Source organism: Pagrus pagrus (genome assembly GCF_965226575.1).
Source record: "Pagrus pagrus genome assembly, chromosome: 4".
Lineage (NCBI taxonomy): Eukaryota > Metazoa > Chordata > Actinopteri > Spariformes > Sparidae > Pagrus > Pagrus pagrus.
In genome coordinates this window covers 33394875-33526635 of record NC_140188.1, presented here as the reverse complement: position 1 = coordinate 33526635, position 131761 = coordinate 33394875, and the positions used below count along the sequence as shown (strand labels likewise).

At 40.4% G+C, this 131761-nt stretch overlaps 2 protein-coding genes across 3 annotated transcripts; both read left to right on the top strand.

The window, feature by feature from the left end:
* Positions 1-65346: 65346 nt before the first annotated feature.
* Positions 65347-110111, top strand: LOC311256349 (kinase suppressor of Ras 1-like). Of its 2 annotated transcripts, XM_084351327.1 has the most exons (19): positions 65347-65458; positions 89331-89478; positions 91126-91522; positions 92531-92694; positions 92784-92850; positions 98582-98665; positions 98753-98814; positions 99226-99338; positions 99592-99769; positions 100201-100258; positions 100682-100736; positions 101428-101670; positions 101775-101971; positions 102192-102288; positions 103976-104109; positions 104237-104368; positions 104695-104830; positions 105435-105568; positions 106136-110111. In XM_084351327.1, exons 1-19 carry the CDS (start codon positions 65456-65458, stop codon positions 106221-106223), a joined length of 2490 nt encoding a protein of 829 aa, XP_084207453.1. In that variant the 5' UTR covers positions 65347-65455; the 3' UTR covers positions 106224-110111. The 2 variants fall into 2 exon arrangements, with proteins under 2 accessions (XP_084207453.1, XP_084207454.1); XM_084351328.1 differs by having other exon boundaries at positions 65348-65458; positions 99595-99769; positions 105435-110111.
* A 9629-nt stretch (positions 110112-119740) lies between these two features.
* On the top strand, positions 119741-131199 carry LOC311255667 (galectin-9-like). Its single transcript, XM_084350315.1, has 8 exons — positions 119741-119858; positions 121533-121621; positions 122544-122751; positions 123274-123393; positions 123578-123763; positions 127407-127495; positions 129106-129262; positions 130453-131199. Exons 1-8 carry the CDS (start codon positions 119823-119825, stop codon positions 130597-130599), a joined length of 1032 nt encoding a protein of 343 aa, XP_084206441.1. The 5' UTR covers positions 119741-119822; the 3' UTR covers positions 130600-131199.
* Positions 131200-131761: the final 562 nt, after the last annotated feature.

The following is a 131761-nucleotide window of genomic DNA, read 5'->3' as shown; positions in this document are numbered from 1 at the left end:
TACCGCCATCAGCACCTTCCTCTGGCTCAGCGGTATCATTACCATCTCAGCCTGCTCCATCACGAGTCTCTCCCTCAGAAGAAGCCGTCTGGCGACGGACGACCCGATCTACAGCTGGTCAACATTCGAACCTTCATCACTTGCCCAGGCCTGCCAATGAGGTGGCTCAGGAGAGGCCTTCAGCCGTTCAGTCAAGGGCTGTGTCTGCTTTCTTTAGACCGTGGTCTGAGAGGTGATCTTTTAAGCGCATCGTCGGGTTGACGATGAAAATGGGGGGGATGGATTGTAGTGGTATGAGGCATCACTGCACCCTTAGCTTTGCTGCACCATCGCCCCTCTGGCTTATTAGCCAATAGTGGCTCATACAGAGGGGATAAAAGTAGGCCGTGTCCTCCCTCCTGACCTCTCGCTTCCTGCCTCTTCGGCCCGCCCACTTCCGGGTCGTTGGACTCGCCGATAGCAGCTGAGCACAGGTAGGCGCACGTTGCTATGCTGTTTTGTGTAGATTAGTCTGTGTTTTATGTAAATTACAACGGTGATCCTTTTAATAGATCCGGCGTCTCCACCGCGGTTGTGGCGATTATCTGCGGTTGTTCGCCGCTGTCAACCAGAGCATTGGTGAGTTAAAATGTGTTTCTGTCATTCATGCTGTAGCCAGGTGCTAAGCTCCCTTTTCGCTCCTCTCCCTCTAACAGTCGGCTGGTTGTGGGCTGCATGGTGGCTGTCTTCCCCTGCTGGGCATGTTTTCTTCGCACCTCTCCCTCTTTGGATGGGACTACAATACACCCGGACAGATAACCGGAGTTATGGCTGCTAACGCTAATTAAGCTAAGTAAGCGCAGCTGCGCAATCACTGCTACTGGGCCACTGCTACGCTACTGCTGCTGCTTCGCCACTGAACTGTCACTGTACTGTTGCTGCTGCCGCTTTGCTGTCATTGTTTTGCTGCCGCTGCTTTGCTGTCGCTGCTCCGACGGCTTGGTTTGGTCGGCCGCCTTCGATCAGCCTGCTTCCTGCTACTGGCTCCACATACTGCTGCTACCTGTGGTGCTGCTGTGTGTGTGTGTGTGTGTGTGTGTGTGTGTGTGTGCGTGTGTTTGTGTTTTAAAGACAGTCTGCTGAGGTTTGGTGATGTTTATTTGTTTATCTTCTGTTTAATGGTTGAATTCCTTTTGGTAATCTCTTAGTAGTTTGGGTGGTTTTCTTTGGGGTAATTAATTGGTTTATTTTTGGGAGTTTCTGGTATTTTCGTCTGGGGAGGGAATTTCCCAAGAAATGTTTGAGCTCCCCTGTTATTTGTGTTAAGATCGATTTAATTATTATACGTTGATATCTCTGGCCAGAGACTCTTTGATTTCTGTTGTGTGATTGATTTATAATTAATTCAATTCAATACTTAATTTATCTATTGATTATTTATATTTTGTTGGCACATGTTATGAAATAGTTTGGTTTTTCATAATTGTGGGCCCTCCTAATTGTGTTTTTCCTCTTCCCCTAGTGCTGAAGGCCGGTATTGGTGGTGGTGGTTCCCCTGGGTGGTGGTGATCCCTTGTGTGCTGTGTGCTGTGTGATCCCTGTTCAAGATTTTCTTTGTTGCACGTCACATTTTTGCTGTATGAGTGGGGTGCTCTCCTTTTTCTTTTGGATGTCACTCCCCTGATAAACCCCTCCTCCAGCCGGTAAGCCTCAGCCTGTACCCCCCTTTAAGTTGGGCTCTTTTCTTTCTTTTCTTTTCTTTTACAGGGCCAAACCATGTCTATTTAATAATAATAAAATTTTGTATCAAAATAATTGAACCACGTCTCCTGCTCTCCCTGAATGAACCAATCTGTGTCCTTTTATAATAGAGTAATTTACCTTTAGTACGGGTCCTTGGGCCCTAACCCAAGGTGGCGTTGTCGGTATTGAGTACATTAGTAGTAAACACCCTCGTGTTGCCACATAAAGAATTTCGGACAGCTCTCTGGTTTTACCATTAATTGGGAAAAAAGTCTGTTTATGCCTCTGTCTGATGGGCTCGACCCTGCCTTCCTCAACAATTTACCATTTAAAGTTTCCACCGAGTACTTTGTGTATCTTGGGATCAACATCACCAGGAATCCAAAGCTCCTTTTTAAGTTGAATTACTCTGATCTGATTGGTAAACCCAAAATCATGATAGATAAGTGGAGGCTCCTTCCTCTCTCGTTAATTGGACGTGTCAATATTGTCAAGATGGTAGTTCTTCCCAAATTTATGTACCTCTTTCAAAACATACCCATATATCTTACAGCCTCTTTCTTTAAGAGGATAGATTCCATTATTATTCCCTTCATCTGGTCAGACAAACCTTCTCGTATCTCTAAGGCACACCTACAGAAATCCACAGCTGAGGGAGGCCTTGGCCTCCCTGTCCTCCGACATTACTATTGGGCCTGTAATACAAGAGCGCTGGTTTTCTGGAGTCACTCTGCAGCTGCGGCAGAGCAGATTGGCTCCCTCCATCCCAATTGGCCTGTAATTGAGACTCAGGTAGCTTCGGTGCGCACAGGTGCCTCCTTAGCAGCCATTCTATTCTCCAAACTAAATCTACCTTTTAGATGTTTTAAGGATGATTTTGTTATGCGTAACACATTTAAGATTTTGAAACAGATTAAGGGTGTGCTGAATCTTCCCGGTCTGTCTACCTACGCTCCTATTCGTCAGAATCCTTGTTTTAAACCAGGCATGATGGATGCTGCTTTTGTACAGTGGTCCAACAAAGGCTTGATCGCCATCGTTGATCTTTACATTAATGACCACTTTGCGTCTTTTGCTCAACTGCAGGCAAAATTTGGTTTCCCTTCCAGCCACTTTTTTCGATACTTGCAAGTCAGAAATTTTGTTAGGCAGTCGATCCCTCACTTTGAAACGTTGCCTGAACAACACATTTTTTATGAGCTTATGACCAAACCTCCCACCTCTAAACGCTTGATCTCTCAATTCGTTAATCTTTTCAGTTTGGCAGCCCCTTCTCTCCATATTAAAGAAGCCTGGGTATCAGACACCGGTGTTGAGATTTCGGATGTGCTGTGGGCCCAGGGACTGAATAGGATTAAATCTTGCTCTATCAATGCTAGACTTCAACTTATTCAATTTAAAGTCATCCACCGGTTACATTTCTCCAAGACCAGACTGAATAGGATCTTTTCCTCTGTTTCCGCTACCTGTGATAAATGCAAATCAGATGACGGGACTCTTGGTCACCTTTTCTGTTCCTGCCCTAAGCTTAGGACTTTTTGGGGTGACATTTTCCACTTGTACAGTGTTATATATAGTAAACAGTTGATCCCTGACAGTCTTCTGATAATATTGGGCTGTTCCAACTTTTCTCTCACTCTTCCCTCATCTCTACAGCAAGCCCTCATGTTTGGTATGGTCGTAGCAAAACGAGTTATCCTTAGAGATTGGAAATCAGTTTCCCCTCCTTGTTTTAAAAAATGGTTGAGTGATATGGTTTCCTGTATCTACCTGGAAGAAATTCGATATACTCTGTCAGACACTCACCACAAGTTCCTTGAAGTCTGGGGACCCTTTATTGCGTACATTCGAAGTGATAAACTTCATCCCCTGGATTAGTTACACTGGTCTATACTATTCTGTCTCATTTTGTTTTGTATTGTTTACATTGTGCTTTGTACCATCAAGCCTCCCCTTGACCTCTCTTGATCCCGGCTCTCTGGACTCTGTCTTGGACTTTAAAATCCACCTCTGTACTCTTGATTCAGTATGTGGACTGACATGTATAACTGTATTTTTTCTTTTGTTCATATTACTGTGGGCTGGCAGTTTGTCTTGTTTCGTTTTGTTTTGTCTCGTCTTGTTTTGTTCTTTTTTATCTTGTTGTTTTTTTTTTGTGTGGTTTAAACTTGAAACTTTATAAATAAAAATTATAAAAAAATTTTTAAAAAAAGCTAAACTGCGTGAGGCCAAGGTCGAGTTCAGCCTGTTCCTCCCGGCAGTCTCGACTATTGTGTTGTGGGCTGTGTTTTGCAGTAATCAGGCCCTAAATCAGGACATTCATCTTAGGTGTGACACCTCTAATTTCTGGCAACTTAAGATAAACTTTTATTTATTTATCTTACTCTTCTTAATGATTTTTTTTAGTACTTTAGTTTAAGACTTTAATTTATCTGTTTCAGTTTTTTATGTATCAATTCAATTTCTTCTACAATGTGATTGACTACGGTTGAAAAGTTTTGATAATGCAAATATTGTAATAGACATCCAAAATGTGTTTGACTCTTCTAATTTAAAAAGGGAGCTGCAGCTAAACAGAAGTTCAGTAGTAGTTACGCTGGTGCAGTGACTGCACACTGGATTTGTGCAAATGTGGGGTTTTCAGTTGGGGAAAAGCAAGGGAGGGTGAGGGGTTGTTGCATTGGTTCTTTTTACCTGTGTGTTATCCATCTTTTTACAGGGCAGCTCTTTAAAGTTTTACATAACGTCACCACATTTAACATGATGGGAACAGTACCTTTTACCTATGACATCTTCCTGTGCTAAGGGGGAAAGCCTTGTGCAATTTATTAGCTTGAATACTAAGGGTCTTAACAATGCTGTAAAACGAGGAAGAATATTGACTCACTTGAAAAAGCTCAATGCTGAAATAGTGTTCCTTCAGGAGACTCATCTGAGAAACCAAGATCATTCTCGTTTGCGAAAGGGGTGGGCTGGCTAAATGTTCCATTCCAACTTCCATAATAAATCTTGGGGAAATGCAATTATAATAAATAAAAACTCTCCCTTTATCCTGTCCCAGGTTACCTCTGATCCACTTGGCAGGTTTGCAATCACTACAGGCAAACTGTATAACACTCCTTTAATCTTAGCTAATATCTAGGCCCCCAATTGCGATGACGAACGCTTCTTTTCAACTATTTTCACATCGTTACCAGATTTAAACACTCATATCCTAATCATGGGAGGGAACATTAATTGTGTCCTTGACCCCAAACTAGATAGGTTGTCTACTAAGATTCAATCACTGATGAAATTGGCTAAATTAATTAGATTTTTCGTTAATGCCTATAAAATCACAGATCCCAGGTGCTTTAAAAATCCTGCATCTCGTAGTTACTCATTTTTCTCCTCAGTTCATCATTCATATTCTCAGATTGGTTATTTTTTAATCGATTGTAAATTGCTCCCCTCTGTCAAGCGTTGTGACTATGAGGCCATAGTTATTTCGGACCATGCACCGCACTTAATGCAACTGTCATTTTTGAACAAAAATATGTCCAGAACATGGCGCTTTAATAATCTTTTATTGGCAGACAAATCCTTCAAAGACTTCATGGCATCCAAAATAAAAAAAATTCTGTCATCTAATAACACAGGAGACATTTCAAAGGGCACAGTGTGGGAAACTCTAAAGGTCTCTACCTCCGTGGCCAAATAATTTCATACAGCGCAGATGAAACAGCACGGCCATTATTGCAAGCCCGTCACAGGTCCTATGAACATGGCGAAAAAGCAGGAAAGCTCTTGGCTTTACAAATCAGGTGATCAACAGCCTCGAGGATGATAACTGAAATTTTCCAACTGTTTCCGGTTGATCAGCAGGATATAAATAGGGAATTTGAACAATTCTACTCCCATTTATATTCTTCAGAGTCAGGGTGATGCCACTTTGATTGATGATTTTCTCAGCAAATTGAATATTCCAATGATATCTGAAGAGGACAAAGTCGAACTTGAAAAACCCCTGTGTCTTGAGGAACTAAATTTCTCTATAAAGTCTATGCAATGCTCTAAAGCTCCAGGTCCAGACAGTTTTAGCTCAGAGTTTTATAAAACGTTTTCAGCTTTGATCTCTCTCTCAATGTTTTTAACAAATCATTTAATGCCAATACACTTCCGCCAACTTTCCTCCAGGCCTGCATCTCCCTTTTACTTAAGCAGGGTAAGGATCCACTCGACCCAGGCTCCTATAGACCCATCAGCCTTTTAGATGTAGACACAAAGTTATTAGCTAAAGTATTGGCCACACGTCTAGAAAGAATCCTCCCTACAATTATTTCACAAGATCAAACTGGTATTATCAAGAATAGACTTCTATTTTCAAACCTTCGGAGACTTTTCAATATTATATACACACCTAGTCCAAATCCCAGATGCCCAGAGGCCCTTATTCATTAGATGCTGAAAAAGCATTTGACCAGGTTGAGTGGGATTACCTTTTTTCTGCATTGGAGAGGTTTAGGTTTGGCGGAAAATGTCTTGGGTCCGCCTCCTTTATGTCTCGCCATTGGCTTCTGTTCAGACTAATACCTTTATGTGGAATTATTTTCCTTTGCAGCGTGGCACAAGACAGGGTTGTCCCCTCTCCCCCAGCAGCGTTTTCTTGCGGAGGCCAAGGCAAGCCAGGCTTCCTCACTTTTTTCAGAATATAACTGTCATTTAATAAAAACACCTTTTTAACAGTTTACGTAATCCTTCTTTGCTGTGTCTCTGTCTCTAAATGTTATGTGGTGAATGAGCGTTGAAAACATGGTACTGCACTCTGTTGTCTGTGAGGAGGCCAAGCTGAGCTGGCCTCCCTTGGTGAAAAAAACCGAACGATAAACCAATCAGGTGAGGCTATTGTCACGACACTGCTCCCCTGTGATTGGTCAGGACAGTGTCAAGGGAAGCTGCAAATTCTTTGGCATCACGCCAATCAAATCACAGTATGTCATCATCATCATCGTCTTTGAATGAAATAACGGAAGATTTGTCGATTTGTGTTGATATCTTGGTAGGCTAGCAAAATGATTAAGCGCAATTATGGAGGGTGGAGATTTGGAGTATTTAGTAAAAAATTATTTTACTAAACTGCCTCTACAGCAACAACTCCGAATTAAATCAGACGACAGGAAGAAAGGTTTTCGGACTTTCAATGAGGAGAATTACGTCTGCAGTGGCTAGCTAGCTATCCATTGACTCTTCTTGTGGAGGACCTAAAGGCCAGTGGGAAGTTCTATGACATGGTCATTGATCACTTTGCCACCATGAGAGACAGGAGAATGGCCTTCCTCTTCAAATAGGGTGAGCAAAACGCATTTTTTTTCCTGTGCGCAGCTAAATAGTTACTGAACTGCCCAATTAGCACTGTTTTTTTTGTGTGATTATAGTCCTTATTGCATCTTGCTTGCTTTGATTGAGCAGCATGTGAGTCCACTGAAGTTGTTGTTTATTGTTGTTGTTTATGTGGAGAAAATGAGCACCACGGACAGCAGCCGTGACGGGCCGGGCTGTCTGAATACATGCACATGTCAGGTGTAATGTTTATAGCCACTGGTATTGGGTTGTTGTGTTGCTGTATAATGAACATTTAGATTTATTATTATTAGGGATGCACTGATGCATCGGCTGAACATCGGTATGATTGGATGTTTGCCTCGTTAACTGCCATCGGCCATCGGCAAATAAAAATGACATTCGCCGATGGCCGTGGCCGATGTTTATATCTTTTTTTTGATCAAGGTCTTTTTTATTTTTCAGATATAACAAACAAAAGATATACAATTCACACATGAAATAATCAAATCTAGTTCCTGTCCATACGAACAAACCAACCAACTTCCCTGTACCCCCCCACCCACAAATACTGGACCCTCAGCAAATTTCCATACATCCTGACACATTCAAATATGAGTTTGCAGATTCATACATATACAAGTATATATTTAAAATATCTAGGCAAGTAAAAGAAAAAGACAACATAAATAAATAATAATAAAGGAAAAATAATAATAGTTAGAAAATAAATACATAAGTAAATAAAAAAAATAAAAAATTACGCACACACAATTGGGCTACATAGATATGTTAGTAGCTGCTGTGTCTTCTACAAAGGAAATAAATGGCTGCCAAATGTCATAAATTTTTTTAGTGGACCCTCTTACAGTGTATCTAATCTTTTCTAAATGAACATAACTCATGACCTCCCTAATCCATTGGCCATATGTTGGGGGGAGAGCATCTTTCCATTTAAACAGAATAAGCCTCCTAGCCAACAAAGAGCAGAAGGCCATCATGCTCAGGTGGCACCCAGAAAAAGTGGCATCAATCGGAGCCACACCAAACAATGAAATCAAAGGAGATGGGTGTACTGTTTTTCCACATATTCCAGAGAATGCCTCAAAGATGGACTGCCAAAAATTGTGTAGCTTGGGGCACAACCAAAACATGTGCAGGAGTGTGGCAGGAGCCTGCCCGCACCGATCACACGTAGGGTCAATACCCGTCTTAATCTTGGACAATCTATCCTTGGTCCAATGAAGACGGTGCACTATTTTAAACTGAACCACAGTGTGTCTGAGGCATATAGAGGAAGAGTAGATTCGTTGTATGATTTTTTGCCATATTTCTTCTGTAATCGTTTCACCTAGGTCTGTTTCCCATTTGATTCTAATGCTATCAAGACTGTTCATGTTATGTGTATTGAGTATTGTATAAATTCTGCCTATTACTTGTTTTATATTAACTTTACATTTTAAAATTGTTTCAAGCAGTGATTCAGGAGGACTCAATGGGAAACAGTCAGAGTTAGAAGCCACAAAACCTCTAACCTGTAAATACCTGTAGAAATGTGATTTATGAAGACCATATTTCTGTTGCAGTTGTATAAAAGTGGCAAACCTATTTTCAATGTAGAGGTCAGATAATGTACCTATTCCATTTCTTGCCCAGATATTAAAAGCATCATCCATCATTGATGGAACAAACATATGATTCTTAATCAATGGTGTAACAGGTGAAAGATCAGTGAGATTAAAGGTCCTTCTAAACTGATTCCAGGTTTTAATTGAATGGATAACAACTGGATTGGTGGAGAAGGCTGAAATAGGCTGTTTGAAAGGTAATTTGGAACATAATAAAGCTGCTGGGGAGGTAGATCCAATGGATGCCCTCTCCAACACCGTCCATTCAGTACTATTGACATCTGTGCAGTCATTTCTCAACCAATACAGCAGTGCTCTTATATTAGCGGCCCAATGGTAATACATAAAATTTGGAAGTCGATGTTTATATCTTGATTTAAAGCTCTGGTCTACGATCTGAGAAAGGTTTAAAAAGCATCCCCCCCACACACCCCCCTCCCCTCCGAGCTCGTATCGCTCTCCCCTCGGAGCCTCCCGCAACAAACAACAAGAGCAACAAGCCGGCAGAAACCAAATACAGCCCAGCTTTGAATGCAGAGTAACGATGTCGGATTCACAGGTAAAGTTATTACAATGCACGTTGAAACTCACGTAAATCTTGTAAGTCATTACAATGTCCACAGCTAAGCTCCACAGCCAAGCTAGCGTAACGTCATTAGCATGCTACAGCTACGTTACCTTACAGCTACGTAATAAGTTACAACAGCTAAGTTAGCCACTTCTAAAAGTTACTGAGGGCCAAGAGACTAACAGATGCTGCCGTCAGCTTTCATCACAACGATCGCTTCCACATTGTGGCTGAAAAATAAACCTTCATGAGCCTCGGACCAGCTGTGTCCCAGCTGTTGTCTGAGTAGCACCAGACCGCGACACAAACGTGCCCGTAAACAGTAATCTCTTGGTTATGACAGATAAGACACACAAATACACACATCGTAACTCCGCTCGTAACAACGCTTCGCGTTGGGGTTTCAGTCATCCATTCATTCATCTTAGTTGCTGCTTCATTTAGCTGCCACGAGCAAATAAATAGGCTGATTTGGTGTAAACATGTTAGCAATATCAGCTTGTTGTTAGTTTACAATGCTAACATAGAGGCTAACATCTCCGTCAAACAAGTAAACAAGTGTTGACAATACTGCAGAGACAGACACCGTCTAATAACACAGAAACAAACTAACGGCAGCTTTCACAGTCATCAGCAGCATCAGCATGAAAGTTATCTGTGTCACAACATCCACAATAAAGACGAAGATTACCTGCTCAACAGGAACGCCGCTGTATCAGCATCGCTGGACAGTGGTCTGGCTAGTTCTGGCTGCATGGCACACACACTTCATATAGCAATCCATGACAGTGTTTTTTTTGTTTCATAAATTGGTCTGATTGGATTTGTACTCATTCAAGGATAGTGTGATGAAGAGCTGAAAGACTTGTATGTTTCTGTGGCACAAAAAAAGGAATAAATAACAAAAAGAAAAAACATCGGCATCGGCCATCGGCCAAGTTGTTATGTTAAACATCGGTATCAGTATCGGCCCAGAATTTCACAATCGGTGCATCCCTAATTATTATATATATAAATGATAAGGAAAAGTGAAAAGCATTTGTGTATCTCACATAGAGCGTACAAGTCATGTTTGATGTGGACGTAAAACTTCTGATTGAGTGTGTGAATGAATTTGCATCTTTCCAATATCAAATGTGTGCTGTGCATTAAGTAGATGGTTGTGCTTTTGGGAGGGTGGTTGTATAAATTAATGAGATGTTTAAGGGAACTGAGTGTGTGTGTGCGTGTGTGTGTGTGTGTGTGAGTGAGTGACTGAGGGAGAGAGAGAGAGAGAGCGCGCGTTGGTGCCCAAAGTGTCGGTTAGATAACAAGCGTGTGTAAGTCCTAGTAAAATGATGCTGGGCGCTCTAATAGTTCATCCGACTACATGAAATAGCAACATATAAATTGCAACATCAATTTTCTGCCCCCACCCCTGTAAAACATACACAGCTTAGAGGTTGTGTCTCACTTGGCTTCCTTGGAAATTTTCCCCACACCACTGCTCTCCCCCCTACTATTTGCACTTTCCATCGAGCCCCTGGTCATTGCTCTACGCTCACTTGGTAACTATCAGGGGATACTTAGGGGAGAGAGGGGACACAAGGTTTCCTTATATGCGGATGATCTGCTTTTGTACGTCAGGAATCCAATAGAATCAATTCCGAGTATTATGACTGTGCTGAGGAGGTTCAGTAGGGTCTCGTGGTACAAACTCAACTTATCGAAAAGTGAGCTGCTTCCGATTAACAAAGTTGCCCAGGATCTATCATACTCTCAATTCCCATTTAAGATGGTTGAAAAGTCCTTTAAATATCTTGGAGTGGTTGTGATCAGGTCCATCCACGACTTATTCAAGTTGAACTTCAAACCTTTATTAGAGAAAACCATTAATGATTTTGGTTGCTGGTCCCATCTCCATCTATCCCTGGCAGGGAGAGTAAATATAATAAAAATTAACGTTCTATCCAAATTCTTAATTCTTTTTCAGTGTATCCCCATTGTTATTAGTAAGACATTTTTTTAGGCAACTGGATAGAGAAATCAACAGTTTTATATGGAATAAGAAACCCCCTAGAATTAAAAAAGACCAAACAAGTTGGAGGCATGGGACTGCCTAATTTTCAATACTATTACTGGGCCTGTAATGTTCGCGCTCTGTCTTTTTGGGGCCAGGCCCCTGAGCCGACTGATCAAATTGCCTGGTTGCAAATTGAGTGTACCTCTTGTCTACCTTCCTCTCTTGGGGCGCTATTGTTGTCTTCACTCCCGTTACCGTGTGAATTTGCTAAGAGTAACCCCATCATCACACAATCTCTCAAAACCTGGTCAAGAATAAGACAACATTTTGGATGGCAAGGGAACTCTCTCCTTGCTCCTCTGTGTGCAAACCACCATTTCCATCCTTCTCTACTAGACAGTTCCTTTCAGTTATGGGCACGTAATGGTATTATGAAAATGAAGGATCTCTATATTAAAGGATAACTACCGTTTTTTACAACCTGGACCTTTTTTCTAGCAAAATATATGGTCATTTACTCACCCAGATAACTTTGGTGTCATTCGGCGTCGTTCGGATGAAATTAGATCCAGTGTAGCGCCGATATATCCATATAATGCGAGTAACGGGGCATCGACACACAGCCTCTATAACGCATTATCTGCCACGAAACTAGTTATGTTTCGTTATGATATGCTAATGCTATTCCCCTCTGAGTCAGGGCTCGTCTATTGTCAACATCCGGGGTCTGTAGGTTGATCTACTACCTCGGACCTGGAAGATGTCGTCTCTGAGCTGCGCGCGCACCCGCGACAGCCCGGCTTGTTTACCTGTAGCTGCTGCTGCTAGTTTGACCCCAGGTTGTAAAAAACGGTAGTTATCCTTTAACGGTATGTTTCCCTCTTGTGAATTATTGCGTAGGAAATTCAATTTGCCTCAAAATCATTTATTTCGATATTTACAAATTCGGAATTATATTCGATCAAATACAACAGCCTTTCCTAATGAATCTTAAAGCACACAGATGGACTTGTTGTTCTCTGTTGATCCTTTATCTAGAGGGATAGTTTCGTACATCTATAACCATATGTCTAAACAATTAGATACATCTAAGATTTTCTGAAATCTGCATGGGAAGAGGATTTGGGCACTGGCTGAACGGAGGAGCAGTGGATAAGGGAGCAAGAGGGGGTGCACTCAACATCTATTTGCATCAGGCACGGTCTCATACAGTTCAAGGTGTTGCATCGTCTCCATCTTTCGAAGGTCAAGCTTTCCGAAATGTTTCCTAACATAGATCCTTTGTGTGACCGCTGTGGAGCATTTCCTGCTTTGCTAGGGCACATGTTTTGGTGGTGTCCAAAATTATCCACCTTTTGGAACTCCATATTCAAAACTGTATCTGATATTTCAGAACACACGATAGGACCCGATCCACTATTGGCTGTGCTTGGGGTACCAGGAGAAGACAGTCCTCTTAAAGGACTCTCTTCAACTATGGCGAGGTTTATAACCCTTTTAGCGCATAGATTAATTTTATTGAACTGGTAACAGGCTCAACCACAGACCTACTCTATTTAAATAAGAGATGATCTGCAGCATCTAAAGCTTAAAGACTTGGCAACCCTTTATTGAACATGTAACCCTGTAACTTTCAGGAGTTGCTAAATTAAGTGTGGTGTTGTTGATATATATATAATGTAACCCTGTATTTTTTTTTTCCCACTGGGTTTTTTGTTTGTTGTTTGTTTTCTTGTCTTTTGTTATTGTGGATGTGGACATACATTTTTATGCTATTTTATGTAACTCATGCTCAGTGTGTCCTGTTTTATAACTGAAAAACCAATAAAGAGATGTTTAAAAAAAAAAAAACAGACATAGAGGATATCCCCTATCTATTAGGTGAATTACCCAAATGTGAATTACGTGAACTATTTATGGCTTGTATCACACACACACACACACACACACACACACACACACACACACACACACACACACACAAAACATGGCATTTTTTGAGTGACCCCAAACTTTTCATCAACTTCAGTCAGAAAGTGTCTCTATTTGATATCATCATATGCCATGTGTGTTGTAGTTCAACTGACTGACACATTATTAGGAAACAAATCAATTCAAGTCAATTTTATTTATAAAGCCCCAAATCACAATCACATTGCCTCAGTGTGCCTGCGTAAAAATGGGCTGTGTGTTTATGCATTATTTAGCCTATATATCCTGGCCTGTGATGTGATTGTGACCAACAAAGGCTTATGTCACACCTTAACTTTAGCATTGCTGCAGAAAACGGATAGAGTAGATGAGATGGGATTGTCATGGTATACTTCATAATATAGAGACCAAGAGCAGATTACTAATTACTCAAGAAGCTGAACTAACAAATTACCTTCAGATCACAGTTAAATAATTTCATTACATCCTGGTCCAGGTTAGGACATTTTTGTGATAATAAGTTTGTTTTTATTCATCAATTCCAAAAGTAGGCGCTGTGTAAAATCCAAATAAAAACATAATGCAATTATTTGCAAACAAACTGTGTTTACAAGTCTTCCAGAGCCGATGTAGTGATATCCTTTATATAAATGTGTTTGACAAAGTGGTGAACTTCACTCCATCCTTGTTTGTGAACAGCTGAGCCTTTTGAGGATGCCCCTTTCATACCCAATCATAATACCATCACCTATTACCAATGAACCTGTTTACCTGTGCTTTGTTCCAAACAGATGTTTTTGGAGCATTCCAACTTTTTGCCCCTGTTCCAACATGTTTGAAACATGTGGCTGGCATCGAATTCAGAATAAGAATATTGAATTATTAGCCATGCCAGTTGTGTGGCTCCAGGGATGCCATATCGGGTCGGTTGGCTCATCACTTTTGGTCCAGATGAGGAGTGGAGCTCTCTTTGTGGGCCTCTTCCTCAGTCACTTAATAATACCATCAGAAATATTATTTATACACGCAGTGATAGGAATTGACAAAAGTATGCTAACCTCTTCACAGTTTGTCATTTGTGTAATATTACTATAATATTCTTATATCTCTTTTTGGACTTGAACATGAAGACATTGTTTAAAGTGAGCTTCAAATACTGTGCTACTAAAAAAAGGCCTACAACATTATATCACTGTAAAATATTCATAGTGTTACTTACATTCTTAAAATGTTGAATTATAACAGTAATGTAGCAGAACAGAGCTGCATTGAATTCTGCTCTGGTCTAAGTGGGCCCGTATTGTTTTGTTTTTGTTTTTCTCTCAATTACTCTGCGATCAGTAGCCAATCATGCATGTGAGCATTCTATAAAGGCGGCTAGTTGTCCTCTCGGCTCTCCCTCTGACGCCGAAAGCACGAAAGTTTTGTGTGATTTACTTTGTTGAATTTTCGCAAGTTACAAATACCTGGGTGCTAATTCTGGACCAGTAATTTTGTTTTGTATAGTTTATTCTGTTAAATTTCTTTATCTTATTTCTTCTGTTATTTTGTTGTTAAATTATAGTTTGAGTGGTCAGTCATCCACCCCAGGCAGAAGGCCCATTTTTCTGTTGCTGCTGATAACCAGTGTTTAGTGTTTCAGCATTTAGTCACTGCAGTATAGTGTTTTGTTTATTTGCATGAGTGGAGCCCCACTAACTGTATCTCATCCTCTTTCTGTTCTAGAAGCTGAGAGACTAAGTGGACTTACCACTAAGTGGTAAGTCCACTTAGTCTCCACTCAGACTAAGGTGGAGGGGGTTGGTGTCTTCCGGTGGTGGTGTCTCCTTCCTGTGTGCTGTGCTTAGTTGTCCACCCCTGGTGTGATCCTTCAATGTGTGTGTGTGGATGTGTGTGCACGTGGGATTGGGGTGACTCTTCTTCTGGATACCTCATTCCTGGTGGCCCGCCTCTCCACTGGTAAGCCTCAGCTTCAGACATTTTCTTTGCCCTTCCCTAATAAATGTTTACATTGTGTGTCTACTGGCCCTTTTATTAGTATTTTGATATTGTTAAATAAAGAATTATTGTTTGGTGGAACTACATCTCTTGCCTCTTATAGTATAGTATAACAAACCTGTATGCCTTTTGAGGTAAACATCATTCCTTGGGTGAAATTCCCAGGGTGGTGTTGCCAGCTCCACCTTAATTATGCCAGCTTGCTGGTTGTCCTCCTAACCACCCACCACAGTAGGTTTATGATATTTTCCGTGTTATCAGTATTATATTACAGGGAGTGAGACCGCACAATGAGTCTCTCCAGATCATGGAAGAGATTTTTCTGCCAGTCACATGTGCTAATGTAAATTTTACAGAAAAACTCAGAATACTCTATTTCCTAATTTCTTTCCTAAAACCCCCTATTAATGTAGTGAGATATTTATTTTCTATATAATGAATTCATGTGTTGATAACTTAATTTTATGTTAAGGAAGAAAATAGAAACTGTACATTTCAATATGCACTTGAAATTTTTTAAATATTGAAATTAACATTGCTTTGTCAACTTACATGTCATAAATGTGTACAATGACAATAATATGTATCTAGACAAACATTGTAAAGCACGAACTAACTGTGGCACCCGTGACAGCAGGACTTAGGAATCACGTTGTAGCCTTCAGGGATCCTCCTATCAGCTGAATGGAAATCTACCAGCAGCTAAAACACACAGGGAGCTCTGTGCTCAGTGTGCACATGAGCTGTGATCAGGTTTATTATTGACCTGGACTGTTAATACCTGCAGTTACACATTAAGGAGGAGGACAACGCAAAACAAAGTGACAAACACAGCAAATGAGATCAAAGAGCACAGCCTTTGTCCAAGCATAACAAGAGGTAACTTTCTATCTGTGGACTACTGTGCATTTAGTACTCCATCTGCTAAACCTCATTTCTAGTTTTTTAAAGGCTAGCTTTACAAGCCGCTTTTAACCTTTATTTAATCAGGATAGGTCCCGTTGAGACTAAAAATACATTTTTCAAGGGAGTCCTGGCCACCAAAAGCAGCAAACACACACATGAAACAAAGAGATTATCACAATATGTTAAATCCCAAAGAACAAAGTGCAGTTCAAACCATGCACCTAAACATATAATTTTAAACACATACACCAAACTATTCAGTCTCCAGGTCTTTGAAAATGGTTTTAAAGGCACTGAAAGAAATCAAATCATGGCGTTTTAAAATATAATGAAATTCTGCCACGTAGTTCACTTGGGATTTGTGTTTGTGTCATCTAGGCCAGTTGCTGTCATTTGTGTTGCCGTCCTTGCATGGACCATTTTTCTGGCCTATCAGTGTCTCTGTTATTGATTGACAGCTGCTGGCAGGCTGATGCCCAGTAGGGGACGGGATAAAGAGAGACAAATAAAAGAAATATGTGCTGTAGCCTACATGTACTTGCAGAGAGTGTTTCTTAGTGGTATTGAACAGCCACACCAGCATCTCAACTGACCAAAGTGACATTTGACGGTAAGTTTACAGGCTGGTGAATGTACTGCAGATGAGCTGCAAATTGGATAACTAGCCTGTAAACTGATGGCAGCAGTGCACCTTTCCCCAGTCAATGTTGATGGTTCATTTAGAATGTGTGTGCATGTTTGTAATCTGCATAAGAAGGAGACTTGATTGGCTGTATGGAAACAAGTTCCCCATCTACGTGGACAGAGAACCAACAGTAGTCTGTTGAATTACTGCAAAACTAGGGGTTGCCATCATCTAACCAAAGCATCAAAAAACATTTCTCTCTTTTGGTTTCTTAAAGGAGAGAGGACAAATGATTTGCAGAGCAGATATGTATGCTGTAGCAGTGAAAAAAAAATAGTCCTCAGAGTAATGTGCACATCAGAGACACATTAATGGACAATTACACATGTGTTTGCAATCATATGGATGGATATAAAAGCATGCACAAAGTGATGAAAAAATGGCATTAACAATGGCAGCCTTGGCCTTGTTAGAACACATCGCAAATGGTAATATCAGACGTGAGAGGGTGTTTAGAGAACGGGAAGATCTATTGGCAAATGACAAGGCTCATGAGTCGTTTTAGGTAGCTGAGGCCAATGTTACTGGAGCTGTACGCAGAGCTGCGGCCGGCCCAGAACGAAACAGCCTCACAATTTCCTCCTGTGATTCTAGCACAGCTTGTGTGAGGACACGGTCAGTCGGGCGGACTTCAGCAGCTGGCGTGGAGTTGCCGGGAGCATCGTGCTGGTGGAGGTGCCAGTGGAGACGCCAGGGCGCGCAGTGCCGGTGGAGGTGCCCTGTCCTGGCTCATCGTCTATTCAGAAATGATGATAATAAATGAAGTAATTAAACATGAGTCAATGTGTTTATATCCTGGCAACTTTACGCAGGAGCATGTGTAATGTGAGCAGCCTATTGTACGACCAGTATAATGACAACATTTCTGAGTTTAACACATTTACCTTGGGGATGATCTGTGTCGCCTTCATGGGCCCCCACAACTCCAGTTAGAGCTGTGTCACCCTCAATGGCCGCCACTCTCTGGTCAAAGGGGGTCAGTTCCTCCCCTCCTGTCCCCCCGGCCGTTGCGGTCACACTTTGGCGGTGGGCCGAAATCCTCCGCTTCACCTCCACCTTCACGTCGGACCATTTTTAAAAAAAATTTTCAGTGAGTGTACGCTGCTCCGACCCCACAGCATTCACTGCCTCACACACACGCTCCCACTCACATTTCTTTTTTTTGGTGTTTATCCCTGATGAGAGGCTACCGAATAATACAGATCTTTGCGTCTCGACTTCATTTAATCTTCCCTTTACTCATGGTGTAAATCTGATGGTGCAGAGAAGGGAATCCCGGGTGCAGGCCCTATTTAAAATGAGGGCGTGGACAGGGAGGAGTTTAGCACTTCTACATGTGTGCTCATTTCCACGTTGATTGGGATGTACAAAGGAAAAGTGCTTGGATGGATGCGTACGCACACTTTGATACATCTGATTTTTTTGTGCGTACAACAGTTTCTGGATTCTAGCGTACACCATGTTTCAGTAGTAAATCCACGCAAGTCTTAGTACATGAGGCCCCAGAACTCCAGCTCAACTCCCACATGGCCTTGCCTCCTTCTCCTGAGAGCTGCCAGCTGCAGTTCCAGCAGGCCCAAAGAACTTCTTCCCGCAGCAGCGATGCAAGGTCCTTTTAGTATTCCAGCTCAATTAGCACCAGTAGCTGCAACGCAAAGCTTGCCAGCTAACTCCACAATACGAGGAACACGATGCAAGTTAGCACTGAGCTGCTATCCCTGCAAAGGAAAGGAGCGACCAGTTTCCTTCATCCAACTTCTTTCATCAGACATTGCAAAGCAAGGTCAGCACTGTTCAACACTGGGATTACAGCACTCTCTTGCTTGGCTTGTCAGCTAAGGAACCACCAGCACGTTTTCTTCAAAGACTGGTAACGTTGAATTGGGTCTAGATAGCACACAGCATAGCATAGCATGGCTAAGCACAGGACTGTTTAACTCAGGCTGCTGTAATGCAATGTGTTCCATCTATGTGTTTGCTCACTGTTCGGGTGTTATTGTGGTCTCTGTGTAGTCAGGTTATTGGTAGTTTGCTTTGCTACATGGCTAATTTGACTTTAGTTGTATTATGGTCACACAGACTCAGGGTCTTTGCATGCAGCTAACCATCTTCTCTAACCTGGCATCATATAACATACGCACTCCTTCAGCCTGTACCATATCACACTTTCATGTGATATCACTGAGCACATGGCACCACCATTGTATGTTTGTTCTCTCCTATCAATGAAACAAGTGGTGATCCACCATCTTGAGTCCAACCCTTGTCGGCCATGTTGTAGTCCCCATTCGTCAGCCATTTTGTTCGTAGTCTTCCTTTGTCCATGCTGTGTGGCATGGCACTTTGAACCCTAGCCATCACTTTGCTTTGTTCTTCCATCCCCACACACACACACACATCTGTATATAGTACGTGTTAGTTAGATTATGTGTTTTAATTTTGTGTTGAATAAAAGACTTTTGAACCCACATGTTGTCTATTTAATATTGTACAAGAGTGAATGTTGCCAACCTCTACTCTGTCAAGGACTCTCAAATCCTTCAACCTTTACTAGCTGTTATGGTAACTTTGGTCGTAGTTATTTAGTTTAACAGTTGGCTGACAGTTTAGTACCTTTTTTATAAGTGATTTGGTGAATTGGCTATCTTTTCCCTTCTTCAAGGGTGGTGCTCCTGAGGAGAACTAATGTAAATTGGATTTTATTATATAACATAATTAATAATTATCCCTGATAATCATTAATTATTATTGATAGCCAAATTTAACCCAAATTCCCCATTAATGTTGCGTAAAAGCACTACAAAACAAATAGGAGGTTTTGGGTGCATGACATTTACTGTTTTTCAACTTTGTTCGAAGTAGTGAATGAAATAACCTAATTGAATCTGTAATATGTATTTCTGATCTTTGTATCATAATCATGTGGCTGCTTGTTGATCTCAGTGAATGAAAGATTTCAACAAACACAGGACGTGAGTCATCGCTGTGTTATGGGCTCTCAAGGACAGGAGGGTGGAGCAGTCTGCAGAGAAGAAAAAACAACTACGGGATTCACTTCTTCTCTCTTCCAGCAATTTTGTTCAGCCTAGTTGCTTTTATTCTTTTTAATACACACCATAATCCAAGAACAAGAATGTATCCATGAACAACACATAGCAAACTCTTAATATTCCCACATGGATCAGCTGAGTTAACAGAGTGAAACTTACTGCTGTGGTGGAGGAATGTGTCACATGTCAGGCTGCATGCAGAATATGTTTTAACCTCAGAGAATACCGGAGAAGCTGTGGTTCCTCCCTTGCAGCTGCTATGACTTGCTCACATATACACAGTCTGGCTCACAAAGTCATAAAACACACAACTGTCTGCTGTAATTTCACACAACTAAAAAACTGTGTTGAATGTTGTGGATCTAAAAGTGCACAGCCCAACATCATGAGAGTTTAAACATGTGACAGTACAAACCGTAAGTGTTTTTTTTTCTCTGATGTACAAAACAAGTAATTTGACTGCTTTTGTAACTTGAAGCTCTTCTGCAGAGGAAATTCACTGTGTGTGTGTCTGTGTCTGGGTGGAGCCATCCAGAGCAAGCTGAGCCCCAGGAAGCAGCTCTCCTCACACAAACAACAGTATCAAATATGTGCTGTTAGAGATATCTACAACAACTGCAGGACAAATATGTCAGCAGGTGTTTATCAGTAATATACTGATAACATCACTTATACAAATATAAATCATATCACGAGAAAATGCTGTTAACTTCAGTAAATATGTAAACTGCTCTGGCTGGACGTATTCAGCTAACACATATTCATCTCTATCAATGCATTTATCTGCATAAGTAAGTTTATCTATATATGTTAAGAACGAGAAAAGAAATCTGATGATGTCATAATAATGCCATCATCATGCCAATGATGTATCAAACTGTACATGCAGAGTTTGAAAGATATGGGCTTTCAACGGACAGTGAGGGTGTAATGAGGATGTGATCTGGTTGAATTATGGGAAATGAAGGATCCACTGGTTTTGGAGCTTGACTGAGCATACTAGGGATTACAAGTCAGGATGTCTTGGCCTCTGCTCCTTTGGTCCCCATACTTGAAGGAAGTGCAATACTAAACTAATACTAAAAAAAGATATTTGGAAGACATTTTTAACATTTTAAGCCCTGCCCACAATCCATTTGATAATTATCTTTGCATGTCTCTGTCATTTTGACATATACCATCACAAATACAAAATGGCGGAGGGACAACAAGATGCACCACGTACCTCTGGAATAACTGTTAAATATTCTTCTTCTCAGAAAAGACAGGTACAGCATCACAAAGAAATTCCAACAACATAAGGTGTTTAAAATACTTTTAGTTAGTATTTCTAACACTTTTTGTTTTATTAAGCAGTAGTTTGAAATAGTCTTCAGATTTTATATAAATGTATGTGCAATAAGAAGAATATGTCCTTTTTTTGCATAACGTCCACTGGAGTGGACAGATGTGTTTTCAGCCAAAGAAAGAATTACAAGAAAAATAAAATTATAAAACTGGCTGAAAGTATTTCTAATGTCTTGTTTAGTTGAGAAATATTGTTTCTCCCAATCTGGTTTTCTGAGAATAAAAGGATTTTTACAGTTATCCTAAATCCCTTTTTATACCGTTGGTGCATAGCGTCCACTGCACTTGACATTTATGTAACTTTAAAATAACATGCAATGAAAAAAAGGGTTACTGGCATGATTTTTCATTTAGTCAAGAGTATAAAGAGTTCATGTTTTATTTGATGAGAGCAGTGACATATTCTTGTTCCTTCTCATATCACTCATCTGAGTATTTAAATAGATTTTATCATTTCTATCAAGGCCATCCACAACATTCAGTTTGAACAATCCAGTCAAAAGGGCCTAAAAAACAAATTTTCATCCATAGAGATTAATCCAGCCATTACTGATCTGAATATTGATCTTGCTTCGTTGAGCTGCAATACCTATTAACCCTAACCCTTAACAGATCTAGACCACAAAAAAAATGCCATTGTAGGTAAACCAAAAACAAGTTTCCTACTCTAAGCTGTAAACAGGTCACTGTGTTCCATTTTTATTAAATCAATGCAACTATCTCAGTTTCTTGGAAAGCAGATTGAAAGACAAACTCTTTTGAGGGGTGATTCATGGCCTAAAGAGTCAATTTCATAAAACCTAGCAAATATATTTATGTCCACTCCTACATCTACACACTTCAGCAATTGTAGAGCATACTGATAATATCTTTGTAGAGGTCAGTGTCTTGGATTTTGAGAAATTGGTCCACAGCAGCGATAACATCATCATCACTGTCATAATGGCGACCACTGAGCTCCTTATCGTCTTGGGGAAGAGGCAGTAGTCTGCGGGTCTCAAATCAGATGAATAGGGCATGTGTTGGAGGAGTTCAAATCCAAATTCATGGATGTCAGCCATCATCACTGTAGACACATTAGTTGCAGTGAGTCTCAGACAGTCCTGATTGGCAATTTTCAATTTCCTGAAACAGAAATACCACAAAAGGTATTAAATCACACTTTCTGCATAACCACTCAAAGGGTTAAACTGCACATGCATGAACATGAGCTGTATAACTCATCCCCCCTTACCTCAGGCCATGAATTTATCAATCTCCCCTTTTCCACTGGTCAAAAGTCTCACTTAAACCCGCTACGATCAGGCTTTTGTGTGCAATGGGAATGTGTAAACTCTGCATTTACACCTGGGTCAATTGACTCTGCAGGTTTTTATCACCTCACCTCAGCTTGGCTTGGCTTTGATCCAAAGTAAGAACCGGATGAACACGCCAAATACCGCTGCGCGAAGTGATGACGTGTTCAACATCCGGTGGTGGCGCATAAATAAGGAAGGAATTTGGGATGCGGTCTATTAAGAACGTTTTATTACTGGACACAGTGTTGGAGGTGGAGCCCCGTTCATTCCGACAAAAGCTGCTCAGTGGTGTTTTGAAGCAAAAAAGCTCGACTTCCTGGGTATGAAAATACCTGGATCAACGATCCCACATGGGATCGATGCAGAGAACAAGTTTCACGCTTCAGTTTTTACGTTGTACATTGTATTATTGTATGTGATAAAATAAAGATTCTTCTTCTTCCAGTGTACCAGGTTTGACCCCTGGTACACTGGATGGACAGTCCTTTATCTGTGTGGTCATGTGCTATTTCACCTACACTGAGTCTTCATTGACACAGCTTTTGCAGCAGATGGCAGTGTATTCTAACTTATCACAGAAATTATGCAAAGTGTCTGTCAGTGACACATTTTAATGAAACAGTTTGATATTTACAAAAACTTATTTTCTAGGCAAAACTTATATGCTGGAAATGTAATACTTGTGACAAACATTGAGGGTACCAGAAGTTATGAGAGACATCACATGCAGCAGATGTTTGAGCAGGTGGTTGATAAGGTCAAACTGCCAGAGCTGTGTCAGGTTACTTGTGTTAGCTACAATAGAAAAGGAAATCAAAATATACTTTTGTCAAAATAAAAGCATAAAAAAGAACTACAATTGTAGAAATAACCTCATAAACTGAACAATACATTTGTGGCTCTTCTAAAAGAAGAGAAAGGGCAGGCTGTGGCTCAGGGGAAGAGCCCACGTCTCGCTATCAGGAGGTCACTAGTTCAATTCCCCAGCTCTGCATGTCAAAGTGTCCTTTGGCAAGATACTGAACCCCTAACTGCCCCTGATGTGCTGGTCAGCACCCTGCATGGCAGTCACCACCATCAGTGTATGGATGTATGAATTACTGTAAGTTGCTTTGAACACAAGTGTCTGCTAAATGTAAAATCTTTGTAGTATTAAACAGTCTGCTAACAGCTATATGGCCAGCCTGTATAATGATGAAAAGCAGTCCTGAAGATACATAGATAGACTATCCTTAGGAGGTAAGTGGGATTAATTAATCCTCACTCTGTCTTTATCATTCAACGCCTATTATTTGTATGTTGAATTCATATTTCCATTTCTTATTTGTTGATCTTCATTATTTTCCCCATATATTAATTTGATTGTATTTAAATATCTCTGTAAAGCACGTTGGTTAATGTGTTGTTTTTAAATGTGCTCTATAAATCAATTAAATTCTATCCTCAGTGTTTAGACTACCGTAGTGTTCAGGTGTTGTTTTAATTTGAAGGTGACATTTGAAGGAAGGCGATTTGAACTTCTGCTGCCCTGTTTTTTTCCGGTTAGCTTGGTAAAGGAGACTTGTGGTAGCTTAATGGAAACACAAACACGGAAACCTCTTTGAAACTATGTATTGTTTAGAGGAAGCACCAGTGAGCGACACGTCTTCGGGTCGCTGTTTGTGACACAATCACAACCAATGTGGATGAATGGACAGAGAATCGGACAGAATGGTCCACAGCGAAACAGAGCCATGAGAAGCTGAAGAGCCTCTGCATCAGTGTGAACTCATCCAGAAGCTGAAGACAAATCCATCTGCACCCTGCAGGCTCTCAGGACCCGGAGCGCTGTACCCAGCGAGCTCATCGAGCAGGAGATCCGCGCTCTAGAGGTACTGTACAGGATATATGCTGCTCGTGGTGCTCGACCCTCAATGGCTTGTGTCACGTTTGAAAGTCTGCCAGCTTCTTGCTTGTTACAGGGACTTTTTGAGACAGGTGCTGCGCCATTTTCTGTACCCATCACATTCTGTGATCCGATCAGGAATGTTCACTTGGCCTACATTGCCATTATCAGCTTTCATTGTCCATTGTCTCAATTTGATATTGTGGTGTTTTGGTTGCTGTTACCAAAAATGGCGACTCATGTTGCTAGATGGTAACTCTTACAATGTTACGCCTAAAAAGAGGTCACAAGTTTTGAATTTAGTTAAATGTAGTTGAGATTACTACCTGTAGGCTATTGCTACCCAGCAAGAACATTTCCTAAAATCTGTAGGACTTTACTTTGAAAAACATTTTGTCACAGCAGGAAAAGCACAGGTGTAACAATTCAAATGAATGATGGCTGAATTCCATTTCAGGGTGATGGTAATGATCATGCTGGCTCGCTGCCACACTGACATAGCTCAGTGGGACACTTGCATTAAATGGAGACATTGCTACTGTTATTGGTCGCCTACCTCATGTGACTTTTTTCTACAATGACAGAACAAAATGTCCTCCGTGAAACAGGCCTGTACTTAATACTTTAACTCCACTTCACTTACTTGATAACTATAGCAAGCAAATTGAGATTATTTATTTGCTATTACTCGTGACATCAGATAGTGTTGTGAAAACTGAGACCACAAGAGTGGTGACCACAAACAGAAAAAAGGATGTTGCATCAGAGCCAAAGTACTGCACTTACATTTTTTTATTTTATTTTATCAACAATCAAAACCAAAAAACACTGATATAATAATCGTAAAAATATTATCTGTAAATATCAATAGGCCAGACCGATAATCGGTGAACAGATAAATGAGGTCTTCAACCTGACACTGGTGAGTGTTTTTATTAATGAGATATGAAATCAAAGCATCAAACATTCATCATTTTAGATAAAGTAGATATATACACTTTGAAATAACATCATGAAAATTGTATGTTAGTGGTACGTAATGAAGGGGTTTTACCTGGAAGTTATTGTAAAAAAATATTGTGATTGGTTCTATTATCTGATTTGGCTACAGTATCTTACTTCAACAAGGCAATGTGTTTTTGGCATACATGATATCAAACTGTGATGGTGTGTCTATTTCAGTCTTACATCTCGTGTATCTGACAGAACAGATGGACTTCTATTTTACAATCCAGATGTCTGTACACAGGCTGCATAGCAGCTTGCTTTTCACTCGCACTATATGCATGTAAGCTCAACCTGAAGTGTGTTTTTTGACACAGATGGAGCACTGAAGCTGCTGCTGCTGCTCTGCTAACATGCTGTTTTGACTACACCTCCTGTATGCATGGTGCGACTGAGTCAAGTCAAGTCAAGTTTATTTGTATATCCCAAAATCATATTACAGGCCTCAATGGGCTTCACTAACCCACATTAGTTGTTTGAAGTGGGCAAACAATTGCAAGACAATAAAAGTCCAAAATACAGTAATGACATTGATAATCGGTCGTAAAAAAGAGGGCACACAGAATGCTTAAAAACAAATGAAGAAAATGTGTGGTTGGTCATAAGCAAGAGAATAGAGATGGGTTTTTAACCTGGATTTAAAAATCTCAACAGAGCTGGCCTCCCTAACAAAGGCTGGGAGTTTGTTCCCTAAATGGGGGTCATGGAAAGAAAAGCCTGCAGATTCCTTAGTAGCCCAAGGAGTTTGTAGAAGGCCAGCATGGGATTGAAGAGCACATGCTGGCACATAAGGTGTGATGAGGTCAGATAAATAAGATGGTGCTGTCCATGCAATGTTTTTTATGTTAGCAGTAGCACTTTGAAATCAGATCTAACCTGGATCGGAAGCCAATATTTTAAATATTGCGTAGATGAAAGAAGACAGTTTAGTAATATCTTCAATATGCAAGTTGAATGCAAAGGAGGACTCAAAAGTGACACTGAGGTTTTTGGATGGAGGGTCTATGGGAAATAATAAAGTTTTCAAAATATAAGGGATGTGTCCTTAAACAGACAACCCTTGTTTTAGCAGTTCAGTTTTATCTGTGTTGAGGAGCAGGAAGTTTGAATACATCCAGTCCTTAATAGCGCATAGACACTTCCAGATTTGATATTTGAGACTGTCATTTGGCAAAATTGGTACATATAGTTATGTGTCATCCGTATAACAGTGGGAATTAATATTAAACTTGAATGATAGCACTGGTGGGCAGCATATAAATAGAAAATAGCAGTGGACCCAGGACAGACCCCTGTGGAACACATATTAGGTTACACATATGCACATATTGCACTTTTGAATAGTCCAAAATATATTGTCATATTGTTGTGGACTACACAGTGTGTCCTATCAGTCAAATATGAATTGAACCAAGACAGAGATAGGCCTCTAACACCAATTAGGTTCTCGAGCCGATATAGGAGGATATTGTGATCAGTGGTGTCAAAAGCTGCACTTGGGTCGAGAAGTAAAAACAAAGCTGTTTGGTTTGAGTCAATGGAAAGCAGAAGATCATTGGTCACTTTAGTAAGTGCCGTTTCTGTAGAGTGGAATGATAATAATAATAATAATAATACATTTTATTTGTAACGCACTTTATATTTAACAAAAAATCTCAAAGTGCTACAACAGCAACCAAAGATCTAAAGCCGGATTGGAAGGGTTCATGGAGGTTGTTACAAGATAGATAAGTGGTAAGTTGGGATGCGACGGTTCTCTCAAGGATTTTGGAAAATAAGAGAGTTTGGTTGGAAAGGAAGAGAGATGAGTCTGTAATTTTTGAGGATTTCTGGGTCAAGGTTTGGTTTTTTGGTAGAGGTTTAATAACAGCAGATTTAAAGGCTGAGGGCACTATGGCAGTGGACAGTGACGTGTTGATGATGTTGAGTAGTGAGGGACCTAGAATTGGAAGAAGTCCTTGGAGAAGTGGTGCAGAGAGAGATTTGGCAGCAAGAACCAATTTGGTGAAGGCACTGAGTGAGACCGTTTCAAACTCAGAGAGTTTCAACCGAGGAGCTGAGGAGGGGACTTGCAAAGGGAGTGAAAACCAGACATTGCTTATAGAGCAAACCATTAATTTGATCTCTTTTTGTGTCAATCTTATGGGTAGAAAATTCAATAAAATCATCAGCAGAAAACACAGCACTAAGAGGAGTTGGTTGTTTCTGGGTGAGTTTTGCTACTGTGACAAACAGGAATTTCAAGTTGTTTTAATTTAAATTGATAAGCCCAGAGTAGTAGGAGGTTTTTGCGGCTGAGAGTATGTGTATATTTCAGCAGGCTGTCATTCCATGCAAGACGGAACACTTTAAGTTTAGTAGGACGCCACTTATGCTCAAGATTTCGACATGTCCTTATGAAGGTGAGTGTTTCCTCAGTAAACCAAGGCAAATGTTTTTTTGTGTGTCATATGTCATTAGGTCTGAGCCAGGTTTCCCAGAGACCTAGCATGTCAAGACTGCGATCACTGACTTAATCATTTATTAAAAGTGCTTTCGTTGCTAAGGAACGGATATTAATGAGACCAACCTTCAGTGACTTTACGGAATTTTCAGCTTTATACGATGGCTTGATTATGGTCAGGTTTCTATGATTAATCTTGCAGGGCTGGAACGTGTGGTCTGTGCATGACATCAGTAGAGCCTATATGGATCAGAAAAGTGTGAGCTGAGGGATGGAGGATTGTGAATGTTTCAATGAGTTCAATGATGTCAGAGACTCTACCACCAGGAAGACAGTAAGTGAGAGCACCAGGGAATTCAACAGATCTCATTATGGAGTCACCAATGATGAGTAGTTCTGGTTGGCTGTCCTTACAGCCTCCATTGTGAACAGAGCTTTGAGTAGATAGATGGTAGAGTTATTAGTTCAATTGGACACACCTTTGACAGACACAGAGGAGGGGGTAGCACCCCTGATGATGTCATCATTGCTGGCCACAGCAAAGTCCAGAGCCGTTTCTCAATATGCATTCTTCTCTGTACTTCTGTTCTTGTGGACTTGAGAAACGTCATCAGCGCCGGACCAAGTACTGTTCCAATTCAAAGTTTGCATCTGGCCAAGTTAGGTCGAATACCCCGGATGTGTTCTTGCCTCGCCCATTTCATCGAGGATGCATCGTTGGAGACTTGTGTGGACTTTGGGAAGTTACGTATCCCAGAATGCATTTCGTGATAGCAATGGCCGAGGAGCGGAGCGGACCGTCCTCCCGTCCCCCGGGAGTTTATTCTTCCAACTGAACTCCGCAAGTCCAGACTCCTGGAGTTCACAAGTTCGAACTTGGCGTACTGGGTATTGAGAAACGTCACAGAACTCTGTTGTCTGGGGGAGTCGACAGCTGGACGTTGGGAGAACCCTCGACATTAGGGACGGGAGGGGGGTGAATCGTAGTGGGGGAGTCTGTTTTTAAACCGGGGGCGATGGGGGGTTGTGCTGTTTCCTCGACTCGACTGGATGCTGTAGGCTAGTCGGTGGGCTAATGCTAGTAGTTGCTTACATTAGCCCAGTTAGCTTCCTGAGTGCAGCCTGCTCTGTTCGCTTCTCGAGAGGGGCATAGAAGTTGATCAGTTGGATGGGGTCATCATCTTCGCAAGGAGAAAACAGTGGGAAGGATATCCTTCTCCCTGTCTTGACCACTTGCGACCAGGGAAGATTGCCCAGGGATGGCATCATCTGTCTGGAACCTGGAGCTGGGAGACACGTTTAGCTGTAGAGATTGAGCCGGTGGTTAGCAGGGACTTCTGATGTAGGACATCACCAAAGAGGCTCTCGATTTCAAGCAGCTCCGATCTTCCACTGAGGTAGGTGGTAAAGAAGGCATGCTGGGGGACGAAGAAAAACAGAGCCAGGAGTAGTAGATATTGTTGTTGTTGTCTGGGTGTTAGCACGCTGCTAGTTAGCATGGAGCTAGTATTAGCCGTTGGCGTAGGATCCAGTCAGCGGTACTTACCGGCATGGGCTCCAAAAAAGGATCTCACTGTGACACACACGTAGTCTGTTGACTGTCTAGAGCTGGACTGCAGCTCTGTTTACTGCTTGCTGCTGTTACATGTATGTCAAAATGCAAAAGAAAATATAATATGTGGAAATAATGTATTCTGTGGGTAACAGAGGCGGGACTAGATAAGCATTTGCTTCTCCCGCTTTCCCTTTCGGCCATGTGTACTATATGATTTTAACTAAGATGATATGTGATGATGATTGTCTAACTAACATGCCCGAAATAAACAAATGAATAAAAGATCAGGTCCAGTAATGGTGTAGATGTCCAGATGGAAAGCAGGAGAGGTAGGTTGTTGAAGCCGAGATGCTGTTGCTAGCTCCCGGTAATGCTGGCACATTACATGGCGGTTTCCGTGTTGTCTGAACACTGTTCCAGCTTCTAACAAGCTTTGTAAGCCAATAGTATAACACCGTTGGTATCACATGGTGTCTGTGTCAGCATCAACAGTCTTGGTAGTTAACAATTTGAGGGAAAAAAGATACTTAAAAATGGCTGAATTCTATTATTTCTATCTACCTATGCTTCTGATTTTGTACACAATCTATAAAAATCAATAAAAAGACTTGGAGCAAAAAAAAATAAATGGCTGAATTCTACAGTAAGCGACCAGCATGCTGTACCGCCTAAACCTTAGCTAGCTTGCGTTCACTGAACCGTCTTTCTGACAATATCTGAAATTGATCCATCCATCCATTGTCTTCCGCTTTGTATTCTCTCTCTCTCTCTCTCTCTCTGAACTTGTTTTCTTTTCTTTATTTGAGGTCTGAAAACACTGCATCTTGTCTGTTATGCTGATTATAACAGCAAATGCTAATCAAATTGCAAAGTCACTTTAGCTCATTATTTAGCCTACCTGGAGCCGACGAACTTGATGATGATGCCTCGCTAATTGAGTCGTGATCGTAGGCGTCGTCATCGTTTTTTGATGGCGGATCTTCTCTCGCAATGCTACAGGATTTTAAAAATCCTAACCAATTTTGAAATCGATTTTCTTCTTGCTAATCTTAACCATGCACACACTAAAGGATTTTAAAATAATGGCACGTCACACACTACAGATGAGGTTTTTGTACCAGAGGAAGCAATGGACTATCTCATGTGGTCCCTTGCAGTCCAGGAGGCTTCAGACTGGATCTGTAATCCTCTCACTTTACCAGGTATTTGTGTGGAACCGCATGTTTTGAACAGGCACTGCACAAGTGTTGCTAATTTTTAGGAGTCTCTGGCTTCTGAAGAACTGGGAAAGTCCTCCTACAAAACCTCCACATGAATTCAAGGCAAGCTAGTTAGGTTGGTTAAGTGTAATCCTTAAGGCGCAGCTTGATGCGGAGGGCTAGTTCTATATTCTGCCAGGTTTCGTCACAAACAAAAAAATCTTACTTCTTAGACTGGATGATGCCATTTAGTACAAGTTGTGTGACCTATGGAATGAGCATGTACTAGCGCCTTCCGGAGAGGTGTAGAATCCCAGCTTTCAGGAGGGGGACTGTGGGGAAAGGTTCAAAATTGACTGGAACTCAGTCTGCTGCACAGGTATACGCCACTCGCGATTACCTCCCCAGTAGTGTCAGGAAAGCCGGACGTTTCCAACCATGGGCAAGGTGAAGTCATTCCACAGAGCAGTAAGCGATTGTTTTCTTACAACTTCTCACTATGTGATGTACAACGATCAGCCAAAACATTAAAACTACTCACAAGTGAAGTGAATAACATCAATAATCTTGTTACAGTGCATCGTTCTGCTGGGAAACAGGTTCCCGGCATTCATGTGAAAACCACTGACACGCATCGCCTAAACCCACCTAAAAAACACTGCAGATCCTTCCCCCATGAGGTTGCCACGCATTAGACTTATTTCAAGATGCCCCACAGATGCTCAATCAGATTGGGATCTGGTGAATTTGGAGGCCAGGCTGACATCTTGAGCTCTTTGTCACATTCCTTGGATCATTCCTAAGCAGTTTTTGTGGTGACAAGGCCCATTGTCCTGCTAGGGGGTGTACTTGGTCTGCGACAATGTTGGGTAGGTGGTGCATGTCAAGTGGCATCCACATGAATGCCAGGACCCAATGTTTAGCAGCAGAACATTGCATTGCAATGAGATGTTTTTTTTCACTTGAACTGTCAGTGGTTTTAATGTTTTTGCAGCCCCTGTCTGCTTAAAACCAGCAGGGGCAGCAGCAGCAGCAGTCGTTGGACTCCTGTTTTTTTTCTTTTTCTTCGTGGCAGTGATTGACACATCTAGGTGATGCCGTCTAGTGTATGTTAGCACGTCGACATGTTTCCACTCACATACAATTGTCGAACAATGCCAACACACCGTCCTCTTGCTCTCTGAAACTTTCCAACACAGCTGAAAGCAGCAGGCGGGTCCACTAGCTCAGCTTTCTTTTGTGAATTAGGTATAGTACATCACAGTATCTTCTTCTCCTGCTCTTGATGTTTAATGGTGGATGGAAAACAGCTTTTAGGGACATTGCCACCACTTACTTGGTTGGAGTTAGTATCAGAATAGTTATAATCTCACCCATTGACATTATCCTCTGACAGTCAGATGTATTCATTGTGTGACTGTGTGCACTGAACCATGACCTCCATACCGACATGACAAATATGTGTATCATTGTACCCTTGAAGTACAGCGCTCTAGACTGTGAACAATTAAGTATCTCCTCCAGGGTGAGGAAGAGGAAGTGAGACAGTGCCTGTAATGTGGGTTGAGAGGTGATCCATGACCAGATTATCGTAGTTTATAAAAATGCAGCCTGGGGGACAATACAGCCATTTCATATGACATGCGACATAACGTTACACGGACCTGCCAATACACATTCAACCAGCGATGGACCCCTGAGTCAGGTTTCACTCTGTTTGTCTGTTATAGAGAATCCAGACTGCAGTTTAAACACTTTACTAATGATCGAGACTGAGAATTAAAAAATAACATTGGACTCAGAGAGATTTTGTATCAAATCTACACTTCTTTATGACCAGCATACTCGCCAGTACTCTCTTGTCCACATGGGCGGTCTTTCTCTGTCTCCTTTTCTCTCTCTCTCTCTAAGTACAGTATGTTTAAAAAGTATTGCTCAATCCCCTGAAAAATTTTTTTGTGTATTCTTCTGGAGCACACCTAGGCACCCATACATCTGTTTTGCTCTCTCCTCTAATGTCTCCTGTCTTGCAGTAGCAAATTGGCTACAGTGTTGTTAAACTTCTATAGGTATGATTAGTCACTCACAGCGGGTGGTTAGGAAGCAGGGTTTTTTCTGCATTATAAGTTTTGAGGCGGCCGCCTCGCTGAAATTGTCTGCCGCCGCGCTGGAATCTTGATTGAAAATCAATGTAGTTCTATGGAAGCTCAGTGGCGCTGTTTTCAAATCGGTTCAACTCGACCGCAGCAGAAGGGTGCGTTTGATTTCAGCTCTGGGCGGCAAAATGACGTTGACGCGCTGCTTGTGTTCCCGCGGGGCTCATTGGGGCTCCGCTCCGGTCAAACCTTGTGCTGAGCGCGAACGCACCTCACTGGCGCAGAGCGACGCGGTGGTTTCATTTGCTGCTTGGCGTAGAGCTGTCAGAAATTAAAAGCAGCCTCCTCTCTCGTCATATTTGCAGCAACACTGTTGCTTCAGGCTGCGATCAAGCTTTTTTGTATCGCTCATACTCTCTCTCCATCAAAACAACCTGCTGCTCTTGGCTGAAATCAGCCTGTTGTCGCTCCATTTAGTGAGGAAGTAGAATAATATGACGCCAAACGCCTTAATTGATGTGAACGCGCACCGAGCATGAAGCTGAGAGCCAGACTTAACAAACCAAGTTGATAACCAGCTTTGTAGTACCGTGTTAACTCGGGGGGGGGGGGGTTGACACGCAGTTCCCCCCCACCCCGCGGCCGCCTCAGCCAAAATTTTGGCCAGAAAAAACCCTGGGAAGGCTTGTGGTAAAATCATGACCTGGTTTTATACAGGGACTGAAGCAACTTCAGACACAACATGGTTGTCATCACTTAACCGACACCATGATCTTTCCCTAACCTTAACCAAAGTGCTTTAGTTACCTTTACTTATATAAACTTAATTTCTGGGAAACTGGTGGGCAGGCTCATATTTCACTAGAGCCACTCTAAGCAATTGCAACCAATCAAAATAAATAATAGCTTGTGAATTTGACACTAAAAACACTTGTCATTCGTAAGTTGCTAGACAGAAATGTGAATCCCTGTGCCCTTTTCACTGTGCACTGTGTCGACACATTGCTCTAATCCTCTGGTAGTGTACTGTCTGGTTTGTTTGGTTCAGTTGTAAGTCTTCCCCATAATCAGTATTGGGGTCTTGCAGCGTTTTGGTCTTCACCACAGATCTGTCAAATGGGGTTTTCTATGTTTTCTAAAGTTTTCTTTGTGATTTTGTACATGATGTGTGATGTAGCAAAGGAGTCGCTGTTGATAGCCACCCTCTTAGGGGCTGGGAGGAGCACAGAGCCCTTGTTGTGTACATGTCTGTGGCAAGAGGCTAAATTTAGCTCTGGTTCCCTCCCACGCATTCTGAGCATGTCCTGTTTGGCAAGAAAATCAAATGACGTGAACAGTGACAGTGGGAGCAAAAGACAAGTATGTTATTGTGCGGGGGCTCATGTTACAGATGGAAGAGCAAGGAGTGTGTGTGCAATCGATGATGCACTTGCTGTGGTTCAAAGATTTGACAGTTCTCCTTTTCATTTTCCTGTCCTTGTATTGCCAGCTTACACTGCCTGACCCACAGACAATTTCATTTTTATGATTTCATGTTGTCATAGATGCCAAAATCACAAGACGTTAGAAACGGCCCATTTGATGTGATGGTGTATGGCATCTATTGAGAAAATGTATCTGTAACTGTCTGGATTAAAAAAAAAAAAAACATCTTAAGGAGGGGACAGTCAAGGGTTTGATGCCAGAGAAGTTATGTCATTCATCACTGATTAAAAAAAAAGGTGTTTCTCCAACATTAAAATATAGCATGACAATAAAATGGAAATAGCAAATATACTGTATGAACAAAATCAATTAAAAAAACAGTAGGGGTGTAACGGTACATGTATTTGTATTGAACCGCTTCGGTACGGGGTGCTCGGTTCGGAACGGAGGCGTACCGAACGAGTTTCCACACGGACATATTAAGTAGAGGACAGCACGTTTGGAGCATGCTGCAGCCGCACATGCGCAGTTGCGCACACCGAGACACAACAAACAGCAGTTGTAGCGGACGTCATGGCTAATGCCGCTAGCATTTGCAATAAGCCAGAGCTTGAGGACCCTCCCGCGACATTAAGGTCTCCCGTTTGGGAACACTTCGGCTTCCCGGTGAAATATAAACGGGGACAAAGAGAGGTTGATAAAACCAAAGCGGTTTGCCGACATTGTTAATCTGAGATCGGGTATGTTTCTGGCAACACGTCAAACCTGTTAACTCATTTGAAACGGCACCACCCCCACGTGAACATCACTACAACGAAGAGAATGACGAGCGTAGTACAAACACAGCTCCCCACCGCATTTAAACAGCCTCTGCCTGGTGAGTCAGATCGGGCTTAAGCAATAACAAATGCCGTAGGTAATTGAGCCGCGATATCAATTACCTTCTCGCCCACATTTTAGCCAGAAAATCATACCGGGCCTTTATGAAAAAACAAAATCTGCTATAATCTGAGCAACAATTTGAAACTGTTCAATTTTGCACATCAGATGGAGCAAATATTTTTTGTAAGAAAAAGTCTGAGCCAATGTTATTTATTTTTATTTTGTTTTTCAAAATATCTACATTTCAGAATATTGTATTTATATTTTTGAGCAGAATTCTAGCTTTGTATAGGCTAATGTTCCTATTGTTAAAAGCACAAAAGTGTGTAATAAACAACTAGGCTAGCACATTTATATTTTGCATTTTGTTTTCTTACTGTACCGAAAATGAACCGAACCGTGACCTCAAAACCGAGGTACGTACCGAACCGAGATTTTTGTGTACCGTTACACCCCTAAAAAACAGTACTGCATGTACTGCATTTTTGTATTCGGCTCCATCCATCTTCCCATCAACTCTGACCAGCTTCCCTGTCCCTGCTGAAAAAAGGCATCCCCACAGCATGATGCTGCCACCATCATGTTTCACAGTGGGGATGGTGTGTTCAGGGTGATGTGCAGTGTTAGTTTTCCGCCACACATAGCGTTTTGTATTTAGGCCAAAAACTTCAATTTTGGTCTCATCTGACCAGAGCACCTTCCTCCTCATGTTTGCTGCCCCCCCACATGACTTGTGGCAAACTGCAAACAGGACTTCTTATGGCTTTGTTTCAACAATGGCTTTCTTCTTGCCACTCTTCTATAAAGGCCCGATTTGTGGAGTGCACGACTAATAGTTGTCCTGTGGACAGATTCTCCCACCTGAGCTGTGGATCTCTTCAGCTCCTCCAGAGTTAACATGGGCCTCTTGGCTGCTTTTCTGATCAATGCTCTCCTTGCCCGGCCTGTCAGTTTAGGTGGATGGCCATGTCTTAGTAGGTCTGCAGTTGTGCCATACTCTTCCCATTTTCAGATGATGGATTGAACAGTGCTCTGTGAGATGTTCAAAGATTGGAATATTTTTTCATAACCTAACCCTGACCTGTCTGGTGTGTTCCTTGGGCTTCATGATGCTGTTTGTTCACTAATGTTCTCTAACAAACCTGAGGCCTTCACAGAACAGCTGTATTTATACTGAGATTAGATTACACACAGGTGGACTCAACCCATTTACTAATTAGCTGACATCTGAAGGCAATTTGTTGCACTGGATTTTATTTAGGGGTATCAGGGTAAAGGGGGCTGAATACTTTTGCACACCACACTTTTTAGTTTTTTATTTGTAAAAAAATTTGAAAACCGTGTATCATTTTCCTTCCACTCCACAATTATGCGCCAGTTTGTGTTGGTCTATCACATAAAATCCCAATAAAACACGTTTATGTTTGTGGTTGTAACGTGACAAAATGTGGAAAAGTTCAAGGGGTATGAATACTTTTGCAAGCCCCTGTATATCTCCCCAATTGTTGAATTGCAGATAGTTTTATTAATTGCACATAATCAGGCCCAATGCCACTTGGAAGTTGTTGCCTTTACATCTATAGGTGTCTTTAGGGTGAACTCATAAATGACAACCCATCTGTTGATGATCAATGCGTAATGTTCAGCCAAATTGTACAATACTGCACTGCGATATGACAATATCAGCTGCCTTAATTTACCTAAGTGACTTAAGCCATCATCACAACCGCTGCGAACGCCCTGAGAGAATTTGCAGAAGCTTCCACTGACCCTCAGCAGTGGCTCAGGTTTGATTCCAAGCTGTGGCCCTTTGCTGCATGTCATCCCCTCTCTCTACCCCATTTCCTGTTGAATCTATCCAAATATAAAAGGTGTGCCACATTTTGAGTTGCTTGTGATTTATAAAGGGAAATTGGTGTAGGGTGTATTTGCTGTAAGATTAAAATTATAGCTCAAAATAATTGATATTTATATGGGGCAAATAAGAGTTATTAAACAAACTGCTAATTATTTGTCCACTGAGATAATAACCCAATTAGCTACTCTTGTTGCGCAGGCAAGAAAAGGCCTGTTAACACACATTAATTTAGGGGAAATAATTAATTGTAATTCAAATATGCATTAGCAAAATTGGAATGTGTTCAGTGACGGAGCTGTAATATGTACAGAATCCATAAACAACTTTATAGTCAAACATTTTTTCACTTATCTACAGACAGAAACATAACAGCAATAAAACACAATTAACAATGAACTTAACTATGGTGACAACAAAAAGGGTTTGAAAGTTTGAACTGTGTATTTTCTTATCTATAATTATTGAACCTGTAAACCAAGGGTATTCAATTAAAATTCAAAGAGGTCTAGTTAGAGAAATTGTCCTCAAGTGAAGGTCCGGAACCTCATAATGTCTGACTTGCAATATGATTCAGTGCCATATACAGTAGCCTATATTGAAGTAGCCTAGTAGTTTTGTCAACATCTGTATGTGGTCAACAACTGACCTTAAAATGTAAGGTACTTTTCTAGGTTTTATATATATCTCAGCAATATTGTCAGTTGTCACATTGAACTGGAGGGACTGTAAAAGTACTTCAATGATATATAATTGTTGTTCTCATTGTCTTGTTCAGTGAGAGAGGTGGGCTTCAGCTTTTATTTCCAGGATTTTAAATCTGGGCTGTAATGGTGTCAGGGCCATCCTCTTACACTGTAGGTGCTCAATGTGTGCCTGGAACGATAATTTTGTTAAATAATGTTCACATTGGAGAAAGCTGCCTTTGTATTTGGTGCCTTTCATTCAGATTTGAGTGGGTATGTTTGCTTAAAAGACTTGTGCTTCGTCTCACAGTGTTGCTTCACATTGAATTTGAATTTTGTTGGGTCAGGACACAAAGATCAAGCAAGCTTCTGCTGGACAGTTCTGTTCTTCAAGCATGCTCTGAATTGTTAGCATGCAGCTAAGATCCGGGTGGGATGGGGATTGTCAGCAGAGGTGTGTTCTGGGTGGAGTCCAGAGGTGAAGAGAGAAGTGACATAATGTAAAGAGAGCATCATCCTTTCTTTAATGGAGTCTTCAGACTGTGACCAATGACCTTCTCTGTAATATTTTTGCCCATGTCGCTGACTCGAGGATATTTCTCTTTCCTTTTGAAAGTATCCGCGAGTGTTTGTTGCTTCAGTGCCTTTGCCTGTTTTGCTTGAGTGAACTCATGTTTTTGTTTTTTATGTGCCGTATCAAATGTGAAGTATTAAATGCAGCTCTTTTGTTACCAGCTCGCGAAACGGTCGTATTGCAGTTGTTACGTGTAGCCGTTGGACTGCTTTCGCTTTCTAATTTGAAATATTTCCACACTGCAGACATTTTATCCACAGGTTCTCCAGACTAACGTTACGCGCGCATCTGCATTCTGCCACACATTGTGCTCCGTTGACGACAGCTGACGTAAAAATAATCGGGCTTGGGTCCTCCACGTTCAAAATTGCCGATCCCGATCAGTGAAAAAATGCCCATATCCCTAGTTACAGTGAAATGAAACAAGGATTTAAAATCAACACACTATTTGTCCAATAGTTGGACTGGGGTCTGGGGTCCTGTAGTCCTGTGAGAACAGTTCACTCTTCTTTGTGAACTCTGTCCTAGTGTGTTATTTTATGAATCTCAGGGTGGTGTCCTGAGGATACCGGGCTGAATGGGAGGTTTCCCAGTCAAATCAAAATACACGGGGTTGATAACCTGTGGTGCGCACTGTGTTATAAATTAAAATATTTTTGTGCGTACGTTTTCTGTGTTTTATTTGTACACAACATTGTGACTTGAATCCTAAGCACGGGAGGCAACCGCCATTCCGACATAACGCCATTCCGACATAACGCCATTCCGACATTAGGCCCTAATTGTCGGAATGGCAACACTTAAACCTTTAATGAAACATCCCATCATTCCGACATTTTTTGCCTCCTAAGGTCGGAATGGTGGTATTTATTTCTTTTTTAAATGTCTTGCCATTCCGACACATCTTTTAAAAGGGTTAGGGTTATGGGCTGCGGATTATGGTTAAACTTTGTCGGAATGCCGGCACGTTCGCATGTCGGAATAGTGGTATGTCAGAATGGTGACATGTCGGAATGGCGGTATGTCGGACTTTTGGGATGTTGGAATGCCAGCATGTAACCCCTAAGCACAGTTTTATCAGTGAGGCCTCTGGTTTGGTATCCGCCTGAATAGAATATCTGGCTCTTTAACTGCTACGTGCTCTAATATTTTACAATATGTTTTACCAGCTGCACCTCACCAGCAGTCTCTGACTGTACTCGTGTTATCATCTAACTGTCAAGCTAATTTCAGGCGCAGTTCTTAAAAAAAAAAAAAAAAGCTGATTTCCATTTTCCATTTGGGTTGAGCAGACGATGCCATCATCATCAACTTCTGAGACCTGTGCTATTGTAACTTTGTGAGAGAGGACAAAAGAACAGTAGTGTGTTCCCTCAGGGTTAATGTAAGGTAGGAGTTGTTTTAGTAACGTGGAAGAGAGAATTAATCGAATTTTGTAGCTGCTCAATGCACTAATGTGACGTCTCCACGTCCCGTTTATGATTTTATCATAATTTTCTTTCATTCATACCATTGTTATTTGGGTTTTCTTAGCTTAGCTTCCTCAGTTTTGCTAGCTGGCTAACTTTATTTCAGGCTTCTGAGCTGAACATGCAGTGTGTAGGTCTTATTATGGATCCAACCCTAGTTCTCGCAAGACCCACCCTACTCCGCTTCTGATTGGTTGAGCGCATTGGTTGCATTCTCTATGCTTGACTCAAACTGTTAACTCACACAGTAGCTCTGGTAATGTCTGTTTTTGATGGGTTTTGAGCTGTATTTTTGTGTGTAAGCACACCACCTTTTAGGGCTCTCTCTCGGTTTTCTGGGGCTCCTGCTGGGTCACTCATCCTCTAGAGCCGCTCTTCACTGAAAAAGTAACCCAGAGACACAGCCTGCTGTCGGGCTGCCATGCCACGGCTCCACTGCTCTATTGCTCCACCACCCAACTTGTTTACGAGCCCACAGACACTGCAGTTGCGACAGCTGAAGTGGTCGGTGTGTCTACCAGCGGGGTAATGGCCCACAATCTGCCATATCAGCTCTGCCGCAGGCTGTTTGTTTTTACACGGCCTAGTGCCTGTTCTCAGCTGTCCTCCTGTGTCCACACCCCCACGGTGATCTGGTAGTCCAGCTGTACAACCAGAGAGAGCTCAGTGGGCCACAATTAATTTATTGTTTAATCCAACCTATAAAAGAGATAAGAATAAGCCATCTAGTCTACTGTTTCCAAACTGAATGTTCAGTGGTTGTCTGGTGGCTAGCTGCTATCCGTCACTCAACAGGTTTCAAATAGGGTCCCCAGAACACTGTTTGCACCTAGAAAGGAGGTGGGGTCTGGCAAATATTAACAAAATAAAATGGTATGAAATTGTGTTTCAGTTTGTTTATTCAGTTTATTCAGTCGTGAAAACAAAGACAGTTTATTTTGTTTGTTTAGGCATACAATCAGCCAATGAAGATCTTTCTCTTTTTTTTGTGATCAACTTTTTATTTTATTGAAAAACTTAGAAAGGTACAAGTCAATATTACAACAACAAGTCATAAGCCATGTATTCATATATACCCATACCTATAAACGTATATAGATGCATAATAGTAAACAATAAAACTAAAATAATAAATGTGTATATAGGAATAATTAAATAATAATGAAAAATAGAATAAAATAAAATAAATAAAAACATGTACAATAGATTAAATAATAATAAATTACATGTGCATATAATAAGGTCAAAGAAAAAATAAGCAAATACATAAATAAAATAAGATCTTTCTCTTTTGTTTTTTAAGTGTCTTCCCCAAAACTACATACTAAACAAACAACCTTTAATGTACTATACCACTGTATTTTCAGTTTTGCTGCTTAAATGAAATATTTACTGGCATTTCTGTGTAAGCTGAAGCCATACACTGAGCACATCCTCTCTAATGTTTCAGTAAATAACACCAAAATAAGACAACAGATAATAATAGTAAAAACACATTTTCTAGTTAAATGTTATTGTTTGTAGATGTTTTATTGTTGGAGAGATGGGGCTTTCAAGGATCCAGTGATACTGTGTCAGTGTAGTGAGGAATTGTAACGTTACAGTAATTGAGGTTCCAAATTATGCAAAGATTCATGAAACTATTTGAATCGGACTATGAGCAAACAGTTGAAACTAACATTAAGGAACAGTTTCAGCCATAGTCACTCTAGCATGTGAGGCTGTTAATATGAGAAGGCAGTCTATGCAAAGTGTTGATGATGGTCAGGAAAGCCCCATGTGGTTTCCAACTGTCTGCTCTTGTTTTCTCTCTTCATTTTCTTTCCTTCCTCTCTCTCTCGTGTGTATTATTGTATCATTGTCCTCCATTTTCTTTTTTTCTTTTTGCTTTAGTTTTTAATTGTCTGCACCAATTATTTTGCACATCATTTAGATCATTAGTTAGGACAACTGCTGGTGGATTTGATACATTCTTAAAAAAAACTGATTACATAAATTAGACATGTCTTAAAGCTTCTGTAAGCATTATTGTCATTTTAGCTAACTTCCTGTCCGGTTCCCTGTCTCCTCCCTACTCACATGAATGCGGAGTGGTAATTGCCAGACATAACAGCAAACAGGAAGATCCTACTCTCTATGAGTTCACAAGCACACAGGACTGCCTCTTTATGGGGATGTTTATCCTGTATGGATAAAGTGGGCAGGGCATTTCTTTTCTCTTTTACAGTATGAGTAGGTCACAATTTTTATCACTTTAATACTTTTTATGCGTTTATGACCACATACCTGTTAAACTCCGATCAGCCTCAACTGTTCTTCGAGTTAAGTGCTAAATTTCAAATGTGAGCATGTCAACATAATAAACAAAAAATATTTAGTATCAGCTTGCTTACATGCTGGTAGCATTTAGTTAAGGTGCATCAACCCATAACAATAATCATCCACTCTCATGGATGCATCACTGACCATTTCCCAATTGATGTGTGTTATCTCAGCAATTATATTATTCCCTCCCTAGACTCCTAGACATGTATTTGTTATATGCTATGTGTGCACATGATATGACACTACATGATGTAGAATGCAGAAATTAATTTCGATAGTTGATTTAAATCTGACACAATGAGCTAATAAATAGTAAGACAGAAACAGAAACGTAGTTGCAATCATCAAGTAACAGTGCTGAGGGGAGATCCAGACAGAGACAGATGTTGAAGGCCGTAGGCTCATCACTGCTGTGTGGGTCCAGGTGTTGATCAGTGCAAACTAACACCTCCTGTTCTTATCATAGGATCTATAAGCACCAGTGAATCTCACCTCAGGTCATTCAAAGACTAGCTACTAATACTTTGGGGGAAGGCTACCCCCTCTCAAAGTTTTCCTCCATATAAAGCAATTTGCAATTTCAATGCACAGGATAGGCATCCTACACCCTTAAAATGGAGGCTGTTGAAAGAGTTCTTTAGAATCCATCTGTAGCTTAATCCTTGAGTGTTGAAAGAAGTATTCAGAACTTCACTTGAAGAAGTATTTCATAACTGGAAAGGTGGCCTTTGCATAAAATGGGGCTGTCTATGCAGCAGAAAGACACAAATGTTTTTAAAACTGGTGCTACATGACCAGAGAAAATGGACTTTATTCCCTTTTGCTCAAAAGGTGGGAAACCTACAACAACCGGAATGCACTGCGCCACACCTGACCAATAAACACTCCCGCTGATGGATAACGTTTGGCAGTGCTTGGTTTTGGCTCAAAGTCTATTTTGAAACAGTAAGGCGCAGCCAGCTAGCAACAAACCAGACTCACACTGAGCTGAAATATAATCATGCTATTGTCAACACTGTTGTTCTGGAATACTCATCTAAAGTATTATGGTCCTATTTCAGTCACTGCTGGTGCATGTGTGTTAATGTCTCAGTCAACTGTCATTTGTAGTAAAATGAGAGAGAAAAGGCTTTCAGAGAGGCAGTAGGTGATATGAGAGGAGATACCACCCCCCTTGTAAGCGGAATGACCAGAAATCCCCCTTATCAACCTGACATTTTTCATGTACGTCCCCTAGTAGCAGAGAGAGCTACTGTATGGCATTAAAAAGGCTCAATAGCAGCTAGTGGCAGTCCTATAACAACATTCTACATCCAGTGAGTCTGACTTAAAGCCTAACTTTGCTGTATATTGATAAATCTATCTGTGGTGCTCAAGTAGCAGACAGATTTGTAATTGTGCTGCCCTCTTTCAGTGTCAGTTTCAGAAGTGTGTCTGTACTGATGAAAATACACCCCCAGACCAAGACCAACAAAATATTTTGTGGGAGACATGACTATGGATATCATTTTTAAGATAGGGTTAGGATTAGTATGATGTTGGGTTTAGGTTTTGGTCATGTGGCCTCCTGTTAAAAATGAACAAATCACTGGGCCTCCCCTCTGGCTCAGCTGGTAGAGATTGTGCCCCATTTAAAGAGGCTGTGTACTTGCTGCAGTGGCATAGGGTTTGAATCTGACACATGGCCCTTTGCTGCATGACATGCCCTCTCTTTCTTTCATCCCGTTTCCTGTCACTCTTTAGCTGTATTTTCTAAAAAAGCCATGACAAAGGCCAAATGATTATTTAAAAAATGAGCAAATCAGAGTGCAGGGAGGATTCACTGGCACTCGATATTGGACAAGTATCAAGATAAATGGTTAAAAAATAAATTTTAAAAAAGCGTCCGAGATCTACTCTTCATATCAGTGAGTGATGGAGGCAAGATATGGGTTGCCAGACTTGGCTACAAAGATTTCTGCAGCGCAACTGCCTCACAATTCAATGTCGCACCACCATGACCCAGTAGCCTGCAGTTAATTCAAAATATGGCAGCACACATTCTCACTCGAACTAAAAAGACTGAACACACTACTGATATTAAGTTCTCTGCATTGGCTCTCTGTCAAAACAAGAATGAATTTAAGGATACCAGCCTCTCGATACCAGCCAATAAAAACTCTCAGGTCCACAGGCAGTGGTCTTTAAACCAAATCCTTCGTACTAACTGTAAAGCAGGGGAGGCTGCCTTCTGTATCTATGCCCCAAGTAGATGGAATGCCCTGCCAGAGGACCTGAGAAAGGCCCCTACACTGAACACACAAAAGCAGGTTAAAAACCTTACTTTAAAGCAACATTATGTAGAAATTAGCATTTTGTGTGATTTTCAACACCACTGTTGTGAATACAAATCCCAGGTCTTTAACAATTTGGCAGACGTAATGTAGGTGCTAACTACAAACAAAACTCATTACATCATAACAGTGTTATGTCTTGAAAACGTATATGTTGAAGTAAACATGTATGTAACGCTGTGATCCTACCCTCTCACTGAAGTTTCATAATGCAGAAACAAGTTAAAGGGGGGCGGAGTGGCTGAGACAGAGACACCATTCACCCTATTACAAGAGGCTGTTTTTTGAACGTAAAAAAGTTATGTAATGTTGCTTGAAAGGTGCATTTTGTAAGATCTCGACATAATTTAAGTTTAAAACATTTTAAAAATTAACTAAACCTATCAACAGAGTGTGAAGAAGTAACAGTTCTGGCGTTATGTCCAAGATGAGATATCCACTGCTGAGCAGCCTGAAGCAGCTAGGATGGGCCGTCCCTTCTGTAATGCATTTTGTAATAAGTCCTCCTGGCCTGAGAGGTGATAGTGAGTCACTGTAGCCTCTACTTTGCCACAGGAGTGGATGAACAGCTCCTGAAAAGAAACCACGTCCACAGCAGAGCAAAGAAGCGACATAAGAAGAAGCAAGACAAGAGTACATTTTGCTGGGCTTTTCCAACACTGGAGACAGCTGTTGGCAAGTTAATAGCTGAACTGGCAACGTTTTTTTGGACCGGTAAGTAACATCTAATGGTGACTGTTTTCTTAAACATGTCTTTAGTGTAACTAATGACAACACAAACTGTTACAGTTAGCATGATGTGAATGTTTTCTTGTGCTTGCTAAAATTGAGCTTAGTTAGCTATAATGTAAACATATACACAATTGCTACACATGAAGATCATAAGATAGCGATTTTGACCGGCTGTATTCTTGCTCTGCTGTCACTTATTAGTTGGCTAGATTTATAACAGCTGACTGTAAAATGCGATTGTATGGTCCCAGTAATAGACAGACTATTCAACTCTTCATATTGTAATGACTTGGCATTATGGTTATAAGACTGTTATGTAACTTCGCTATACAGTTTTGAGGACATTACAAGGTTTCTTATGCGTGTCTCTCTGCAGCAATGGCACTGTTAGAGGTTGTGTACAGTCAGTAAATCATGAACGTGTTGCTCCAGGAATGAACAAGGCGCAGCTCCGGCTTCTATTATCATGAAGAAAAAACCAGGCCTGCAGAGCTGAAGATCCTGCTGCATCAAGTATCGGACTGACTGACAGTCACAAGTGAGTCTAAAGTGGCTGAAGATCTCACTTATTGTACTTTGTAAACCACATGCCTTGTGAAAACCATGTGGCTGTCTGATGAACACGTTTTTTCTCTGCAGTCCATGTTTCCGCTATGTGACAATATAAAATCATTTGTTTTGTACACAACTGTTCCTTACTTTCTTCCTGAAAGATCTTACTAAATATATCTTACATGTACAGTGGGCTTTAGAGAAAACATTCAAAACACTACAGATTTCACACCGTATATATCTGAGCCTGATCACATCACTGTTTACACTGTATGTCCTGTGTCCTGACATGTTCCAATAAAAACAATGTGTCTGAACTGAAGTAATTGCCACAGTTTTGTCTTTTTAGGACCAGAATTCCAGTCCAGCCACTCCCAATGATGAATTACCACCCTGCCCTTTATTCTCATCTGCAGCTGGTCTCATAAAAAGCCCCCCTCCCCCCAGTCTACCTCTATGCATTACATCAGCTTACATCTTTGACCATCACCTTAGGACACATTCTCTATACTATGAACTTTTGCACATCCCATGATGTAGAGGTTTTTGTTTTCTGTATTTATGTTCTTGACTGTTGCAGTAATTAGCCTTAATTTTCCATGCACCAATCACTAGGGGAAATTCCTTTCTCTAAAAAGGGAGTGGCAGTTTATTGTCCACTATTGCAATAATATTTTTGTAAAATTTCTATACTTTGTAACTAAATGGCAGAACATGAAAGGCTTTTTGTGATGACAATCAATGAAATAAAACATTCCAACCTGCTGGAAAGAATTTTGTCCCATCTTTACTCAAATGTGGGTTACAAGGATTGTTAAGTATACCTGCTTACAAAGACCTGTGTTTATTACTATCGATGTACTATATACCTCAAAAGGTGTTATTAGCACTAATTGTGTAACAAAAGAATGCAAATGACCAATGGTGAATATATGGGTAAATAAAAATATACACTGATCAGCCACAACATTGAAACCACTGACAGGTGATGTGAATAACATTGATCATCTCATCACAATGTGATGTTCTGCTGGGAAACCTTGGGTGCTGGCAAACATGTGAATGCCACTTGACACGCACCACCCATCGAAACACTGTTGTGGACCAAGTACGCCCCCTCATCACAACAACACTACCTGATGGCAGTGGCCCCCCAACAGGACAATGTGCCCTGGCACAAACACTACTCAGGAACAGCTCGAGGAACACAATAAAGGGCCCAAGGTGTTGACCAGGCCTCCAAATTGCATCTGTAAGACGTGCTGGAGCAGGTCTGATCCATGGAGGCCCCACCCCCCAACAAACAGGACCCAGAGGATCCACTATAAAACGCCCTGGTGCCAGACACCACAGGACACCCTCAGAGGTCTCAAGTCCATGTCTTGACAGGTCAGAGCTGTTTTGGCTGCACAAGGGGAACCTTCACAATATTAGGCAGGTGGTCATAATGTTATGCCTGATCGGTGTATATATATAGTAATAATTATTTTGGTAATTAAAAACTTGCAATAATGAATTGTCAGTGAGGCAAAAATTATATTGAAAAGCATAGTACAACTTTTTACAGTAGGAAGAAAGTGTACTGAAAGTGTTTGCCTATCTAAATCACAAGAATCACAAGCATTGTCTATTTTTACCGTAGCTTACATCTTTCTTGGAAGAAAGTCTTGAACAACACTTCTTCATCCTTATTACAAAAGCAGTATTTATGATCAAGAGATCAAGCATTTCCCCTGTATATCGCCAAATGCAGAGGATCAGAATAATTTTTCTGCAATGTTTCATATTTTAAAGCATTCCTGGTATGTCTGTTGCAGCGTGATTTACACAATATCCTTAATATTATTTTTAAAAATCGGATTTTTTCAACAGAAAAAAACAAAGAACTATGTTAAACTTTATCTATATATTAAATTATATTATTCTAAGTGCTGTATCATAGGCAACGTGTTTCAGTTTCAAGACATTTCACCTCTCATCTAAGAGGCTTCTTCAGCTCTAACTAACTGGAGGGGAGTTGCAGGCTTTTAAACTCTGTGTGGGAGTGTCCTTACAGAGTCATTAAGAACACGTGTGAGCTCTGAGTTTCAGAGTTGTTGGGGCCACTTGTGGGTCGTTGACCCAACCAGCCTTCATGTCGGTTGCTAGGGCTAGGTGAGCCCAGGTGTGGATTTGTTGTTAAGCTGTCTGGGGAGGGAACTCAGTATTGCATTGTAGTTGGGTGATAAGTAATGTCATAGACCACCTCCTCTGTTCAAAGACGGTCGTTCCAGTTTGACATGGATGGATTCCTTTACTCCTATTTCAAACCATCTGTCTTCTTTGGCCAAGATACATTGTTGTCCTCAAAGGAATGATTTTTCTCCTTTTAGATGCAAGTGGACAGCAGAGTCTTGAACCGAGGAGTTGGCCCTCCTGTGTTGTGCCATTTGTTTATGGAGAGGTTGTTTTGTCTCCCCAGTGTACAAATCTGTGCATTCCTGGCTGCATTGAACAGCATAAACTACATTACTGTGTTTATGCCTGGGTGTTTTGTCCTTAGGATGGACACGTTTCTGCCTCAGCTTGTTGGTAGTTTTAGGTTTATAGTGTTTTTTATAGTGTTTTTTCAACATTACAAATATTAACCTGGATGTGAAGAACATTTAAGTCCTGTTTCTTTTTCGTTTACTTCCCATCAAAGCGCTCTTCTTACCATCAATAAAGGCTCTGGCCCCACTAAAGCAGACTTGTTTGTTTGGACAATGAAACTCACCTAATGAACTATGCATGTAGTGTGGCTTAAAAAAAACAGAAAGTGGTTAAGAACAGAATAGTTCTATATGAAAGTTATTTGCACTTAGGGAATCTTTCAACACTAAAGCCTCTTATCACATCTAATTACTAAATGTTTATCATTTCGTAAAAATTGTCTAAGAATAGCTTCATATGATAATAGAATATAATAAATAATCAAAGTAAAATATTTGACTTTTGCACCTAAATAGCAATAGGTATGTTTCCATTCATCTGTTTTTTACACATTATTCAATTTACTACTAAGGGTGTCACGATTTCGATTTAAAATCGAAATCGCTCAAAATTAATTCACTATCTCGAACTTCGAATTAAAAAATAGAATCGTCGATGCTGCCATGCCCCCATGTCACGTCCGGTCGGCTTGCCAAGGGGAAAAAAACCCATACGTGTTGAAGTGCTGCGAGTCAACCTCCTCTAACTTAGCTACTAGCTAAGCCAGTAGCTATTAGCTACAGCCAGTCAAACGATAGCATGGTGTTACACCATTCCTGTTCGGCTGCCGGACCGTGGTCGGGAAGCACAGGGGAGATGATTTCCTCCAGGGCCGAAGTTTCTGTTTACCTTCGGGGTGAACCCCCTTTCACGTGTTAAGCTGGTCGGGAAATAACAGCAGGGAGCTTTGCTGTATCTTGAGGAGCCTTCGCCTTTATTCAGCCAAACTGCAGCCTATATTGTACACTTTATTGCTGTCGCTACTGCTGCTACTCCTTTCGCTTCTCCTTCCTCTCCCATTCATTCACTGTCCGCACGTATACACGCTCCCTCACTCTCGCTTGCCACTCACCCCTGACGCACCTTGTATATGTCCAACTGTTCGGAAATAGTTTAAGACACTCAATTGTTCAGAGAAGACTATGGACATGGCTGTTTTTATTTTTTTGTTTGTTTTGTTGTGAACTTGAATGTCATCTTCTGTGAAGAAGACTGCAGTTACAAAAGAGAAACTAGATGGCAGGTTATTTTGTTTAAGTTTCCAATTGACTGAAGATATAAGTTATTGTTACATTATGTTGTTAATAAATGTTTTACATTTGACAATTTAGTGTGGTACATTGCTGACAAAGGTCAGATATTGAATTGCATAAAAGTCTAGTCTAAAAAAGGCATAGCAACCTGTGCTTTAAAAAAAAAAAAATGTAAAAAACGAGAATCGAATCGAACCGTGACCTTAGAATCGAAAACTGTATCGAATCGAGGATTTGGAGAATCGTGACACCCCTACAGAATACTGTTGGCAATGTACATTCCTGCTGCGCACGGATATATTAAAACTTCTGTAGGTTCAATTTTAGAACATGGTCTTGTTGACACAAGCCATATGGTAGGTATGGCACATATTTGTGTGGTGAACATATTTGTGGTTTTACAGAAATGTAAAATGCCAACATTGTATTTTGGTAACTGGGCTGGTGGAAATAATCAATTTCAAAAACATCTTGCAAAAACATTATTAAGCTTGGCTGTGGTGGAAATCGTATTGTATCAATAAGAGTGAAATGGAAACAGACTAAGCAAACAAATCTTGACGTACACGAGCCTGTGACTTAAATATCCACTGAAGCCTCCACTTCACTAAAGAGAATAGTGGCAGACAAAAAGATCAGATTTGTGTGGAGTGCATGAGGGTGAAAATTCAGGAAACATCAGCGACAAGCTATTATAATTGCTTCACACTTGTTCCAACAGTTTTTTAGATGGCTTAACAGCAGACTTCTGGTGTGGACCACCAGTCAGGGGGATTTCCTCAAACTGAACCAAGTCTCATTTCTCACTACTGCTTTACATACATACACTACTTGACATTTATGGTTAATATGACAAGAAGGTTGAGGTTTGTTTGGAAAATAATGTGTACAACTAATTTGACCTTTACTTAATGTCACATATGCTTGACAACATAAGTCAGCATTCACACATTCACACACACATTCATACACTGGTGGCAGAGGCTACCATGCAAGATGCTACCTGTTCATCAGGAGCAATAACCATTCATACACACTCACACACCGATGGAAGAGCCACCGGGAGCAAATGTGGGCTCAGTGTCTTGCTGAAGGACATCTCGACATGTAGAGTCGAACCACTGACCCTCAAGTTGGAGGACGGCCGCTCTACCTCCTGAGCAATTAAAAACCTTACAGAAGTAATAAGAAGAGGTAGAGAATATAACTGGTTGGCTGGTGGGTGAACCTTTTCATTATACCTCAGTAAGAGAGTGAATCAGTCCGTGTTGTGTTGGCTGCCCTTACAGCTGAAGCTGAGGCAGACCAAGTACATGTGGACACAGCTGCAGTGGAAACATAGGGTACCAGAAAAGAAGAGACCTGAAGCTCCGACTGGATATCCAAGACTGGAGTACTGGCTTCTAACAGCTGACCTTACACCGCAATTCATACAGGTACGTGTGTGTGTGTGTGTGTGTGTGTGTGTGTGTGTGTGTGTGTGTGTGTGTGTGTGTGTGTGTGTGTGTGTGTGTGTGTGTGTGTGTGTGTGTGTGTGTGTGTGTGTGTGTGTGTGTGTGTGTGTTCGTGTTCTAGTGCTCATTGGTGGTTGCTTCCCCTGGGTATAGAGCCAACCCACCTAATCAAAGCTTTGCAGGTGCGTTTAAAAATGTGGATCTTTCTGTTTGAGAACCTGAAACATATCAAAAACGTTTGATTGAATACTGGATTTGAGTTCATTAACATGCTATCAAACCCCATTCATACCTCGACAAAGAAAACTGAAACTACATAGCTGAAGTCTGAGCAGAGACCAAATTAGATTTGACATTTCAGGATTTGCAAAGATACTGTTGAGCTGTTTGATGACAATTCTTTGTCCCCTAAAGTCATTTTCAGTCATTTATTTTTGTGGGGAAAAAAAAAAACTGGACAAAATAATAAAAATATTAAATAAAGTAATGAAAACAGAGTATTTTAAGTAGTAGTGCTAGAAGGTTTCTGGAGATGTAAACAGATTTGCACAAGTTATGCTCATTCTGTATCAACCCTTGCAGCTTGCAGCCCCTGACATGTTTTATCCAGACTTGCACTGACAGAACCAAGGTAGCTTTTGTTTTTTTGTTATCATGGAGACAGCCTGTTCAGCCGTGACCAGTTGAACATGGTCCAAATGTCGGAGTGTTGCCTTCGTAGGTCAGCTACTGCCCATTTTCCTGCTGAGAACAAAAGACCGAAGGCCACTTATCTGAACTTTCTCCTCAGCACACCTAAAATGGGATCACCAAATGGCATGTGTAGTCCTTCCACCATATTCTGGGGTCTTTTAAGAGTTGAATGTACCTTGAAAATCTCCAGTGTCCAGAGGCTCTTGTTTCAGATTCAGAATGTTAACTGACTCTTTTCAACGGGAAGGAGCAGCAGTTCTACTCAAAGCTCCTTCCAGATATCTAAGATCCTTTTCCTGTCCCTAAGAGTAATGGATTGTCCTCCTGTGTCACCAGTAAGGTATGGTGCAAATGCTTGCATTACTGCTGATAGCAAACTAATCAGGCTGTCAAGACCTCATGATTAGAAAGAGGGTCAAACATTTTGGACCTGTTCAAAAACAGACCCTTGGAAATCCTACCCAGAATGTTAAACCAAAAGAAGGGACCTCATCCAAAAATACCCAAAGATAATCAGACCTCATCCATATTGCAGTGGACCCAAACAGACCCTAATAGAGGTAGAGCCCCAATACTGTCAGCAGAAGTCGCAGATGCATAAAGCTGCATTACATGTAATTTCTCCTACACTTCACAGGTCACACTGACCTCAAAAACACCAACTTTCCCCTCTGATGATTATGACAAGTGATCACACCTGACAGCAGGTCCACTCGTATCCATTTGGATATAACAGATATAGAACTTGGCTTGGGGCAGCAACTTACTCCCAACTTAGATGGAGTTGTCCTCCATTCTCTGGCAGAGTGCTTTGATTTCTTTGAGATGCATGCACCTAAATTAAAATCCAATTGAGATAAAATGATAGCACACATAAGTGTAACTTAAAGACTGGCTACTTCTCCAGGAAGCAGTGGATTTCATTGGCTCTGTCATTGGATGACATCTAAGGGTTTTGTTTTGAGATGTCACAAAATTGAAGAAAATCGCATATAGTCAGATTCAACTGTTGTGTTATACACAAACTGTAAGTGACAGCAAGAATTTAATGTCCGTTGATTGGTCAAGGTCAAACGTACAGTGTGCAGTTTCTGCAGCTCGGGGTCTCTCAATCAAAACAGAACTACTCTGGCATAGTCATCCATCCACTGTCTGAGAAAGGTCTTGCTGCACCAATTATTATTATTATGGTGTTGGGCAAAACTTGTTTTTATTTCCTTAAACCAATCACACTTGATTTGCACGTGGGGAGGTGAGCCCTGGCATTAAAATGTAAGAGCCGCTAACTTGTTTACGCTCTTACTGGTAGCGACCAGGTCAGTGTTAGAGTAACTTGCCAGCTTGGAAGTTGTTATTCTTGTTGTTCCCTGCAGCAACAGGGATTTTGAAAACAATAACACAGAGATAGCATCAGGCAGTTTATTCATGTTATGTCAAGTTTCATTTGCTGACTTCCTTTCTCACTCTCCTGGAAGTTATAGTGACAGGTGACCAAATGAAATGCACCGTTACATAAATGAATGGATTTCTCTGGGTTTAAATACGGTTGGAAACATTTGTGAGAATCTAAGTGCACAGCTCAACAAATATATAACAAAGCTCTAGTTATTTTTGGACATTTCAGTGTGTAAATCTTTCATATTATATTTTTAAAGAAAAGTGATCAGAATTTCTAAAATGCATAAACATGCACCAGTTTGATATCTTGAGCTTCACCTCCTCACTCTCACTTTGTTTTGTCCTATTCGAAAATACATTTTGGAATCTAGGTGCCTTTAACTGGATAAATCAGCACTTGTTTGGACCAAAACATCTTAATGTTGGCTTTGTGTTGTCTTGGCCATGTCCCACCTGTCGTCTTCCCTGACTGATGTCAAAATTTAATCCACAGACAACTTAACTTAAACTTAAACATTAACCACCATGATGCCATACCCCATGAACATCATTGATGAGAAACCAGTCTAGTAAATGATTCCACTTTACTATTTACATAATTGTGTGTGTGTGTGTGTGTGTGTGTGTGTGTGTGTGTGTGTGTGTGTGTGTGTGTGTGTGTGTGTCTGGTATGGCTCAGCCTCTAATTACTGTGTGGTGCCAACCGGTCAAACTGGTCTGAACCCAGCCTATTTACAAATAAAAGGGATTAGGGGATAATACCTTACAAGATGTACGCTCCATGGATATATGCAGCATCATTCATTACAATCATGGAATGTACAAACATGGAGGGTACTATCCTGCTTATACCAAGTTGACAGATATATAATTTGGAGACTTAACATCCAATTCTGATTGTTAAAAATGTCAGCGAACCCCCTTCAACATACTGTGCTTTTGTGTCAGCATCATTGTCCGCCATCATGAAGTAATAATACGGTCACAGGTTTTTCTCCCACATCACATTTTCATTAAAGAAACTGATCTATGTTGTAGGCTGATGCATCAAATCTTGTTCAGTGTAAAGTGGGTGACCCTAGGAAAGTGTTTCCTGACATGTCAGGCATAACAACTTTATAAGGTGATAGACAACATGTCAGGGCTGTGTGTTGTGGAGTTTTGTTATGCCCAAGTGGCCAAAAAAATCTATGGATGCAGCAAAATATTTTTCCCCAAACTTTATCTATTAGACATCTATTACTATAATGGCTTTCGTTACCTTCCATTACAAATTTGTATGTCCTCCGAACCAGGATAGAATGTGTGAAACATGGACAAAGCAGTTCAATTGACCAAGATTCTTGTTAGTTCGCTTGACAGTTTCTATATTAACTTGAAAGATGGTGTTGTGTATTAGGAAAATTCTTTCCTATGCAATTGCTGTAGGAGATTCAAATTGAATCTCAGTTTTAGTGAAATTAATTTACCAAAGCAGAGATGGCCCTAATGTTAGCTCACTAGTGAGGGCTAGTAGTGTGTGTTGGTTCGACAGTCCTGCAGTGTTTTGAATAGCACCAGCCATACTGCTGTCTGTGATGAGCACTCACCCAAACTAGAATGTGTTGAGTCAGCTGCTCTGCAAGCCTCTGTCCCTCCCAACTGCGCTATTTATACACACCCAAACCAGCACACACACATGTTGTGTGATCTACAAACACACACACACACACACACACACACACACACACACACACACACACACACACACACACACAGCTCGGCAGACTTGAAAGCGCCTTGTAAACAATAGTGAAGACAAACATTGGAGGCAGGGTTCAAGCAGTGCCTCAGGGTGACTCAGTTTTTTTTTCCTGACACTGAGTTGAGGAGGAATCAACAGGTGGGTTGAGAGACGCAGAGAGCAGGAGACACTCAGGCTGACAGTCAGCCCAAATGGGAGCAGCTGGACCTTTACCAAACCTAACAGGATCACATTTAGCATGCTGAGGTAGGATAATGAGTCAACATTGAATTAAACGTTAGGAGGTTGCACTTTTTGTTGGATGCATACTTTGTTTTCCCCTGAGACTGAGTGAAATCTTTAATCAGAAAGAGGGGAGTGTGTGGAAAGCAGTGCCTTGATTCTGTGTGATCTGTTAATTACACAATATACATGGAATTTAGTTCCCATATGAAGTGGTGTGATTCTGTGATTAGAATCAGTTGCTCTCTTCTGTCGCCACCATACAAACCTCAATCCATCTGTGTACTATACTGTGTACTTGACTTCTTCTACACTATGGCATGTGTCCTCCATAGTGGTTTTGTTGCACCACACGTTCAATGTGATTTATGTGTTGTTTTGCATGAATATGACCCTTGCTTTCTGTATCATAGACTTCTGAGTTGCATGCAGTATGTTAGATTGTTCGCCTGAAGAACAATTGCCTACACGACAGCAGCTGAAATCCTTACCTTTGGCTAAATCCAGCACATACAGTCGAGTCAAAAAAGTCAAGAGACTTCTATTTTGCAACTGTTTCAAATCTAATACATTTTTTCTCATTTCTAATGTTAATGTCAGCTTAACAATTTCAGAGAAAAGTTAAATCTTTGAAAATGTCTATAAATTCAGTATTTGGTATGCTTTAATAATTTACATGCACTTCTGGCATGGAAGAAAGTCCATGACAGCCAGGTCTCCTTTGTCTTTTTTGGTCTGCAAGTAAACAAATTGTAAAGGAAGGATATATTTTTGCACCTATTTTCCTAACTAAACAGAAAGCTACAACCATACACTGTCTGAATTCAAGTTTCTCTCTATTACCAAACTAAGACAAGCGTAATAGCCTTGTTAAATCATCATAATACACACTTTATTTAACTCAGCATAAACAAAATCAAACTAACCAAAACAGTTTTGGTTTGTCTTTTCTCAGTCAGCTTTGGTTTGTTCAAAATAAATCCTCAATTTACAGAGTGAGATTTGAAAATATTCCGGCTCTATACGCCTTTTTTACCTGCTGCTAATGTCCGATGCTGTCCTTTGTCCCTCCATTCCTCTCCTGTCCCCGCCTGCCATGTCACCTCGTCCCTGTAGTTATACAGTACCTCCCAATTCCCATAAATGGCACCCATGTTTCCCTCACTTGCATCTTTTCCTTGCGTCTTAGTCCCTTACACTGAGGATTCGTTCAGAGGCGTGAGGAAACCATGCAAGGAGAGAGGAAGTGAGAAAAAATGTTTTAATAGAAATAAGACGTCCTTTCCTCTCAATATTCACGTGAAGTGACGTCTGTTTCTGATGATAGCTGATGGGTGTCAGTAGGCTTTAACAGCTGTAGAGACTTTTGATGAACTTGTGTCTGCACGTACGTCTCACCAAAAATGCATGTAGGAACTTTAACATTAGCTTTATATATATATACAGTACAGACCAAAAGTTTGGACACACCTTCTCATTCAATGAGTTTCCTTTCTTTTCATGACTATTGACATTGTAGATTCACACTGAAGGCATCAAAACTATGAATTAACACATGTGGAAATATGTACTTAACAAAAAAGTGTAAAACAACTGAAAATACGCCTTATATTCTAGTTTCTTCAAAGTAGCCACCTTTTGCTCTGATTACTGCTTTGCACACACTCTGCATTCTCTTGATGAGCTTCAAGAGGTAGTCACCTGAAATGGTTTTCACTTCACAGGTGTGCCCTGTCAGGTTTAATAAGTGGGATTTCTTGCCTTATAAATGGGGTTGGGACCATCAGTTGTGTTGTGCAGAAGTCAGGTGGATACACAGCTGATAGTCCTACTGAATAGACTGTTAGAATTTGTATTATGGCAAGAAAAAAGCAGCTAAGTAAAGAAAAACGAGTGGCCATCATTACTTTAAGAAATGAAGGTCAGTCAGTCCGAAAAATTGGGAAAACTTTGAAAGTGTCCCCAAGTGCAGTCGCAAAAACCATCAAGCACTACAAAGAAACTGGCTCACATGAGGACCGCCCCAGGAAAGGAAGACCAAGAGTCACCTCTGCTGCGGAGGATAAGTTCATCCGAGTCACCAGCCTCAGAAATCGCAGGTTAACAGCAGCTCAGATTAGAGACCAGGTCAATGCCACACAGAGTTCTAGCAGCAGACACATCTCTAGAATAACTGTTAAGAGGAGACTGTGTGAATCAGGCCTTCATGGTAGAATAGCTGCTAGGAAACCACTGCTAAGGACAGGCAACAAGCAGAAGAGACTTGTTTGGGCTAAAGAACACAAGGAATGGACATTAGACCAGTGGAAATCTGTGCTTTGGTCTGATGAGTCCAAATTTGAGATCTTTGGTTCCAACCACCGTGTCTTTGTGCGACGCAGAAAAGGTGAACGGATGGACTCTACATGCCTGGTTCCCACCGTGAAGCATGGAGGAGGAGGTGTGATGGTGTGGGGGTGCTTTGCTGGTGACACTGTTGGGGATTTATTCAAAATTGAAGGCATACTGAACCAGCATGGCTACCACAGCATTTTGCAGCGGCATGCTATTCCATCCGGTTTGCGTTTAGTTGGACCATCATTTATTTTTCAACAGGACAATGACCCCAAACACACCTCCAGGCTGTGTAAGGGCTATTTGACCAAGAAGGAGAGTGATGGGGTGCTGCGCCAGATGACCTGGCCTCCACAGTCACTGGACCTGAACCCAATCGAGATGGTTTGGGGTGAGCTGGACCGCAGAGTGAAGGCAAAAGGGCCAACAAGTGCTAAGCATCTCTGGGAACTCCTTCAAGACTGTTGGAAGACCATTTCAGGTAACTACCTCTTGAAGCTCATCAAGAGAATGCCAAGAGTGTGTGAAGCAGTAATCAAAGCAAAAGGTGGCTACTTTGAAGAACCTAGAATATAAGACATATTTTCAGTTGTTTCACACTTTTTTGTTAAGTATATAATTCCACATGTGTTAATTCATAGTTTTGATGCCTTCAGTGTGAATCTACAATTTTCATAGTCATGAAAATAAAGAAAACTCTTTGAATGAGAAGGTGTGTCCAAACTTTTGGTCTGTACTGTATATATATATATATATATATATATATATATATATTTGAATAATAACACAGAACTAGTAATTGTCAAAAGATTTAAAGGTGCTCTCTGTAGTTTTGGGGAAGACATTTTGATCAGAAGAGAAAGATCTTCATGGATGGATATTTTTATGCCTAAACAAACCAAACAAATAAACAAACATCATCGTTCTTCAAGGACAACACAATTTCCTAATGTTTGCTGCTGGTTGTACAAGTAATATAATGTTTTCCTCATTAATAAGATGTATTACTTCACCCACCAGCAAACCATCTGATATTAATCTGAATGTTTATATTTATTATTATTTACCTGGACCACCCAATCCATGATTCATTCATTCATGGATATGTGATCCGTGCATCATGACCGCGGTAAAAGCAAACGTGTGTCTGTGCTTGCAGTTTGTAGTGTAAACAGTGTAGACATTTACAGTACGTGATTAAAGTTACAGGCAATACAGTTCAGGTCTAAACTTTTATCCTTATGAGTCTGTATAACTTCAGCTGCTGTCTGTGCCCTAGATTTTAACCAATCCTGTGCTTTTTACAAATATAAATATCGTTAAAGCGTTTTTTGCGGTTTGTGCAAGTTTAGTTCCTATATCATTCTCACAATTGTCATCACTCATTGGACATATTATTCGGAATACGATGCACCTGATACGATACGATGTTGGTATCCTGATTATACATTTTCATGCAAATGAAGCTTCTGTCATATACATTGAACTTCTTCTGGATTTTTTTTTGTGAACCCACAACCTTAAGGTTCCAACCGGCCTGTGATTTTCTCATCTATTTTTGTCAGTTTTACATGTTTAACTACAGTGACTGTGTGTTAAGCTCTGAGCACTACCAAAACAATACTGTTACTGAACACACTGAAGTTGCTGCTGTTCTGCTAACATGCTTCTCATGCTACAGTTCATTTGTAGACACTATCGGTAGACACCACAGACATAATTCAGTCCTCTATCTAGTTCAGCTAATGTTATATACAGTATCCAAGACTATAATACAACCTCTCTGAAGATGTTTGCATTTAGTTCTGTGTACTAAGAGGTTTTGGTTTATTTGTTTTTTTCTGCAAGTGGTGCCAATGGTTGGAGGCGGTAATCTATGTCCTGGTCCCTGGCAGCCCTCTGTGTCCTGACCAGTAACAGTAGTCATTCTATGAACTGTGGCTCACTTCACACTGTGAGTCACTCTGCAGGAATGTTTGGTCACTGAGCAGAATAAGTTTATAATAGGTGACACCGGTTGCTGTCAGTTTCTGTTGACCACGTTGACCTAGTCTGTATTTGTCATCCTCTTTAAATTATTTTGACTGAGTTTATACAAATCAAACATATGTGTTTGCACTGCTTGTGGGGAGACCTAATGATGACAATCCTCTGCTCCCCATATCAGGATATTTTTGGCCTCCCAAATATGCTTTTTTGACCACATGACCTTTACTCTAGGATCACCATCGAACCAAATTTTCACTTTAACACAAGAAAGACCGCAGTCAAATGGTCTGAGGTCTGACATTTCTGCTGCTTTTGATGCTTCTTCTAGCATTTCTCCTTCTTCTAACCCCATAGCTCCATAACTTGAGTCACCTGACTTGGACTCGAGTCAGACTTGAGACATAAATCTGATGATTATGGACTTGACAAAATCAGGTCTTGATATGCACATACAAACAGACAACATATAATACCTCTGATTGTCACATTCACAGACTAGACAAAGCTGTATGCTGTAGTACTGTGCTGTATGCTGTGATCATTATGTTGCGCTTAAAAGCAGCTGCAGTTAATAATCACTTCCTCCACCAAGGATGTTTCACTTGTTTGTTGGTTGGTTGATTTTTAGCAGGACTACCAATCGAATTTCCACAAAACTTGGATGGAGGTTCTTGGCCGAGAACAAAGCCCATTAACTTTTTAAATGAAAAGTTGAAATGCCTGAAAATAGTATTATATATCGTCCAGTTCTGGCTGCAAATTGAAGTGTCATTGGGCATGATAATAAACCTTAAATTGCTCCCAAAGGCTGTTCAATCACTGTGAGTGGCGAGTGGATGAGTGAATGGCTAATCATAGAAATATCATGGTAGGCTTTAGTTAGGAAGCATTGCATCACTCCTCACGAGAAGGTTGGCACCTTTGTTTGACAGCCTCTGCCATCATTGTGAGTGGTCAGACCAGAAAAGTGCTATATAGATGCAAGTCCACTTATGACCTCCAGAATCCTACAGTGATTTAGTGATACATAAACTACATGCTTAAATTTACTGATGAAGCTTAACATGTCCTCAGTAATGTCTTCCAGTATGTTGTTAAAGGAAGGCTTGGTAATGCTCAATGAATTCATATGACTTGTCATCTGACCACGTTGGAAACCAAAAGTGTTTTTCATCGTGGATGTAAATGATATTGTCAGTTCTGGGAAGTTTTAATGGGTTTAATGGACAATGCAGCGTGGGTGGGCCAGCAGCAGGGAACTCATCTTTATATACAACTTTTGAAGGTTGCAGCAAACAGTGTTATTAAGCTTCAAGTGTCTTTTGACTATCTTTCTTGTACAATATGTTTACATAACTATCGAAAGGATCAGAAGCTAAGTAAACAGTTTGTTGTTTCTATACTTTTTCCATATAATTCATTAGAATGCACACGTCTCTTGTTTGAGATTACAATGTACTTGTACATTCCTGTCAGAGCTAAGCAATGCCCTAGGGGCAGAGCTGCGATCAGACGTGTTCCCACAGTATTCACATGACTTTGACAGATCAGTAAAAAGCATGAAGAGACAGAGATAAAAGGAGAGACTGGGGCGAGCTGGCATGGAGTAAGACTCCTTTTTTTTCCAGTGAACTACAGGAATGAAACAGTGGCCCTTTTCACACAGAGAATCTGCATTATTGCCGCAACGGAGGCTCGCCTTTTCGTGACAGTACACATCATGACTTTGAGACCTGTGTGCTTTTTTTTATGCGTTTCCCCCGGTGTCCACCTGTTAATCTAAACATGTCCGCTGACTGTTTATAATCATATGGATGCAGTTGTTAATGTGTAGTGATTGAGATCCTGACCCACCATGTATCCTGGAAAGTGTCAAAGTTAAGTTTTTCGCTCTAAATCACATAATTACATAATCACCATCAATAAACAGCGGACGCTGTCTGACTCTCACTTGTGGGGCTGTTTTTTGAGGGAAAAGTTCACTGAAGTCTCTGTGAGGAGGGCTGACTGTCGCGGTGATTTTTCAATACAAGTTGCCAGAGACAGTAACTACAACAACACAATAAATGAAGGCGACAAAGACGTGGTGAGTTAAAGTTTTTTGCTCTGAATCGCGTCACATAATCGCCACCATTCAACTGCAGGGGCCGCCTGGCTCTGCTGCTGGGGACAGAAGGCAGAAATGTGACAAAGAGTCAGCAGGACAGACAGGATGACTGCAGTATTTTTTTCCTCATGTAAGTTGCCAAAGACAATACCAGTTACCACACTACTGTTGTTAGTCCTGTAATGTTGCTTTGTAGGTAGAAGTGTGGGTCATTTCTCTTTTATTTGATGAGTGAAGGATCTGTTTAGCTGTCAGACTGAACACCATCAGACCGACACGCCCTTGTTCCACGCTGCTGACTTATCCATTCACACAGACGCTGGCCGCGTTTCCCAGATTCGATCGTTCTTAAGGACTTAAGAAGGCTCTTAAGAAGGGTTCGGCTAAGAAGGAGCGCTAAGATACGGGTGTTTCCCAGATGCGTTCTTAACTGCCTTCTTAGGAGAACCTTAAGATCAAGCCAAAGAAGCTTCTTAAGAAGCTCTTAGTGGGAGCTGTCCACCGCGGTGCTGCTGTGCTGAATCAATCGATGCCAGGCAAATCAATCACCCACCTCTTTATCAGCGCATAAGTGTGTGTGTGTGTGTGTGTGTGTGTGTGTGTGTGTGTGTGTGTGCGCTGTCAGACCGGGCTGTCCAGGCAAAGAGATCCAACGGCCGTTGGATCTCCGCACGGGGCAGCCGGTACTTTGCCTGGACAGCCCGGTCTGACAGCACGTCCAGTGGGGAGAAGTGCTGACGCACGTATGCATTTATGTAAACCGTCTGGCTTCGCGCACGGCGACGCTGTTGGTTCGCGGGGAGAATGTGCTGTATTGCAGCCATGGTTTCTCACACGCGCAGACTTTGGCAACGCAGAGTAGCAGGTGAAGCCTCTCTGGATGAGGTTCAGCTGAGTTTAATACACCTGTTCCCTTGATATCTGTGAAATGCCACAGGGTTGTTGTTTTTTTTATGTGTAGTACTATAAACTCATATATGCAGATGTTGCGGAAAACTTAAACGTGTAATTCAATAAAATGTTTTTTTTTCATCTACCATTTTCTTTTTTTTTTTTCTTGCGCCAGTGGTCCGCAGCTATGAGCGCATTTCAACATTGAGCATTGTTTTATTATTTCGAAAAGTGGAGGATATAAATTTCCCTGACGCGCTTGATCACTGAGCATTTGGTCACTAAGAAGGCTGTTAAGAGTGGGTCAGCTTGATCTTACATTTCCTTCTTAGTGAAAGATCTTCTTAAGCTAAGAGCGACTCTGGGAAACACATCCTTCTTTCACAGCGTTCTTAAGAGCGCTCCTAAGAAGATCTTAGCACTTAAGAGCTTCTTAACGAATCTGGGAAACGCGGCCGCTGTCTCTTGACTCTGCTGTGAGACTGTCCCCCCTCTCCCCATCTCTAACTTTCACACAGATGGCGAGGCGGAGGATCGGCGCATGATTGCCGCACTGAAAAGGCACTGTGAATGGGACTAGTGGTTCTATGGTACTGCACAGTGTGTTGGCATGCAGATCCCTTTATTTCAAAACATGGATTGCATTTATTGATACAAGGCTGTAAATAGATTTTTATTGATAGTCAGTTAATTGTTTTAAAACATTTCAAGAATAAATGCAAAATAACCTCTTGCTCTAGATTTTATTAGGATTTGCTGCTGTTATTTGTTCTTCTTCTAGTTCTGCTCCCAAGTAGTAGTACATGTAATTTGTTTAGATTTAGGGGCATTTTTCACTAGCTTCTAACATTTTATTGGCCATGTAAATAAAAAATGAATATAAGTTAATTGCAGTCCCTGATTCTTACAATAAGACTGAAGAATCGGTAGGGTCAAGTATGTGGATTAAAGAATAAAACAGCAACCCAAGATAATGTATTTGTCATTTTTGAGAAGGCTAGGGTTTCAAAAACAAAACTAGGTTTGGGTCATTTTATGCTACATTTACAGAAGAAAATGCTCCAGACAGTTGATTTTATAAAATGGAGTGTGGATGAATTGAACAGTCCCAAAGCCTGAGGAATGTAGCTGGTCCGTAGTCTGGTGGTATGGCAGTGGATACTTCTGTATCTTTTTCCAGATGGCAGCAGAGTGAAAGGATGGGGGCTGGGGTGGATGTTGTCTTTAAGTATCCTTTGGGCTCTGTGCAGTCATCTCACTCCTACGATATCACTGATGCTCCGTGGATGGGTACCAATTAGGGCTGGCTAATATATGTGATTCATATTGTTATTGTGATCTGAGATTTTGGATATCTTGACATCCAAAGTTACAACAACTTCCTGTTTCATGGTCTATCATCGACTTCCATCGTGCCACCACCTCCACGGCGTTAAACAAAAACTCACGATCTTCACAAAACAGCATCATCAAGGTCTTAAGTGTTTTGTCACCCTGTCAGCAGTAGATCAGGTAATCCCATGAGGAGAAGTGTATCTTTGTTTAAAAAAATGTAATTTCATGCTGCCACTAGGAGCCACTATGACCGCCGGGGCTCTTATCAAATGTGACGTTTGGGGCAGATTCGGCCATGTATAGTAAGGTTTAAGCAACTTCCTGGTTAATGGCCAATCAGTGGAATTTGCCACACTCACACTTTTAATAACTAAGTCATTGCAAAAGTGTCATGGTTGCCCAGATAAAATTTGAAGTCGATCAGGTTAAAGCTCTAGTAGGAGGAGAAGTATGACACATGCAAATTGCCCAAAATGAGCACTAAATTCAAAATGGCTGACCTCTTGTTGGGTTTCGGTTATGGCACCAGGAGACTTGTTTGTAGGTCTAGGTGCGATAAACATGTGTTCTGAATTTCATACATGTTGAAGTACAAGTGAAAGTAGCCCCAATTGCTGCATTTTAGGGGGCACTAGTGAGTCGGATGTGCGATGCTATTGACCTATAAGAACCTGGATTGAATGTTGAAATGCGGTGGGCATTGACCATCTCAAAGTATGCTGCTCTTATTCCAAAAACCTGCCCTTTCTTCTCTTATGTTATAGTTGCAAATTAGTAAGTTGCAAATTATTTTATAAGCCTTTACAATTGCTTAATAAATGGCTTATAAAGTATTTCATTGTTTCTTAAGTAAAAAAACTTTTAACTTAAGTTTAAATCCCCATATATTTACCATTTGTTAATGTATATATTTACCATTTGTTAAAGCCTGTACTGTAAGACTGGTTATTCTAAAATAAAGTCAAGATCAACAGGTTAACAGTTGTTTTTCAAGTATGTTTTATTAAAGAAAAGTTTGAAGATGCAGGACATGAGAATGGCAAATACAAAAAAATATGCAACATATATAATGCACATTAGGGCCATATACATATTGAAATATGTATATGGCCAATAACTCTTAGAATGTAGGTGTTTTTTGTATAGATCTGTTGGCTATCATGATTGAATCGTGCTCTGCACCGTGTCCACAGTATTTCATTCTGACTGAAAAGTACTGGCAAAGTGCTGGGGAGTGCTGAGATGAAGTGCTTGTGCGGTGAGACAAACAAATGCTGAAAGTGGGCTTTGATTGGCATTAGCTCGGTAGCTTACTTAACGCCACGTTAACGGAGCGTTGCCTTAGCAGCCAACAACAACCCCCCCCACACTTCCTCTTTGTCCTCTCCCTCCTTGGCCTCTCATTGCTCAATGTCTTATATGGCATGGCTTTGGACAGTGCAGGGGAATGGTACAGTGGGAAAAAAAGGCATGCAGGCATGCAGAGGAAGTGGAGGATTTCTTACAAGCTAGGGTGGGGTGCACAGATTAGACATGTGCACCGAGAAACATTAGCTTCCGGAAATGTGAAGAGGGTAACTACAGCAACAGTTTCAAAGCTTATCACAGTGATAATTCCAAAATGGCTCAGATAATAACACAAAATCAGGAAGGAAATCAGTTTGCACAAGGGGGGCTGCTCATAAAACAAGCACTCTTCACTGTCGGTATGAAAAAACTCATTAGAAACTAACTCAATGAAAATGAAACCAGAATGTACATGATTTTCCCCAGAGGGAGTGAGGTGTCCTGCAGACAGTCGCCACTGGTGTGCTGATGCACAGCTTTGGTATGACAGGAAAACAGACTGGCTGACTGGCTATCTGGAAAGCCCTGCTGAAAGGAGGGGGTGGGGAGGGAGGAGAAAACCAGGGAGTGTGATAACAGTGCGGGGAAGATTTGTTGGCTCTCTGTCAGTGTTTCCCAGCAGCCTGCCGTGCTCACGGATTATTCCATATCAGTGCCTGGATTATGAGAACAGGGGCTTCAATGTTCAGTGGACACTGTCAACCACATGGTAATGTACAGTACCAAGCCTCTACCATATCTGTCTGCCAGCTTTTAGCATATGTAACTTGTGATAGAAGGGTTTCAAAGGTGTTTCCTTCATTAGCTTGTCTGCCAGTGGTGCTGTTGGAGAACATTTGTGAAATATTTCTGCTGTTTCAGGCAGATAAAATATGTGTTGTCAGTTTTAGTGTGTGTGTGTGTGTGTATTCTGTTTGTTCAGCTGTTTATGTCTTGTGTGTGATTGTTGGCAGTGGTGAGTTTCGGGACGTATTTTTATTTGCTTGTTAGGTGGAGGCATATATTCAAACCCACGTGCCTGTTTGTGTGGACTCTACCCCTCTGCTCCAGTCTGTGTGCTTTGCTGTTTACTTAGAAGTTTGTTTCTGTTTGTTGACGTACGTGCATGAGAAACCAGTAATTAGTTTCAGAGTTTGGCGTGATTTACCTTCATGAGGTTATAAGACCGTCTTTCTTTCCTACTCTGGCTTTTTCAGTCACTGTCTTGTCTTTCTGTCAGTGTTTCCTCCTCTTTCCCTCCTTTCTTCTCGGGCTTTCGTCACTTGTAAACACAGGCAGCTGAGGCATGCCCAGGCACTGCCCAGGTATCAGTATGCGTCAGCTTTGTGAAGTGTAAAGTCTTATTCTAAAACCTTTCTTTGGCACCTTTTTATCTTTTATGGAAGGGGAGTAAATGGTAAACTGTTTTCATTGCCAGAAAACAAAATTACATTCACTGTATATGAAATGAAGGCTCTCAAATAAAGTAAGGGTGCTCCAATCAGGATCTTTGGGGCCAATCACAGATTGCTGGAAACAGCATCAGCCCATTCCAACCACCAATCAAAAGGACATTTTGTAGTAGTAAAAACAACATTAATGGCTACTGTAATTGATATATTTTTATTAGAATAACTTAAAAATAGCTTTGTATTCCAACAGTAATCACTGTTACACTGACAAACCCACTGACACGGGGTCAGAAACCCATGTCTCTCCTTCCCCCGATCATGCAGAAAAAGAGTTCTGGTATCCCAGGACAGAGAACTCCATGAAGAGGTGGTTTTGTCTGCGGCTACTCCACCACCTGGCCACTGCTTGTATCAGGTTTCTTTCATCTCCGACAGATTGATAAAATGTATACTGATGTAAATTGTCTGTAACTCCAAACTCAAAGTATTTTTACCTCCAAACTGTACTCAGCTGAAATACTTCAGTACATGTATTTACTGTGAGCTTGTTGTGTTGTCACATTAAAAAATAGTGTTGCATCATCCTCCCAATTGGAATGACAGAAAATGTACTTATTACAAACACACAATCCAAAATGATAAATCGAACTGCCTATTCTGACAACAATGACCACAACGGGGTGCTACTTCTCATGTTGTTGCCTCTCTCTCCACAGCACTGTGTCAGTGCTAGTTACAATCACTGGCTGGCTTCTCAGTGTGAGACCTAACATTATGATAATTGTTCTGTGTTACCGGTCCATCTTTAACCACAAAAGGGTTGCTGGCAGGACCTTGAAAATATGTTGTACTGGTTAAACCAAGAGGGCACTGAAAATCCATATTGATATTTGCAGGAGGAGAGCTAGTTAGCTGTTATCTGTTAGCAGCCACTGAGCAACATAGTCCTGTGGTGTGTGTGGCTATGGCAAAGAGAAATTGTCTCATTTGTTTATGTGATCGGCTCTTCTGATCAGGCTTTAAAGAGACCACCGATTAAGCTTTTTACATATTTATCGGCCAATAACGATCAGCGCCCTTAATTCATAGTAGAAGTATGACAAAAAAAATTACACAAATGTCTAATAGGCTAAAATGATGAAGTGAATACATTTTATACCCCAAAGGTAAACTTGACAGCTCAGGAACAGCAACTTGACTGGTGTGGGAGGCACCATCCCACAATGCGGTAAATCTGGTCCACGGCAGCCTTCCTTGCAGCTTCAACTTAAGAGTTCAAGTATGGCTCAAGTATAGTTATTCAATTAAAAGAAAATGCAGTTACAATCATGATTCCAAGCACATGTGTGAAAATGGGACACCCTGGTAAGCTATACTAAGCCTAAATAGGGACCCAGACATTAAAATAAAACAACATGTTACAGATAAAATGTTCTTTCTGCAACCTAACTCTAACCTAAGACTCGAGAAGCTTTATAAAATTACTCTAAATATCCTAAATTTCTGACAAAAATGCATGTAGACATGTAGACAATGGCACATGGAGAAATAACAGTGAGAATTAATTGGAGTATATATTTTGTATAGAGATGCTTTTTTAAACATTTTTGGAAACCTCAGCCATACAGGGTTCTAAGATTGATCATATTTTAGTAGCAAGTGTTGTCTTAAGCTCTTTTTAAAGCCCAACAGAGAAACAGACATTTTTATAGTGCTTTCAAGCTCATTCCAAATCTGTGGACCTCTGCAGGTCACACTAAAACTTTTGAGTTTGTGTCTCTTACCCCTTACAAGTTACTTTTTCCTAGTATTGTGTGCGTGAGAGGAAAAGTGAATCGGGATAAGATCGCAGAGTCGGTCATTGAGTCTAAAAACTACATTGTACATTAATACAAGCATTGTGAAAAGTGTTGCATTCGGTAAGTTTCAAGAGTTTATAGCCATAAAAGAGAGGGTCTGAGGGAGCATTTACCTTGGACCATGTTATGGCTCGTAATGCTTTCTTTTGTAAAATCTGTAGATTCTTGAGATAACTAGGATATGTATTGCACCATATAACAATACAATAGTTTAAATGAGGCTCAAATAGAGACCGATACAAGGTTAAAAAAGCTTCAAGTGGGAGAAATGTCTCAGCTTGAAAAATAAGCCAACATATTTGGAGATTTTTTTTGACAACTCGTCAGTATGCTTCTTAAAATTCAAATATTCATCATGTTCAACATTATTTCGGTTTCTGTTTGAGCAGAATTCAATAAAATTAGTTTTGTTTATATTCAAGGATAATTTATTGCATTTAAAACAGGTGTCCAGCTTAACCAATTCCGCATTTACAATATTTTGGAGATTATCAGAATTTTTGTTTGACAAAAATAAATTTGTATTGTCAGCAAATATTACTTTGTGTAAAATACTAGAAGAGTTTACAAAATCATTTATATATACAATAAAGAGGAGTGGTCCTAATATTGACCCCTGTGGGACACCATATTTGATGGATTTACTTTGAGATTTGATATCATTTACATGTACATATTGCTGCCTTCCATACATATAACTTCTAAATCATCTAAGTGCTGTGCCCCTGACACCATAATGCTGCAGTTTGCCTATGAGGGTTTCAAAATCAATAGTATCAAAAGCTTTCGATAAATCAAGGAAAATCCCAATGCCACATTCACCTTTATCAATAGCATCATTGATCTTTTCAATGAGGTCAAGAATTGCCATACAAGTAGTTCTCTTTTTCCTAAAGCCATATTGTGATGTGACGAGAATATTCAACTCATCTAAGTAATCACTGAGTCTACATTAGACAATTTCCTCCAGTACTTTGGATAGTGTGGGCAGTATAGATATTGGTCGATAGTTATGCATGTTTTTTTTCACCAGACTTAAACACTGGGATAATTCTGGGCCCCTTAGTCATTTTAGGTACCACCCCACAAAGCAGAGAAAGGTTGAAGGAATAAACAAGTGGATCCACGATTTCATTCACAATGGCTTTTAACATTTTACTACAGATACCATCCACACCTGCTGTATGGGAGCTTTTCATGCTCATAATAACTTTAGAGATTTCAGTTTAAAAAAAAAAGAATTTAAGTAATTGCCTTAAAGGTATTGTTGAAAATTGGCACCCTCTGGTGGGTTTATGTTTTTGAGAGATTTTCTCCTATGGAGGTGAAATAATCATTAAAATCGTTTGCAATATCGTTATTGTTGGAAGTACTTTTGGTATTTTGTGCGAGTTTGGTGTCAGGAAGCACAGTGGTTCTTTGACCCCGGCTGAGGACTTCATTGAGCACCTTCCAGGATTGCTTTGGATCACCCGAGAAGCCTTTATATGCTCGGTGTAGTGTTTTTGCTTACTTATTCGTATTACATGTGTCAGCTTGTTTCTGTATTTTGTACATGATTCTTTATTTTCATCACTTGGATTTTTGATATAGCATTTATAAAGTGCATCACGATGTATGATCCTTTCAGGTATGGTGGAGTTTATGGAATCCATCATTTCATCAATTAGAGCATTATATGCAGCATCTGGGTCATCACGGCTATAGACTGAATCCCGTGTCTTGGCTCGGAGGTGTTCAGATAGTTTAACCAAGGTTTTCCCATTCAGTACTTTAACTTTTGTTTTTGAATGTGAGTCATTCATCTTTTTAGCAATGAAGAGTACGATAGGAAAGTGGTCTGTAATGTCTGGAAGAATTACTCCTGAGTCGATATGAGCATTGTGAATATTGGTGATAATATTATTGATGATTGACTTGCTGGACTCTGTTACTCTAGTATATATATTTATGGTGGGGAAAAAGAATGAGGAGTAAAGGGTGTTCATGAAGTCATTTTCTGCATTATCGTCTTCGGATATATCAATGTTAAAATCCAGAGGATAAAACAGTTTTTATTAGTTTTGTTTATACAATATAAAAGTTCTAGATTCTAGATCTAATTTAGTCTTAAAAGTATCGATGTCAGAATCTGGGGGTCAATATATCACTCGTACAATGAGGTTTTTTCCATTGTTTACATTAATCTCAATGAATAGAGAGTCCGAATGTCGATCATCAATAATGACGTCATCGCAAATACTCACACAGTGTAGTGAGTCTACATATAAGCACACTCCACCACCTGATTGACCAAGTCTGTGACTGTTATATAATGTATATCCATCCAGGTTGAGAATATCCACGTACGAGCTTTCATTAAACCAGGTTTCACAGCACCCAATTACATCAAATCTATGGCCCAGACTTGCTAAAAGGGAGACCAGATCATTGTGATGTTTATTCAGGCTTCTAATGTTTAGGTGTAACAATGAAAGTGAGTATTTATTTTTGTTTTTTATATATTTGAGTTTTTCCGGTATATGGCGCTTACAATTTAGCTTCTCGTTGGTGTCAAAGCAATGCTGTTCAAGTACTTGACAATTTTTCAAAGGTTATCTCATCAAAGCCCATTCAAAAAGTGGTGCGTTATAGAGAGTGCCAGGTGTCTGATGTCTAATGTAGGTATGATTTCGAGTCATGCTAATAAACTTCATATCCATGAATCCTAACTAATCTAAAAACCAGCTTACGCTGCGAGCTTACCCTTATGTTTTTTACGTAGCTCATCCAGCAATTTCACTCGCTTGGCTGTTAAGTTCTCGTGAACGTGCATCTTAGGTGTTGATCCCTTGAGCCTTTTTTTTCGCTTTGTAGACCTTGTCCCTGATGTTGTATTGAGCAAACTTGACAATAATTCCCCTTGGTTTGTCTTTTCTGCTGTTGTGTTTTGGTCCTAGGCGATGGCTCCTGTCAATTTCAGAGGGGCGCACCTCTATGTTGAGATTTTCTTTAATTATGCCACTGATAACTTCATTGACAGTTTCGTCTTGAATACTGCTCTTGTTCATCTAGAATGTCCTCCACATCATCATACTTTTTTTGCAATTCATCAAGTTTTTCAACCATGTTTTGAAGTTCATACCTCAGGGAATCCTTTACCAATTCTGTGATGGAGTCAGTGGTAGCCTTCTTTATGGGTTCAATGAGAGAATCCACCAATATTTTGCCGATTTTGCAGATGAAAACACAGTCCTGAAATAGCGTATCAATCTGCTTGCTTACTGTGTCATATATATCAGCTCCGGGCATTGTTTGTTTTTAGTTCATTAAAGGGAAGCAAGAGGAGATTTTGCTTTGGAGAATTCAAGTTTTTGATCTCTTTGTGGAAATGGCTGATACTGAGGCAGGATCAGAAGAGGCACAAAGAAAAAGAATGACCAAAGAGCAAATAAACAGTGACGGGGCACAGACAAAGACTCAAGACAAGGTTTTCAGTTTCTAGATTCTCAGATACTGTGATTTCCCTCTCACAATATCACTGAATTTGCCATTTACTATTCACCTGAACAGTTTATGATGTTGTATATGGTGTCATTGTAATCATTGACCATCAAAACATTGGGGTAGGTAGCTACTTTTCTGTGTTATTATGTTTTGTTGAGGAGATATGATGCAAATACATAAGTCATTCCATGCCATCTCACCCAAAATCCATAACTGTTCCCAGTTCACATCACAGATTTTCTCATAAAAATATATATATATATATTTTGCAACAATGTTTTTATTTAATGTATAGCATCAGAAGATACAGCTTCATGATCATGTCACATTCTGTATAACTCACTGTACACAGTAGCTGCTGTATGGACAGGAGAGAGGGTAATATATGTGATACATATATGCACCCATATACAGACATTAGTTTACTTGTATGTATAAATGTATATACACACGAAAAAAACAAAAAAACAAACAAACAAACATACCCTAACCCCTTAAAGTTATGGTCTACGATTTGAAAGATCATTATTATTAACTTTATTTAGATGGTGGTTAAGGTCCAATAGTACGACCTACACAATGTGAAGAGCAAAAGGAACCAAATAAATCCATTCTCTCTAGCGCTGCAAAGAAATTGACCAATAGCAGCCATCCAGTCCGGATGGGAGTTTCCCCTTGCTCAAATTTGCACTCTCTCTCTCGGACCCTCCATCCAATCCCCTCGCTCACTCTCCTGCTCCTGGTCACGCCTCGTCCCAACCCACTTCCGCATTTGAAACTACAAGCGGACAAGAGGTTTGTTTGGCCCTGAGCAGGTAATCTTTCGTCTTTATTGTGGATGTCGTGACACAAGAGTTTTTTTCTGTTATTAGACGGCGTCAAAACAATTTCTGTCTCTGCAGTATTGTCAACACTTGTTTCCTTGTTCGACGGAGATGTTAGCCTCTATGTTAGCATTGTAAGCTAACAACAAGCTAACATTGCTATCATGTTTACACCAAATCAGCCTATTTATTTGCTCGTGGCAGCTAAATGAAGCAGCAAGTAATGCAAGTAAGATGAATGAATGGATGACTGAAACCCCTTCGCTTCGCGTTGGGGTTTCATTCATCCTGTCCGGATTTATTTCTCCATAACAACCTCTCGCCGGTCACTACTCAACTGTTTTGCTAACTCTCCTCCCGGTCTTGTCCGTTTGTTTTCAACGAAGCCTTTGCTAAATCAATATGATGGATTGTCATATCGGCGTTACGATGTGTGTATTTGTGTGTCTTATCTGTCATAAACAAGAGATTACGGTTTACGGGCACGTTTGTGTCGCGGTCTGGTGCTACTCAGACAACAGCTGGGACACACACAGCTGGTCCGAGGCTCATGAAGGTTTAGTTTTCAGCCACAATGTGGAAGCGATCGTTGTGATTAAAGCTGATGGCAGCATCTGTTAGTCTCTTGGCCCTCAATAACTTTTAGAAGTGGCTAACTTAGCTGTTGTAACTTATTACCTAGCTGTAACGTAAGGTAGCTGTAACATGCTAATGACGTTACGCTAGCTTGGCTGTTGAGCTTAGCTGTGGACATTGTAATGACTTACAAGATTTACATGAGTTTCAACGTGCATTGTAATAACTTTACCTGTGAATCCGACATCGTTACTCCGCATTCAAAGCTGGGCTGTATTTGGTTTCTGCCGGCTTGTTGCTCTTGGTGCTTGTAGCGGGAGCGGGTGTGTCGCGGGGCTCTGAGGGGAGAGCGATACGAGCTCGGAGGGGAGGGATTAAGGAGCACAGAGGGGAGGGGTGTGTGGGGGGGGATGCTTTTTTCAAACCTTTCTCAGATCGTAGACCAGAGCTTTAACTATGTTAGTAAGTTGGGGGTAGGGGGGGACGCGGGGGAACGGTGTTTCTTATTGGATGCTTCTATATTTGCTGTATTTTTGCTAATTTTAAGCCAGAGTTCGTCTCCCATTTCCTCGTCCATCTCGGGTTTGTTACAGAATTAACTATACATCATGGGTCAATGATTAAAATCAGACCATTAGCCTGCTGATTGTGTAGTAACGTAAAAATAAATACAATTTTAAAAAAGATTAGGATTTTACTATACAACTAGGAATAATCAGGTCATTAATAAAGTAAACTGAAAAAGCATACTTAGAATGTAAAATGAAAATCTGAAAATGTGGGCTGAGTAAATCAAAAATGCAAAATTTAGAAGGCAAAAGCTGAAATGGAGATGCTCAAACTGAAAACATTTGTAAAGATTAAACTTGTGAATGGTACTTTTTTACTCTACCATTGACTACCCCAGCAAAACGAGCAAATATTACACACATACACACTCACACAAACACCTAATTTATTGTGCTCAGCTTGGGATGTATGTTGTGTGTCTCTTGTGTTGTACAGTTGTACAGCTGGGATAAATGCAGTTCACTTCCCTTCTACTGGGCCATGAGGAATAGCTTTCCTTTTCAGTTGAAACGTACCTAGGGCTCTATTTTACTAGCGCAAGTGCAAAAACCCGGGTCCAGCAGTAGGTCTTGGGTGAATGGACTGTGTGGGTGTCTCCAAGTGCACCTGCTACTTTGGTTCGTATAGGTGCAACAGTGCAAAGTGCAAAAGAGGTGGGTGAAGTGTAATATAAATCGGGAGGTGTGGTGTCACTTTCAGCTAGTGACATTACTGGTCTCAGTAAAGTGTGACAATTACAGCTCAAAAAGAAGAAATGGCTTTTCCAGGAAATCATATTATTGTCTGAATAGTGGTGCATAGTAGGGCTGGGCGATATGGCCTCAAATCAATATCACGATATATTGAGCAACTCACCTCGATAACGATAAATGAACGATAAGTAAAAAATTAATTATTTAAGATTCACCGTAGTTTCGTTTCCAGGTCAAACTCATTTACAATGGAGGTGCACGGGTCAACTTTTCTGTAGCATCAAAATCGCTATTTTTAAAACACTAAGAAGACTCGACACAACATGAAACTTTGCTCGTAGCATCACCAGGGTCTCTACACATGAACACGAGCATTGAGAACATCGTTTTGATGCTCGATTTTGATGCTGCAGAAAAGTTGACCCGTGCACCTCCATTGTAAATGAGTTTGACCTGGAAACGAAACTACGTTGAATCTTAAAAGTGGCTTTTTCGTCGTAATTATGCTTTTACACAAAGGTTTGACTCGTGTTCATTCACAAAATAAGCCATGGTTGCATTTTGGCAACAGTTACACATGAACATACTGGTAGCCTACCTACACACACAGCCAAACAAGACATAAAACGACTTTTTTTTTTCTTTTTTTTTTAAATACCGAATATACCGACATGGGCAAAATGACGTCGGTTATGGTCGTAAATTTCGGTATCGGTAAATTTTCGGTTTATCGCCCAGGCCTAGTGCATAGTGGCAAAAATGCAGCACAACAAATCTGTTTTAATCAGTTTATCAATACAATGATGATAAAAAACAAATAATTAAACAAATGTTTTGTGAAGTATTTGTATTTCACATCAGTCCAACATTATTTCAGTCAGTCATTCAAATGTGCACAATGCATTTCTTGAATTAAACTGAACTGGTAATATGATGTCAGGCTGAATACTTCGTTTGAGTGTTTTAAAATGTTATTGTTAATGAGATAACCTATTTATATCAGACTGTGATCCTTTGTCTGACTACTCATCCCTGTGTCCAAGGACAGTTGTTTATTTAAAAAGGTCTCAGCTATTTAATTGTTTAATTGTATAGGTTAATTGGGCTTTTTTTTTTTTTAAAGTAACTAAAATGTAGTGTAATAAGTATTATATGACTCTACGCAGACAGTAATATTGTAACATAATGTATTACTTTAAAATGAAGGTAACTAGTAATATGTAATATATTGCGTTTTGAAAGTAACTTGCCCAACACTGGTGATAATTTATCACCAATCAATACCCTTTTTGTTTTTTAAGATTGTAAAGTGATATCGAAATTGTCGGAACAAGTGAGACGTGAGGGTTTTTTTTAAAAAAGTGTGAGGTTAAGTGTTGGTCAGTTGTATTAGGGCTTTCAACCAATGAATAACAACATATGATCCGTATAGATGAGATCATCCACACGTCACAGTCCTGTTTTCAGAATGACTGCGCTCCCTTTTGGGTAAAAACAGACACTGGCTGCAGATTGAAAACTGCTGGTAGTGACATGCCTAAAAGCCGCTGTGTTGTATTTTTCACGTCAAACAATAAAACATCCAAAAGGTTAGGATTTTATTTACTTCCCCAAAGAATGAAGGGCAGTCAAAGAAGAGATGTGTGGCCTCAGGTTGTCCACAGAGAGGATGAAAATGGTAAATCTTGAGACTCGGCCAGTCAATACGTGTCCGTCTGTGTCAAACACTTCATCACAGGTTAGTCGATGATGTTACTGAGAAATGGCATGTGTGCTGATTGTGTCTGTAGATTGAAGTGTATTAAAAAAGCGCCTTTGTAAAGTTGTAACTACAGTTTTTACTGTGAATAAATAAGGCCCTACCGTAAAACACCTGCTTTTATAATGGAGTTTGGTTTAGTGGTCAGTCCACTTGACAGACTGCCAGGAGCAGAGGCTGTTTTAATGTTAATAATACACATAAACTGAGCTGACCTGCCGTCTAATAATGAACCTTGTAAACAGCATAAAGTAATGTGGGAGCTAAACCAACCTGTTTTTACCTCCTCTCAGCTCCGAGTCAACGGTCACGTAAATAAACACAAACGGAAACAGCGGTTCTGCTTGACTACAGTGATGTGATTAGTTTACAATAAAGTCACATTGGACAGATTATAAAACAGCAACATAAAGAAAAGATGACAGATGACTGAAAAATGACATGGACATTTAATAAGGTAGTTATGTGTGTCAGATTCGTCCACTTTAATGAAGAGTGGGACTGGAAGGACTCATCATCCACCATCTCTTTATTTTTTTCTATTGATTGTTGATCGGCAACGACAACGAATATAATTGCTTTGGCCATAGAACTTTGGATCCTTATACCTAAAAAGACATACAGTTTTTTTATTTTATGCTGCTAATTTAGCAGAGTTGTTAGAATTTGTATTGACCTCCATTCAAATTAGGAGGATTGTTTTCACTGAAAAGGGGGCGGGGATGTGATGCAAGGGCAAAGTACCCAGGTGGGTTGATCTCATCTATGCCTTATTTTCATAACCTTTTCTCTTCCTGTTTATCAATATTACGTATGTAATTGTGAGGAAGTTTTGCATGTGTGCACATGCGTGTTTGTATGCACGCTATGTATTCATTCGTGTATTTTAAATACTCATGTCTTGTGATAATCTTTCTTGCTCTGTTAATCTTTTTAGGTTTGTTAGATAGCACTTTGGTACAAACCTTGTTTTAAAGTGCTCTATAAATAAATTTGATCTTGATTTTTACCTTGACGTATAAAATACATGTATATCATTTTTTTTCTTATATCCATATGCGTAGAATAATGACTTTTCATGGTCGTCTAGACTGTACATGACAGTCAAGCTGTAACCATGGTAACAGCCGTGTAACAGGTTAACACAAACTGCGTCAAGTCGAGTCGGGTTCAGACTTAAAAAAACAGAAGGCCTGTCGAGTTTGCGTCTGGCTTGGTTACTACTCTTGGACCCAGTTGGTTCAGACAGTAAAATGTGACCCGAGCTGCACTTGTACCCCCTTAAGCTCTGGCAAACCAAGCATTCCTGGCTGTGAAATGCAGGATGGGAAAGTTGCACAGGCTCCAGCAACTTAACAACTTAACTTACAAACTCCAGTGTACTGTGAAATACAATGAGATTTATCTGGAAAAGCTAAATTCATTTGACTCAGACTGCTGAAGAATTTAGATTCAGCTGAGTTTAAAGATTTTTATTTTTGTGCAGAATGCTAACATTAGTTGGAAAAAGCCTCCAATTCAGTCCCAGCATTGCCTCCCAAATAGATCACATCCAAATTCTGAGCCGTTTGTTATCCCAGCCTGTCCATTTCACTTAGCATGGACACAATGCAAACAGACAGTGGGCAGGAGATTAAGCCAGTCCCTTGTCCCCATTCTATTCACTAAACACGCACGCATGCATGCAAGCGCGCGCACACACACACATACACACACACACACACACACACACACACACACACACACACACACACACAGCAGTGTAGAATCAACCCTGTTTTCACAGTTTGCCAGCAGATTCCAGGAACCAGTCTGGCATCAGGTCTGCCATTTCACAGCCACTCAGGAAAGAACTGACAGTGGACTGTCCCTTTACTGCCCCCCTTGTAATAAAATGTAGGCCAATTGCCGTCCCTGAATGATGATTATAATTATGATTATTACTCTCGCTATTATTTATATTATTATTTGTTGATTGATTTTACTTATTATCATGACAGCTATAGCCTAAAAAATATGTATTTCTGGGATCTACAGTTTATTTCCCCTTGATTTTATTAACAAATTTCGAATTAAGCTTTACTACTCCCTATTTTGAGTTTCACATTTCATGTTTCTGTTGTCTTATTTCCACTGTTATTTACAATTTCATCTTTACAAATGCTTTCAGTTGGAGCAAATCCATTTTAAATTTTAAATTTACTCACCTTAGCCTACATTTTCAGATTATCATTTTACATTTTGTATTTGCTTTTTCATTACATTTTTGACTAGATCATTCTTAATTGTGCAGTAAAACAATAATCATTTTATAATAATAATTTTGAAAATGTATTATTTTACATTTAATTTTCTATTTGGACTTCTGGAAGTCTGGGCATTTCTGCGCCTGTAATCACCTTCGCTAGATCTTGGGAAAGATTTCTGTTCTTTCTGCTCACACATACAGAAGACTTGTTGCACTGGTGACAACGAGCCATTGTCCATGTTGGCATTAGTTAAGTTTAACCAGACTTTTGACTGCAGGCTGAGAGAGCTGCCCCGCCCCTCGCACAGCACACTGATGACAGCCTCATGAGGAGGACAGATCTCTCTTCTGGAGTGAAAGTTGCGAAAATACAGCAAATAATGCAGCACCCAATAAAAACAACAAATAAATGTTTCTAAATTTAAAAAATTAGAGTTTTCGACTTATTTTGTTGTGAATTTCTGGTGTAAATTTGCAAAAACACCCCCAGGAACGCCTCAACACCCCCATTTCAGCAGTACTGCTTCCAGCGCCTCCAGATGTTCTCCGAACGCCCCCTTTTGGAAACATTGGTCTAGATCACGGGTATTCAACTAGAATTCAAATAGGTCCAGTTAGAGAAAATTTCCTCAAGCAAAGGTCCCGAACATCATGATGTCTAACTTGCATTATGATTTAGTGCGGTATATATTGAAGTAGCTTGTATCAACGTCAACTAGTAGTTGTATCAACGTCTACATGTAATCAACAACTGACTGTCAAATCAAGTAAAGACAGAACATTTCAAAAACATTTCAACAATATTTATTGTCACTTAACATTTAATTATACAGATATATAGTACTGTAGATATGTATTGATTTCATCTCTCTTTAAGGAAAAAAAGGCTGCATTAAAAAATAAAATAGTCTTTTAAAAATTGTGCATCTTAAAATAAAGTACTTAATTTTTAAAAAATAAAATAAAGTGTAGCAGCAGCTTGAGTTTCCCTTTTTTCTTTGTTAATGTTTCACATCTTAACAGTCTCAACCAATTTTACAACAGATAGATCTCAACACATCTTAACAATTGAACCGTTTTACAGTTTCTCTTTCTTTCCCCCACTTTCTGTTGTTCAGTGAGAGAATTGAGCTCGAGCTTGTCCTGCCAGGATTTTAAATCTGGGCTGGAATGGTGTCAGGGCCATTCTCATTCACCTGTGCAGGTGCTCATTGGTGAGCCTGGAACGATTTTTAGTTTTAAAAATGTTCATTGTGGAGAATGAATGAGTCTGTCCATTCTGGGTTGAAAGCTCTGTTTTCGCTGTCCACTTTTCTCTTCTTAGAGACCATGTGTACAGTGCCTTGCAAAAGTATTCACCCCCCTTGGCTTTTTACCTATTTTGTTACATTACAGCCTTTAGTTCAATGTTTTTTTAATCTGAATTTTATGTGATGGATCAGAACACAATAGTCGAAGTTGGTGAAGTGAAATGAGAAAAATATATACATAAAACTATTCACCCCCTTTGTTATGAAGCCCATAAAAAGCTCTGGTGCAACCAATTACCTTCAGAAGTCACATAATTAGTGAATGTCCACCTGTGTGCAATCTAAGTGTCACATGATCTGTCAGTACATATACACACCTTTTTTGAAAGGCCCCAGAGGCTGCAACACCTAAGCAAGAGGCACCACTAACCAAACACTGCCATGAAGACCAAGGAACTCTCCAAACAAGTAAGGGACAATGTTGTTGAGAAGTACAAGTCAGGGTTAGGTTATAAAAAAATATCCAAATCTTTGATGATCCCCAGGAGCACTATCAAATCTATCATAACCAAATGGAAAGAACATGGCACAACAGCAAACCTGCCAAGAGACGGCCGCCCACCAAAACTCACGGACCGGGCAAGGAGGGCATTAATCAGAGAGGCAGCACAGAGACCTAAGGTAACCCTGGAGGAGCTGCAGAGTTCCACAGCAGAGACTGGACTATCTGTACATAGGACGACAATAAGCCGTACACTTCATAGAGTTGGGCTTTATGGCAGAGTGGCCAGAAGAAAGCCATTACTTTCAGCAAAAAACAAAATGGCACGTTTTGAGTTTGCGAAAAGGCATGTGGGAGACTCCCAAAATGTATGTAGGACAGTGCTCTGGTCTGATAAGACTAAAATTGAACTTTTCGGCCATCAAAGAAAACGCTATGTCTGGTGCAAACCCAACACATCACATCACCCAAAGAACACCGTCCCCACAGTGAAACATGATGGTGGCACCATCATGCTGTGGGGATGTTTTTCAGCAGCTGGGACTGGGAAACTGGTCAGAGTTGAGGGAAAGATGGATGGTGTTAAATACAGGGATATTCTTGAGCAAAACCTGTACCACTCTGTGTGTGATTTGAGGCAAGGACGGAGGTTCACCTTCCAGAAGGACAATGGACCCAAACACACTGCTAAAGCAACACTTGAGTGGTTTAAGGGGAAACATGTAAATGTGTTGGAATGGCCTAATCAAAGCCCAGACCTCAATCCAATAGAAAATCTGTGGTCAGACTTAAAGATTGCTGTTCACAAGCGCAAACCATCCAACTTGAAGGAGCTGGAGCAGTTTTGCAAGGAGGAATGGGCAAAAATCCCAGTGGTAAGATGTGGCAAGCTCATAGAGACTTATCCAAAGCAACTTGGAGCTGTGATTGCCTCAAAAGGTGGCTCTACAAAGCATTGACTTTAGGGGGGTGAATAGTTATGCACATTGACTTTTTCTGTTATTTTGCCCTATTTGTTCTTTGCTTTACAATAAAGAAATTAAAAAAAAACATCTTCAAAGTTTTGGGCATGTTCTGTAAATTAAATTATACAAATCCTCAAACAATCCATGTTAATTCCAGGTTGTCAGGCAACAAAACACGAAAAATGCCAAGGGGGGTGAATACTTTTGCAAGGCACTGTAGTTATTTTTCTCTGTTGTCTCCGGCTCACCCATCTCTCTGTCTTCTGTCCCTGTATCGCTCACTCGTCTCTCTCTGTCTTCTGTCCCTGTATCGCTCACTCGTCTCTCTGTCTTCTGTCTCTGTATCGCTCACTCGTCTCAATTCAATTCAAATTTGCTTTATTGGCATGAATGTTACGAGAACTATGTTGCCAAACCATCAAGAATCAATGAAACAAAACAAATACAACTCACCGAATCAAATATATACAAATATAATAAAAATAAATAAAAATAAAAAAAGTATATACATTTATAGTGTATACCCTATGTGTGTGTGTGTGTGTCTGATGAAGTGCTGTCTCTCTCTTATACATAGATTGGGTGTCATTAGGCAGCTGCAAGTTGTTATATAATGAAAAATATATATACAGTTCATATTAAATGATGATGATAATATACATAATACATAATAATACATAAAATAAAGAAATGAAAAGCAACAACAACAATATTATACCATAGCAGTAATGGTTGTGATCAGCATTCGTGTGTTTCTCTAGCCTCATGGCAGAGTGTTACATATTGTGCAGCTAACTTTACAAATTGTGTATCTTCTCCCAGACAGACTTTTAACAGCTCATCACATGTTTTTCCCTGATATGTTGGAGCTGCTGCAGTTATCTGCTGTAGGAAAACCTCTCTCTCAGTTTGGTACAGGGGGCAGGAGAGGAGGAAATGGGCCTCAGTTTCTATTTCTCCTGAAGAGCAGTGTTTACAGACTCTTAATTCTCTGGGCTTCCACTCTTTCTTATGCCGACCTGTTTCAACCTGCAGCTGATGGTCGCTGAGTCTGTACATTGTTAGTGTTTGTCTTTGTTTGGGGTTTTGTATGCTGACCAGATATTGTGCTGGAGAATACTCTCTGTCCAGTGAGCGATAGCACTCCAATTTATTGATGGATTTGATTTCATTCTTCCAAATTTCAATGTAAGTCTCTTTATTCTCTTTGTCTATAGATAGCAGGTGAGTTCTGGAGAGAGTTTGGAGGTCTTGGATTTTGAGGTGGCAGGTTTCTCTGGTGCTCTACATGCATGGTTTGGACAGTTTCTGTGGACCTTGAGGATTTCCTTGCAGAATTGAAGGTTGAGTTTCTCTGTGGGTGTTGTGTCCCATGAGGTGCCTCTGGGTCATTAGAGGGCCCCATACTTCACTTCCATACATCAGGATGGGTTTTATTACACTGTTAAATAGTTTTAGCCAAATTGTAACTGGAGGATTGAGTTTATATAGTGAGCTTTTGATGCTATAGTCGCCCTGCGTGCCTTTTCTGTGAGGGAGTTTATTGCTTTGTCAAAGCTGCCTGATGAACTGATGGTGATGCCCAGGTAATTATATTCCACTGTATGCTGAAGTGTGGTCCCTCTTACCCTGAAAACATGTTTGGATTCCTGTCACCTGGCCTTTTTCTGGAATACCATGACTTTGGTTTTTTCAAGGTTGATATCTACCGCCCAGTTTTGACAGAATGTCTCCAGCAGAGAGAGGTCATAAAGGCATAAAGTCTAAAAAAGCTGCGCAGGTCAAAATAGAAGCGCCCCGTCTAAATTTGAAATACTTATATAATTTATTGACTATAGGTCCTGGTCCGTATAGGACGGCGTCTAGGTCCGGACTCGGACTGCGGTCCGCCTGTTACCGTAGCTGTGTCTCAATTCAGGGGCTGCATCCTTCGAAGGGCGCATTTGAAGGCAAATTACGTCACAACGCAGCGCGAAGGCTGTCCCAATTCAAAGGCTCCTCCAAATGCTCCCCACAAATGCGGCCTTCTTTTCCCTCTTTTTGGAGGACGCACCGCTACTATCCTTCGCGGCCTCCCATATCCCAAGATCCTTTGCGCACCCGAAACAGAAGAAAGAAAGAAGGAAAATGGCGACATCAAGTGGTGTAGATCGTCACTTTCGCAGGCCTGGGCGGCAGAAATCGTGACGTAAGGGTAAGGGGCGGGAACATCTGATGACGCAACCAGGAAATGCCCCGAAGGCTAGACCGTCCCATTTAACAACGGTGGACGTGGCTTTTGAAGGTACCTCCGAAGGACTCGCCTTCATATGCCACAAAGGCCGCGTCCTTCGAAGGATGCAGCCCCTTAATTGAGACACAGCCCCTGTCCGCTGCGTTACGGCTCCGGTACGGTTTTGCCCCATCGTCCTCATCTGGCAACCCCCACCAACTGCGTTTTGAGTCCGCCACGGCGCAGCTCCGCCGAACAGCTGGAGTTACAAGACCAAGGAATTCCCGCGATAATTACATAATGACGCATGACCGCAATTATATGTATGTGTCAGAAACACAACAACACGAAGTGTTCCCGACCAAAGGATTAGAAGAACTTGTATTGTATTGTCTCTTTTTTGCGTTTTTTGTGCTGGCATCAACACGGAGTGTTTTATTTTGGAAATTAACCGGATGTCATGTTGTTGTTTTGTGTCTGCTCTGTGCTGAATTCGGCTGAATTGCTGCGTCATGCTCCGGCATCCGCCAGAAATAGAAGTCCTGCGTATCTGCTCCGCAGGGCTGCGGACTGCCGGAGCTGGGACGCAGCAGACAGGCAGCGCAGCGGACCTGGTGGAAGTTAACACATAGACTAGAGTAAAACCGATCAGCTCCGCTGCCGTGGTGGACGCAGCCATACGCAGCGGACACGTATCCAGTGGAGGTCTAGACCCACAGGTTATTTTTTTCCCAAATGCCTTTTATGGTCAATTCAGTGAAGTCATGTTATGATAACTGCTGCACATCACAATGGAACAGGGCTGAAATATGACATGAGCAAAGGAGAATACAAGGAGAATAACCTATCATACAGTAGAAAGGTTGGGGTCACACTGTGTTATGCACTGTACTACTAAATATATCCTGTCAACTCATTCTGTTCCTTCCTATTCTCTCCCATTCCCTTGTTCTTTGTGAGAATGTGTTATTCACCTGAACTTCTTGATTATTGTGCCATGATGATGCAACGGATCAAAAAACTTGGTTCGGATCGTTTCTCGGATCAGAGTCACGGATCGGATCATTTTTCAGACAAAAAAAAAAAAGAAAAAATATAACTTTGTCTTTCGTTTATTATGTCAAACACTTGTTAAATTAAAATATATAAAATCAACTTAAAGTGCACAAGGCATAATATCTTCTTTTTAACATAATTAATGAAAAACAACTTAAAGTGCAATATAAGAAGGCTATAAACACACCGATAGCGTTTGTGATGGCTTTAGCCCGGTCAGATTGTGCAGCAAGGGGCTGCTTAAATGCCGCGGTGATAAGCGGTTGATGAGCAGCCTTCGTTTTCACTCCTGTCAGTGAAACACCGGGGTGATTCCTCCGCTCACCATGACCACGCTGCACTTAACAAGTGAGTGGATTGAACAACATTTTTTTTTTCATAAATCAATCCCCGGATCACGTGTGTGCCGATGATCCGTTGCACCACTACTGTTTTGGTACCACACAGTTCCATAGTATTCAACCACCAATTTAACTTTTTTAGCCATTTTTATACCAGTGCTTGCCTCCCCCTGTGGAAAACAAGTTCCTGACACTATTTTGCAGGGGCACCGTTGCTGTATCCTAGGTTTAGTGCCACCCAAGAACATTGTGATTGATACAGAAATACAAGCAAGCCAGATATGTTTTTTCTACAATACCAGAATGATAATACCCAGGTGCAGCCAGACCTTTCTCAAGCGCTAGCACAGCCTCGTGGAGATGGGTCTGGCTATGTGAGACTACCTCGTGAGTTGAATTGGACAGGATTGATTTTTACTTGGATAGAGTGATCCGTGGCTTAAAATAAATATGGGTCCGGGGCTTGAAGTCGGGGGCCAGATCTATCTTCAAACTCAGCCTTCATTCTGATTTCAACCACACACCTATGACTGCATCCTTCGCGGTTGTGACAATATCACGTTGACAAAATCGGTCCACAGTAAGACACGTAAGCACGTGACAAAGTACTCAAACCACTTGTGATCCTGCCACAATAGGTCTGTCCAGGAACACATTTTCACACGTATGCGCGCGCGCACACAAACACACACACATACACACACAGGTTGGTAGTGGAGCTTTAGTGTCTTGCTGCTGTATGAAGAATGAACAGAGACTGAGGATTGTGAAGTCACCTCTCACTCTCACTATCACTATCTTCAACCTTTCTGGGAATAGTGTTGTGGTTCTATTCTGGCTGAGCATTTTGGTTACATATCATTCCCCTCTCTATCTGCCTATGTTTCCTGGATGTATTGTCACTATCCAGTGAGCGCAAAATGCCACAACATCATCTTCAAAGAAAAATTTGGATGTGCGGCACAAACCTGTTCTGAAGCGTTTTTGGAGGACCTTTGCCAGTCAACTTTATCCATACAAAATAAATGGTAGTTTCCTGCTGGTTCAGCTGACCAGCAGACAACAATGCTTCAGCTGCCAATGTCCGTTGTGCAGAAGCTATATTCAACACAAGCTTTACTATTCCCCATTTTCAATTTAACATTTTATTTTCTTCATTTACTCAATTTACATTGTCAAGGTATCATTTTACATTTTAAATTTGTGTTTTCAATTTGCTTTTTTCTTTTAAAGTTCACTAATCACCTGATTCTTCCTCATCATGTCATAAAATATTAATCTTTTAATTGTGTCTTTTTTGTAAATTTTCAATTCTATTTGGACATTTGATTTTAACTAGAAAATGCATTTCCTGCTGAAAATGTAGTTTGAATGATAAATTGCCCATTGCTAGAAATGCAGAAATTTCCTCACACTGCCTTAACATTTGAACTAGCACTACGGAAAGTCCAGTGCATTGACATCAAATCAAATCAAATCAAATCAAATTTTATTTGTATAGCCCAAATTCACAAATCACAGTTTGCCTCAGAGGGCTTTACAATCTGTACAGAGACGACACCCTCTGTCCTTCGACCCTCGATTCGAGTGAGGAAAAACTTGCCCCAAAAAAAAATGTGGAAGAAACCTCAGGGAGAGCCACAGAGGAGGGATCCCTCTCCCAGGACGGACAGACGTGCAATAGATGTCGCATGTACAGAGCAGATCAACGAGATCACAATGTATTCAATTATAATGGATGGTTGACAGGAGTGAAAGTACATAAAGATGTATTACAGCAATAATAATGAAATGCACATGGAAATGTGATTACTAGTGATAACAGTAGTAGTGGTTAATGGTAAGGATAGTATGTAGTAATGCATTACAATAATAGTAGTGGAACGTATGAAACAGAGAGTCAGGCAGGGTCATGGCAGTAGGCGCATCCACGATCAGGCAGGGCCATGATCTCTATGCTCTAACCTCCTGACCTGTGAGCTGGACAGCAGTGTGTGTGTATAAAAGTTGAATAAAAGTCATAATGTATGAAGGATGGGGAATAGTTATTTGTTTATTCTTTTTATGGATTTATTTCGATACTGGAAAGAGTAACAGGAAATGGGGATTCAACCCTACACCACAATAAGGAGGACACAGCCTATGAACAATTAGCTACTGGAGCACACCTGAGGTGTGGAACATTTAAACTTGTATCATTTGTCAAACTGGCAAAGAGAGTGACAGTTTCATAGTTTTTCAAACAGTTATCAGTACTCTAACTACTTGACTAGGAGCAATCCTGACACAATTGGAGGCATTAATATTTATAAAGGAGGGAGGTTTTCTTTGTTCCACATGTTTCATTCAAAAACATTAAGTCACTGCTACAGGGGCAATCAATCATCCATTCAACCATGTGTATGTATGTTTGAAGTAAGTTGGAAAAATATTCTTAAAGTGAGGAAATGAAGAATCAGACCTGACCATGGGATCATGAGCCATATACTTTTACCCCTCTGCCACAGAGGAGCAGTAGCAGCAGAACTTTAGCAGTAGTTGTAGCAGCATTAGTAGTAGAAGTTGTAGTAGCAGTAGCACTAGTAGTGGTGGTAGCAGCAGTAATAGCAGTAGAAGTAGTAGTTGTGTAAAGGCTGTATAGTTGTGGTATCAGCAGTTGTCATAGTGGAGGTTGAAGTAGTAGCTGGAGGTGGGATTCGGACAGCCAACCTTGTTTCCATGTGCCTCTAATTCAATTTTTATGGCAAAAATGTTTTTAAAGCTTAATTTTTTGAAATGTACAAGAGGTGTAGTAAAGGTGAATACAAGCACACCTTTCCTGGAAGAGCTGACCATTTTGATGTTTTGATTTTAATTTTTTCTGTAGCTGAAAGCATGCAGGATGGGAAACGTGCCCAAAAAATGTACAGTATCGGAATAATAACTAGAATGTGCAATTCCTGGAGAAACTGTATGTGTGATCTCTGAAGAGATTGATGTGGTGGAGTCGGGGCTCAAGCTGCTACCCTTGCAAACTAGAATTAATTTGTTCTACCTCTAGGCCACCAATGCCACATCGGCTTCCTATCATGTTTTTGGTTTCTACATGTTGACTCTAGTGCTGTACAGAGGAAACTCCAGTAGAGGGCACGCAAAGACCAAAAAAAAAAAAACAATACTTAAGCACTGTCTTGCTCAATAATTTGATCCCATCCACTGCTGGAGTGATAGAAAATAGAAAATACTACAACAAGTAAAGCAAATAAAAGAAATGGTATATTACTACTGAAACTGAAATGGCAGTTAGTGGAAAATCAACATTGTGTTGGACTCATTTAAGGGTAACACCGTACACATACTATTGTCAAAGTTAGAGGTTGTGTCTGAACATCACTACTGCTCAATATATATATATTATATATTACTTACTATATACATATATGTGTATATATACACATATATGTATATACACACATATATACATATATGTGTATATATACACATATATGTATATATGTATACATATATATATATATGTACTAGGGATGTCCCAATCAGGTTTTTTTTAGCCCGATCCCGATCCGAGTCATTTAATATTCAGTATCTGCCAATACCGAGTACCGATCCGATACTTAGCCCTAACTAATATTTTCCTAGATAATACAGCTGCATTAAGAAAAAAAATACCTGCATCCAAGCTGTTCCTTGATAGGTTTTTTTTATTTTGTTGAAACAAAGTAAATACTTTCATATGGCTCTTTCTTATTCTGCATATGCCATTGCAATATTGGTTTATTTGTTTGTTTTTTTTAAAACAAAAACAACTAAGGAAACAAAGTCAGTAACTAAAAAATGTCTTTGGCTCTTATCAATTCCACTTAGTGCAGCTTTGTAGTAAAACTCTCATTTGTTAAATCACCTCATAGGTGGTCACGAACTTTGCTGTACATTTCCGGTAAGGCGGTATCCGAAATGTAATGCCGAGATGGTAGGGCATACTGGGGATTAAAAAACTCCAGAAGACGGCGAAAACCCTGATCCTCTACCACGGAGATGGACTGGTTATCCAGAGCGATGAATTCAATTACCTTCTCTGTAATATTTTTGGCCATGTCGCTGTCTCGAGGATATTTCTCTTTCCTTTTGAAAGTATCCGCGAGTGTTTGTTGCTTCGGTGCCTTTGCCTGTATTGCTTGAGTGAACTCGCTGTATTCCTTTGAGTGTTTGTTTTTTATGTACCGTATCAAATTTGTAGTATTAAATGCTGCTCTTTTGTTACCCCCTCGTGAAACGGTCGTATTGCAGATGTTAAATGTTGTTGGACTGCTTTTGCTATATGTGTATGTATATGTATGTGTGTATAGATATGTATAAAAATGTATATATGTATATATGTATATATCTGTATATATGTCTTATTATTCATTCTCTCCTATTTCCATCATTGCATTATTATATTGCTTTCGAGATGTTCCAATTGCTTTGATTTTGTTGAGACAGCCCAGTCCTGATTTAACTCCAATGATGGTTGTTGAGGCTGTAGTTTTTTACTTATTGTAGTTGTAAAGCAGACATAAATGTCTTTTAGTCTTGGCAGACTGAAAAGCTAACTGTACTTACTTTTGCTGATGCCGTTTTCCTATGCCTGATGCATCAGACAATCAGAAAACATTCAGTTTGACATTCATCATCATTGTCAAGGAAGAGAAGCAGGGCTACAAAAACCAAAAAAAGGTATAAAGACAGAGAAATACAAGCATAGTAGTACACTGTATATCCTGCTGATTATTGTCATAACAGATTTGCTTATAGAAGCTTTGTCTTGACCTCAAAGCAGTTATTGACAGAGATGTCCTTCTTGTCCCCTGCAGGCTGCAGCAGGGAAACTCTCAGAGGACAGGTTGCTGCAGATGTCCAGCTCTGAGCTTCAGGACACAATGAGACGCCTGGGCTCCAACTCAGACGATCGCTCTCGCCTCACTGCTGCCCTCTCCTGTCTGAAGAGTGCTAATGAAACAGGTTAACAGATGGAACACTACTGTCAGTCCTGCATGTTGAGAAGGGGTCACTCACAGGAACTGCATAAAATATAAGACCTTTTTAAAAAGTACAAGAAATTGTATTGAATTATTCATTATTTAATCTTAATTTTGATAAATTACTATGTGATATATTTAACAGCCATGCTGGTTTTACGTTAAACGTATTCAGTATTTGAAAAGGGCATTTTGCTAATATTTTGTATCCGTACAAAACAGAGGCCAACCCAGTGCAGTAATTATCTGGCCCCTAAAAGCCCCAGGTTTACTGACCGACTTAAAAAAATATGTACCTTTCCTTTAAGGTTCATTCATTACCTTGAAAATAATTTGGTCTGACAATCTAAAAAAGTAAACTGATGAAGTGTGAAGAATAATATGGTTGAAAAGTGGACTGTTCTTTTTCCGCTGCTTTTTCTGCGTTTTCAAGGTCAGGAATTAAATTTCATGCTGAATTCTTTATTATTTTATTATTGTGCCACCTGTGCATATGCCAAAATAAATGAAGAAAACAACCCCATCAATTTCTCAACAAAAAAAATGTGCAAAAAATTCTGCAATGTGAAAAAATACAACCAATTACCGTCACTCACTGCAAAAACGGAAAACACAACCAAATCATAACCAATTTCCTCTCATATATACAGTATTGTCGGAAAGTCTGAGACCACTAGTGAAAATTCTTCTATTTTGCGTTTTTAAATTTACTATTATTACTATTACTACTATTTTTTCATTACAAATGATAATACAAACCTAACAATATGAGTCAAATGTTGTTAAATGTTGATTCATTTTAAAATATCTTGGTATTTGGTATTTTCCCCATTGACTTTAACGGTAACTTGCAGTTGAGCTGACCAGGGGGAAAGTCTATGACAGTCTTGAAGGAGTTCTTGCAAACGCTTTGAGGTGTATTTGGGCTCATTGTCCTGTTTCAGTATAAATCCTTCTCCACAAAGATCAAACCAGAGGATGTAGCATGTCTCAGAAGAATGGAGTAGTACTTCTCCCAGGTCATGGTAGAGTCAGTTCTGTGCCGGTGTACAAGTACAGAGGAGGCAAAACAGCTCCAGACTCTAATATTCCCACCACCATGTTTCACTGTTGATTTGAAACACTGTGGTATCATTCTCTCTCTTGTCCATCTCCTTACTTACACTGTTCTGTTACTGCCATACATCTCTAACTTGAATTCATCAGTAAATTAGGCTTTTTTCATACATTAACTGTGAACTTCTGGTATTGATCAAAGTTTGTTGTGACGCCCCTCGCTTAATCCAAGAGAGAGAGAAGCTCCAACTTCAAACTGTAGCTCACAAAATGCAGAACAGCAATCTGTTTTGGAGGGGCTCTGGGTGCAGGCAAAATAGAGAGAAGTTTAACATTTTTCATTTGCATATCCTACCAACACTGTAGTGATAAAAAGCTGGTTGAAATGGCAAAGTTCCTGTTCAAGCACTTTGTGACTCTGATTATTAAAGTGTAAATAAAGATATTTTTATTATTATTGTGAGATTAGATTACATTAATTTAACTAACTGACTTCACAAGTAACCATCTATTTGTAATCTGTGATGATATGTTCTCTACTTGCTAATTTGTGATCTTTACTCTCTGACCTAAGGAGATGACCTGGGGCCTGACTCAGGCTCCTGCAGCTATGAGCCCCAACAGGACAGCGATGCCTTCTCTCCCATTAGCCCCTTCTCCAACTCTGGTAGCCCTCCCACTCCGCTGCAGCCCACCAGCGCCCACGGCCGCTCCATCTCCATATCAGTGGTACCTTGCTCAAATGACCACAGACCTTTCATATCAGCTGATGAAATGACAGACGCCTTCACCTTGGAGCCAAGCACCCCTCCAGCCACCCGAGCCTCAAAGACACGCACTGCCAAGCCCTCCCACACACCACCGCTGCCTTCCCGCAAATTTCTGCAGCTCCTCCCCAACATCGCAATGACGAGATGCAGGAGTCATGAGTCACAGCTGGCCAACCGCATTGAGGAGCCAGCTACACACAAGTGGGTTTTAGAATTAGTACTACAGTCATGTCTCCTTACCTTTCAGCTGCTAAATATCAAACAGGAATATAACTAGAGAGATGTAAGTAATTGTATTCAGGTGTAGCCTGAAATCATAACTTTAAAATCATGTAAAATCACTGCTTAATCAAGAGTCGTTCTGCAAAGAAAACTTCACCCAGCAATTGGAGTTTTGCTTTGTAATTACAAATATTTAAATAATGTGTGATGTGTGATCATCACGTGCAACCACAGTCAGGGTTCCTGCACATTTTTCATTCCAAAATTGTTTGTTATGTAAGTGAATGTTTTTTATAATCTAGTTGTTGACCTGTATGTTACCAAACCATGGAAACGATAATGAAAGAAGACATAAATGTATGGTGTCCCAAAAACTAATCTCTACATCACTACATAACTCATACATGTTCAGACAAGCTTAATATTTTGTTATTTGTGGTTCTATGTATATATGCATTTTAAAGACACTGCTGCATTTTCTTTCTAACTTATTGGTCACTGATGCCTGGATATGGTACAGTAGGAGGCAATTGGGGCAGAACTGTTTTGCAGGCTGGGATGTGCAGCTGTAGAGTTTGCTTTTAGTCAAGACATCAGGCTCACTCTGGCCCAACCTCTCTCACAAATTGATCAACATTTTGGCTGCAGCGGTGGCCTGGTCTAAATGCCATAAAAAACTTTGATTGTATGATCAATTTATTTGTAGACATTTAGAAATTTAGCAAGCAGATAAGGGGCAATAGTATGGAAATACACAACCCCACAACTGCCAGGGTCATACTTCCTTGTGTCATTCAGAAGTCACCCATTTATAAATGAAGGAAGACAAATCACAAACCATATCAATCCCTAACTATTATGCTATGGTTTACCTGCTTTCAATTACATGACATGTTTTTTTCAGCTATTTCTACTTTGTAGCTGATTTGTCACTGTGTCACAGGATGAAGTGGATTGCAAATAGTCATTTGCTCACTGTCCTTGCAGGACCTGTAAGAAGAACAAAGTGTTGGCTGCTATTCATATAAATGGCACTGGGAACAGTACTGAGGACTCAGCACTGCGGTCACCACTCCTGTCTGCCAGAACACCAGGCCCTATCCCAGCCTCAGCCCCACACATGATGTCTGCCAATCCTACACTGCTGGACAGTGAGTCGCCAACACATACCCAACTGGATTTCTGCTCTAATGGTCTCTTTTTGTTTTTTCAACATAATACATTCTAATGTTCTTCACAGATGTGACCATGCACAGGAGTTCCCCTCAGACACTGAGGAGAGACATTGGCCTGGCTGTAACACACAGGTCTGTTACCATCAACCTCCTGCCTTGTTTAGAATAAAAGACTGGAGGACAATGTGACAGTCACTATACATTATGGACCTTGTGGTTGACATGTCACATCGTTTTGAGTGATTGTGGGCTGTGCGGGAAGGGTACACTTGAATTGATGTAGTTACAGTAGAAGTTACTGAGGGACTTTTGTGAGCACGACTATAAACCTATACAAATTAAGTTTTAGTACTGCTCTTCCACGAAGTTGGGTGACAAGCAGGAGGCGGGTTTGAAAAACAATGTTTTTTTTGTTTTGTTTTTTATGCTTGAAAGCATGACTGCTTTCTGTTGTAAATGTGTGTTCTACAACCCCTAGCTGAGCTGGACTAACTAAATTTACCTTAATGTGTAAAATATGTGGATTTCCCTTATAATGCTTTTTCCACAGATGTAGAATGGCCACATTTTATATAGTCTAGGTGACTGGCTGCAATGAGCCTATAAGGACTGATCGGCTGTTGTTGATGGTTAAACAAACATGCATGTCCTCATACTATTTTGGAATTTTATGGCTGACTGATACTCCATTGTGATTGCTGTGGTTTCCTATTAACTGCCTGTGAGTCCAGCTAGGGAAGACAATGTGACTTTGAGACAATTCAGTCCAAATTCACATCAAGCCTGCTGCAGAGTCAGTATATCTGTCTGGAAAAAATGGCTTGTTGTGAAAATCCAGGAATTTAAACAATGCAGAGTGCTCAGTTTGACCCGCTGTTTATCTTAGCAGACAGTGAATATTTGACTGTTGATCTAGCCTCAGCATCTGGCTGAAAAGATTTGGATTGCACTTTGTAGCCCATTTTTTCAAGCCAATGTTAATTTCCTGGTTATAGTTTATGATTGGCCTCATTAAAGCAGAATTTCAGTTTTCTGTAACACCTTGTGACCACAATGTGTCAAAAAGACAACAATTACAATATTTGCACAACTATTAGCAGAGCTGCTGGGTGCTGTTGTCAGTTGGCCTTTGTGTCTCAACAACTTCTGTCCAACAGCATCTTGTCATTAAATTTAGTATGTATAGTTAAACCTACGTTAATAGATTTTTGGCCAATTGGGGCAGCAGAAACAAGCTCTAAACACAACACTGACATCATCACCATTTAAGGTGATATGCAGAACAGTTGCTTATTTACACATCCAGCAGTTACAAGATCATTATCTCTACTTTTAGCTCTGTTTAAACATCCACCAGCTCCAGATAAAAATATCTGGCTATCTAGCTGTGCTCCATTATGTTCACCAGCCAATCCTTTACTGTATCTGTCTGATATGTGGTGCTGCCAAAAGGATTGCTGCTTACTTTTCTGTTGGCAAATTAATTAATCTAATCATTTCAGCTCTATGTTGGACTGTGAGGCCCTCAATGTGACAATTATTTTAGGACTACTTTTGTGCGGAGCCCCTAAAGGGACATGGAAAAAAACAAAACAAACTTAGCACAAGAAACTTTTGTACAAGAAAGTTTTTTTTCTTTTCCCCATGTCCCTTTAGGGGCTCTGTAATTTTGCGTTCCCTCGCAATACTTTTTTCTTTGCATTCCTTCTGAGCCACATTTTATGGATCAAACAAACCGACCTCTCTGGCCTTTAGAACTGACAGGCCAGCTATTCGCTGCCGCTGGGCAGTCAAAGTGGTGTGTTAACTGGTGGGGCAACTACGGCCGCTAATCAAGGTTCAAAGTTCATTTATTTGTCATTCTACAACACACAACAAAATGCAAGTTGTTGTCCCTTTATGCTACACATGAAAAAGTACAACAACGTTAGTATCCAGCTTCCCTCACATGGATGCAGAGATTTAATGAACTGAAGGGGAAACTGCAGTATCAAGCAGCTGTAGACAAGGGTTAGGGTTAGGAATATCAAGGATGATGACAAGAATAAGAGGCCTGAAGGTTCAAGACAAAGGGTGCTTAAAGTATTCTCACACCAGCTTAAAGGGATTGTCACTCAGTTGTTTTAGACTCTGCTTTACAGCTCATTTCCACCTGATACCTAAAGTCTCTGGAGCAACATCTTTGAGAGATTTTAGGCCAATCGCACTAAACACCACTTCAAGCTACAGGAAGTGTATGGACAGAGTAGTCAGAACCCATCTTCAGGCCTCTGTCGGGAATAACTTGATCCCCTACAATCTGCCTACAAATCTCACAGGGGGACAGAGAACATAACACTCACTATAGTGGACAAATTAGCTCAGCAATCAAAATCACTTGCTTGTGTTCTTTTCATTGATTTTAGCTCTGCTTTTAATATTGTGCAAATTGATATGCTCATGACCTTTCATCTACCATCACCTCAGGGAAAACTTTTTTAGCCTCATAGCAGGCTCTAAGGATAGCTAAATCATCAGTATTTTATTTATTCTGTCCTGCATTGCATTAAAGGTGCAATATGTAAGAGTTAGCCACCTGTCAAATTCATTCTTAAAACAAATAAATCAAATCAAATCAAATCAAATCAAATTTTATTTGTATAGCCCAAATTCACAAATCACAGTTTGCCTCAGAGGGCTTTACAATCTGTACAGAGACGACACCCTCTGTCCTTCGACCCTCGATTCGAGTGAGGAAAAACTTGCCCCCCCAAAAAAAGCCCTTTTAACAGGGAAAAAAAATGCGGAAGAAACCTCAGGGAGAGCCACAGAGGAGGGATCCCTCTCCCAGGATGGACAGACGTGCAATAGATGTCGCATGTACAGAGCAGATCAGCGAGATCACAATGTATACAATTATAAGCGATGGTTGACAGGAGTGAAAGCACATAAAGATGTATTACAGCAATAATAATGAAATGCACATGGAAATGTGATTACTAGTGATAACAGTAGTAGTGGTTAACGGTAAGGATGGTATGTAGTAATGCATTACAATAATAGTAGTGGAACGTATGTAACAGAGATGTGACTAATATTAGCGACAGTAGTGGTGGGTGTCAGGCAGGGCCATAGCAGTAGGCGCATCCACGATCAGGCAGGGCCATAGCAGTGGGCGGATCCACGATCAGGCAGGGCCGTAGCAGTGGGCGCATCCACGATCCACGACCCGGGCGCGGCCAAGGTCCATGGGAGCCTGTAGGACTAGAAAGCACAAGGACTCCGGGGAAGAAGTAAGTCAGTGACATGCAGAGATGGGGCATGTATACAGGCATAATGTATACAGATGGAGAGGAGAGGAGAGGGGAGGAGAGAGAAGCTCAGTGTGTCATTGTCCCCCGGACTAGGCCTATAGCAGCATAACTAAGAGCTGGTCCAGGACAGGCCTGGGCCTGTCCTGGCCCAGCCCTAACTATAAGCTCTATCGAAGAGGAAGGTCTTAAGTCTACTCTTAAAGGTAGAGAGGGTGTCCGCCTCCCGGACCAAAACAGGAAGATGGTTCCACAGAAGAGGAGCTTGATAGCTGAAGGCTCTGGCTCCCATTCTACTTTAGGAACTACAAGTAATCCTGCGTTCTGGGAGCGTAATGCTCTAGTTGGGTGATAGGGTAGTATGAGCTCCTGGAGATATGATGGTGCCTGACCATTAACAGCTTTGTAAGTGAGGAGAAGGATTTTAAACTCTATTCTTGATTTTACAGGGAGCCAGTGCAGAGAGGCCAATACAGGAGTAATATGATCTCTTTTCTTAGTTCCTGTCAGTACACGTGCTGCAGCATTCTGGACCAGCTGGAGACTCTTTAGAGACTTGTTAGGGCAGCCTGATAATAGAGAATTACAATAGTCCAGCCTGGAAGTAACAAATGCATGGACTAGCTTTTCTGCGTCTTTTTGAGACAGGATGGGCCTGATTTTTGCAATGTTACGTAGATGAAAAAATGCAGACCTTGAAATTTGTTTTATGTGGGAGTTGAAGGACATATCTTGATCAAAGATAACTCCCAGATTCCTGACGGTGGTGCTGGAGGCCAAGTTAATGCCATCCAAACTCGCTATATCATTAGATAATGCATCTCTAAGGTGTTTAGGACCAAGTACTATAACTTCGGTTTTATCTGAGTTTAACAGCAGAAAATTGCAGGTCATCCAGGTCTTAATGTCCTTGAGACATGCATGGAGTTTAGTAAGCTGATTAGTTTCATTTGGCTTTATTGATAGGTATAACTGTGTATCATCTGCATAACAATGAAAGTTTATGGAGTGTTTCCGAATTATATTTCCTAGAGGGAGCATATATAAGGTGAATAGTATGGGTCCAAGCACGGAGCCTTGAGGAACACCATGACTAACCTTGGTATACAGGGATGACTCATCATTAACATGTACAAACTGAAATCGATCCGATAAATAGGACTTAAACCAGTTTAATGCGGGTCCTTTAATGCCAATTAAGTGTTCCAGTCTCTGTAGTAGAATGTGATGATCAATGGTATCAAATGCAGCACTAAGATCTAGTAAGACCAGGACAGAGACAAGTCCTTTGTCAGAAGCGATTAGGAGGTCATTTGTAACTTTCACCAGTGCCGTCTCTGTGCTATGATGTGCTCTAAAACCTGATTGAAAATCCTCATATAAACTATTTTTATGAAGAAAGTCACATAGCTGGTTGGCGACTGCTTTCTCAAGGATCTTGGAGAGGAAAGGGAGGTTGGATATAGGTCTATAGTTGGCTAAAGCTTCTGGATCAAGATTAGGCTTTTTAAGGAGCGGTCTAATTACAGCTAGTTTAAAGGATTGTGGTACGTATCCTGTTAATAGAGACAGGTTGATCATTTCTAGTAGAGATGTGCTAATTAAAGGTAAAGTTTCTTTCAGCAACCTAGTTGGGATGGGGTCTAGGAGACAAGTTGTTGGTCTAGATGAAGAAACCATCGAAGTTAGTTGGTGGAGGTCAATGGGAGAGAAGCAGTCTAAATATAAGTCAGAATTTACAACTGTTTCTGAGGTTCCTGTGTTTAAAGATACAATAGTGCCAGTTGAGGGCAAGCGATGATGGATTTTGTCTCTAATAGTTAAAATTTTATCATTAAAGAAGCTCATGAAGTCATTACTACTGAGCGTTGTAGGAATACATGGTTCAGTAGAGCTGTGACTTTCTGTCAGCCTGGCTACAGTGCTGAAAAGAAACCTGGTGTTGTTTTTGTTTTCCTCTATTAATGACGAGTAATAGCTTGCTCTGGCATTGCAGAGGGCCTTCCTATATATTTTAAGGCTATCTTTCCAGGCTAAGCGGGATTCTTCCAAGTTGGTGGAACGCCAATAGGGGGCAGCATATCACCGGGGTAACTGTTACCTGTCGCTAACTGTAGCTGCCATTAGCTAGGGAGCTCAGGGACCAGGACAAGCGGGGGCTATCATGCTAACTTCAGTAGATATCTCTGTAATACAATACATAGACATCATAACGTCAAATTTGGTTTTTCTTTAAATTCTGTTGATCATTTTAGTTATTACTTTAATGTTTTAACTAAAATTCTTACATATTGCACCTTTTAAACATCATAATCTATGTAGTCCACTTGTGGGCTTTTAGACTTACACTCTTAAAATATGTTACTTTGATACTACATTAGATTTACAGTCATTGAATTCAGGTTCAAATCTACACATAAGCAAATAAAGACGGCTCAATTGAGTCGTGGTGAATTTACTGTTCCTGAGATTTCTGGTCTTGCTTACGTGTTGAGGTTGATTTCATCTGCATCAAATGAAGAAGATAGTGTTGCTATGAAATTATGAAATGTTTTCTGTGCTGGTATTTGAAGGTTTTCAACCAAGTCCTGGCTATCCCAGACGTGCCAAGTGTGTCGCAGGAGTATGATGTTTGGTGTCAAGTGCAAACACTGCAAGTAAGAAGACGTAAATATAAAGTCCCCCGCTGTGTAGTACTGCTTGTTATGGTCTCATTAGGATGTGTCGTGTCCATCTGTTTGCAGGTTAAAGTGCCACAACAAATGTACCAAAGATGCTCCGTCATGTCGGATATCATTTCTCACGTGTAAGCTCTTACACTTATTCTTTTTCAAAATTAGAAAATATAAACTCTAGTGTATACTGTGTCTGTCAACTCATAATATTTCAAAGAAATAACTGGTGCATAAGGGAAGTCAGTTATGTCTGCTCTCAGTTGCCATTACTGTGGTGTAGGACTCCAACATTTCCACTTAAGAAAATTCTAATTTTAAGCTGATCAAAATAGGAATACATTTACAAAGTGGAATTTTAGCCAGGAGGCATAAGGAGTGTGGTTATAGATGGAACATGAGGAAAGGATGGAGATTGATTAAAACTAAAATGACAGAATGTATTAGAGACACCTGCATTGTTTTAACAAAGGCTTGAAAAATTGTGAACCTATCCTTTAATAGTTGTAGTTTTTGTAGTTTAATAGATGTAAAATGACTTGTAGTGCCAAGGATGCGTCGGGCGGAATCAGTGCCATCAGATATCAACAATCGGATTGATCACACAGTAGAGATCCCATTGCAGTTTGGAACTTTACCAAAGACAATAACCAAAAGGGTAAGTACAGGTGTCTTTTCTTTTCTTATAATATGTTTGGAAGTCTGTTCTGGTCCGCTGTCTGTGTTTTCATGCTCAAGGTGTGTAGGTAAAGATAAGTAATGTAGAGTGTCGGGGTTAGTAGTCTGCAGGCAAGACATGCTGTCAAAGGAAGGTTCTTACTATTCTAATAATGGAAGTGTGTGTGTGTGTGTGTGTGTGTGTGTGTGTGTGTGTGTGTGTGTGTGTGTGTGTGTGTGTGTGTGTGTGTTAGCAGGAGCCTACTCCCAGTTTAAACCAGCTGGACTCCAGCAGTAACCCATCATCAGCCACCTCTTCCGCTCCTTCCTCCCCAGCACATTTCCAACAGAGTAACCCCTCCAGTGTCAGCACCACCCCCCCACCCAACCCGTCACCACAGGGCTCCCGAGACAACCGCTTCCGATTCCCAGGTCAACACCCTGTCACTGGTTTTACTCACATACATGCAAGCCTTGTGGAATGTAAACAGGTTTCCAACAACACAGGTTCTTCACAGCAGTGTGTTAAAGCTGAGACATGTTTTCTAATATTTAGTCTACTTGAACTGATGTAAGTACGTATATACACCGGTCAGCCACAACATTAAAACCACTGACAGGTGAAGTGAATAACATTGAAAATGTTGTTATAATGCATTGTTCTGCTGGGAAAATCGGTTCGGCATTCATGTGGAAACCACTTGACACGCACCATCCACCTAAACATTGCTGCAGATCATGTGAGAATTTAGCATTACTCTGTTCTGAATTCATAAATAACACGTAAAGCACTATGTCACATTTTTCAATAATGACATTTACTCTGCAGTAGTGCAGTACTCTGAGGTTGTATTTTCCAACAGATGTTCCTGCTTCCATATATGCTGCTGTGCAACATTCTGGCAGCTACCATGATCCTGGGTAAGAGACAGCAACATAGGTACTATGGTGATTATCCTAACTTACCACATGTCGGCGGTTAAGTAACAAGCACATGTTTGAGGTCATACAGACACACGGTCTTCACTTCATAGTCTGCCCAACAGAGAGTACTGACATGGGTCCTGCTCACTACATATCTTAGTCACAGTTATAAAACACAAATTTAAAGGAGTCTTACCATTATGTTCATTTATGTTACGTGTTGATGTTAAGGAACCAATATATCCTGACAGATTTTTGTACACTTAAATATCAATACCAAAAACCCTGTATCAATCAGACTGTGTTATAGAGCATACACAGTACATACATGATAATATTTAGTAATTTAGTAAATAGTAAGCTGTGACTGTAAAAAAAAAAAAAAATGTTGTTAGTTGCTAATGTGGTTTTTTCTCTCAGGGTGTCGCAGGTTTGTGTCACTGAGACACAGCTAACAGCAGTGGAACAAGGAGCGGTGAGTACTGGCAGTCACATACAGTGAGTTACACCACCACACAGGTGAAGTGAAATTCTGTGTTATTTCCTTGTTTTGTCAGGGGAATCTTATCTGTCTGTGTTATTCATAGGACTGGTGGCTTATGTGGTGTACAGCACTTGCTATTGTTGTGAAGCAGTTTTTTTCCTATTACTGACATATTTTGTTGTCACTGAGAGTTGGAAGAGCCTTTGGGGAGACAGCTAAAATGCCATTCTCTATAGACATGAAACAATGATTAAAATGCATATAGAAATGTATTCAACATGTGTTAAACAAGGAATAAAACAGACACATTCTGGTAGCTGACTGACTGAACTCTGGACTCCTTTACATTGTGCCCTATGAGCACATTCTGCTGAATATGTACCACTGTATGGACCTTAAAGGAACAGTTCACCCAATATTTAAAATCCAGCCATTATCTACTCACCCCCATGCCAGTGGAAAGTCAGGTAAAGTTTCGTACAACACAAAACCTTTCTGGAGCTTATCATTTAAATAATGCTTTCCAACTTGAGTCTTTATTTTCTTTCATTTACTTTGTTCTCACATTTTTTTGGGATTTAAACATATTTGAAAAGTGCTTTGAACTGAGTTTCATTAAAACAGTCATTAATTATCCATCCAGTGTCCATGTTCACTCCCTTTATTGTAATATTTGTTTCAGGAGGAGGTGGAAGGAGAGTACCCAACTGAGGACGAGGAAGCAGCTGACCAGTGCAGCAAAAACAAGAGCACTGAGGAGTGTGATGAGGACGGGCTTGAGGACCTGCCTTCTTCCATATGCCGTCGTGGGGCCGTTGGCCGCTGGAGGGACCCCATCTCTCGTAAGGCCAGCCAGACCAGCGTGTACCTGCAGGAGTGGGACATTCCATACGAGCAACTGCAACTGGGGGAGCTTATTGGCAAGGTGAAGAGAGATATGTAACACAGACACAGTAAATCCTGGTGCAACAATATATATCAATATTTGGTTCCAGCATACCTGAAACATTTGACTTTGTCACTGTCCAGGGTCGTTGGGGGAAGGTGCATAAGGGTCGCTGGCACGGTGAAGTGGCCATTCGTCTCATGGAAATTGACGGCAACAACCAGGATCACCTGAAGCTGTTTAAGAAGGAGGTGATGAACTACAGGCAGACCAGGCATGAGAACGTTGTCCTTTTCATGGGCGCCTGCATGGCTCCACCCCACCTTGCCATCATCACCAGGTACATAACTTGCCAGCAAAAACTGAGATTTCAATGTTGCTGCTGTTCCCTAATTTCCTGTCCAGTTCACAGTCACAAATGCAAATTGTTTACTTTGGGATCATTTTCTATATTGTTTTTATGTTTTAACATGCGGTTTGTTGTTTTGGTGAATATTTATGTTCTGATTTTATTTGTGAATACAGTTTTTGTAACAATATTGCATTTGTTTTCTCTGCAGTTTCTGTAAAGGTTTGACTCTATACTCTGTTGTAAGAGAAAGAGTTCAATTGCTAGACATCAATAAAACAAGACAGATTGCACAGGATATTGTAAAGGTAAGCAATCCCTGAGCTGTGTCAGAAATTAAATGAATGTTTTGATAGGACAGCTTAGATCAATTGAAAGTAAATGGGGCAGAGAGGGAGGGGATGACATGCCGGCCACAGGCAGGAAACGAACCCGGGTCGCTGCTGAGGACTCAGCCTCTGTAAATGTACAATCTACAAGGTGAGCTACGAGGGCGCACCATGGCCAGAATTTTAGTTTCAAACATTAAAAAAATGAATAAACATTATAGACACAGTGTGAAGAAACAACAGTGTTGACGTTATGTCAAAGACATCTATGTATTGTATTGCAGAGATGTCTACTGAAGTTAGCATGCTAACCAGCTAGCCCCAGCCTGTCCTGTCTCCTAATACCACTTTGTACCTTAGGAGGTGATAGCCTGTTTGCCCCCGTAGTTTCAGCTGGGAGATATATGCCAGCTTTTAGTCCAATAAATGAACAAAATCATATTTACACAATATTTTTACACCCATTTTCCCTACTAAACTGAAAAATACAATCATCCACTGCCTGACTTCAAGTTTCTCTCTTTTATCAAACTAAGACAAGCTTAATTGCCTCGTTAACTAATCCTAAAACACACTTCAAACTCAACATGAAAGTCAAGTTGGGATTCATGGAGCCAAAAAACCTTTATGGGTCAAAAAGTTAAATATACAGAAAAGGTAAGATTACGAAATTAAAGATTATTCATATAGCAAACAGCGGGCTGGTGGGTGCATTTAAGGAGTCTTTGAAGTATTTCCTCTCAGAGTTCATTCTGGAGATTTATTCAGCTCTCAGTAAGCCAATTCCCAAAGATTCCTGTTGGCCGATGGGCCCCTGGCCTTCACAAAAAGGGAGCCCAAAAGATGTTGAGTTAAAAGCCAAAGCTGAGAGTAATGAACTGGAGGACAAGAGACCAGAACCAGCATGTTGTAAGGTTTTATAGTCTAGGAGACGTGTTTTGGAAGAAAGAGGATCCTTTGCCCTCTTGTATTGACTACTAATTAATTTCTTTGTGCGGAGAGAGAACTGGCCTATTACTTAAAGGGGAATCATTTGATTTCTATAGACTAATTGTTTAAAAGTTTAACACATTTATTAGACAGCAATTATGGTGAATTAAAGGAGAGAAACAGACTGCAGTGAATTTATAGCTGTAGATAGCTTAACGGCAGAAGATGGGCGATGAGGCCGGATTTCTTAGGACTGTACCATGTCTTTGCTTCATGCCTTGAGGTCCGAGGTCATTGGTTCTGTGTATGGCGCTCTGCACTCCACCCCAGACACAGAGAGTCATTTGATTAAAGCATCACAATATTGAGTCCACTAGAGAGTGCTGACATGTATATTTTAACTGTAAAGTGTGTCTCTTATTATATTTGTTAGTCTTATCCAAATGTATAAATATGTTTGTTTGTGTTGAATGTTGATTTTAAAAAACACATATCGGACAATAAATCCTCATCAGAATTGTGTCAAAATTAAAAATCCAGTATCTGTTTTAAATGTATACAACATACACACCTAAATGGTAATACATAGTAATGAATGTTTTTAGAAAAGATTATTATTTCAGAATGATTTGATTCTTTTTTTTGAAAAGAATTCAACCCATAGTGTCATAAAAATGTCAGCTACCCCTCATGTCCAACTTTTAGTCATAGAAATGTTTTGTCATTTCCTTTACAGGGAATGGGTTATCTGCATGCCAAAGGCATCATTCACAAGGATCTGAAGTCAAAGAATGTGTTCTATGACACCAACAAGGTGGTCATTACAGACTTTGGCCTGTTTGGGATGTCTGGAGTGGTACAAGAAGGCAGGTAGGAGAGAAATCAATGGTTCTCTAAATATGGATCTGTATCTCCAGTGAGTCATGGTTGTTGTCTTCATAAGTGCTGTGTATGCGTGTGTGTGTGTGTGTGTGTGTGTGTGTGTGTGTGTCTTTAGAAGGAAGAACGTGTTACGGATACCTCGGGGCTGGATCTACTACTTGGCTCCAGAGATTGTTCAAAAAATGAGCCCAGAGGTTGATGAGGACCAGCTACCTTTCTCCAAAGCTGCTGACGTTTATGCATTTGGGTATTGATTTATGTTGATAAAACAGCCTGCTCAGATCAATCAACATTCATTTTTTTGCTATATTATAAAGTAAAGGTATTAAAGTATATTATACACAATTACACCAATTGTTTTAGTGTAACCTCACAGGTTCAGCTCACAAATTTAGCCAGACATGTGTCTCCCCTACTGTACATGTTATTTAAAAACCTTATTTCCATGAGACTGGTATACCACTAGGCATATTTGTTTAGACTCACTTGATATGGACTGAGATAGAATGTAAAAGAGTCTTAACATGTGAGGTTGTTCCACTGTCCTGAGTTTTGTGTTGTGACATTTTTCAGCACAGTCTGGTATGAGCTGCAGGTTGGAGACTGGCCTATCACTGACCACCCTGTGGAAGCTAAAATCTGGCTACTGGGCAGCAGTGAAGGCATTAAGAGGGTGCTGGCAGATGCCAACCTGGGCAAGGAGGTCACAGTGAGTCTGTTGCATAGAAAAACATAGAAGAAAATGGCTGAGAACACTGCCATGTTGGAGAAATCCTACTTAAGTCAGAATGAATGGAGGCTGGAGAGTAGGGCTGAGGAAGGACTAGCAAAAGACAATCGTTGGTCCTTAAACATACTTACTAATGGCAGCTAGTTGCTGCAGCAAAGATAGCTACAGCAAAGAGTAAAGTTAGCAGTGAGCAGTGGTTATGGTGCCCCTTTAGTTTTGGAGCTACCTTTGAATTCAAACCCTTTCTTTCAAATTACACCTTTAAGCTGTTTGTTATTAGAAATTGGTAACTTGGTCAAACCTTAATAAGTAATTAATACACACAAATTGTCCCTGGCTCCTGCTGGGCTATAAATACTTAGGTACAGTCCAAAGGGTTTTGAAGCATTATTAGAAGAACTAGAGCCTCATTTGCCAATGCATTGGATAGATTAGATTATTTACACCAGCGTCAAGATGGAAGCATGCTGGTGATGCAAACAGTCACAGTTGAAATGTAAGCTAGTACAAAATATTGATCAATGGCAACCGTTGTTGAAGTATTTTGTGTCATGTATTAATTTTCCTCCTGTCATCCGAACAGGAGATCCTGTCTGCCTGCTGGTCCCCTGAAGCAGACAACAGGCCCACTTTCACTCAGCTGGCAGGCATGCTGGAGAGACTCCCCAAACTGAACCGCAGGCTATCTCACCCTGGACACTTTTGGAAGACAAATGAGTAGGTATAGAAAGGGGAAATATATTCATGGTCCAGGGTGAATCAGCCTATGATATCATTCACACCAATATTCAGAGAGGGAGTTTATATATTTTGTTTAGTTGATAAACTCATCCTTGTAAATCCTTGTAAATAGGATTTTGTAAAGAAATGTGTATATTATGAAGCTGTCTTGCAGAGTACCAACATATATAAATTATCTTGTTGAATGTGACTACTATTTTCTATTTTGAGGAAAGATCTAAAAAGACTCAGATTTTGCTATACTTTGGGGTTTTAGTTGTTGCTGCCTCTATGCTTCCTTTATCTTTTATAGCATAGTGTCCCTCACACTCAGCAGTAATATTCTGTATCATGTTTCCCAGTTTCACCCCTCCTTTCTCCTCTCCCTATGATTTCCTCTCCTCTGGTTGGCGACTGATTCACTTCTGCCTGTTCCTGTTGTGTCTGATCTCCATGGTCTCCCTCCTTACATCTCCACTTCTGTTTCTGTGTCTCTTTTTTTGCACACTTGTTTTCCAACACTCCTGATTTCTGTCCTCTCACTCCAATATTCTCTTTGTGAAGGCTGTGGGATCATCATCACTGCCTGAGAGATCACTGCCATCAGGGTCTTCATGCACACTGTCTAGACATGTACAAATACAGCAGCTGAGAGACATATGTGCTCGTTCTTTATATTTGATTCAGCTATTTTTTTTTTTCAGAATTCTTGTCAGGCATGTTACATATCCAGCCTATGTTAGCCCATGTTAACACCAGGTGACAAACCTGGTGTGAACATGTGATCTGTATGTGGTGTTAATAAGCATTCTTGTTATCATGATTCTGACCACATTGTGATCAAATCTAAATATGAAAGTTATGTAGGCGAAGCATGTGGACTCAAACATGGTTTGTGTATGTGTGTTTGTGTGTGTGTGCATGTCAGGTCAAGGAAAGTGATGTGGATACTCTTGAGGGGCTGCTTAGATGCACAAGGCAAGGGTCACGTGACAGAGGGATACAGCTGAGGCAGTCTACTTTTGGGTAGTCTTTCTAAATAAGCTAAGGTCATTCAAAATGTAAACACATCAGACATAGATATTCTCATTTGTGTTAATTGATGCCCAAAGCATACACCAAATGTACCATACAGACAGAGGAAGTTATTGGTATACAGTAGTAAGGATGTGATGGGAATGATGTGATAACATTGCTGCTAAACAAACAAATTTTGCAGGTATACAATGCATCACTGTCAAGCTTGCAGGCACCAGTGCCACCTTGGCTCCTACCACCTGTCATGTCACCCTTGTCTTGCACTTTGTAGTGGTTTAGTATTGCCAAAGCATGCTCTAAAAGGCTGAAAGCATTATAATTCATAATCTAAGGGAAAACAGACAGCAAAGGGTCTGCACTAAAGTATAAAGACAAATCAGAAATATGTCTGCCACTTTTATCTTACGGCCAAGGTACAGTACATAGCATTCCCTACGTTGCACCTGCCAGAGACCATAGATATATACACATAGATACAGCATTGGCTGCCGCCGCTCATTGGAGCAATGTATATTTGCGGCCGCCCATACTAGTAAGGGAAACCTGTACATCCTAATGTGTGTTAGTGTGTCGAGGAATGAGGTTTATCCACAATTAAATTATCATAATTTGCTAAAAGAACAGACACTCTGCATCCTAAATCATTTCCAGTGTACTTTATAACTGCAACAGAGCTGTGACTGAGCCGGAGAGCTGCAAGGGCACAGCCGTTTACAGTGTGAATTTAGAAAGTTGTTTTTCTAAAGACAAATAATGATAATGATAATGATACCTCACATCCTGTCAGTCAAAGCCCAGTCAGCAGATGAGACAATAACATTAACAGCTCTCTGTGAATGTAAAGCTTTATATCTATTTGTATGTCAGGGACAGAGTGCCATATAACTGTTTCGTAGCTGGAAGGCTGCTGGTTTCAGCTTTTGCTTAGCTATGACCCTAATTATTGTAAAATAGCTTAATTCCAAGTTTGCCAACACAAAGTGTTGGTTCACACAAATTGCAAATAATCAATATATTTTATATACCTTGAATGCTATCTATCTATGCATCTTTGTTTGTTTCACTATCCCAGGGTTTTGAGATACTGTATGTTTTTAGTCTGAGATTTCTGTCTCCAGTCCAATATATTTGGGGTGAATGGAATTTTTAGTAGATGAAAAAGGAACACCTCTATGCAGAAACTGTGTCCTGGTTACTTTGGATAATCCACAAAACATATTGTGGAACTGGTTCCCATGAAAACTACTGTCTCTAGATCAGGGCCCCCCAAAGTGGGGACTCAAGGCCAATTTGGGTGGCCATAATTTTCAAATTGCCCTGGCAGATGTTTCTAGTGAAAAACAAAATGTATAACATTTATGCTGTCTTAACGTTTGTGAGGTAAAAATGCTCTATATGTAGGATCCCTGAATATTAATTATCTCTCATAATCTGATTTTGGCGGGCATAGTGACACTTTGCGCAGGAAGTCACTCAATTAAGGGAACTTCAGATCATTCGACCATTTTACATCTCAACAATACAGTACAGCACAATGGCTGTATGCTTTTGTCCAGTTGTCCGCCGTTAAGTTTCAGTTTTGGCCGTCCAAGGGAAAATTTAGTCACCCCTGCTCCAGATGATCTAGAGTGACAAGGACACTGTTGCTATTGATTTTTAGCCATACTAGCAGGATCGTTCTAGGAATGGCAATATTGCGTGGTCAAGTCCACCACTTTGGTCCATAATTAATGAATTCAGAAATGCATTGCAATGACTTTAGTGATCGTCTGACTTTTCATCTCATGCCATCATGTCAAATTCAGTTTCTCTAATTCTTTGGATTATGACCAAATACCAACTGCCACACTAAGGACATTTCCACCAGCCTCTGCTGTAATTTTATGTTTAGTGCTATTTAGAAAAGGTTGTTCATTTGTTAGCTTGCTGACACACTAAACTAAGATGGTGGACATGAAACAACACTGTGCCTAAGTACAGCATCGAAGAGATTCTTGGTTTGTAAACTGTAATAATCAATCTTGTGAACACCAAAAAAGAGCATGCTATTCCCCTCCATTGTATTGTGGTAAATCTCAGAGACAGATATCTCCAAACCTGGACAAAGAAAACTGGTATGGACAGATACCAAATGAGATAATGAGGAAATATGTGTGAATGTTATTGAACTGATCCTTTGAAAAGTGTATGCCCCTAAAATCTGAATAAACAATAATTTATTATAATTGCCATGGTATAAGCAAGATAATCCAAATCGACCCCTGCACCTGTAAAAATTAGTTTACATATCAGGTGACCTCTTGTGGGACCATAATTGTGAGATACTGCCATACGCTGTTCTGCAGAAATACTTGACATGATGCTTGAAATAGCCCTTTTTAAATTCAGGAATATATGAAAAGCTGGTCCTAAATTACTCTATATTGGAGCAGCTTTGGCTTTGTGTTGCTGTAACAAATAGAACCGTAAAATGACATCCTGTTTTAATCAATCAGATGATCATCATCATTAATGGATCAAATGGCAAACCACTGGGTCATTGCTCCAACATTGAGATGCAAGGGAACCTTGTATTTGATCAGTCTGACTGTGAATCCTGTAGGAGAACAATGAACTGGAAGACGATACTGGAAACAATTGTTTCAATAGCAAAAAGAACTTGTGATATTGTCAGAGGTACGTGTTTTTCCTGTGGGCATGTGTGCACCACATCATGTGAGAAAAACAGGATGTGAGTAGTGTGTGTGAGTAGTGTGTGTGAGTAGTGTGTGTGTGTGTGTGGTGTGTGTGTGTGTGTGTGTGTGTGTGTGTGTGTGTGTGTGTGTTTGTTTGTTTGTGTGTGTTGTATGTACGCTCACTGAATGTAATGGGCTTCACCAGTACATTGGAACCGAGTAAAACATGGTCACACATTGACCTTATGCATGTATGTAAATGCAGTGCCGGAGGTTGTATTTAATTAACAGTGTTTGTGTTTGTACAAGGGTTCCATTTTAGAGCATTTTAATTGGTACTTCAGTCTTATTTATGTATAGATTTAAGACAAAGCTGATGGTGGTGGATTGGTGTTGTGTTTTTCTTTTCTTTCTTTTTTGAGGGTGGGTGGGGGGATTAAGCTGTAAAGTATATTTGTACAGAATGTGTTGATATTTTTTATGCTTCTGGTCTGAACAATTGCAGATATTAAAGCTGATCTCCAGTGGCTCAGTTTGCTCCTTTTGTAATAGAATCAGTGCAATGAATAAAAAATTATACAAATCATGATTATAAATCCTAAATGTGCGCTCGATGTGGATACAGATCTAGTCCAATTAAAGTTTACATTAGACTGTGGGTTATTGAAGACAAGTCCAGAATTGAATTTCTTATATCCAAGACCAAAATAAGAAATAAGCAGCTTGCATTTCAAAATGTAATCCTAACCCTAACCCTCTCTCTACATGGCTCTGGGCATAATATAGTCGAGGGCTCTACCTAACAATGAGTTTTTATAAGTCCAACATTTTTTGTTTTATTAGTCAATTAACCAATGAATAATTTATTGATTAATAGAAAATAATAATGTACCCAAAATATATATCAAAAACTTGTCTCATTAATATTTCAATATTTTATTAATCATTATCTATTTTTCCACGACACTGCTGTGTTGTGATATTAACAATATAATAGACTCTATTTGTCTGATGCCTGATCAGAAGAATACTGTACCACAAGGTTCACGTGCTGACATCAATCCAGCCCTAACATTGTCAGCAACTGTCATTTGATGTTTCTTTTTTATGAACCGCACAGCTCACTCGCTGTTTACTTGTTTATTCAAGTTTATTAAATGTGTTGTGTGTCTAAATGACTTTGTACTCACCACTGCATTTGCTTGGGTCTCAGCAACATACCCACCAAGTACCCTTAAATACCCTTTATACACATAAAGCGTGAATGAACATTTTTCAAGAAAGAAGACACATGATTGACTGCTGTTTGTTGTAGCCATGCGTCTGTGCAGCCACCATATTGGAGGTCAGGATCCACTAGTAAAGCCACCCCTCCCTAATGGTGAGGTTAGATTTCCAAATCAATCATTGAACGACTCAAAGAGGAATAAGTTAACTTGATCCGTAAGCAGAAGTGAATCACAACTCCTGCTTGTATGGTGCATGTACTGCTGTGCAATAGAGATAATTCAACTCCAGACTCAGATTGTCTGAGTCGGATTTTGACATTTTTTCTGATCTGCAAATGATACCTGAGCTGAAGTATGAGTGAACTGCTCCGCGGTGACAGGCTCTAGTTCAGCAGCTAACCCCAGTAGCTCAGGACACAGCAAGGAGAGTCAGCAAACAGGACCACCAATCAGAGTTTGAGTTGTAATCTGATCTTTGTGGGGGTCTCTAACTAACATCAGGGGTGGAGACTTTCACCCACCCACACCGAGAAACAGAAACCCACTACTTTAAACAGTTGTACCAAGAAGATTGCAACAATATGAAAAGGTATGACGGCACACACCATCATCCATCCATCCTGTTTTCTGCTTATGTGCGGTTGGGTTGCAATGGCAGCAGGCTCAGTAGGGTATTCCAGATGTCCTTTCCAACTCCTCCTGGGGTATTCAAAGGTGTTCCCAATAAGATGCATAATCCCTCCAGCGGGTGCTGGGCTTGCCCTGGGGTCTCCTCACAGTTGGTCGTGCCCCGAAAACCTCCAGTAAGAGGCTTCCAGGAAGTATCCTGATCAGATGCACTTTTATCTTGTTTCTCATGCTGTTTTATTATTCTTATCATTTTATGCAAAGTAACTGTGTTACAAGTGCTATGTAAATGGTCTGTCACATTATGGTCTAGCATTGAACATTGGGAAATTTAAGAGGAAGAGAAAGGTTCCTGGAGGCCTGTGTTCAAATTGCAGAAGCATTTAAAGCATAACTAACTGACACAAAAATAAGGTGAGCTGTGCTTTACTCAGTGCTTTGGCTTTTTCACTTTTTCATGTCCCTTGTCATTTACTCTGGACACATGTAAATAAACGTTCTTATTATTTAGAATGACCACTGCACTGAGATCATGTGGAATGTGAAGTTTAAATTAGTACTCAATCCTTGTGTTTAACCTTTGATACTATGGCTGTATCTTACCTGCAGGCATGACACTGTGCACTCACGTGAGGCACATGACTAGTCATTTATCAACTTCTTTAACAAAACTGCAACTGAGGAGTGATAATACAGGTCAAAGTCTTGCATTTAAAAGTTAACATACGTATTAGCATTGATTTATCTGGAAATTGTATTGAAAGAAAGTAAAGAAGATCTCCTGGAAAGAGTGGGTTTCTCATTTTATAATAAGCTTCACAGCAGTCTGCAGTTGCATATTTCAGTAAGTTGTTAATAACTTGAACTTTTGCCTAGCTGCCTTGCAGCTTTTTTCCCCAGAATTTAGGTAACATCCATTGGATAGGTCTTCCCGGTGAATCAGATAGCTACAGTAGTTAACAAGACAAAGTCAGATGTGCAGCCAAAGGGATTTGTAACAACCAGGCAACCCACAAGTGATCCATATTAAGAGATTATGATTAAACCATGATTAATTCATTATACATCATCAACATTTCTGCTAGTTACAACTCAGAAATACTCCAAAGTACTAGAAAGATGTACCCAACATTAACACATATGGGTAGTTTTACTCTATAACAATTCATCCAATTTGCCTAAATCTAAAAAGTTATTTGTGAAGTCAAAGTATGTAGTATTATAAAACAGAGTAGATTAAATTGGAATACATCTACTCAGTACTTTTCAGCCTTTGACCTTTGAACCTTTCTCTTGCGCAAACATTAAGCCAAAAAAAATCTCGTACTTTGGTCTCTGACTAGGTCCCTTCGAAAATAAAAGCCCGGTTGCCCTGATTGGCCGTGGATAGTCATGATCTTCACAGGATGAAACCTTATTGTGACATCCTGACTTTTCCTCTAGCACTACCATTACACTAACATTTTTTACTTGTCCAGAAAATCACAAAATTCATATCATATCCATTAAATGTATGCTCTCTGAATGTTTCCCAGTTTAGATATGCCATAGACTTTTAAAAGCCATGTCTGTTGTTACCTTTGCATATTTATGCATTTTATAGCCATGGCTTTCTCGTTACTTCCTTAAAGTCAGTTACTGATTCAACACTAACCTGTCACTGTTATCATTCAAAATTTAAATACTTGAAAGATAAGGTCACCCAAAAATGAAAATTTGGATGCAGATGGAAAGTATGAAGTGTTTAGTAGTCCACAAAACTTTTCTGGAGCTTCACAAGTAGGACGTTAAAAATTACCCAAAAAATAAATAAATAATAATAATAATATTAAATAAATAAAATGGCTCCATACTGCTCTTCCAGCATAATCCAATTCTGGAGAAGCCCTGAGATCCTAAGTTGATTTGAAAAGATGTTATTTACTCCCCCGATGCACATTGTCATGCACCCACTTCAGTCAGGCTGACCCTTTTAGCTTAGCAGCTACAGTGAAGAAGTGTGTAAAAAACATCTTCTTTTAAAGTTTCCATCGACATCAGATGTTTAGGAGAGCGCTGTTTTGCTGTGAAGCTTCAGAAATGTTTTGTGGACTATAAAAAAATCATCTGACTTTACATCAGCATGGGGGTGAGTAGATAATGGCTGGATTTTAAATTTAGTATGAACTTGATCCTTTCTGATTGATTTCCAGAGCTTTACTGCATTAACGGTAGATAACATTGTTATATTTGTATCCAAGGTCCATAGTGAAGTAGAGAATCTCTCACAGTCAGTCACACTAAGCTCACATGACTCATTTCCTTTTCTGACATCCTGTGTTCTCGTGGTCAGAAACTTCTGTACCGAATGATTTTAGAAAATCCCCTAGAACCCCAGCAGGAAGTAAGTTGAAGGTCAACGCCCCTTTTTTTTGTCTTAGTCTCTACGTAAGAGATAGGGAAACTCATGTTATTGGTCAGTTGTGACTCTTATGAGGAAAATTGACAGGTGTCCAAAAGTAGGAGAAATAACCCCATTGGTGGAAAACGTATAAGTGTATAAATAGGATTGTATTTGTCATATTTGCTTGTTTCGTACTGTGGACTAGACTGTCAAGACTGTGGTGCACATTCTTTGTTTGTTGAATAAAGAATCAAGGACAAGAAGACTTGTATCCACATTTTACACACATATATTTAGACCAACATCATTATAGTCAGTGCAAGTTTATGATAGCTTCAGCCATCATGCACATTTATTAGTGGGTTCTTTGAACACAAATTGTCACTAATTGGTCTCAAATCAATCACTTCTGCCAGTTTCAGCTGTTTCTCTTTTCTTTTTGTAAACAGATTTTATTTTTTCTGAATTTTGATGGCCAGCCCGGCATCATGGAAGTATATTCCAAATCATTCCAAGATTTCAGTAGAATATATGACTGCTTTTACCCAGCAGTGTGTAAAATGTGCAGTGAACCTTTCTACCCTCTAAGTAATCATTGGGTTTTACTGATTTTCACGTAGTTTTCTGAAAATTGTTTTGCATATTCTTCAGACCACAGACCTCAAAGACCTACGCAAATACAAATCCACTAGGCTGAGACATTGTGCTCAGTGCAAAGGGAACAGAGGAATCCAGCAGCTATTAACTGTATGTTTGAGTGACTTGAACCAAAAGACAATAATTAACACCCTCCCACAGCACAAGCCACAGAAAAGAATTGCTTCACACAAGAATGGAGTGCGTCTGTCTGTCCATCCAGAGTTGCAGTTACTCACACCTGAATTTAATTCGATCAGTGAGCACCATGGCTCTTTCACTTCAGAGTACCACAGAGCAGAAGGAGCACATCCAGCTGAACAAGAAACCAAATGGAACATCTAATTGGGTTGAATGCAGACAGAGTATCCTTACACCTAGGAGGAGGGTACCTATGCATCACAAGCATGGATAAACAAGGTCTGTATTACACTGTATGTGTATATTTCAGGCAGAGAGGGGGAAGCAGTGCAAGATTACCAACCAAGCAACACAAGTGTCAGCTCCAGGCCCCACATCTCCAGGGGCCCTTAAGGCAAGGCAAGGCAAGGCAAGTTTATTTATATAGCACAATTCAGACACAAGGCAACTCAAAGTGCTTTACAGGCGCATACAAATTACATTAAAAGCATTTAAAATACATTAAAACAAGTTAAGAAATCCTTCCTACGCCAGCTTCCTGGTTTTTGCTGGATTTACCTCCAATTGTTCTACTTGTCACTCGTCCCAGTGCACTTTATATTTATCCTTAAGACCCGGTCGTCACCGTGAATTCAGTTTGTTTATGCTACAAATTCTGAAAAAAAAAAAAAAAAAGCAGCCAACCAGTGGTGATAACCTTAAGAGACCAATTGTCTCCACTTGGTTCCACTCGGCCCCGAGTTGGCACCAATCCAGCGGTAAAACAGCTTAATAGGAAAAAACACCTTTTCTTCCTATTAGCTCTGGCGTTCCCAGAACCCGGTATTACTCTGCCCTGAATTGGTCGGAGTCGCCCAACTATCACAATGATCAACAGAAATCCAGCAAAAATAACTATTCAATTAAAAAAATATGTATATTTTTTAAATTAAAAAAATCTTAATGCTCTAGCACTACTGTGTGTCAAAGGGTTTGTGCTTATTTAAGTGGGAATAAGCACAGCAATTATTATTTTACCATGTTCCAAATTCCAAAGGCCATTTAGTCTGCAAAGTATATCAGTTTTTGACTTGTGTTCAGTTGAATTAAACCCAACTTCCTTCTGGGTGTACTCATAAGTCCAGGAGGCGGGGAAAATGTTGAATGAAGATTTATTTCAAGATATACTGTAGATCACAACATCACAGCAGGTGATTCTTATCTGACAGTTACATCTTAGACCTGTCCATTACTGAAATGTCTGTCAGGCACCATCATATCTCCAGGAGCTCATACTACCCTATTACCCAACTAGAGCATTACGCTCCCAGAACGCAGGATTACTTGTAGTTCCTACAGTCTCCAAAAGCAGAATGGGAGCCAGAGCCTTCAGTTATCAAGCTCCTCTTCTGTGGAACCATCTTCCTGTTTTGGTCTTGGAGGCGGACACCCTCTCTACCTTTAAGAGTAGACTTAAGACCTTCCTTTTTGATATACCTTATAGTTAGGGCTGGCCCAGGCCTGTCTTGGACCAGCTCTTAGTTATGCTGCTATAGGCCCAGTCCGGGGGGACAAATGACACACTGAGCTTCTCTCTCCTCCTCTCCTCTCCATCTGTATACATTATGCCTGTATACATGCCCCATCTCTGCATGTCACTAACTTACTTCTTCCCCGGAGTCCTTGTGCTTTCTAGTCCTACAGGCTCCCATGGATCCTGGCCGCACCCGGGTCGTGGATCGTGGATGCGCCTACTGCCATGGCCCTGCCAGACACCCACCACCACTGTTGCTAATATTAGTCATATCTCTGTTACATACGTTTCACTACTATTATTGTAATGCATTACTACATACTATTCTTACCGTTAACCACTACTACTGATATCACTAGTAGTCACATTCCCATTATGTGCATTTCATTATTATTGCTGTAATACCTCTTTATGTACTTTCATTCCTGTCAACCATCCATTATAATTGTATACATTGTGATCTCGTTGATCTGCTCTGTACATGCGACATCTATTGCACGTCTGTCCGTCCTGGGAGAGGGATCCCTCCTCTGTGGCTCTCCCTGAGGTTTCTTCCGCATTTTTTTTTTCCCTGTTAAAAGGGCTTTTTTTGGGGGGGGCAAGTTTTTCCTCACTCGAATCGAGGGTCGAAGGACAGAGGGTGTCGTCTCTGTACAGATTGTAAAGCCCTCTGAGGCAAACTGTGATTTGTGAATTTGGGCTATACAAATAAAATTTGATTTGATTTGATTTGATTTGAAATGATATTATGATCCTATTTACACCTTTTATACAATATTGTACTCCACAATATGCTATAACACTCACATGGTCAAAAGCTTGTTTTGATCCAATGTTTTTGCAATATGTTACCTGCATCATGTTCACTTTTTTACCTGTGCACACTAAAAACTGCCTTACTGCTTCATCACATGTTTTGAACATATATAATTTACCAAATATTCACTCAAGTGGCTCTTAAGTGCACCATAAATGCTATACCAACTGACATGACAAAAAAGGAGTTTAAAGTTGACCCAAAATTGAAATGTCAGTCACCATATACCCACCCAATGCTGATTGAAAGTTGGGTGAAGTTTTGTCTGTCACAACCCAGCTCTAAAGCCATGACAAATACCAGAGAAACCTAGCTGAAGGCAAACAAATAAGTGATTTGTTTAACAACATAACATAATTTGCTAAACAAAGGTAACTGAGAATAGGATGTGTTGTGTTTTATCAGTAAAATCAGTGGTTAGAATGCATGTGTGCTAAGGATATTGGATGTCTGGAAAACAAACATGAACTGGTTGAGGAGAAGTGAGGAGAGTAGAGCAGAGAGAGAGTGGCCATGAGAGGTGGGGCCTTTAAAGTGAGAAGGGTTAGGGACAAGCAAAGAGCCGTCACAAGTCCACATAAAAACAAGCTAAAAAACATGAAACAATTGATTTGAAAAGATGTTATTTACAGCCTCCACACATGGGTGTGCACCCACAGCAGCTGGGGTGCTCATTAGTGCTTTTATCTTAGCAGCTACAGGGAAGATTTCGTCTTTCAAAAGGGAGTAAATAGTGTCTTTTCAAATCAACTTAGATCTCTTGGCTTCCAGAGATGGTGGACGAGCTGTAAGAAGCCATTTTATAATTTTTCATCAGTTGCTTTTTTATGTTTTAAAACGAGGACTAAGCTTCTTCAGATGTTGAGGACGATGCTGCAATGCTGTTCTGCTGCAAAGCTCCAGAAATGTTTTGTGTTGTACGAAACTTCACCTGACTTTCCACTGGCATGGGGGTGAGTAGATAATGGTCGGATTTTAAATATTGGGTGAACTGTTCCTTTAAGGTCCATACAGTGGTACATATTCAGCAGAATGGGCTCATAGGGCACAATGTAAAGAAGTCCAGAGTTCAGTCAGTCAGCTACCAGAATGTGTCTGTTTTATTCCTTGTTTAACACATGTTGAATACATTTCTATATGCATTTTAATCATTGTTTCATGTCTATAGAGAATGGCATTTTAGCTGTCTCCCCAAAGGCTCTTCCAACTCTCAGTGACAACAAAATATGTCAGTAATAGGAAAAAAACTGCTTCACAACAATAGCAAGTGCTGTACACCACATAAGCCACCAGTCCTATGAATAACACAGACAGATAAGATTCCCCTGACAAAACAAGGAAATAACACAGAATTTCACTTCACCTGTGTGGTGGTGTAACTCACTGTATGTGACTGCCAGTACTCACCGCTCCTTGTTCCACTGCTGTTAGCTGTGTCTCAGTGACACAAACCTGCGACACCCTGAGAGAAAAAACCACATTAGCAACTAACAACATTTTTTTGTACAGTCACAGCTCATACTGTACCGCTACTTACTAGGGGCGGCTGTTGCTCAGGAGGAAGAGCGGGTTGTCTCGTAATCGGAAAGTCGCTGGTTCGAATCCCGGCTCCCCCCGACGTGCCGAAGTGTCCTTGAGCAAGATACTGAACCCCAAATTGCTCCTGATGAGCAGTTGGCACCTTGCATGGCAGCCTCCGCCATCAGTGTGTGAATGGGTGAATATGGCAAGTCTTGTATAGAGCTTTGAGCGGTCAGTAGACTGGAACAGCGCTATAGAAATTCAAGTACATTTACCATTTAGCCTGACTAATACTCTACTGGATGTTTGAGGCAGATAAACTTAGGTCTTTGAGAATTTACTAAATATTATCATGTATGTACTGTGTGTGCTAACAAAACTTAGCAAATAAATGTAGTGGAGTAAGAATAATCTTCATTAAGGTCACATATCATACAATGTACAACATAGTGAAATTGGTAGGCTCCCATGCACTCAACCCAGCCCGAGGGAGCAGTGGGCAAAAGCTGTGCCAGGGGACCAACTCCAGATCTGAGCCAGTGCCTTGCTCAAGGGCACTGACTGAAGAATGAATCTGGTGTGCATGTTTTGATGGTGGGGGAAACTGGAGCAAACATGACGGGAACATGCAAACTGTGCACAGAAAGTCCCTGCCTCAGTGGGATTCAAACTCAGTACCTTCTTGCTGCAAGGCAACAGGGCTAACGATTGTGCTACCGCGCTAAAGACAATAATTGCCTCCAAAATGTAGAGAAGAGGAAGTGAAAATACAAAGATGCAGAAGATGGAAACATAAAAGTTAAAGGTGCACTATGTAGTTTTAGGGAGGACATTTTAATCAGAAGAGAAAAATCTTCATTGCTTTGATTTTCATGCTTAAACTAACTAAATAAACAAACTGTCTTCATTTATATGACTGAATAAACACACTGATCCTTAAAGGACAACATAATTTCATTGTTTTACTTTGTTTACATGTGGCTGACCCTGACACCTTTAAACAGTGTTCTGCGGACCTTATTTTCCCGAGGAAGACTTATTTATTCAGTATATGGAATATTTCTGAGTTTGTATTATTAACTTATAAATACTGTGAAGATAATTGGGGCTAATTAGAGTTTCTGCATTTCTTTTCCAAAGCTACAAGGTGCACCTTTAAGAAGCCTCCCTAAAAACAAGTAGCAGTACTGGAGAAAAAAATATACATCCGGGAACAATAATGTGTCTGGGACTGAGGCAGCTGTCTGAATTTAGCCAACAAGAAGGTAATGATGTTTTTTTTTACACTGATGGAACAAAATGTAGAATCTGTGTTAAATACTTGTGGAATTAACCCTGAATACCAGCTTTGTTCGTAGTAGGCTACTAAATCTGTACAGATGATTGAGCAGAAAAAGACTATTTGAGATACCTGGTGTCAACTTTGACCCACGGACGTGCGCATTTGTGAAATCCATCCATGTCTGTGGACAGAGACGCTGTGAGCGTTTCTCTGGGGGTGTAACCTGTAGCCTATATTGATAGGGCTGGCGTTATTGAGGCGAAACACCGCCTACTGTCGGGAAATCGAAACCTATCTGCGTGACGAAAGCTTCACTTGTAACTCTTCCATTTTGAGTCCAGAACACACTTCTTGCAACTCAGAAAACCTGAAAGGTTCCATTTTGAACAATGGCTTTTAATCAGCAGTCACCGTTTTATAACCCAGTAAGTAACTGAATCTTTTCAAGTCTTTATTTCCCTCAGAAAATGTGATGGTTTGCTGAGCGCGGAGCAGAGCCCGGCCCGGGCTGCCAGAGGTCCGGCCCGTTACCCGCAGCCGGCCGTAGGGCAGGCTTTGGCACTACTTCTACCGAAGTGACTGAACATTCAACAGTCTTGCGGCTCAGTAAAGACTTTGTAGGATATTTTACGTGTCATCGCCATTTGCTCTAAAATAAAGCGAGCGCTTAACTTTGGCAGGAAATCCTGAGCAACGTTATAAATCCTTTGCTTGACAGAGGGAGACATGATGTGGATAAAATGACAGCCCAAGCATAATCTCATTTCATTATCAAATACAAATTTGAAATGACTGTTAAAAAAAAAAGTTTAAAATCAGAATGAGAATGAACTTGTTTAAAACGATGGGAGTTGTTTAATCAGACACTGACAGACATCACACTCCGTGCATGTGAAACTTGTGTCGGCCTTAGAGTGATGACTGCATAGTAATGTTAGGCTGGGCAGTGTGTTTCTGTGATACCACTATCGTGACATGACACTATGGTGTTAGATGTTGGATCTAGTCTCTTCCGGGTTTTGAAGGCTGCATTACAGTGAAAATGGGTCATTTTCTGAACTTCCCAGACTTCTTCTTCTTCTGCTTATAATAGGCTACTTGTCCTTACCCACTTTAACATTATATCCACATGATAATTGATCAAGTGCCAATGGTCACCCCTACAATATTGTTGCTATATTAATATTTCGCTATGTGCTTGAAAATATTGTGATATGGGATTTTTTTTGCCCAGTCCTAGCACTCATGAAGTGCTTTTGAGGATATTTCAAAATATCCATGTACGCTATGTTGTATTGTATTGTATGTAGGCTATATTGTGTATGGTGATATAGCCTAAATTACTGCAAACATTTTTAAGGCCATATCACCCAGCCTTACTGTGTAGACTTTAAGGAGAAGGTGTAACAATGAACTCATACAGTGGCCCCAGTAATGTGTATTGAAAAGTCAGGAAATATAGTGATATGGGGGGAAAAAACAACTGCTTTACCATGTGCACATAAAAACACATAAATGCCTTTATTTTGACTCAAGGAATGAACACAGGAACTATTATGACTACTGATAAACATTCAGCTTATGATAAGTATAGAGGTAATGATATTAAAACACACAATTGAAAACAAAATACACAGATGTGCAAAATGTTAAACAGTTGGAAAAGTTATTACAAAATGGTTAGGGACCCCAGTTGTTACATGGGCAAAGAGCAGCAGCCTAGCTGGCTAGTCATGCTTGTATGTGTAGCTGCAAGAGCAGATCTGTTATCAGTAATACCATTTGATTTAATGTAACTGATTAGCTGTTTTTTTAGTACATGTTTGCCGCAATTCCGGGGTGTATATGAGTGAGTTCAAAATTCTTCACAACACTAACGGTGATTGGCATGTCTGTATTAGACGTAGTAGTTCTAATGAAATTATAAATAATATGATTGAGGCTTGTATAATGCTGTTGTTGTTCCATTTCCATCCTTGAGGATACCTTTCCAAATCTAAACCTTTCCCCATCGCTGGTCTTCTAGTAATAACGAGTACAGACAGTAAGCAGTTACAATGAAAAGCCGTGATTTACAAATGAAGTCCTGTCCTTTCTAGAGAATCCCCTTCACTGGATCAATCCATGGTGGTCTGCAGGAGGGGAAGTCCATCAGCATCAGTGGACGAGTCCTGCCTGGAGTTGATAGGTCAGACTGCTCTTCTCCTCATCGTTTCAGTAGTAGAAGTACCAAATGTTACGTTTCATAAAATGTAATTAACAAGAGAAATATTTTAATATGTGTTTCCTGAAATGTTGTTTCTGTTTCTTGCTCTCTCCCTTGATCAGATGATCCTATCTCGAGATTCTTTTCTGCACTTCTGGTTTCACTCTCCCTATGATTATTGTCTCCTTGTGTGTTTTCGTATGTAGATAGTTTCAGTGTCACACAGTGGAATAATGCCTAACATTGTCATTGACTCTTGAGTGTATGTGCTACCAACTGAGCTAGCGGGGACCCCTGCCCCACAATCTTACACAATTCATTCATTTTCAATTGATCCGTTTTTTCCAATTTTTTTTTTTCAAATATTTCTAGAGCTTTTTCTTTTAAACTAAGATATTGGTAAATAAGATTCAGCATTTGTCACCAAGACACATTGTGTATATCCTTGAGGACTAACAAACATGTTGAATGCTTTTGCTCCCCATGAAAACTTTTAATTGTTGACAATCTAAACTCATTAAACTGCTTCTTCTGGAGCTTTTGGTTATATCAAATGGACTTCATCAGCACATAGTGTTTGCTTAGTTGTGAACAACCACATGATTTTGTACTGATATGTGCCTTAATTATGTCAGCCATGAGATACAAAAATAACAGGGATCGCAACATTACTCTGGAGTACCTGTTGTGGTCAAAAACTTCACACGGTGCCTAAAGGTCACATGCTACAATTCATTATTTGGGTCCCATTGCTCACAAAATGAAAAAATAAAAAAAAAGGTTTAACAAGGAAGAAAACACAATTAAAACACTTTTGGCCATTTCCACACAAATTTGATGATAAAAAGCAACATAATGACAGTTTCTTTTTCACCATTAAATGGTGACTTCTGTTTTTCTCCAGGTTCCATGTGAATTTACAGTGTGGTTCCAGGCAGAATGCAGACATTGCTCTCCACATTAACCCACGGTATGACAGTCACCCCGGTTATGTGGTTGCCAACACCTTCCAGTATGGCAGCTGGGGCACCGAAGAGAGGAACCACAGCTCTCCATTTCCTGCTGGCTCTACCTTCACCCTGCTTATCACAGTCAACCGAGATTCCTATCAGGTGTGTGGGACCAATGATCGACTCAGTTTGGTCAGAGTTGTGACATTGTGACACATATAGCATTTTTTTTTTTCACTACATGGACATGTCCTGTTTCTTTATGAATTTGTGTGTTTTGTTAGTGCACAACCAGTCACTTTGAGCAGTGATTTACTTTCCTGTCTATTTGTTCATAAATGAACAAATGTTCATAAATGAACAAAATTATCATGCAAAGAATATTCAGTATTTACTTGAATGATGAGTTAAAGCAAAAACGCCAACTATTCACTCAACCAACTGAGCCATAATTTCAGCCAACCAGGGATTTGGATTCAGTTAATTAGTAATTTTCTCAATAACTGCTTAGTTGTCAATTCCATCACTCATAGGATAATTAGTTTCAAGCATAGTAAGGAGAATGGTAACTGGATGGAGTGTTTTTTTTTAAGTTTGTGATCAATAATTTTATGAAAGATTTATGTGCATGCAAAAATATTTTTCTGTGCTCAGAAATGTGACAATCCATATTTCCCTCTCCAGCTGAGCGTCAATGGCTGCCACTTTATGGAGTACAGACATCGTATCCCGTGTCACCAGGTGGACACCATCTCAGTAGGCGGGAAAGTAGAAATTTCCTCCATTGGCTTCCAGAACACGGTGGTGAGGATGCTAGCAGAATAAATGCAAGAAACAGTATGCCATTTAGCTGTGTTTTCTGTACTGTATGTCAGTGCTCTCAATACAAATAATCCCAAAGTTCAGACATAATTCAACATGTACAGTATATGAACAGTATTCTAATTAGGTGAATGAGATTAAAGGGTTTTCCTTTTGTTTTGGACAGCCGGCATTTCCTGGTCAGCCTGCGTTTCCTTCACATGTAGCCTATCCCACCCAGGCTGCCTTTCCTGCTTGTCCAGCTTTTCCACCGCAGCCTGGATTCCCCACTCAGCCTGGATTCCCCTCGCAGCCTGGATTCCCCTCGCAGCCTGGATTCCCCTCGCAGCCTGGATTTCCTCCTGCAATGCCTGTTAGTATCAAGCTAAGCTACATTTCTACAGACATATTACAATGCTGCTCTGGGGGCAGCTCATACAAATTACAAGAAAAACACAGTCACAAGTGAACAGAGTTTTCATAAACAACAATCCACATTTACTAAGTTCTAGTGGTATTTGGCCATGTTGATTTAATTAGATTTAGATTTGTTTTATTTCCATTTGCAGAATGCAGGGCAGTGTAGGTACATTGGAATTATTATTGTTTTTAAGTATTCCTTTTGGCCTTTCATGGCTTTATTTGATAGGACAGTCAGCCTTGTCCTCGCTGCATATTTCCTGTCATATGATAGGAACTGGGGATGAGAGAGAGGGGATGACATGCAGCAAAGGGCCACAGGTCGGACTCGAACCCTGGGCCGCTGCAGCGAGGACAAAGCCTCGTCATGTGCGCTACCAACAGAGCTACTGGGGTGTCCCAGGCACATTCTTGTGCATTTTCCTCAGTCAACTTGTCAACAGATGACTATGAATTAACTACAAATCAAACAGTAAAAATAAAATAGACACTATGAATTAACTACAAATAAAGATACAGACTATTGCACAAATCAATGAATTGGGGAAAACACTGTGCAGGGGTGATAGTAAAAAAAATCCTGAGCCTGAACTTTTTTTGCTGGCAAGGTGCTGTGTTTTCACACTGCCTGCATCCTCGTCATAAAATCGGACAAGTACATTTAGAATTTTATCCATGTTTTTGTCCATGGCCTCATCAATGTTGAGTGAAAACATGTTATTCTTAAGCTTGTCAGACAGATTTCTTTTAAATTCTGGTGAGATGCCGTGTGTAATGAGATAGCTTGCATGCTGCCTTGAGACAGACAGATGTGTAAGGGCAAGTTTATCCTCCGCTAATTTCTGACACAATGGGACAAGTGGATGAGCGATTGTAAATGATAGATCATTCTCGGCAATAAAGGAGCACAACCGAATTTTTAAATCAGAAAACTTGTTAAGCCCGGTGGTAGGGTGGCCCACCAGCGGCCCACCGGTGCCCAAGCGTGTTTTTTTGTGTCAGGGGCCTGACCCTGACCATTGACTGATGGCAGGGCCCTATAGGTAACAGATTCATTAATGGAGTAGTAGAATTTAGAAGGAGTGATTCCATAAGGCTTTAAGATCAATGTTAAAAGTTGACTGGAAATTGAGTGGACTGGAAAATATTATCATTATCATGTGTTATTATAAGACATTTATATAACACCAGGTCTTACAGATTGCACTCTTGAAATGCTGTTCAACCAACCCCAAAAATAAATAAATAAATAATAAAAACACTATTTAGATAAATAATATCAACTGTCTGCACTAAAAACTAGAAAACAACTACCTGGTGTCTCCAGAGATTTTTATTTTTTTCCTCAGAGATTTTTACAATCTGGAGTCACGTAAACATGACCACGCGTCTGTTTCCGGTCAGTCGTCATGGAAACGTTACAATCACGGATCTACCAAAGATACTCTGTAATCTACTGTTTGGACCAGAGAAAACAAACGTGTGTAAACGTGAACCATACGAGCTGAAAAATGAAACGCTGGGTCATTTTCACATCTGGTGAAAGCAGCTCGGCTCACAGAAGTCCGGAGCTCTGACGCTGCAGGGGACGACGTGCTAACAGCTAACAGCTACTAGCCGCTGCAGCAGCTGGCTGAGCCTCTAGAGCCGCGGCTCGGCTCACGTTAACGGCTACGAGGTCGGTCAGCTGGTGAAGCAGCGGTCTGATGAGCATGATGTCCGTGACATGTCCCGTTATGCACGACGAAGTTGTGACGTTGTCAGGTGATGAAAAAGACACCTGATCACGTGTTGATGGAGCGCAAAAACTGATTTTAAAAAAATAAATAAACGATGCTTAGCCTGGCTGGGGGGCAAGTAAGACCTGGCGGGCCCGCCAGGCTTGTAATACACTGGGGGAAACCCTGAGCCACGCGATCTGTCATTGAGGGTTGGGTATCTGCTGTGGCTGTTGCCCCTGGCAACCGTGAGGTGTGTTGAATTGCTCGTGAAGCTGCTTGGTGACTAGCGTCTAACTCGTGCCGTGGCAGCACTTTTTTTCCCGCTAGTTCCATATAATATTTTCCTTGCGCACAAAGTGCAGAAACATGCTCCTGGTTGCCGGAGTTTCTGGCACCAGCTCCCAAAGGGCTTTCCGTCTCTGTCTACCTCCTCAATCCAAGACCAACGTCATTTATTTTTTATACCTCTATCGACAATTTTTGTGTCTTCCCCTGGCTTCATAAAATTGCACTCCATGACTCCACGCTATCACTCTGCACGCTGCCAAACACATTCGTAGTGTGTAGGAAACACAACACATTCGCACGTGGAGTGACTGCTGAATCAATGGCCAATGCCTACTGGTAGTCTGGGGCCGTTGACTGACTCGCTGTTTTGGTAGGAAGTGGGGCGAGAGAGACAGGCCTTTCCGTCAAAATAAAAGCACCAAGCTAATAAAATGCGGTGAAACTCTTTAATTTAAGGAATATAATTTACAAGAAAGTCCCCGAGCCATTAAGTTAACATTTTGCTTTTATTGTATTACAAGTTAATGTCTATTTTATAAGTTTTATGTTGGTGAACACTTTTATTTTGGTGATTTCGGTATCCGCTACAGTCGGGAACCCGAAAGCAGACAAAATTCGGAGTAAATAGACACCAGGCTCTTCGCTTGTCTGAGTGAAAGTGCCTCTCGGATCTCCGCAAACGCGAACCTGATTTTTTATTTTTTTTTGCGAACGCGAACCTGTCTTTTTTTTTTTTTTCTCCGCAAACACCTCAGTACGCCGGAAATCCGGTGTGACGCCGGAGCGCTATCACCCCTGACTGTGTGACAGAATGTCAGAGAGGGTGAGGTAGACACAAACAGCAATGCAGTCTGTAAAGTGTGAGAGTGTTGTGAAGTGTTCAGTGCCCTTTAGTGAATGAGGTGGGAAATGTGGTATTTCCTTCCAGCCTTAATGTCCTTTGCTGTCAGTGTGAATCTGTCAAGGCTCAGTCAGCTAGTCCAGAGGTTGGAAATTTTGATTCAGCTATAGGTGCAACCATGTGCTATTCAGACAGAGCTTACAGGCTTAATGATGATGAGGGTGTCAGCCAGCGTTTGATTCTTCTCACAAATATGGACTGTCTCCAGGATGCATTTCTACAGAAGCAAACTCTAAACATCAGACAATTGTTCTAGGCAGATGTGATTCCTAAAAATACCATCAGTTATGGTCAGTGTTGACTGCCACATGTAAGCTTGAAGATAAAGAAACAGACAAGACAAGCACACTTGCCTCAACAGTTGAATGGATGGTAATGGCTGAAAACAAACAGAGAAATGGAGGAGTTATGGCAAGTACACACTAAATAGGGCATAACAATTAATTTTCTGTCACAGGGTTTGTAGAAAATCATGGGTTTAAAAATAGCAACATGTCTCTGCAGATTTGAACTCATTGAGCTTTTCTGGCTATATCCTACTCAATGATTCAATGGCAAACAGTGTTACTATGTAAAGTGAGAGCAAACCAGCAGTAGTTTTATCATTGTGGATACTCTTGGATTAAAACAGGAAGGGATTATGAATGCATTTCTATAATACATTTTCCTACTGTGTCTCTGTACAGGCCGTTCCATACAAGAGCATCATCAGCGGTGGACTTAAACCTGGCAGGACCATCACTGTGCAGGGGACTGTTCACCCTAGTGCCACAAGGTCTGACTTCATCAACTGTTGCTGGATTTCACTTTGAAACCAACTTTATAGAAATGTACATAACTTTACAGCTCAGGACTGAGGACTGTACGTAGAGCAGTTGAGATCTGTGGATTTCTGTGTAGCAGGCTGGACACACAGCGTGCTTGTGTAGTGTGTGGTGGCTGCGTTGCTGAGCGGCTGCTAGTGGCTCCTGTGTGTCCTCACAATGGCAGCGTTGCTGCTGCAACACGTTACCCTTAACAGCTAAATCAGAAAATCAAATGAGGTGACATAAACTGTTGAACTTCCCCTTTGACTGCAACTGCATGATGTAGAGTTGTGAAGCAAATTTATTACACAAGCTTTGAGTAAATACATCAGAAGGTGGTAGCTCTGGTTTACCTTTCTCATGGCATGTGTGACTGAGTAAATCTCATCATGTGACCTGGGCTTTTTGTTCCGTTTTTCTGGGGTATGGTTTGTTCTCTGAACAGAATATGACCTCTGTTTCCTATTTTAAAAAAGTACTTTTACTGAAACAGGAACTTTGCTGATGTTCAACCAGCTTTGTATCACTACAATTTTGGTGGTATATTCAAATGAACCATAATACAATTCTCTCCATTTTGTCTGCACCCAGAGCCCCGCACTCTTTCTGCCAATAATCCACCAGATGACACTTTGTGAAACACTGTCTGTGTACTCTCGTATTTTTGTATGCCTGCATTCTTTCTCTCTTGTATCAAGTGAGGGGCGTCTCACCAAACTCTGATCAACTCTGGTCTAAACAAGGCAGTGCAGATAAACTATAAATCAAGATTGTGTTACTACTCTACCTATTTCTGTCTAAAATGTTTTCAGAAACATATTTTAGTGGACGGTTTTGCTGTAATACAATATTGTTACCAGCCGCCAGACTACTTACCCTTTCCTGTTTCAAAACAGACAACCAGTTAAAACCAAGCACTGATCAGCAGGAGTGTTTATTGGCCCAGTGTGGCGCAGTGCATTGTGGTTGTTGTAGGTGTTCTACCTACCTACAATGGAATACCACTGCCATTGTTCTGTTTTCTTTGGTCATGTAGCACCAATTTCAAAAATATCTCTTTCTACTGCACAGACGGGCCACTTTGATTTCAAAAACACCAAATGTGGACCCAGCAATGAAGTTTAATTTCCTCAGAGAATCATTTATATAGAGAATCTACAATGACTCTTCAGAGTTAGTGACATTGACGTTGGCCACTATGTGTAGGATTTAAAATGACTTACTTTAGCACCTCCTGCTATTATTATTATAACACTGTGGTTTAATGTATTTCAAATGATGTACCAAACCCAGAGTTATATCTCATCACATTCCTGTCTTGGCATATATGTGATGACATTTGGTACTACCTCCTATAAGTGCATTTTATTACACAAAGTGTGTCTAGCTAGAGTTGGCCAAAATGACTACATTGAATATTACGAGAGGCTAAGTAGTAGTCCCTGTGACTATCAAACTGACTTTAATCTGTGACATAAGAGCAGTTCCTCTTTGAAGACTTAAAAATCCATAAAGCATTTCTTTATGGATCAGGAGGCCCAGGCTTGTGTTGTACTCATTCTTTCCTCTGTCTTCTCAGGTTCAGTGTGAATCTTTGCCATCACTCTGGCATTGCTCTGCATTACAATCCACGGTTTGATGAGAACATTGTGGTACGAAATGCCAAGCAAGGGGTGCAGTGGGGCTCTGAGGAACGTGGTGGAGGGATGCCCTTCCACAGGGGACAGCCTTTCACGGTACCCTTGCATTTACTTCACATACTGCACATACTGTGTATAATGTATAAGATAAATACATAGATAATCAATTGAACTCGCCAAACTAGACAGCAAAACAGATGCAGACCCAGCTGTTAGTTTCTTCAGAGATCAGCCTTTGAACAAAAAGTGATCAATCAGTGAAATTGTTTGTTGTCAGCTTTAAAGATATTTAACCTTGTGAAAAGGAAAGGATTGGTTATGATGTAGGGCACAGACAGCAGGTAATAATAATAGATTTTAAAATAATAATTTTAACCCATCTGTAAATACAAGTTAATCACAGGCTGATTTCCAAGTATAGGCCTAAACTATCTTCCCTAAAGCTTTACTAAGTACATGCAGTTTATAGTGTAATCAGTTCAGACAAACAAAAACATGTTTGCTTTTACCATGGTGGTGATGCATGGATCTCAAGTATATCCATGGACACTGCGGAAATCAATGCATTGGGTGTTTGTGGTTGGTGGACATTTATACCACTAAATGCATTATTGGCGTGCGGACAAATTCATCTAAAGTCTCTACAGCTGTTAAAGCCCAACAAGCTGATCCAGCTGTGATAAGTCTCTCCACGAGTCCTCGGTGGGAGAGACTAAGACACAGGGAAAAGACTCAAGTGATGGAAATGTGGATGTAATTTAGCTGAAATGGGATGTACCCATTGAAGGACTGCTTACTCAACTGACGTCCACTGTGAAACAAGAGGAAGCCACAAAAACAGACAGAATGGATTACACACTGTCTGATTTCCATGTAGTTCACTGTAACAAGACACACTGTGAACAAGCTATCTGTTTTAACAAATCACTGAACTAGTAACCACAATATCCCCAGACCTTAACAATCAAGTGATTTTGAGAATTGTTGAGAGAGGAGTAAAGTAACAGAATTTACGAAACAGTTATGGCAAACTCTAAATCATTTGGGCCTTGATGTAAATTTGGCATTAAATTCAATACATTAAGTTTTTGTTAATGCAAGGTGTGAACTGACAGACTCAAAACTGTCCATCTGTGATCGTATCACACAGAACTCATGTAGATACCAAATGTGAACAGCCTCCCAAGTTTCAGTAGGAGAGATCATTTTCTTTTGTGTGCCACTGCTTCACACTTGAGCATGACATGTCTGCAATATTAAATTAAAACGCCCCTTCTTTCTTTCAGCTGACTATCTGTTGTGAGAGTCATTCCTTCAGGATCGTGGCCAATGGGATGCAGAAACACACCTTTAGGCATCGTTTCAATCCCCTCCAACACATTAACACCCTGGAAATCAACGGAGACGTCAGTCTGACATCTGTGGTGGTGTAGAGATCCAGGACCTGTGGCTGGTCTTGACACCTTACAGATAAAGTGGTTTCCCTGACCAAAAACATTGCATATAATAATTCATGCTTATTGATTACTTTGGTAATTTACTGGATATTGTGTATTTCCCTCCTGTGTGCTACAACCTATAATTCTATTTTTTATATTTTTTTTATTTTTATATACCATACACTTCCTTAAAACAGTGATTCTTGAAGGAAGGAAAATGCACCAATGATTATCAGTTCCACTAAGTTCATAAGTTAGGTGTGGTTGAATTCAGTAGTCTTGGGTTTGTCCATAGGCATTCTGTGCACTGTAGGCAAATAGTTACTGGGGTGCAAAGGGAAAAGGCAAACTGAGAAACCCTTGGTACACTTACACAACAAATCATAACTCTTAAAGTCATAATAACTCCTGGATTTTTACTGATCAGATTGAATGCAGCTTACAATGTCCAATGCTGATTTGTCTACAGTTCCTCTCATATGTGAAGATTATGAGTCTCTAACAAATTACTAATATTGTGCAATACGATTGCCTCTTAAGCGTGTAATCATGAATGCTTGAAACATTGATATTAAACTACAACATGACAATGTGTTCAGTTGTGATGAATTCTTTCCTGCTGGAACCTGATCAGGCAAGAATAGGATCAAGTACTGTACAACTATTGTAGATACCTACATTTTAAACAAACCTTTTAGGTTTTTTTTCTCAAGATTTTTCCAGATTAAATTTATTGTCATTTTTGTATGTACTTCCATAAATAAAAATAAATGCTGTTCCTCCCATCCAATGTCAGCGCAACAGAAGAAAGAGACACCAATAAATGTCAAAATATTCTTATCTAAAAACATCTACAAGCAATAACGCAGGTAACATAAAGACAGAACAATTAGCAGCACAATATGTTGGAGGGCAGAAGAGAAAGTGCAGTTCAGTCATGTCAAGTCAAATTTCCTACTTGTAAACTCTACAATCTGCTGCAATCCCATTGCAAGTTGGAAGTCGGTATTCCCGATTTATAATCCAAATGTGTCCCAATGCATCTGTTCGGGGAAACATGGATGCCCAAAATTGGATATTTTTAAGCATATCCAATGGCATTTTAACAGGGGTGTGTAGACTTTTTATATCCACTGTACATTGCATCGATCGCACT

Excerpts from the sequence above, each read along its gene's own strand:
- LOC311255667 (XM_084350315.1), top strand. The coding sequence starts at position 119,823 with ATGGCTTTTAATCAGCAGTCACCGTTTTATAACCCA. Across the intron at positions 121,622-122,543 it reads GTCCTGCCTGGAGTTGATAG|GTTCCATGTGAATTTACAGT; the intron begins GTCAGACTGCTC and ends GTTTTTCTCCAG. Across the intron at positions 129,263-130,452 it reads ACAGGGGACAGCCTTTCACG|CTGACTATCTGTTGTGAGAG; the intron begins GTACCCTTGCAT and ends TCTTTCTTTCAG.
- LOC311256349 (XM_084351327.1), top strand. Across the intron at positions 98,666-98,752 it reads GTCAAGTGCAAACACTGCAA|GTTAAAGTGCCACAACAAAT; the intron begins GTAAGAAGACGT and ends ATCTGTTTGCAG. Across the intron at positions 101,972-102,191 it reads CACCTTGCCATCATCACCAG|TTTCTGTAAAGGTTTGACTC; the intron begins GTACATAACTTG and ends TTTTCTCTGCAG.